This window comes from Nuphar pumila, chromosome 8 (genome assembly GCF_984573655.1).
Source record: "Nuphar pumila chromosome 8, dmNupPumi1.hap1.1, whole genome shotgun sequence".
Lineage (NCBI taxonomy): Eukaryota > Viridiplantae > Streptophyta > Magnoliopsida > Nymphaeales > Nymphaeaceae > Nuphar > Nuphar pumila.
In genome coordinates this window covers 92,153,778-92,297,956 of record NC_143256.1, presented here as the reverse complement: position 1 = coordinate 92,297,956, position 144,179 = coordinate 92,153,778, and the positions used below count along the sequence as shown (strand labels likewise).

General features: G+C 35.8%; 1 protein-coding gene across 4 annotated transcripts; it reads right to left on the bottom strand.

Moving 5' to 3' along the window:
* Nucleotides 1–33,660: 33,660 nt before the first annotated feature.
* Nucleotides 33,661–125,393, bottom strand: LOC149830013 (N-terminal acetyltransferase A complex auxiliary subunit NAA15-like). Of its 4 annotated transcripts, none has more exons than XM_090015681.1 (26): nucleotides 125,183–125,393; nucleotides 124,001–124,079; nucleotides 122,081–122,163; nucleotides 121,813–121,962; nucleotides 106,332–106,447; nucleotides 103,287–103,392; nucleotides 100,800–100,871; nucleotides 100,593–100,708; nucleotides 99,427–99,559; nucleotides 88,693–88,770; nucleotides 88,447–88,500; nucleotides 88,250–88,320; nucleotides 87,286–87,340; nucleotides 87,083–87,178; nucleotides 70,725–70,853; nucleotides 70,537–70,619; nucleotides 70,214–70,444; nucleotides 66,096–66,228; nucleotides 65,702–65,815; nucleotides 65,437–65,568; nucleotides 62,405–62,461; nucleotides 61,571–61,668; nucleotides 61,431–61,492; nucleotides 61,171–61,282; nucleotides 60,962–61,065; nucleotides 33,661–34,382 (listed from the first exon to the last, which is right to left on the bottom strand). In XM_090015681.1, exons 1-26 carry the CDS (start codon nucleotides 125,231–125,233, stop codon nucleotides 34,183–34,185), a joined length of 2,715 nt encoding a protein of 904 aa, XP_089871807.1. In that variant the 5' UTR covers nucleotides 125,234–125,393; the 3' UTR covers nucleotides 33,661–34,182. The 4 variants fall into 4 exon arrangements, with proteins under 4 accessions (XP_089871807.1, XP_089871806.1, XP_089871808.1 ...); XM_090015680.1 differs by having other exon boundaries at nucleotides 33,753–34,382; nucleotides 60,962–61,062; nucleotides 61,171–61,297; XM_090015682.1 differs by having other exon boundaries at nucleotides 33,753–34,382; nucleotides 60,962–61,062.
* Between the last annotated feature and the right edge of the window lie 18,786 nt (nucleotides 125,394–144,179).

The window sequence follows — 144,179 nt, the reverse complement described above, 5'->3', positions numbered from 1 at the left end:
CCATAGTGATCTCCACTCCCAACATCCATAGCCACATGTTGCATATATACGTCATACAATACACGTTCCTCTGCACTTTTACTGTAATTCCCTGCATACCTACAGCGGTGCCAATGCACTGCAAGTCGCCTCTTGCACCCACTTCACAACACCTTGTTCCAACTCACCATCAGCACACCAATCTGTTGTGGTAACTTTGTTCCAGCACCTTCACATGTACAACAAGCCTACCCCTCCCTGTACACCGGCAGCTAGTCTCAACAGTGAGTATTCAAAGTCAATTCATAATAATGAATGTTATACATTATATTGTATATGTCTTATTGCATTCATCCGTTGTAGGCATCTTCACTGTATTTTCCTGCAAACCACCTGCATCCATCTATCTTTTTGTAGCCCCTTCATTAACCCTATATAACAGATAGTATTTAGTATGTATATCTCAATCTTAAGGTATTAATCAATATATGGATGCAAGCATCATTACCGTCTCCCATTTGCACAACCATCACTTCATTTTACCTCACAATCTCCTTCTACATCCAGCAGACTCCTCTCAACTAGTCATCTCCATTCCTTTCCTTCTGCTGTCATCATCATGTCAACAACATGCAACATGCCACTGTGTACACACTATGCTGCATCCATTACTTCACTTATGCATTCATTACATGCCTTCCCCGGCTTGCTTCATCATGTTCATAAGCATATTTGCATTCTCATTTCAGAAAACACGTTTTACATACATTTTAGTGAGAATATCTCCATCTATTCATAGATATAACACAGGCATTATACCTAGGTGCATGCATTTTTCCATTTCAACATAAGTATGGTACTTTGCATATGTATTCCTCATTAGGAAAACTATAGTCATATGCATGTTTTTAGTAATTTTTCGCTTTGTGCTAACTCTATTTTGCAGGAAAGATGTAATATATCAAATTCCTTTTTAGATTAGGATTCTGTCAATTTAATTTCAATTTCAAAGATGTAATAGCTAGATATTAATGAGAAACTTTATATTTCAGTACTAGAATAGAATGTATGAGCATATAAATGTCATAAATCATCTCTTTTCATATCATTCTTCTTTTATTTCTGAAAATTCACAAATGGAAACACGAATGGCACGTGCACCATTCTAGTGAGAGGTAATTGAATTTTAAGCAAATGATTCACATTGGTGGCCATAGTCAAAGTGTGGGCAATGCTTAAGATTTTTATCTTTTATGGAATAACATTGGATCTACACTGGATCTCTTTCAAAAATCATCATATTTTCTGAATTTTTCTTCCTTTATCAGAGTTTAACTTGAAATTAACTTAAAATATATATCAATGGCCATAGTCGGGATATATTGAAAGTTAATTTCATTTCAAACCCTATAAAGGCACCAAAATATATTTTATTCTTTATCTGAATTTAAATACAGATTATTTTATAATACATTTTATCACCATAGTCAGGAATGTATTATATCTTCAATATTATTTTAATTCTCTTAAAGAATGAAATATGTTTTTCAAATTCAATTTTCAAAAATTTTTTAATTCATTTCATCATTTAGGATAGAATTACATCATTTTTTAAGTTATTTCAAATTATCTTCAGAAATCTAAGTGATTTTGAGATAAATCTTCAAATATTCTTTTCAAATCAATCCACAATTCTTATTTATAAATTCAAACTCATCTTCCTATTCTCAATTCTATCTTATTTCAAAATTCAAACTTCAACATTCCAATTTCAAGGTTCTATTCAACTTTGAAATTTCAACGTCCATCTCTAAATTCAAAATTCAAATTCTAACTCAAATCAAATTTCAAAGTTCAATTCAACTTTGAAATTCCAAATTCATTTCCCAACTCAAAATTCAATTCTAAATTCAATACCATTTTCAATTTTCATCTGAATTTCTTAAATCCATTCCTATTTTTGAATTCTATTTGGATTTCTTAAAATCCAAAATCCATCTTCAAAACCCATCTAGATTTCTGAAATCCAACTCTATTTTCAAGTTCCGTTTGGATTTTTCAAATCCAATTTCGTCTTAAATTCCATATTTCAAATCCAATTCCGTCTTGAATTCCAGATTTCAAAACCAATTCCATCTTGGACTCCAAAATCCAATTCCATCTTGAATTCCAGATTTCAAATACCGATTTCATCTTGGATTCCAGATTTTCAAATCCAATTCCATTTTTCAATTTGGTTTCCAATTCCAAACTCAATCCCATTTTCAAATCTCATCTGGATTTCAAGATTCTAATTTCAATATCTATTTCCAAAATCATTTTCAAATCTATTTTTTCAAGTCTAGATTCAATTTTCAATTTCAATTCCTGTTTCAAGTTCTGAATTCAAAAACTCAAGATCAAAGATCCCTTTTCAAAAATCTATTCTTGAGAATCAAATTCAAAGTTCATTTTGACTTTGAAAATTTATTTTTACTTCAAAAATCCTATCTCAGTTCCAAATCTCTTTTTCTCTTCATTTCTTCAATTCAAGATTTATTTTCAAATCTCTGATTATTCCAAGACTTAGAACTTCAAGTCTCTTTCCAGATCTATTTCAAGTTCTAAGTTAGACTCAAAATCTTCAACTTTCAAGAACCATTTCTTCACAATATTCTCAAATTTATTTCAAAATCACTTGGATAATCCCAAAAGTTCTAAAATTATTTCTCTCAAAAGCATACATCTTTTCATTTGCATTGCACATGCCTGATTCTTTGTGCATTTTAGACTTAGAATAAATTCTTAGGCAATATTTTGGCAAAGCAAAAGGCATAAGTTCGATCATTGGTTTGATTACCCCTGGTAAAGGCGCCAGGAATGGTCGAACCTCGTACCGACGAGCGAATCCCATCTCTCCATTTTTCTCGCAAACTTTTCAAAAACGGAGGTGAGTAATTTCAAAATATTTTCAAAATTAAGGTCAAGTGAGACCTTTGCAAAAGAATTCCTCTTTCTTTTTCTCATTCTCTCTTCTTTTCTATCTTTTATTCCCCTTCAAAAAGGGAAAAAAGGCTATAAAGGAAAAGAAGAACGAGAGGAAAAATTTTGCAATGATCACAAAGGTTAATGCTCATGACCCAAGATGATGATCTACTAGTCATCCATGGTGTTTTTCACGATTTTGATTCATTGGATTCGTTGAAAATTTGATTATTATGCTAAATGCCCGAAAAAGATCGAGATTCGACCTTTTTATAGGTTGAATCCCTTTTTTAATGACTAAATCAAATTTCTAATTGTGCTTCCATGATTTTTTTTTGTTTATTTCATCATACTCATGTTTATTTTAGTTTTTCAAGCCTCAAATCACGATTCATTACATTATTTACATGCTTTTTTATGTTTTTAGCATGAATAATCTATGTTATTTTATTCTAGGGTTTTAAATTCGATATTTGCGATTTTGGCCATCTGTTAATGTATTTATTTTGATAGTTTATATTTGTTAATAAAATCTGAATTTTTTATGGTGAAATCATGCATGTGTCTACGGTTTTCAATAAAAAAATCAGGATTTTTAGAGTCTGTAATCCTGTGTTCAAAATTCAAAGTCGGAACCTATTTTCTGAGTCGGGAAAACGCTATAGAAATTCAAGAGTACCTTTCTGAGGTCATATCTCCCTCATCTAAGATCCGATTGATGATCCTTAAAAAGGGTTTTTTCTGTCTAAATCTCTAGTTTATGTTGTGAAATTTTTACTAATTTTTATGGTGGATTTCTATTTTATCTTGGTTAAGAATTGGTTCTGTATTTATGCAACTGTCAATCATTATTTAGAATTAAAGCCAACTTGTCAAAATGATTTCTCCCTAACCAAAGATCTGATTGATGATCCATAAAAAGGGTTATTTTCATCAAAATCTCTAGCATGTCTCTGTAAAATTTTATAAATTTTTAAGACTGGTTGCTATATTTTCTTGCACCCAAAACCAGATCTATTTGTTTTACATCGTTACGTATAGGCCAAAATCAGGTACGTATTGTCGGAATCATCTCTCTAACCGGAGATGATTTTTCTGATCTGTAAAAAAGAGTATTTTTTTATCTATCTAGTTTTTCTCTGTAAAAATTCATAAACTTTCATTAATGTTTGATATTTGATTTGGGCCTGACACTACGATAGGTACGTGACCATAGGCAAATCACATATTTTCATATTTTTATTTAATTTTTATATCAAAATAATCTCCAAAATTATATTTTTCGATTGAATTTTAAGTTTAGGGTTATTATAAGTGTCCATGTCAATTTTTACAAAAATTGGAAATCATTTGATGCATTATTTAGTTATTTCATAAAAACAGGATGCCCACAGAGTCCTGATTCAACTAAAATATGGGCAAAAAATAATTTTTTTATAATATTTTAATTTTTTCATGAAAAGATTCATATTTTTAGGGTTTGATCATGTTCATAATCATGCTAGGGTGCTCTCCACCAAATTTTGTGTTGTTTTGAATTTGTTTGATCCCGGGATTAAGCTTTTTACAAAAATATTTTCTGAGAAACCTTGTTTTTAACACGATTTTGCAATAAAGGTCAATTTCCAAGGGTATTTTGGTTATTTTTCCTAAAATTCTAAATTTTAAAGTTATTTATTTTTATTATTTATTCAATTCTGCATCATTCTTTATTATGTTTATCTCAAAGAAGCATGGAAAAAGGCTTATATCTGGATAAATATCTCAATTTTCAATATTATTGGATAAATCCTGAAAAGCCAACATTTGTCCACTAACAAGTTTGCTAATTTTGCAGGGACACTCAAGATTAAAAAATTTCTTTTCCTTTCTTTTATTTTATTTCAATTATTGATGTAAATTAAATTGTAAATTTGAAATAAGAATTTACTTTCTCTGCTTAGCTTAGGACGCATTTGCATATAGTTTAATTATGATATAACTGTTATTGTTTGATCATTCATGCACATATTCAAATCTACAATGGTCAACATGAATGGCATGTTCACTTGCTTCTAAGAAGTTAATAAACTCGATTGAGTTCGTATTTGTGGTCATAGTCAGAATACAAATAATATCCAAATTTATCATCTTCTTTTAAGCCACAAACGGCCTACACTCTTAGACTATTTTTAAAAATCATTGCATATTCTCAAAAGTTTTTCCATGTATTTGTCCTTTTATAATCAAATGAACTATATTCAATACATATTCGTGGTCATAGTCAGGGATATGTGGCGAATCTATTTCATCTAAATTCTATAAGGCACAAAAATCCTTTTTATCAATGATTTTTCATAAATTCTTCAGAAAATATTTTCTCAAATTGCATTCATGCATCATCTAGGTTTAGATTGCATCATAAAAGGATTTTATAGGGCCACACGCCCATCCCTGTTGAGTTATTTTATAAATCCATTTTAGAAAAACTGATTTTCTCAAAGTTGCCCGGGTTTTCCTCAAAATCGATTTTCAAGGTTTTTCCATTTTTTAGATAATTTTCTAAGTTCAATTCATGATTTTTCAAGCTTCAATATTTCCCAATTTCAGAGTTTAAATTTAGATAAATCAATCTTCTCAAAAAATTTCAAGTTTTCTTTTAAAATCAGTTTTCTCAAAACAGCAAGATTTCTTCATAAATTGATTTTTCATTCTTCAAAAATATTTCCCAAATGTGGCTCACGATTTTCCAGGTATCCTCTTTTCCAAGTTTTTTAAATATTCAAAGCATATATCATGTTTTTAATCTACATTTTTTTTTAAGTCATAGCACATGCCTTATTCTTTGTGCATTTAGGAATAGAACATCGATTTAGACAGTCAAGCAAAGCAAAGCACATGATTGATCCTTTGTTTGATTATCCCTGGTTATGGTGCCAAGAACGATTGAACCTAGTACCGATAGGCGAGTCCCATTCCTCAAAATTTTCTCGTATTTTAAAACAGAGGCGGGTTATTTTCAAAATCTTTTTCAAAGGTTAGTTTGACTTGTAAAAGTAAAATTTTGCAATGATAATAGATGGATGTACAGATCATGATAGAATGCCTTCTATAAAAAACAAATCGTGATGTCTTATAGTACTGGTTGCAAGTCAATTGGTATCAAGCAAATCGAGATAGCACGTAGTCCTTATACGTACAAATTGTTTCATCCTTTTATCAATGTTTGTGCAAATCATTTTAGTCGTTTATCAATCATTGTGTAAATCACGATAGGAAGACATTTGTTTGATTATTTTTTTACAGTACACAACGCTAAACGCTTGTTCAATTTTTATTTATGATGGTTGATCATTACAACAATTTGTTCAATGACATTTGTGTGCTACACTTATTAAAATAGATTTATACACTTATAGAATGTCACGTTAAAGAAAAGAATTATAGAATTACAACAAAGAATTATAGAATCCCAATAAATAATTATCAGGACATTGATTTGTATTTATGAAGTTATCGTGACAATGATATTGTTATAGTATAAAACTTAAATCAATGTGGTTGTAAGTCGATTTGTATTTATCAAGTTACCTTGATTTGTACTTTACCAATAAACATCGTGTCGATTTGTTTTTTCTTTCTCTTTTTTGCCTTTTATCAATCATTGTGTAAATCGCGATAGGATAACTCATTCCTAACTTGTGCTTTAAAGTCATCAAGTAACATGCCAACTTGTGCTTGCAGATCCAGGTAGCATGTATTGATCCAAGCTAGTTGTGAGATATAGATGTTACAACAAATATTGTAGTTCATTTGTGTGATTTACAACCACAAACGTTTCATAGATACATTGTGACCAATGGTTTGGCTTGGATACAATACATGACCATCATCATCAAAGTTAAAACATCATCGTCAAAGTTAAAACATCATCATCAAAGAAAACATAGCTGGTTTGGCTTAGATACTCCATCATTTTATAATTATAATACATCATGACCAATGGTTTGACTTAGATACAATACATGACCATCATCATCGAAGTTTACACAGAAGATGCCATCATCATCATCATCGAAGAAAACATAAATGTTTTCATCATCGAAGAAAACATAAATGTTTTCATCCTCGAAGTATATATCAGCATTTCACCGGACATGCAATTTAGAATTGATCCAATGGTCAAGCACGACCAAGGCAACAAAGAGGTACCAAATGTGGCATATTTGTCATGAAGTATATCGAAATAGACAAAACAGATTTATCCTCAGTTATCAGCATCACCCCCCCCCCCTCCGCGTCTATCATGCATAGGTAGACGGAACAAAGAAGAAGAAAAAAGAAAAAGATGAAGAAAAAAAAAGGACATAAGAAGAAGAAGAAGAAAGAACAACATAAGAAGAAGAAGAAAGAAAAAGAAGAGGTACACGTGCATAAAACCCTAATATATGTAAAACCTTAATATAGATCTTTGTAAAACCCTACTCGACCTGTTGTCCAGGTCTAAAACCCTAATCTATTTAACCTCTCTTGCTCTTTTCTACGGCAGCGCAACCTATTCTTCTTCTTTTTTCTCCTCCGCAATAACAGTCTAACTTATTGGCGTGTTTTGTAAAATTGAAATTTTATTTCAACCTAGAGAGATTTACATAATTTATATACACAGTCTTACAAAATTTATATATACAGTCTACAAAATCTGTTAGAAGTCTCTATACATCATATTACTCCTGGGGCATCGTGTCATTCATTGCCTTCTAGGTATTCTTGTCGGTTGAGTTTTTTTCTCTTTCGCAATTAGAAACTCCATCAATTTTTTGCATAGTTCTCTGCGGAATCCAGGTATATCATTCTGCAACAAAAAGGTAATGTGACACCAATACATAAATTGAGTCCCCAATAATAGAGGATAATAAAACATGTTTAAGTGTAGAACATACAGCATCAGAATTAGGTTCTTGTCCATTATATATTGCTTCAATATACTTCATTACAAATATGCTACAATTGACGCCATTATTTTGTAAAGGAGCATCGTGTGCTGAGCAAAACCTCCACTCACCAATGTCGACACCCAAAACATCTTTGATGAATCCCTCCTGTGGTTAATGCAGAAGCAAGTAAATTATGAGCCACCATACAAGATATGATACACTTATAGATAGAAACTTATCAAATGCATAATGTTACGTTCTACACCAATGTGAAAGTCCAATGAGTTGTAGCACCATAGTTGTTTTTTTCGTAAATCCATCATGTATAAGACCCAATGCTGAGCAGTTTGCTAGAGTGTAGGAATCAATATCTGCAAATAGATACAATATCTTATAAATCGATAGTACAAATCGTGTTAGGACTGTTATGCCTAAACCTTGGACAAAAGGTTTCTTCACTTACTTTTTCACTTGACCAGAAGTCTCCACAGTGCTCATCGTTACCCCAGCATGGTAGTCCATCTTGAAATCCAATGGAGTATGGCATTCGGCGGATGAAACTCCGTTGAATGAAACAGTGATAATAGTAAGGTTAAAACATGAAGCAACAAGAGTAAATAAAAATAATAAACATATAAAAGAACTGATATACCATGAAATAAGGGGTGACGACGCGTCTAGTATTGGTTGTTGCGTTGCTTTGAATATACATGACGAAATCAGATATAGTTTGTTTGCAACAAATATGCACGTGTTAACATACATACCCATGGCATACGTAAATATATAATTGATAGTGGTTTCATACGTACAAAATTACTAATAATGTTTCCTTCTGCAAATTCATCTTGCAGCCGTTTGATGTTATCTTGGAGAACTTTGTTGAGTTTTCGAGCACCGATTTTTATGGATGTTTCATTGACATTAGCAGAATATTCAATAAACGATATTGAAATTTCTTTCTACAGTACATAATACAAATCGAATTTATGCCATAAAAGAGATAAATTTTGAAGAAACTCATCACGAGGTTTAGACAATATATGCCTGATTCGCCATCGTTGGTAGTGTAGTTATCATTATCTCCTTCTTCGCCATCACTGGTCGTGTAGCTGTCGTCATCTCCTTCCTCGCCATCGTTGGCCATGTAGTTGTCGTTGTCTCCTTTCTCAACATCGATACCCTCTTTGCAAAATACAACTCAGGTTTTATGCTCGATTCATGAACACATCGTTTATAAAGGAAATGTTGGTTTGTTTGTTCCTTAATCATGAAGCAAAGGAAAGTGACATCCTCATGAACTTGTGCGACGTGTCATTCATATATAAAGGAAATGTCATTTCACATACTGCTTTAAAAAACTGTGTGCAAATAAATTGCATTCCACACTAATTAAATTAAAAAATGTTGTTTCATCTACCTTTTACAGAACTAGTCAATATGATAGGATGTATCAAGCAAATAGCTATAGCATGTATCATTACAATGAAATCGATTTGCAACTAGGTCTCGATTTGTAGTTTACTAAGTCTAAACATCATGTCGATTTGTCCCATATTTTTCTTGACATATCATTCACATTGACAAAGCACGTAACAGTAAATCACGATAAGACAAATATTGTTATAATATGAAACTTAGGTCTTTTGGTTATAAGTTGATTTGTATCTATCAAGTTAACTAGATTTATAGTTTTCTAATAAATATCATGTCGATTTGTTTTTTCTTTCTCTTTTGTGTTTTTAGCAGTCATTATGTAAATCGCGATAGGACAAATCATTAACATAGACAAAGCTCATCAACGTAAATTGCTATATGACAAATCGTTAGAGTAAAATCAATTTGCAACGATTACTTAAATCGGTATCAAGTTGTAAATCGATTTGTATTTATGAAGTTACCTCGATTTTTACTTTATCTAGTCTAAATATTGTCTCGAACTGTTTATTGTTTTACTTTTCCTTCTTTTATGAATCAGTCATTGTGTAAATCGCGATAGGATATATCGTTCACAAAGACAAAGCTTGTCAACATAAATCCCGATTGTGTGATGGGTTTAGGTGGGGGTGATTGGATTGGGTTGGTTGTGAGACCCATTTATCTCTCATGAAATCCAAACTCATTCTATATCCTAAACCATAAAACCCTAAATCCTAAACCCTAAACCCTAAATTCTAAATCCCTAAACCATAAACCAGTAAAACCCAAAATCCTTAAACCTAACCCTAAACCCTAAATTCTAAATCTCTAAACCATAAACCCAGAAAACCCAAAATTCTTAAAACTAAAACCTAAACCCCAAACCACAAAACATAAACCCTAAAACCATAAACCCTAAACATTAATCCTTATAACATAAAACCCTAAAACCTAAAACCTAAACCATAAACTCGTAAAACCCAAAATCCTTAAACCTAAAACCTAAACCCCAAAACCTAAACCCTAAAACCATAAATCCTAAACCCTAATCCCTGCAACATAAAACCCTAAAACCTAAATCCTAAACCCTAAACCCTAAACCCTAAACCCATAAACCATAAACCCTAAATTCTAAATCCCTAAACCATAAACCAGTAAAACCCAAAATTCTTAAACCTAAAACCTAAACCCCAAAGCCTAAAACCATAAACCCTAATCCCTAACACATAAAACCCTAAAACCTAAATCCTAAACCCTAAACCCTAAACACTAAATGCTAAACCATAAACCATAAACCATAAACCATAAACCATAAACCATAAACCATAAACTATAAACCATAAACCATAAACCATAAATCCTAAACCCTAAATCATAAACCCTAAACCCTAAATTCTAAATCCCTAAACCATAAACCCGTAAAACCCTAAACCATAAACCCATAAACCCATAAAACCCAAAATCCTCAAACCTAAAACCTAAACCCCAAACCCCAAAACCTAAACCCTAATCCCTACAACATAAAACCCTAAACTCTAAACCCTAATCCCTAATCCCTAAACCTTAAACTGCAAGCTTAAAACCTTGAATCCTAAAGCCTAAACCCCTAAAACCCTGAACCCTAAATCCTAAACCCTAAAACCTAAACCTTTAAATCCCTAAACCCTAAACCGCAAACTCAAAACCATGAACCCTAAAGCCTAAACTATAAACCCTAAACCCTATACCCTAAACCTGAAACCCTAAACCCTAAACACTAAATTTTAAAACACTAAACACTTAAAACCCAAAACCCTAAACCCTAAACCCTAAACCCTAAACCCTAAACCCTAAACCCTAAAAGCTTAAAACCCTAAACCTAAACCCATCACGATAGTACATATCGTTCACATAGACAAAGCTTGTCAACGCAAATCGCGATTGGACAAATCCCTAAACCCTAAACCCCAATCGCTCATAAAAGCAATTAAGAAATATCATTGACATAGACATAGACATAGCCCGTAAAAACAAATCGCGATAGCATATAGCCTTCATACGTACAAATTGTTTCAACTTTTTATCAATCATTATGTAAATCGTGATAGGTAGTTCATAAAAGCGAACATATCATTCACATAGACAAAGCTCGAATAGGCAAATCGCAATAGAATATTCAAACAGATTTGGTGGGATGAGATTCATTTGATTGAATTGATGGGTTTAGGTGGGGGGTGATTGGATTGGGTTAGTTGTGAAACTCATTTAGCTCTCATCAAATCCAAATACAATCTAAACTACTATGTATATATATAGAGATACACATTTATATATATAGTAGAATCCATTTGGAATTTAGATAGATGCAAAACTTAAACCCTAAACTTTGAACCCTGAACCCTAAACTATTGCAATTTACTTATATCGGTTTGCAATTGTTACTAAAATATTGTGAACAAAACAGTAAAATTGATTTGCAATTGTTACTTAAAGCAGTCTCAAGTTGTAAATAGATTTGTATTTATGAAATTACCTTGATTTGTATTTACTAAGTCTAAACATCGTGTTGGTTTGTGTACACGTGCATAAAACCCTAGTATATGTAAAACCCTAATATAGATCTGTGTAAAACCCTATTCTATGTAAAACCCTACCCGACCTGACCCATGGTCCATGTATAAAATCCTAAACTATTTAACAACTCTTCCTCTTTTCTGCGGCAGCGCAACTTCTTCTTCTTCTTCTTTTTCTTATTATTATTATTATTATTATTATTATTATGTTTTCTCATCCGCCTTCATCTTCCTTCTTTTTTTTCCTTGTATACATCTATTTGATCTATTCTTGTTGTCGTACCCTCCATCGTTCGCAAATCATCCTTCGCAGTTGGAAAAATATCTACGTAATCTTTGATATACTTCATGACAAATATGCTACAGTCATGTGAGCTTCATCTTCTCCATTGGTTCACATAGAAAAGGGAACTAACAGCTGAAATTATCACTATGTGCTGCAAAAAAAACTTGCAAAGAGATAAGGACCTCCATTGGTAGATAGATTTGCCTTCTATCATTCCCAGTGACTAGTGAAGGTCACTCAGTAAACTGAATGTGCTTTTCATACTTCTCTCTAAGTATACTACCATCTTTCACAGTTAGAAAAATATCTGCTTAATATTCGATATACTTCATGACAAATATGCTAGTCGTGCGGGCTGTATCTTTTCTACCTGTTGCAATCCATACCTTCAATATACTTCAGTTCTACCTTGAAGCTTTTTGCACTAGCAATCGAAGCACATCACTATTTGAACGTAGGGTTGATGATGATGATGATGTTTGTTTTCTTTTATGATGATGGTCATGTATTGTATTTAAGTCAAACAATTGTTCATGATGCATTGTAACTAAATACTCATATATTTTGTAAATGAATATGGTTGTACATCAGGTCAATTTATAGTTATGAAGTTACCGCTACAACGATATATCTTTGTTTGCCTTTGTGAACAATGTTGATTTGTATTTATGAAGTTACATCGATTTGTATTTATGAAGTTACCTTGATTTATAGTTTACTAAGTCTAAACATCGTGTCGATTTATTGTTTTTCCTTTCCGCCTTTTATGAATCAGTCATTATGTAAATCGTGATAAGACATGTTATTCACATATACAAAGGTCGTAAAATTAATTCGTGATAGGACAATCGGTATCAATGAAATTACAATAGCACGTATCGTTACAGTGAAATTGATTTGCAACTAAGTCACGATTTGTAGTTTACTAAGTCTAAACATCGTGTAGATTTGTTTATTATTTTTCTTTTCCACCTTTTATGAATCAGTCATTGTGTAAATCGTAATAAGACATATTGTTCAAATAGACATAGCTCATAAAAGCAAATTGTGATAAACATCGTGTAACCTAGATTTGTGGTTCACCAATAAACATCATGTCGAATTTTTTTTCTTTCTACTTTTCACCTTTTTCAGTCAGTGTAAATTGTGATAACACAAATCGTTGTATATATATTGTATATGAATCGTTATACCAGATATTATTCTAGAGTGATTTACACAATGATGTTTGTATCTTTGAAGTTAACTTGATTTGTTCTTTACTAAGTCTAAACATGTCGATTTGTGTAATTTTCTTTTCTGCCATTTATGAAACAGTCATTGTGTAAATCGTGATGGAACGTATTGTTCACTTAGACAAAACTCGTAAAGGCAAATCGCAATAGGATATTCAAATTGATTTGGTTTGATTATTTGATGGGTTTGGTGAGATGGTTGTACAGATCGTGATGGAACACCTTTTTAAAAAACAAATTGTGATCTCTTATAGAATTGGTTGCAAGGCAATTGGAATCAAGCAAATCACGATAGCATGTAGTCTTTATACATACAAATCATTTCAGCCTTTTATCAATGTTTGTATAAATCGCTATATGAAGACATATCATAAAAGCAATTCATAATTTATGCCTTACACAATGCTAAATGCTTCAATTTTTTTATGAAGGCCGAATATTACAACAATTTGTTCAGTGGCACTTGTGTGTTACGCTTATTAAAAAAATAATTATATATTTATAGAATGTCACTTTACAACAAAGAATTATAGAATTACAATAAAGAATTATAGAATTACAACAAATAAATATCAGGACAAAAAAATCATATAATGTTTATTCAGTGGCACTTAACGACTCAAATGGACTATGACATACAAATGATCTCTTTCTTTTTCTTGGTGGGCTCTCTTTCCTCAGGTGGCCTCTTGGTTCTCTCGATCTTATTATAAACATTGGTCATCATCTCTACCAGTATATCATATTGTCTCCCCAAATTCCTTACCTGCTTCTGTAACTCCATATTCTCCCTCTCCAACATCTCCAACCTTGTGGCGGAGACTACCTTCTTTTTTGTGAGTTGTATTCACTCCACATTGTGTACTGCAACTGAGGGAATCATTGTTGTTGCCGGAGAAACATGATAGACGTATTTTCTATGTTGAGAGATGACATAATGAAGGACAAGAGGGATGCATGGGTTCCCAACATTTCTACATTGCTTATTCTCAATCTCCAGATTTTGACGCATGGGTTCCTAATATTTTTTGAAATCGTTGAGGTTATATTGTCGTTCTTTATAATCATACACTATGGCATAAACACCTCCTTTGTTCTAACTATCCAATTGTTTCCTGAAGCGTTCGTACCAATTCACGTTTCTGGCCCCACCACTTTTTATTTTCCTTCTCACTTCCACATGCTGTTTTGGGGTAGACTATCCCAAGCCAACTTATAGATGAACTCGACTACCATGCTTCAACTCAGCTTCATAATTGTTAAACAACCAAATATCGCAGCCAGACAGTCTTGCAGCCTCAGCAACAACCTCTTGGTCCTCGTCCTCCCCATCTCCATACGATCTCCACATAACCTGTATATTAGAAATTATGGTTTAGGTATAGACATAATTATTCATGCTAATAAATGCTAAATATTAAAATGAATTAGAATAATGAGTGATAAATATATTACCATTGTTACTAATGAGAGCTTTATATTAAAATGATTTACACTAATGAATGTTACATATTGTAACGATTTACAATAACGAATGCTAAATGCTAAAACGATAACGCTTTGTACTAACAAAGAAAAAATCCTGCAATGATCATTACTTAAGAAAGCTAACGATTACAACGATTTACGATAACGATTTGTACTAAGGAATACAAAATCTTACAACGATCATTACTTAAGAATGCTAACGATTACAACAATTTATACTAATGATAGTTAAATGCTCAAGCGATAACGGTTTGTACTAAGGAATACAAAATCCTGCAACGATGATTACTTAAGAATGTTAAACATTAGAACGATTTGTACTAAGGAATAAAAAAATTTACAATAATCATTACTTAAGAATATTAATGATTACAATAATTTACATTAATGAAAGTTAAATGCTAAAGCGATAATGATTTGTACTAAGGAATACAAAATCCTACAATGGTCATTACTTAAGAATGTTAAACATTAGAACAATTCTAACGAAGACAAAATCTTACAACGATGATTACTTAAGAATGCTAAACATTTCAATGATTTATACTAATGAATGATAAATGCTAAAACGATTGTAAAGGATTTTAAACCATTTACCTCATTTAATTGTAAACCGTCTAAAATAAACTTAGCATTATCGTGCTTTATATTTATTCTATCCCATCGGTCGATCTTTGGAAAACCACAAATCACAAGGCCACACTAAGGACGCAAGGCGACAATATGCTCCCACAACCAGGCCTACAAAATCAATATATTAGTAAGAATATAACCTTCAACAATCATAATCTACAACTATAAAATATGTAATAAACAATTACCTGAACAAATGGTCAAAACCCTGCGATGTTTTTTGTACAATTACTCGCACGGTAAAGTTGATTGTTCAAGTGTGCGAGCATAGCAGCACCCCATGCATAGTTGTCGACTTCATCTAAGTCTTCTAAGAATCGCAGTCATAGGTAACTTATCCTCAAACCAGACAAATCAGAAAATAAAGTAAGACCAAAAAAATAAAGAAGGAAATTGTGCAACTCTTGGTCAGCTCTTTCAGATGCACATGTAGCGGACCAGTTTTCCCATTTATTACGAAAAGAATAAATTTTCATCGATGTGGAATTGCTTCCATCAGAAATACATTGCCTCTAGTCTTCCATCGACATTCCTAGAAGAGTTGTGCACTTGTCCCTTGCGGCATAGTTTGAATCTCGTAATAGGACAGCACTTCCACGGCACTTAAGGGTCATAATCTATGCCACATCTTCTAAGGTCATGGTGATCTCAAAATAATCAAACTGGAATGTGTTCGTCTTATTATTCCGCTTATTTACCAGGTGGGTCATAGTGTTCCAGCACATTTCAAAAAAAATGTTGGTCAAGAAGGTCGTCAAAGTACATATTTCTCAATCGATCCTTCTAATATTCACTCAGTTGTCTATACCACGATAGAACTACAGGCCACTGACACCACACTCTGAGCTTTTCACTTGGTGTTCTACTTCTCTTGTGACTTTTCTGTAACACAAAATAGCATATTATTCGTATCAAATCAAAATTAGTTTCATTTGTACTTCTACACGTCGTTGTACACAGTAATCGGTATAAATAATATTTGTTGCACACTCACTATACGTAGTAACTGCTATCACAATAATCTGTATACATAATCATACTTATAACAGTAAATCGTTCACAGTAATAGCTATGCATAGTAATCGCTATCACAGTAAATCATTCACAGTAATCGCTATCACATTAATCGCTATACATAGTAATAACTATCACAGTAAATCATGACAGACATGATCGATTTACGTACCTTAGTCACACTTTTCTCCTCTTTATCCCCTCCCTCCATCCTTTGCCTTTCTTCTTCTTTCCTTCGCTCCTTCGGCTCCTTTCTCTGGTTTTCAATTTCTTTCTTCCTTTCCATTTACTTCTCTTCCTCCTCTTGCTTTTTCCTTTCTCTTTCCTTCTTTTCCTCCTCCTGCTTTTTCCTTTCTCTTTCCTTCTCTTCCTTCTCTTGATTCTTCCTTTCTCTTTCCTTCTCTTCCCTGTCCTCCTTCTCCTTCCTTTGTCTTTCCTTCTCTTCCTTGTCCTCATTCTCCTTCATTTCCCTTTCCTTCTCTTCTTTGTCCTCCTTCTCCTTCATTTGCATTTCCTTCTCTTCTTTATCCTAATGCTTCTTTCTTCGCCTTTCCTCTTTCATCTTCACCATTTGCCTTTCCTTCTCTTCCTCCTCCTTTTTCAATTGCCTTTCCTTCTCTTCATCCTCCTTATTCTTTTTTTGACTTTCTCTCTTCTCCTCCTCCTCCTTCATTTGCCTTTGCTTTTCATTCTCCTCTTTCTTCCTTTGTCTTTCCCTCTCCTCCTCCTTCTTCCTTTGCCTTTGCCCTTCCCTCTCCTCCTTCTCCTCCTCCTCCTTCTTCCTTTGTCTTTCCCTCTCCTCCTCCTCCTTCCTTTGTCTTTCCCTCTCCCTCTCCTCCTCCTTCTTCATTTGCCTTTGCTTTTCATTCTCCTCCTCTTTCTTCCTTTGCCTTTCCCTCTCCTCCTTCTCCTTTATTTTCCTTTTCTTTCTTTGCTTTTCCTTCTCTTCGTCATCCTTCTTCTTCTTATTCATCTTTAGTTTTTCCCCATGCTTCATTTTCTCTTCAACCTCAATATCTGATGGATAATGCTCCGCATAATACAATTCCAATGCTTTGTCCCCTTTTTTATCATTCTCAATCTTCATTATATTTTGGTACCTTTCATAAAGCTCATATAGATCAGACTGACAGATCATTTCAGTAATAGCCATGAAATCGAACGACGAGGGATTTCTTATCTGACGAGCTTTAGACATTGCTAACCTGCACACACATAAACTTAACTGCATCATTATATGTTACAACCCCCCCTCCTCCTCCAAGTATATAATATTACAAATTATCACATTTGTTAAACAATCACCAACATTATAAATCATCGCAATATTTGGCTTCATAAGTAAACATTGTTGTAAGATTTAGCAAACTTAAGTACAAATTGAGGTAACTTCATAAATACACATCACTACTACTTTAAATGTATAAATCGTTGTTGTTTCAAACTTACAAATCGTTGTAGAAATCACAACCTTCATAAGTACATATCGGTGTAACGTTTGGGCTTCATACGTAAACATTATTATACAATTTATCAAACTTAAGTATAAATCGTGGTAATTTCATTAAATCGTTATTGTTTCAAATGTATAAACCGTTGTTGCTTCATAAGAACAAATCGTGCTAACTATTTTTCAACGCTCAGAAGGTGGATAGGTACAAATCGATTTGTTTTAGTATAAAAATAGGTGTTATTTAGCATGAATAGTACAACCAGTTGTAAGATTTAGCATTCAGATTTATAAATTGATTTGTTTACATAACAAAACATTACACGAAACTCACCAAAATGATACGAGTTTTGGTAATCCGACAGTGGAGGAGAAACACCCATAAGGTAGACGCAGTCGCAGCCGATGGTGGCAACGATGCTGCTACTGCACAGACGATGACAAAGGATGCTCCAGAGATAGCAAACGACGACAAAGGTTGCTCTGGCGGTAGCAGATGATGGCAAAAGGTGCTCCAATGAAGGCAGACGATGGCAAAGAAGTCTGGTGGCATCAAACGATGGCAAAGGTGTGTCGTCAAAGGGAGCTCTTGTTACAGCAGATGATGCAAAAGTTTACTACTTAGGGCAAAAATGGAACATTTGGACTTTAAAGAGTTAACATCATCCTCGACTTTCTAGATGGAGGGCATTTTTATTCTTTTCTCGAACCGTCGTTTCACTTTTCTAGATAGAGGGCATTTTTGTCCTTTTTCAAACCATCATTTCATGGCGAGAATGGCAGAAAATTGTAGGTAAGTCTTTGCAACCGCACCGAACTCTGATGCTAAATGATGCAGACATGTATGGGGATACGAGCCCCACATGCTTATATATATAGCACTCATTCGGACCCCCGAACATGCACTTTTGAACCAACCCCAACTGTCGAGATACATTAAGATGGATGGCTAGAACCATAATGTGATGCACAACATCATATGTCATAGGATACAGTTCTTGACCCCAAGGAGTAGTGGCATTGTCATCACCTGGCCTCTTCTAGTAGACTTTAGGTCAACACCAGCAAGTGTGTGCTGATTTATGAGGCCCTTAGCTATGCAGTTCGTGCTCATGTCGTGATGTTTCTAGCGCTTCTAATCCCAACCCGTATTGGGTTCAATAAGATTTGGGTTTGGTATGGAAGAAAAGGATCTGATTAATATGCTGACCGGGTATAGTTGATGAAATTTCATACCAAACCCAGGTGTGACCCAAGCTTCGATTAAGATATGTAATTTTTTTATGTAAAAAATATTATTTTACTAGGTATGGGCCAGGTATGGCTTATCTAATTCTAATAGAAACCAGACATGGTTTTTCCTATGGCAAGTCTAATTCTCTCATTCAGATCTGGGTCCTGACCAGGCCACCCATTTCTGTCATTAATTAATCTAATTAATCCTAACCAAGCACTTAGGAGGACAAAGTCAAGGTTATGAGTCTTGTTGACTAACTAAGCTGACTTGATGTTTAGGATTCAATTGAACTTTCAAAATCATCATGAAGCCTTATCCCAACTACATGAGGCCAGTCTTCTGAGTCATGTTTCTTCATTCTTTGATCTTAAGAGTTTTCTTATAAGGACACATATTCATAAGATGAGACTAAAGTTTTGATGGTTGTTTACAACTGACATTGCTCTCCTTTATTTACTTGCGACTGGCATTAGTAGGATAAAACCCAACTAACAACGAAATTTGAGAGTTTTGAACTTTGATATGTCTTTAATCACGATGGAGCACTGAGCAAACACATGGAAGTAAACCAGAGTGACTTGATGCATAACCTACTAGCCAAATAACATTGCAGGTTCTTGGGGTCTCCAATGTCAACCAGATAGACTAATCCATGTTTTGATCCCAAGATGGTTTTGCTGCAAGAGCTTGGTCTTGAGTTAGCTAGATCCCAAGTAAGGGGTCTTTGATATCAAACAAATAAAAGACTATGGCATGCATGGATGCACATTCTTAAAAATGCAAACTTCATGTACCATTGCGTATTTGTTTCTTTCATTTTTGCTTAAGCACTCATTCATCTATAGGCGATGATCATAACAATTAGATGCATCCAAACATTCACATTTCATGCATACTTCATTTATTTCAATATCAGTTTTGCAATACAAATCACTGGTGCCACAAGCACCATAATCATATCGTATCTCTAATTGGACACCCAATACCTGCATACGATTAATATTAGCTTTCATATGCAACACCGTTCATTTCACATAAAAGCATGTTTGAATGCTTGGCAAAATATCATATACATTGGTAACCGATCTTTAGCCAATTCAGGATCCGTAAGATCCCTAAACTGTCAGACAGTTATAACCGTCACATAACCATGTATATTTTGTGGATAGAGATAAATTTTTGAAATATTATAAGAATTTATGTGAGCTCTTCGATGTCACAAACTGCTCATAAAAAAACCTCCGTGTGAGGAAAATATGCCTGATTTAGTATTCGCCTGTATATTTTTGTTCTGACTGTCAACATTCAGCGCTATATCAGATAACATAACCCAAAATTTTAATGATTGTATAAAATTTTATTAGCTTTCCATAGTAGCAAACCGTTGGTAAAAACTCTTCCAAACAAGAAAGATACGAATGATTTCTTTTATGCACACATGTGGGTAAAGTGAATTCGGGTAAACTATTAACACCCAAACTGAATTTTAATATATATATTTTTTTCACAAGCATCAAATCGTCCATGGCTGAAACAAAATATATGTATTAACAGCATAGAGACACACACTTACGTATCAGCTACTCAAACACCGCTATTTAACTGAATAAGCAACCTGTTAACTTGAAAGCGATCTCACAAATGTTTCGGTGTTTTCCATGCAATATGTGAATTTTACATTAATACCACCTTTTTTTTCTTTTTGAAACTGATTCAAGCTGACCATGCTCTCAAATGTTCTAAAAGCTATTCATGCTGTGTAGAAATCGATAGCTTGAGTGACTGGGCCACAATGTCTGTTTCAACTCTAGAGTATGTGATAAGTGAACAATTTCTTAACAATAGCTATACGGTAGTTTGTCAATGGATGATCTTGTTTAACACTTGTAACTACATGTGAATAGGCCCTCACACAATTAAAAACTTAGATTCTAAAATATCCCAAGTTCTGGTCCGTTCATCTTTTAGGAAAGTGTTTTTAAAGTAGTAAGAGCTTATAGGTAACTATATCTCTTTTTTTTAAGAGAAACAGCCGATAGGGCCTCTAGAAAAGCTAGAACAGATACTCAGAACACAAGTATTGGTAAGCAAGCCTTGCTAGTGGGGCATTGAAACTGATCACCAGTTCAGTTGTACAAACAAACAAGGAGAAACAAAATACGTGAAGGTTATGGCCTGAGGTAATATACTAACTCAAAAACTCCCTTACACATTTAACAGCCCTAATAGTGAGTGTAGATTCATGGTGCGGAGACGCAAATAAGGCCAACCACGTGCTTGTACTCGTGCATATAATCTGGTAACGTCCAAATTTTGTTTTTATAAGCAAAACATATATATTGAACCTCTAAACGGAATAGTCCCAGTCCGAGACAGGGACTGGTCTGATATGTTTCAAAAGAGTTAGTATAGGGTCCAATCCATAATGGATCAGACCCAGGAACTACGCACCATATTCCCTTTTTTTTTTGTAAATAACATTTCATGTTGTCTTTGAGATTAAGCATGAAAGAATTAATACAACAAGGAAAATTCCAACGTCAAGAATACAAGGGTAGGTATATGGCAGCTCTCAAAGCTTTATGAATTTGATCTACCTAAACACATGCCAAATAATAACCATTTAGTAGTTCCATGATCACAACAAACCAAACCTAGAAGGGCAATTCAGCAACTCTTAAGAAAAACTTAATTAATTCATTAAACCATTTTTTTTTGTTAAAATCTGTTAAGACCAAGCAAAGACTAATTGAGATCCCCTCCAATGCGACCAGCACCAATCCATACACGGATCAGTGTTGTCCGAATCAGGTCGGTCCACTCAAACCCGGCAAGGGTCCTCTTGCACTCATACCCATTTTTTTTCAAGCATTATCGAGTAGTCATGGCACGACCAAGGATTGATTCGAAAGCAATTTCACTTCTGTATGCATGGCTGATCCAGATATGGATCAGTCTGTGGTTTCGGGTAAATCAGTTCAGCGTCTGATGGGTCCCATCATAAGGAGGGTACGATATATGGGTTCAGAACCGAACACACCCGAAGCATGCTCATGCATACTGACCCTAGCCTACAAGTATCTGTTTAGAACCTTCTACCTTAGAAAAATCCAGATGGATGTCGGGATTCGACTTGTGCGGGTACGAGGATCGGGCAGGCTGGATGGTTCAGTTGCGGGTTCTTCTACCGCAACACCTCCACCACCACATGCTAAGACGATCAATCTCGTTGTCATGGCTCTAATACCATAACAGAGCGCGTACATGCATATGCAGCTCATATACGAAAACCAACAATTTAATATGGTTTATTAGCTGATCAGACCTACATTCACGGGGTGAAGGTTTTCTCTCTTTCACCGTTTTTAGAGAAGATGTTCTATTATGTAGAGCCTGTTACACAATGGGTATATAAACCCTTATCCATTATTGGAAACTTAGTTGCAATACAAGAATTGTTTACATAAGGTAATTCCTTGATGACCAAGGTATGTTCTCTCTTAAGTATCTTTCTATTTTCATGTTTTATAAATGCATAATCCTTACATCCTTACTTCTTGACGTGATTAGCTTCCTTCTTGATGTGATCAGGTCCATCATACTGTGGATCATATCCATCATGACTTAGATTGGATCTAGATCCTCTAACACATTTGATGTTGTCGAACTTTAAAAGCATATATACCACTTCCACATCCATGTGATAGGAGCGACCTCTTCATTCTATAATTTAATTTCACTTAATTCTCTCATGGATTTCTCTTTTGGATTTCAAATCCCATTAGGACCCAAACTCCTTTAAGAAATCCAAATCCACATACAAGAGTTTAAATCAAATTAAATTCTTATTGCAATTTCACTCGAATTAAATCAAAAATTTAATTATAGTCTAAATCCAATTAATCATTGAATTTAAATTCAATTTTAGCCCTTAATTAAATTTTAATTCTTTTTATTATGAAAATTCAGTCTCAAGTTATAATGAATTAAATTTCTAAATTTAACTTAATTTAGAGTATAAAATCATATTTTTAATTATTTATTAATTATCAAAAAATCTAAATTTAAATCCCATATCCAAATTCACCTTAAATTGTATTTAAATGCTAATGTCAATTATGCTTAAATTGACTTCGAATCTCAATTAAATTTCAAACCCTAATTCAATGGTAATTTAATTTAACATGTAAATTAGATTTCAAGTTGGCATTACATAGAATCCTGATTTCACTTAAATTAAATATTTAAAAATTTATTTTTTATTAGTTAATAATTTTCAAAAATTCCAAATTCAATTCAAATTCCAGGTTCAATTTCAAAAAAGATTCAAATTATTGTATAATTCAAATTCTGAATTAACATTCAATTTAATTATAGTTTGGGTAAAAATTCGAGTCAAATCTAAATCCAATTAGAATATCCAAGATCTATTTATTAAATCTGAATTTAAATCTAAATTCGATCTGAATTCAAATTCCCAAATCAAAATCCAAATTCGATAAAACTACAAATTCAAATGCATACTCAATTTGAATTCTAACTAAATTGAAACTCAAATTAAATTACAATTAAGTCCAACTTAAATCTAGATTACATTTGATTAAAAATCAAAAACCAAATTTAAAATTTTATTTTGAATTCAAATTACAATTCAAATCTCATCTTAAGTTTGAATAATATTTTAACATTAAATTTGCCTTTATTTATCATAAAAATATCAAAAAATCATGGATTTTACAGGCCTTCTCACCAACCAAGGTGTATATTAAACAAGAAAGAATATTTGAAACAGTTTCTTAAACTTCCATAGGAGTTTCTTTTGTTAAATACATACATGATATGCGACTTTATGTATATTTGAACCTTGTTGTATATTTGTCAATATGTATAAATGTTTATTTAATCTTCCTTTAATTCTAGCCTAATTGCTTCTATTTATCAACTCGTTAATTAAAGGATGTCTCATCGAACACAAAAGAATCGACCAAATAAACAGATTGATCAATGAGAGTTTGTCATGAAAACTCTCAATAATCTAGTTGCTGCTATAAGAGACCAAGCATAGAATAGGCAACTACCAGTTATACCTTTGGAAGCCTACCATAACCAAAATGAAGTTTTATATGAGAAATATCTTAGACAGGATCCACCTACATTCACGGAGAAGACAGATCTGAAGGTTATTGAAGTTTAGATACGGCAAATGGAGAAGATTTTTCATGTTTTGGTCATTCTCGAAGATCGCAAGGTAGACTTCAGAGCCTATTGTTTGAGAGAATATGCAGAACGTTGGTGGGCATCTACCTTAGAAATCAAATTTAATAATGAACCAATTACTTGGGAATAATTTGTAGAAATCTTCTACGTTGCCTACTTTTCTAAACATGAGAGGAGTCGTAAAATGAGAGAATTTCTTAAACCATAGCAAGGAGGACTCACGTTGCCTGAGTACATTACCAAATTTAAAAGTTTGAAAAAATATTGCCCACATGTATATGATACAGAAGACGAACGGGCAATAAAATTTGTCAGGACTAAAGCCAGTACTTCCAACCAAGGTATTTACTAGTAGACCAAAAATGCTAGATAAAGTCGTTGAAGTGGCTATATTACTACAAGAAGAATGTGAAGAGACCCAAAAATATCAGTCTTGTAGAGTGGTGCCTCAATCAAAAGGCTAGAGGAGCTGGCCTAAGAGAAATATTGAAGAAAGAAAGTTTGTTCTCCCTACAAAAAGGTCGAGACAACAGTTTGTAGCTCAGCCACCACAACAACAACTAGCTGGGATGTGTCAAAAATGCTACTGATTCCATGTAGGACAACTTTGTCCTTGGATAACTGGTGGTTGCTTATATTATCGCAAGAGTGGTCATTTTATTAAAGACTGCCACAAAAAGGAGGTTGATGATTGTATCAGGGTTATTAATAGAGTCTGGCCCCAACAACAACCCCATTATCAGCAACAGCAACAACCACAAAAACAAAGAGTAAGAGGTTAGGTTTATGCCACTACTACTAAACAACTTACTAAAGGCGACCTGTTTCAAGGTACTCTATTTATTATTGGACATGTACTTATTTTATTTAATTACATTTCAACGCATTCTTTTATTTTTGAAAAGTTTTCTACTTTACTACATATACCCATTAAACCATTGAACTATACATTGGAAGTGGTTAACCCGGTAGGGTGTAATTCTTTTTGTATGTCATACTTGCCAAATTTGAAAGTAAATATTGAATGACATAATTTACCCGCTAATCCAATGCTACTCGATATGATGGATTATAACATCATACTAGTCATGAATTGGTTACATCAATATTGTACAAAGGTATTATGCCAAGAAGGAAAAGTAATATTTCATCAACCTAAAATTCCTAAGGTTGAATTTAGGTTATTCAATCTCATTCTAAAGAACCAGGTCATATCTTCATTAAAAGCTCAGAGATATTTGAAGAAAGGATGTACGACATTTTTAGCAAATATCACTCTGGCCAAGCCGACAATCATTTCTATTAAAAGTTTGGACATAGTCCACGAATTTTTAGAAGATTTACCAGGACTTACTCTGCACCAAGAGATCGAATTTGGTATTGAATTACTACTTGGAACTGCACTGATCTCTAAATCTCCCTATGGAATGGCACCAACAGAATTTACATAATTGAAAAAGCAATTACTAGAATTAATAGACCTGGGATTTATTAGACCAAGTATGTCCCCCTAGAGAGCACCGGTATTGTTTGTAAAGGAAAAAGATGGGTTTGTACATGGATTACAGATTGCTCAATCAGGTCACAATAAAAAATAAATATCCATTGTCGCATATTTAAGATCTATTTGATTAATTACAGAAGGCTAAAGTATTTTCAAAGATTGATCTTAGTTTTGGATATCATCAGTTCAGAATCAAAGAATAAGATATTTCTAAAACGGCTTTCTGGACAAGGTATAGACATTATGAATTTATAGTCATGCCTTATGGACTTACAAATGCACTAACAACATTTATGGATCTTATGAATTGAGTGTTCAAACCATTTGTAGATATATTTGTGATCATTTTCATGGATAATATTTTGATATATTCTGAGAACATAGCGCAACATCGTGAACATTTGAGAATTATTCTAAAAACTCTACGAAAGAATTAGTTATATGCCAAATTCTCTAAGTTATATTCTTGGGTCACATAATCTCAGAAGATTATTTTTTTGTAGACCCACCTAAGGTGGAAGCTGTATTAGAATAGAAACCCAAAAATATTACACACATTCGTAGTTTCTTTGGACTTGTGGGATATTATCAGAAGTTTATTTAAGATTTCTCTCATATAGCATCACTAATGACCAGACTCTTGAGAAAAGGGGTTAAATTTGAAAGGGATACTAAATGCGAAGAAAACTTCCAAACTTCAAAAGAGAAACTTACCACAGTCCCAGTGCTAACCTTACCTTCAGGTCAAGGTGGATTTATGGTATACACGGTTGTTTCTGAAACAAGTTTAAGTTGTGTATTGATGAAAAATAGAAAGGTTATTGCTTATGCATCGAGACAATTAAAGACCCATGAGAAGAATTATCCAACTCACGACTAAGAGCTTGCAGCAATTGTATTTACATTAAAAATCTGGAGACATTATTTATATGGAAAACAATTTGAAGTGTTTAGCGATCACAAGAGCCTCAAATACTTATTCTCATAAAAAGAATTAAACATGAGACAATGACGCGGATTGAAATTTATTAAAGACTACGAGTACACACTTACTTATCATCATGAAAAAATGAATATTAAAATCGATGCTCTTAGCCACAAAACTAGAAGTACCTTGGCTAGCCTCGTAGGAAACGAGTGAAAACTCATTGAAGATTTCATCAACTGAAAACCAATTATAATTAAAGGGAGGATTCAATTATCTAATTTGACAGTTTGACCTAAAATCCTCACCTGAATAACTGCAGAGCAAAATAAAGACTCAATATGAAAAGTTTCTAGCAAGAGCTCAACAAGAAGACGATAATTTCTTTCAACTTAAAGAAGATAAAAGCATTTTGATGATAGATAGAGTGTGGGTGCCAAACAACTCTGAATTGAGAATCAAAATACTCAGGGAGGCTCATAAGAGTAAGGACATTATTCAATAGCATGAAAGGAGACGTGGTGACTTATGTCTCAAAGTGTTTGATTTGCCAACAAGTAAAGGTTAAACATCAGAAACCTGGCATAATGATGCAATAAATTGAAATCCCATAATGAAAATGTGAATAAATTATTATGAATTTCATAGTAGGTTTACCCAAGACTCAAAAACAACATGATGCTATTTGGGTCATTATTGACCAATTAACCAAATCTTCATAGATTTATATATCTGAAAAATTGTTATATTACATCCTCAAACTGATGGACAATTAGAGCATACTATACAAACTCTATAAGATATGTTATGCACCTGTATGTTAGAATGGAAAGGAAATTGGGATGTTCATATAATATTAGTTGAATTTGCCTATAATAACAATTATCATACCAGTATTGGGATGACACTATATGAAGCCTTATATAGAAGACCATGTTGATCGCCAGTTTACTGGAACGAAGTTGGTGAACAAAAATTAGACTCACTAATCATATTGTAGCATTATACTCAGCAAGTATATATGATTCGAGAAAGGTTGCATGTTGCCTAGAGCCAAAAAAACATTATGCTGACAAAAAATGCAAAGAGCTCACTTTTGTTGTTGATGATATGGTTTTTGTCAAAGTATCACCAACTAAAAGTGTATTCAGATTCAGAAAGAAAGGAAAACTGAGCCCCAGATTTGCCGAACATTTTAAAGTCTTAGAACGAATTGGCGAAACAGCATACAGAATAGAATTGTCTTCTCAATATGCATAAATACATAATGCATTTCATGTTTCAATGCTATGAAAATATGTCTATGATCTATCAAGATATAGTTATCCGAGAAGATATGATTATTTAAGAAAAGCCCATAAAAATTGTTGATAGAAGAGATCAGGTGTTAAGAACGAAGACTATTTCTCTCGTCAAAGTAAAGTTGCATCATCATGGAATTGACGAATGTACATGGAAACATGAAAGTAGCATGAGAGAAAAGTAGCCTGGATTTTTTGAATGACTATTGTCTAGTCAATTTCGAAGATGAAATTCTTTTTTAAAGAAGGTAGAATGTAATATCTAAAAATTTTAATGTTAATCAGATTCGGATATTATCTAAACAGAGAATTTTTAAAGTTCACATTTCAGGAAAATATTAGTAAATAATTAAATTATTCAGGGCAAAATGGTAATTTACCACTCTAATGGAATATTCAGATAAATTCTCTAACAATAATGGGGTAAAAAGGCAATTTTATGTTAGAGGTATTTTCAAAAAATTAATAAAAATTTTATGGGTAAAATGATAATTTGCCACCCCCATGACATGTTGAGGTAAATTCCTAGACCACAAAAGGGTAAAAAAGTAGTTTTCATAACCCAAGTGGCAATTTGGTTATGTGGAATTAGAGCAAGGCTAATTTAGTAAAAATAAATAGGATTAAAATATTTAATAAATAAAATAAAAAATAATATTAAAATAATCTAAAATCAGCAAAATTGATGGTTTTGGCCAATGGTTTTGAAAGTGGGCCCAACAAAACCATCAAATCCGATGGTTTTCGGCCCACTATTTTGGGAGGGAAGGGATAAGATTTCCCTCTTCCTTTCTCTTTAGTTGACACATAGGGTGTGGGCCCCACAAGCTTATGGTTTGAAAAATCTATATGCATGCTTATGTATGTTGATTTTCAATTTGCACATGTCGATTTTGGCTTATGTCAATCTCATAGTATGATTGTGTTAATTTTAATATGCATATGATTTTTAAAATATGGGAATGTCAATGCTTATAATCTTTCGACTTATAATCTTTCAAAAATGAAATGATTATATGCATGCCTAATGATTTGTAACATCTTAACAAGCCTATTCTTATAATCTTTCAAAACTTAAATGACTATATGCATACCTATGATTTATAAAATCTGAGAATGACTATATGCATGCCTATGATTTATAAAATCTAAAAATGCCTATACTTCTGATCTGGAAATGAGTATGCTTATGATATTTCAAAATTAGAATCATTATATGCATGTCTAATGATTTGTAAAATCTAGAAATGTCTATGCTTATCATTATTAAAAATTAAAATGATTATATGTTTGTCTATAATTTGTAAAATCTGGAAATGCCTATGGTTATGATCTTTCAAATATGTAGATTTATAAAATCTAAAAGTGCACTATAGAAATGCCTATGCGTATGATCTTTCAAATCTAAACTATTATACACACCTATGATTTTTGAAAAAAAATCTGAAATTATGTTTTTTTTTTAGAAAAATATTGAAAATTCAGATATATTATAAAATCAGATATTTGTCTTTTCATTTTTATTGTTTTTCAAATTTTCAATGGAAGTGACAAAAAAATAGCATAAAATAATCGAGCTTGGCACAACCGCGCCTATTCATCTCCTTTTTTTGAAACATTATAAGGGTTGTATCTAACCAATCATTTGTTGGTTTTTAGCAATTCAAATGTAGTTGAATATATATTTATCTATTTTTTTGTGTTTCTTAAAAATCCTTAAATTTTCAAAAATCAATAGTAAAGTCTATCATATAGAAAATTCAAGGTCAGCTTAAAATGGTATTTTAACACTTAACAATTGCAATTTTGTTCATCAAGGGGATTTTGGCAAATTGTGAAGTTTTTTAAGGAACACATCTAGTAAAAAGCATGGTCAAACTACTTTAGCAAAGAATGTTTGGAAACTGATAGTTGAGAGGGAAGTTGCACATTTGGAAAAGAAAGCAAGACCATCTCCTGCTTGAATTTGCATCAACTCTGAGATTTGATAACTTAAGCCTTGTGGAGGCAACAACTGCCAAATCCATCCATTCCCTGTTTTGTATTTACACCAAATCTTGAATAGATAACTACTTAGAGGTGGCAGCAGACGAATCTAGGATTTTGCAGGTGCCGCTTTTCCAAATGTATCAACTCCTTGATTGCCACTTTTCCAAACAAAGCCTAAGATCACCTTGATCCCTTTTGTCTAAACAATCAAAACAAGAACACCACTGAGGAATATGTCGTGTTAATGTGTATGGCCATAGTTGTCTCGGGTCGATCTTTCGAAATGGGGTATGTGAAGTGCGAAGCTCTACTGAGTGAAAAATGCATTGTGTAGAAACTCGCGGTATACGTTCGCTTGATCATTGACGTGCGATGGTAGCACGGCATGTGATAGGCATCAGTATCGTTGTTAGTGCATCATTGTGTGGCAACACAGACGTAGAGCGTTGTTCAGTTAAGCAGTGTCAGTGGATCAGAGGATGTTGCCTTTAGAGATTTGGCTAAGGACATCTTAGCTTGCAAGATTGTCTCACGCGTAGCGGTTGGATGCATGGGTGTGTGCATGGGTTGGGGATAATTCTCTTAGGGATCACATTAGGTGATTTCAACCGAGTATGGTGGCTCGAGGCTAGGCTAGTGAATGTCTAGGCGTCGGCGAATGAGTCTGGGTGATGCTCTTCGTTATGGTGTTTAATCATCAACTGGTCTTCGGATTGGGAGTTGCAAGGTTTTGTTCCTTCAGTGGCAAGGTTTTGCTATGTTGTGCGCATGAAACTGCAATACGCTTCATGACACGCAAGGCTAAGGCAAAGTTCGTGTCTCTTTCAGAAGTGATAGCTGGTATGGGACGTCTATGCACTAAGCGGCATGGACTACATGGAATGCGCATTTAAAAATGTGTTTGATCAGCTTCCACTAGGCAGTTGCACACGGGGTGGTGCGCAGGGCAATGAAAATGATTCAGCACATGAAAAGATGTTGGTATGTGGCCTTTGGCCGTTAGGCTGGGCAACTTGACACATCGTAGGTTTGTGAAGCATTCTATGCCCATGACAGAGTGATAGAAAGGCTTGTGGTGGTAAGGACTGTCGGACCGCACTAGCTTATTGAAAAAAGTAAGCCCGTGACAAATTGGCATCAAAACAAAAAGATGCATGGAGACCATGTTCTTCATTGTGTGTGACACTGTAGACGACAATGATGGTTTATCTTGGTTACGCAAATATTCACGAAGTGTGGTTGACCCTAGCACAGAAGCAAGATGATGGCAGGATGGTATGAGACATATTGTCAATGATAAGCAAAAGTGTAAGGTTATTGTTCAATTGGCTAAAGAAACGTAGATAAGCCAAAGATTCCTACCAGTTGTGTGTTAGGCTCACAGGTAGAGCGTGATATTTGCCTTGTGCATGCAGAGAATGCACGTTGGATTCGGTTGGATGAATTTGCACCTTTGAGCATGAGAGGCTCAATTAAACTTTTAGATACTCTCCCAAGATTGTAGGTTAGCGGAGTACCCACGTGGAGCAGAATGCTCGTTGTTTTGATCACTTTAGTTGACAGATCCTCAATGGATTGTGTATGCAGAAAAAGTTGTTTGTGGCTCGTTAGTTCCTGCGGGAACATTTTGCTGACTCTAAGAAAGAGTTACAGCATGCTAGCTTCGAAAGGGGAGTTTCAGCATTGGGCCAAAGGTGCCCATGTGAGGACGAGTGCCCAGGATGACGCTTTGAACGACCACTTTGGGGTGATATGCAAGAAGGCATCCTCTAATTGAGAACTAGTTTGGACCATTGAAAAACCGCAAGTTGGTGTTTAAGAGAAGGCACACATTGGTGGTCATCTTTCTCTTTTAGTACCACGAAGTGCTTGAACTTGTCCTTGTTTGGGTTGGAAGGCGCCCTAACCATGAGCATGAAGACATGAAGACGACAAATTTATCGTGCAAGCGAGGATGACTCGTTTGTATTTGAGACTGCACTGGGGTCTCACGAGCAGAGAATGCTCGATGTTGATAATGTAGAAAATTGTTGTCTAAGTGATCGGAGATGCGTTAAGGAATGAGACTTAGCGTGTTAAAGGTTGTGACGATGATAGATGTAATCCAGAACAAGTTGATTAGGCTGAAGAAAAAGAGTAAACCAAAGATAAGTACAAAAGAAAACTGACATATCAGTGAAGACTGTGTTCTTACCTGCACCAGCATTGTCGAGAACAACAATGATTTTGGGTGGAGGAGAATATCCTGGGCCGATCTTTCAGAATAGGGCATGTGCAGTGTGGAGCTTTACTGAGTGAAAAAAAACATCGTGTAGAAACGTGTGGTATGTGTTAACTTGATCGGTGACGTGTGGTAGTAGTACATATGATAGGCATCGGTATCGTAGTTAGTACATAGTTGTGTGACGGCACAGACGTACAGCGTTGTTCGGTTAAGTAGTGTCAACGAATCACACGATGTTGCTTTTGAAGATTTGGTTAAAGACCTCTCGGCTTGCAAGATTGTCTCACGCATAGCGGTTGAACGCACGAAGATATGTGTGAATTAAGGTTAATTCTCCCAAAGATCACATTAGATGATTCTCACAGAGTATGGTGACTCAAGGCTAGGCGAGTGAATACCTAAACATCGACGAATGAGTCTAGGTGGTGGTCTTCACTAGTGTTCAATCATCAATTGGTCTTTGAACTGGGGGTCACAAAGTCTTGTTCCTTCAATGACAAGGTTTTGCTATGTTGTGCACATAAAATTGCTATACGCTTCATGGCACACAATGCTAAGGCAAAGTTTCTCTCTTTCAAAAATAATAGCCGGTATGTGATGGTAGGACGGCTATGAACTAAGCGATATGGACTACATGAAATAAAATGCGTTTGATCAGCTTCCGCTAGGCAGCTGTGCACGGAGTGGTGCACCAGGCCAATGAAAATGATTCAGCATATAGAAAGGTATTGGTACGCAGCCTTTGACCGTTAGGCTGACCAACTTTGGCAGCTTAACGTGTTGCGGGTTTGCGAAGCATTGGATGCCCGTGACAGAGCGATAAAAAGGCTTGCAACAGTAAGAAAGGATCGGTGTGCCGCACTGACTTATTGAAAAAAGTAAGCTAGTGACAATAGCAGCCACAAATTAAAAGATCTGAGAGCTTCAGATCCAGATATAATCACTAATGAAACAATCAGCCTAAGACATCCATTCACCTAGGACTCTAAAATTGGTGTGACCGAAATCAAAACATTTACATGCAAAAGTTAGGGCTATAAAATTGATGTGACCCAAATAAGGCCCTTTTACATGCAAACCAAGTAGCAATCCCTGAATTTCAGTCCAGCAGTATGCTACTCCAAGGCTAGCCCCGCTGTTTTGACCTTCTATTTTGGACTTAAAAATAGTCAACATCAGCCCCATATTCCCAACAACAAAACCCATCCGAGCACAAAGACCAGAGAGACCTTAATATCTGAAACAAATTCCTTGGTTGCTGATACTGGACAACCGGTCCTGTACTCTTCAGTAAATGTCCATCGTCAAGGAAAAAGGAAAAGAAAAGATAGAAGCTCACAAACGCCAGCCAGCCATCAAATTGCTGTTTTGGCAGCTATCAGTAAAAGAATTGTTACAGTGAAGACTTCTGTTTTTGGCATATTTGAGCTGAATCAAATTCCTGATTATTCTTCGACCATGGAAAGGTCCATGTTTTTTCATAGAACACTAGAATAAATCAACCAGAAAAATACAAACAAAATTTTGATAAAAATATAAGAAACTAATTATACACATTCAAAATGTCATCAACCCTTCCTCAAGGCATATAACTCAATGGAACAAATTCCACAAGAAGACTAGAGTCAAAGCAAAAAGAACGCAGAGGTATCCTGACCTTATATAATCTTGGAAATCAATGTGCCCAGCTCTTCTCGGCGGAGCATGAAGAAACTGTTTTTTCAAAATCCCTTCGGAGTATTCAATTTACCGAGTCCAGCTGACTCCCCAAATCTGTGCAGTTCCTTTCCCGTGTTTGAAATTCTGAATGTGCCTTCAGCACTGAAAGATGGTTTGTGGGGGCTTTTGGTTATTAGATGTTCAAGGCCTTTAGAGAGTTTATGTTCCCATTTATGGAGTGGGAGTCTCGGATGTTAGCACCACAATGCTCAACACCACCGTTCTCCGGTGCAGTGTTCAAGTTACGATCAACTGACTTTAGTACAGCAGAACTACGGAGGCCTTTGAAGTATGTCGAGTAGGGAAAGTATTCTGCACACCTGGTTCTCCACCCTATATATGCACAAGCATGAATTAGTGTTTCTAAAGCAACCACAGGGAAAACAGAATGCGAGCTAGCTAGACAAATCTAACATCAAATGCACATGAAGAGAATCATGTATTCTTTACAGAACGAATTATATGCATCAATCATAAAATAAGAACATATTACGAGAAACTGGAGTTAAACAGCCTAGCTGACAGGTACTGATTTATCTCTAATCAAGGTGTTAAAACAAAGTCCTTGAAAGGTAATTGATGATTCCACACTAAGCATATGTATCATTTGTTTCTGAAGCAACCTTACGCATTTGATCTTAGGCTTTTGAGTTTTGAATAGCACTCTGGAACCAAATAATGGAACCCCAACAATGAGCTAGTCTTTGCATTATATGAACAAAATTTACCAACAATTCAGTATCAGACACATGCTGTCCAAATCAGCTAACATCTTAGACACTACTGTATAGAGCAACAAAGGCGCAATCTGCCAGAATGACACCACATCCACTGTTATTGCAACACCAAACAGCACCCAATACAAAATCACATGACGTAAATTTCAGGGAAAATTCCTTGCCCCTAATTCCAAATATGGGCCTCAGTTTTCCTGTAGAGCAAACAAGGGCCTGCATTTATTATTGTCCTTTAACTCAAGTTAAATCACAAGTCAAATTACAACAGCGACGTTCATCATTAAGAATTCAAACTGTGTACTTTTTCTTTTTCTTTTTCGATCATGAATGCGTATTTTTCAATTTTCAAGGGACAATGCAAGAAACCAAAAAAAAAGGAATCACATTTTCCAAGATGACAGATGTTGACCTCAGGTCCCTATTTGACTGTTTTCAGAAAAAGTTCAGCCTATATCTGGAATTTCAGAAAAGTGTGGCCTTGGTTGTGAAAGGCGGAGCCTAGGTGACATAGGTTCCGCCCCAACGCCTGGGCTTTTGGGTTTGGACGGTGGGGCCCTTTTTTACTGCCTAGGCATCACCTAGCTCGCCTAGGCTGAGACCGCCTAAAATTTAAGCCTATTTTTGTCCAACATCTTTTTTAACTTGGTTGACCAAGTGGTCAACCAAGCCAAAGGAAGGTATAAAAAGGGGAAGGGTGGTGCTCTCTCTTCCCCCCCCCCCCCCTTTCTTCTTCCCGTTTTTCTTTTTTTTCTTCCTTTTTCTATAGTTTATGTTTTTCAGTATATATGTATATATATATATATATATATAAACTGATAATCTTGTGTTTCAGTTAATATGTATACCTATATATATTGTGTTTGTGTTTCATATTTATATACATATGTGAGTGTATGGGAGTGTAATTCATATATAATCTCTTTGACTGTTTCTGAGTTGTATATAAAACCTCCCCAATAGAAACCCTCCCAAACCTCCCCAATGGAAATTTTTAGGTGTTTTTTTTTCCAAAATGCTGACCATACAGATGTGTTCAGCATGATTGATTTACTATAAATCAAAACTTGGATCATGGATTTTGGATAGAAAAAATAGTATTTGGAGCCTCAAAAATTTATGAAAATTGTACATCGTTGATTCTGAAACTTATAAAAACCTATCCATGCATCGGAATCAAATGCTCCAAGAACTGATTCCTATAAAAACAAGCATATAGATCGCATCTGTACGGTCGAAAAATTGAAAAAAACATCGAAAATCCAATAAAACGTCCATTGGGAAGGTTTGGGAGGGTCTTCCATTGGGGAGGTTTTCATTTATATATAATCTGTTTTCTTATGTTTTCACAATTCACACTTCACTTTCACACACATACACCCACACTCACGCACACAGATGATGCACACATATATTTGTTTTGTGTAAATATATATAGTTACATACATTAACATATTATAAGCATATATTATAATATTATGTATTTCAGTTATATATTATATATTCTGTATTTCAATTATTATAATACGTATATTATATATATTTTGTGTTTCATTTTCATATATATTGATATATATTATCTTATGTTTTTGTTGCTTACATTTTTTTTTTGTTTAGGACAACAATGGAAGGGGCTTCTTTTGCAAGTGCTAGTGGATCTACTCCATGTTTGGAATTTTCAGATTTGGAAGATGATGTCAACATGGAATTGGGCATATTATAAGGACAAAAATTATTTGAATTTTGTGACTTGCGCTAAATGTAAACCAACTTATAATGGAGGCATATACATAATTAAGCCACATCTACTTGGGATTGAAAACAATGTGAAAGCATGTGATAGAACACTAGAAATCAAGAAAGTACTTTCCGAGTACATGAAATCGAAGGGAGACAGTTAATATATATGAGGGAGATCTGAATACATGTTCTCAACCTCATATTCAGGTGAAGGACCTGCATTTTCGCTTGAAACACTACAAGTAAAAGACCTCTGGATTTATACTTTCAATGTGATCCAGAGAAAGGAAGGCAATGAAAACACTGGATTGAAACAAACCATGCTAGAGAACCGCTTCAAAAAAGAAGGGATGTAGTGTGTAAATACATTGGTAGGTGGTTTTATGAAGCGGGAATACCTTTTCATTCATCAAAATTGTCATTCTCCCACAATATGATTGAAGTCATAGGCCAATTTGGACCTAGGATAAAGCATTCATCATACTACGAGTTGCAAGAACCAATTTTAGCAAAAGAAATTGTAACGAGTTCTTGAACCAATACAAAGTGCATTGGGACAAATATGGATGTAACATAATGTCACATGGATAGACTGATACTAAAGGTTAGACACATTAATTTCTTTGTTAATTACCCCTAGGTACAATGTTTTGGAAATCAATTGATGCATCTGATTAAGTTAAAGATTCAAATTTGCTTTTTGGAATATTGAATGAGATTGTTGAAGTTGGTAAAGAAAATATTATCATAAGTTGTTATTGATAATGTACCTAATTACATGATAATGTACCTAATTAGAACAGAGCTGATAAAATGTTGATGGAAAAAAGAATGCATTTTTTTGGACTCCTTGTGTTGCACATTATGTAGATTTGATATTGGAAGATATAGGAGAGTTGCAATATTTAAATAACGTCTTTAAAAAAGCAAAGAAATTGCTCATATTTATATATAAGCATACTCAAGTGTTGAGTACGATGAAAACCTACATGCAGACCTACGTAGGCCAGCAATAACAAGGTTTGCTATTAGGTTTCTGACCTTTGAAAGCATATACAAGTCCAAAAAAGGATTGAGGTCCATGTTTGTTGGAGATGATTGGTCCAAAAGCAGTTTCTCAAGGACATCAGCTGGTAAAAGATGTGAAAGTATAGTTTTGAGCACAAAATTTTGGGAGGTGAGTCATGTTCTTAAAACAAATGGCTCCTTTAACGGATGTGCTTCGAATGGTTGATAGTGATGAAAATCCTGCTATGGGATACATATACAAAAAAATGGACCATACAAATGAGCAAATAAAGGTATAATTTAAGTTTTTTGTATTCTATTGGTGTAAATTTTGTTTTTAAGTTTAAGTTTTAACTTAGCTTTTACAATAGTTACTTTCAATTCTTTTACTTAATAGGTAAATTTGTGTAATGATAAAAGGAAGATATGGCCCAATTGGAGACATAATCGATAAAAGATAATGTCAGCAATTGCATAAACCTTTGCATGCAGCAGGCTTATATCTGAATCCAGCTATATATTATGAGTATGCAAATATCGAATCAAATGAGGAGATAAAAAATGGCTAGTATGATTGCAACAACCTTTTTATTCGAAGTTAAGAGGATCAAAGTGAACTAGTAGATCAGCTGATAACATATAGAACTGCAAGTGAGCCGTTCGCCATGGAGTTAACAAAGAAGAAGAGTGATCATGCATAATTTTATGCATTTTATATGCAGTTTATATGCATGATTACTGATGAAAACAAGAATAATCACGTGTTTCATCGATTTTGGAAGGAAATCTTTTATTTTTTAAAAAGAAAAAAAATGAAGAAAGTGAACCCATTTGAGTGCTTTTGTAAAAAAAAAAAAATTTAACAGTCTTTGTGAAAATAGTTTTTGGAAAACAGAGACTTTTTTAATTTATGAAAAGATTAGAGAGTTTTTAGAAAAAAAATGTCTTAAAACAACATTAACCCTAACTGTAATCTATAAATAACATAGATTAAGAGAGGAGGGGTGTCTTCCCCCTTGGAATTCACGCCACCATGCTCTCTCTCTCTTTCTCTCTCCTTCTCTCTCTCCTCTCTCTTCCCCAACCGGTTTTCCCTTCTTCTGCTTCCTCTTCTTTTTCCTTTCTTTCTCTTCGTTCGTTGGCTTCTTCTTCTCCTCGTCATCGAAGGGTGGTGGTACGTGTGCGATCTCATAGGAGGACCGCTGATAAAAGAATTTCACAAAATTAAAGGAGGTTCTTGATAGATTTGGCAGTCTGAGATCCTGGGATTCTTTTCTCAGAATGGTCTTTCTGCCTGTACACTTTTTTTTAGACAGAATTGGATCTTTTTGGGAATTACATCATCCTTCATTTTGGAGATGTCCTGACTTTTCTCTCTTTCTTTTTTTGGAAGGGTACGTCACAAACTCCTTCATCTCAGAGATGTTCCGATCCTTCTTTTCTCTCAGGGATTATCTTGACGATTATTGGCTCTTTGGTGGGGAATCTCTTGATGATAGCGAAAATTAAATATCTTTTAGGGTTTGTCGGGAGGCTCATCGCATCTGTCTTCATTTCGACAGTGCTTTGGACTTTCCTTGGAAGGATCCGTCACAAACTCCGTCATCTTAGAGATGTTTCAAATCTTCTTTGGCCCCGGGGGTCTACTCGCTTAATTTGCCTTCATCTCGACGACAATTGAGAGATCCCTTTTGCAGATATTTAATTGCAGCTTGGGTGATTGAGGAGATATGGAGATTGAGTGGATTTTTCTGTATCACCCAGGATATTTCGACTGCTTTATTTTCTCAAGAACGATCTTTAAAAATGTGGCATTGACTGCGATCAATATTAACCACTCATGGCTTTGCAACAACATTGAATTTTCTTTGCCGGCCATATCGCGGATTTATTCTTCGTCCTTTTGGTTGGACAATAGAAAGATTTTGAATTTCGAATCCATTTTCGCAAAAGCTTTATCCTTTCGGAAGTAATACTAAAGACTTATGAGTTAGGTCTATCTTCTTAGTCATATATGTTTTTGTCTCTTTAATGAAGTTTATTGATCTTTTGTATGTGATGTGCTTACTGCACTTGGCTCTCATTGGTGGATTTATGATCTTTTGAAGGATTCTCAAACTTCATAATTCCATCACCTCGATGAAGAGTGCTTATATTGGGCATGACTTGTTATTTGCTTATTCAAGATTGTGAAAATTATCATGAGACATCTTGTATTGCATACAATTGCATCCATTGACATATTTTTGTTAATATGATTGAACTAATTTTTATACTAATGGTTTTACCTAACCTTTTTTTTATTATTTGATTTGAAACTTGTCTTTTCAAATAGGATATTTGATATGAACTCACACCTATTTGGAAATTGAATTATGTATGTATTGCCTTTTTATGGCATTTTGATTTGTCCATCATAAAATTTTATATGATGATCTAACTCTGTTTTGATGTTTTTCTAGGTTTCTTCTCCCCCGTCTCTTTATTTTTGCATTTAGTTTAAGTTTTTCTAATTTCATCAAATGCATAATCTTGTGTTTTATCATTGCATATAGCATACTCCATTTTATGCATTTTTCGTTGCATGTAGGGTAGCATGAGATTTATTTTAGCATAATATAGTTAGCTTTTAATTGTTGTAGCCCATTTTACTCTTCAGATCTGGGAACCAGACAATCTGTATCACACCCTTGGGTCATTCTATTCTGTTAATCTGACCTTCAGATCACCAATTTTGTCAGACCTCGGGTCATTTAAGCAATTCTTTGAGTTATCAAAATCTATCAAGATCAATCGTCAATCGTTGCTCTTGCGAGGGACCGTTTTTCCAGGGAGAGCTCGAGGGAGCTCGTTCTTTACGCATGTCTTTATTGTTGGTTCATTGAACCCCTTTTTCTAGGGAGAGTTTAGAGGGACTCGTGCTTCACGAACAATTTGCAAAATAATATTTATTGTCACACAAGGAACCCTTTTTCCAGGGAGAGTTTCGACGGAAGCTCGTTCTCCTTATAACCCTAAATGTCTTTTGTTAGGCCACCCCCTTCATCGATGACCCTTTTTCCAGGGAGAGTGTGATGGACTCGTTCCTCTATGATATCCTTCCAACCTTTGTTAGCGGCCCCCTTTCCATAAGATAAGCCTAGAGATAGGGAGTTTTGACGAAAACTTTATTTCTCTTCGAAAGTTCGTTTTGCAAACACCTCCTCTTTAGGGAAGAGAGGAGTATCTTTTATTACCTGTTCAAGTAAGGGTCAAGCCCGAGTCTCATCTTTGGGGAAAGGAGAGGAGAATCTAGCCACGGATGTGTCATTTAGATCTCAAGTGATTTCTTTCACCAAGGATTCCAAGATTATTTTGCCAGTTTGTCATGAAAAATAGTTGTTGATCTCAAAATCTTTATCGCATAAAACAAGAGATTTTTCTCATAATGTAACATTTTTTAAAAAACATGATGTAGAATATCAATACGCAAGAGAGAAATCACAAAAGATAAACACATTTTTTATACGATAACAAGTAATAATTATGCCTTTTAATAATTAAGGCATATACCAAAAAGAAATTCTTAATCCAACACATGTCATTTGAAAATAATCTTTATTTAATAGAGCAATATTGCTCAAATATATATGAAATAACATATTCAAAAAGGCCTAATTAGAAATAGATAACGATAAAAGATTATGCTTGATCACATCATAATATATTAAAATTTTTCAAAGATAGTCCATACATATATTAAGAAATATAAATTTTAGTATTTTTCAAAATCTGTCATTGTTGATCCTATACAAGATCTGTCATTGTTGGCAGATCTGGTCAGGCTTATATTATCAGATTCAACACAAATCAATCATGGGATTTACTTATTTATTGCACATACTGTAACGCAGCAATAGCGAGAGTGCTTAAACGATGCATGGAGACAAATCTGGTGCTCAGCTGGGGAAAGAGTCATTTCATGGTTAAACTTTATTCATCGACCTCAGTGCAGCAAGTGCATTCATTCTTAAGGCACACTGGTTTCGATATGCAGTTTATCAAGGATTTTAGCAAAATCGCTAGACTGTTATGTAACCTGCTCTCTAAAGATGAGCCGTTTTGTTTTGACTATGCATGTCTGAAGGCATTATTATCTCTGAAGGAGACCCTGACCACAGCTCCTATTCTCCGATCTCCCGATTAGTAAGTGCCCTTCGAAATCATGTGTGATGTGTCTGATTACGAGGTTGGAGTCATTCTTGGCCAGAAAACCGAACGGAAATCTCATGTTATTTACTACGCTAGCAGAACCCTTTCTAAGACCCAAACGAACTATACTACTACGACGAAAGAACTGCTAGTTGTAGTGTTTGCATTAGAAAAATTATGTTCTTATTTGTTGGGCTCCAAGGTTATCGTTTACTCGGACCGTGCCACCATGCGGTATTTGATGAGTAAAAAGGATACCAAACCGCGTCTCATCCGCTGGATCCTTCTGCTACAAGAATTTGATCTCGAGATTTGAGACAAGAGTGGATATGAGAATCTTGTAGCAGATCATCTATCCAGACTGACGGTGGAGACATCCACTGATCAGGAACATGTTGATGATTCATTCCCGGATGAGCAGCTTCTCAATGTGAAGTGTCTGGCCTGGTTCGCGGATATCATCAATTATTTGGTGACTAGAAGGTTTCATATGCATTGGAACAAGAATGAGAGACTGTTTTATGGTACGGGTGAAACACTATTTCTAGGAGGATCCAAAGGTGTTCAAGCTATGTCCGGACCAAATGATTCGAAGGTGCATTCCCGAAGAGGAGTTTGATTCCATTTTAGCTTTCTGTCATTCCTTGTCCTGTGGAGGGCATTTTCCAATCGATAGACCGCTGCAAAGGTCCTCCAATCTGGATTTTGACGGTCGACACTGCATCAAAAATTCACATGAGTTTTGTAGGAGATGCTTATGTTGTCAGTAAACAAGGAATATTTTCAAGCGTAATATGATGCCCCTGCTTCCCATTCTTGTAATTGAGATTTTTGATGTTTGAGGCATCGATTTTATAGATCCCTTCCCGCCTTCGTTCGTCAATGTTTACATTTTGGTGGCGGTTGACTATGTGTCCAAGTGGGTTGAGGTCGTGGCCACCCGAACCAATGATCACAAAGAGATGCTTAGATTCATCCAGCACAATATCTTTAGCAGGTTCGGCGTTCCGAGAGCCATTATTAACGATGGAGGCAAGCACTTCAAAAATGTGCACATCGAATTGTTACGCCATACCATCCACAAACTAGTGACCAGGTAGAGATCTCCAACAAGAGGATCAAATGGATTCTTGAAAAGACAGTGAGGCCAGACTGAAAAGACTGGTCGCAGCGCTTGAACGATGCATTGTGGGCATACAAGACTGTTGTCAAGACTCCAATTGGCATGTCCTCTTATCGATTAGTTTTTGGGAAACCATGTCATCTCCCTATTGAATTGGAAATAGGGCTTATTAGGCGATCAAAAAAATTAATTTTGACATGGACCATGCTGGCGCATAACGAAAGCTTCAGTTGAGTGAACTCGAGGAGTTGCGAAACGATGCGTATGAGAGCGCCAAGATCTAAAAGGCTCAAACCAAGCATTTTCATGATAAGCATATTTTGAGGAAACAGTTCGAGCCAGGTCAAAAGGTTTGGCTTTTCAATTCGCGACTCTAATTATTTTCAGGAAAACTGAAGTCGATATGGGATGGCCCGTTCATAATCCAGGAGGTATTTCCGCATGGCGTTGTTGATATTTTGGATCCTCAGATGGGCAGGAACTTCAAGGTCAATGGACAACGGCTGAAGCCCTGCATTTCAGATGTAGTCACCAGTCAGGACATCAAGGTCATTAACCTCGTGGATGTGTGAGGCAGTGCGCAGTATATATATATATATATTGTACCATTAGCTTTTAGTTTTAGTTATTTCATAGTTTTTCAGTCTTTTGCATATTTCTTTCTTTCCAATTCATGTGCATAGAAGACCGATCATGTAAGTATTTTATTAAGTTATCATGAGTTGCAGGTAGTGGTATCGGTTGGAATCTCTTCAAGAGTCAGTGCATCAGTAGGTGAAGTTCGAGAGTGCATATCAGGTGACATTCACCCCTTCCCTTGTGTGTCTCTTATTTCTTAGTGTGCATTTATTTAGTTGCATATAAGCATGGAGGAGTGTCACTGAGGACAGTGTCCTTCGAGCATGGGGGAGGGTGTAGTTTGCACACCCAATTTTTTTTCTATGTATCTACGTTAATGAAAACTCATAAAAATTAGGCTTTTAAGAAATGAGTTTAATCTTATATTAATGCTTTGCATAATCTAACGTTTTAGAGAATTTTTAAACAAAAAAAAAATGGTAGATGCATGTTAGAGTTTATTTTGAATGGCAGGTATGAATATGTGCAGCCTTATTTTTTAAAAACTAAGCAAATGAACAACATAAAAAATAAGAGCTTTAAAAGAGAAAAAGAGCATACATTAGTTGTTTGATGTATTCGTTATTCCCTAATAGCTGGGCTCAGACACTAGTTGAAGTGTTTGGTTCTCATGTCAAAAAGGACAACGAAGAAAATCATTTTTTTGTCTAAGTCAATATTTGTTACCTATTTGGTTCGAGCCAGTAGAGTCTGAGGGGTGTTTCACCTAATGCCCTAAAGCCATCTAGTTTGGGAGTCACCGGCCTGAAAGCTCGTTACATGGACTTTATAGAGAGCCTAAGAGATGTTGGCATTGTACATGACAAGAAGAAAGCTATACGTAAAACTATAAAAACAGAAGGTTTAGTGACTCGAGCAATTAAGTCTGAGAGATACTTTGTATCTGCTGCCCTAAGGTCGTCTGGCCTGGGAGTCACTGACCCAAAGCTCGTGATACAAGTCATGAAAACCTAAAAATTTGATATAGTGCTCAACTAAAAAAAAAGTATAAAAAATTGAAAATTGAAAAAGAAAACCAAAAGCATAATGACAAAATTCACTGCTTAGAATTAATTATGAAAACCTGTGCAGAAAACATATAAGTGAGGATAAATAAGCAATGGCGTGAGTGCAATTGACTTTCTAAGAATAAAGCATAAATGATTGCAGATTTTTAGAAAATTAGAGGAAAAAGATTTTCTTCTGTGGTGGCATGTAAAGACTCTAAACACGTTGTGAAAGTGTAATGGTATGAAATATTTGTTTAAACGAACTTTTTAACTGCCTAATGCTTCTTGAATTTGAACATTCATGTATACATGACAGAGATGTTTGTGGATAGTATCACTGCAAACCCTCACGAGATTACTCGTCCACTGGAGTAACCCAGGGGTTTAAAAGGCTTGTTACATATGCTAAATGCAACCGTGATTCCTACGAAAGTGAGTTAGGTTTGTGATTTGCATGTTTTGTTTTGTTTTTGTTAAGGATCAATTTTCTCGAAGACTAACAAACAATAAGCATGGAAGAAGTTGATCATGCATAATTTTATGCATTTTATATACATGATAATTCTTGAAAACAAGAATAATCACCCGTGTTTCATAGATTTTGGCAGGACATCTTTTATTTTTCAAAAATAAAAAAATTAATGAAGAAAGTGGAACCCATTTGAGTGTTTTTGTAAAAATTATTTTTTTAACAGTCTTTGTGAAAATAGTTTTTGGAAAACAGAATCTTTTTGAATTTATGAAAAGATTTGAGAGTTTTTAGAAAAAAAAATGTCTTAAAACAACACTAACCCTAATTGTAATCTATAAATAACATAGATTAAGAGAGGGGGGCATCTTCCCCATTGGGATTCATGCCCCTGCTCTTTCTCTCTCCCTTCTCTCTCTCCTCTCTCTTCCCCAGCCGGTTTTTCTTTTTTCTTCCTCTTCTTCTTCCTCTTCTTTTTCTTCTTCCTTTCTATTCTTTCGTCGGCTTCTTCTTCTCCTCGTCATCGGAGGGTGGTGGTACGTGTGCGATATCATAGGACTGCTCTTTTCTCAACCCCTCCATCGGAAACGGCTGTGAGGTACGTTTCTTCTTTGCCGTCTCTTTATTTTTTAGCGCTGAAAAGGAATAGCAAGACTAGGTTGTTGATCAGATCTGACACAGTACAACCCAGTGATCTGATTGCATACTTTTTCTCTTTGATCTGCCCATTATTGGCGCACCTATTCTGTCCAGATCGAATCTGGACAGAATCGGCTATTAAACAATAGGCTAATCTGCGGTTGGATCAGTCCAACGCAGATTCACCTATTCGGCATGCAATCACGATCACGCAGATCAGGTCGATTTTACAGAGCAGATTTGCAACACATCTGACACAGCATAATTTTTTTAGACCTGACAAGCTCTCATCAGATCTGACTTCTTTGGGAGGTCTGATCGGATACTGATGATCAGATCTGATCTGGTTTAAACAGGCTAAGTTAAGCCCAGCCTAGTCTGCTTGCAACCCCGTTGGTCTCGTAGATAAGTCTGCGTCTTTATTTTTTTTAGATGTAATTCATGTTGGTTGTAATACCCAGACCAGTGTGCTGATCTATTCAGCCAGCGGCAGCAGAGTGGATTTGACCAAAAAAATTTTATCAACCTGCTGGCTGAGTCTGTCACGCAGACCAGACTCGGCCTGGTCACTGCTCAATCGGGCCAGACTTAATCGGGTAGCTGAATTCAGTCATCAGACCCAGTGCGCTAATTGTCGAGCTAAATCTGAAATTATCTTTTCGAACCCTGATTGTCCCAGGTCATGAGCGGCAGAAAAATATTTTTTAACCAGATCAGATCTGGGTTGTGTGTGTTAGCTAGTTAGTATTCCTTTTCTATTTATGTTGTTTTAATTTTTGGTTAATTTGTTATTAGTACTTCATTGCATGTTAGTTTAGATTCTTTTGTTTCTTTTACATAGTCAATTAGTTATTGTCAACAGCTTTTACCGTCTTTAATTATGTTTCATATTTGCATAGACAAACATTCATTATTCTAGAAACCGTGTGTGTGTTCTTGTGTTTTTGTTTTGTGTTGTGTGTTTTGCAGGTGGGTTCACTCTTATGATAAAAGTGACATCAATAGGGTTGTGCCTGTGCGACAAAAGAAGCGAGTCTGTGAAAGCGAACAAGAGCCCTTCAAATTTTTCCTTTATTTTTTTTTTTTGGACCAGAGGGTCATTTATTTTAAGTTGGGTTATAACAAGGCCTTTTTATTTGTTAGCAATCAGCAGATTTAATTTTTTTATTTATTTAAGGCAATAAAGTTTGTTCTTATATGGGGTACAAAAGTTTTTTTTTCACGTTCTCTATATTCGACCCGAACTCCACCACTAGTGTGAACCGAAATTTGAAATTTGATGTACGGTTTACACAAGTAAATTTTACTTAAAAACATCTTTTAAAAATACTTTCACAAAAAGTTGCATCAAAGAGAAGTGTATTTGTCAAGTAAGTTGATAAAATTTCATATAACTTTAGCTTTACATTATTTTTATAACTTATATCTTTAATTAATCGAATTTGTTATTTTTTATTTATAGTGAATTGGTGGATTTCCTTTGGCATTGGTTGTCCTCAACTTCAGACCTTTGTTGCTCAGATCTTAGGCCTCATATGTAGTGCATCCTGTTGTGAACGTACCTAGAGTACTTTTGAAGAGGTAAACTATTAGTTACTACTAAACAATATTTGTTAATTTGTATATATTTTAACTTTATACATTTTTTAAATTCATACAAAGAAAAAAAAATGGCTTTTGCACAAGTTGAATGATTTGGTTTTTGTGCAATATAATCAGAGATTGAAGTGAAGATATAAGAGAATAACGGAGATCTCATCGACCCCATCATCTTGAGAGAAAAGTGTATTTGTAAAGTAAGTTGATTAAATTTCATATAACTTTAGCTTTGCATTATTTTTATAACTTATATACTTTAATTACATCGAATTTGTTAATTTGTATATATTTTAACTTTATACATTTTTTAGATTCATACAAAGAAAAAAAATGGCTTTTGCACAAGTTGAATGATTTGGTTTTTGTGCAATATAATCAGAGATTGAAGCAAAGATATAAGAGAATAATGGAGATCTCATCGACCCCATCATCTTAAGATAAGTCTATGAAAAAGATGAGTGGTCAGTGAAGAACAGGTTGCCTTTGAATATAACACTTCACTTACATGGTCTCATGGGGGGAAAACTCGTGTTACACAAGACATAAAGAAGAAAAGATCAAACAAAGGAAAGGTGGTGAGGATGGAAGAAGAAGAGAAAGAAACTAGTTCTACAGAAACTAAAGAAGATGACCAATATATTGATGAAAATGATTCATCAAAGGATTAGATTCATTAGAGTAGAGAGTTGAGAGTCTTGGACTATCTTGCTTGTTGATTTATGTCTTTTCTATATTGCATACTTATTGGGGTTCTTTGACCCTTACCTTTTAAAGGTATCATTTTGGATTTGACTATTTTAGACTTATTAAGTTGCTATTGTAAACTTATTAGGGTTTTTTACCCTTATCCTTTAGACATATATCAGTTTGGATTTAGCTATTTTAGACTTGAATGCATTTATAGTGTTGAATGTGCTATATATGTGTTGTGGTGGGTAAATATGTTAAGTTATTAGTATATGTGTAGATTTGTTGTTGAATATTTGTAAGCCTATATTTTTATTTGGTGGTTAATTTGTTATGTTTTATTTTAGATTTTTTGATGTCGCTTTCATGTTTATGTCATAGAGATGATCCTATATGACATACTGCAGAAGCATTGATAATGTACCAGCGTCATTGAGATGTGTGTTTTGTGGTGCTATTATTAAAAGTGGAGACTTAAGCAACATATTGCAAGTCTTCATCAATTTGTATTTTCATGTCATTCTCCAATTATTCTTGTCACTTTTTGTATTGATGTTATTGTTGAACTAGAAGGAATTGAAAGAAGATTGTAAAAATGCAAAGATGGAATTCTGACCATTGTTTCAAATTCTTAATATGATGATAATTGTAATAACCGTAAAATTTGAGTGATTTTTTCATATTGGGTACGGGATCCGTTACCCGGATCCAAAAGGAAATATATATATATATATGGGTATTAAGGGTATATATGTAATAATAAGGTTTAATAAAAGAATAATTTAAAAAGTGTTATAATTAAAAAGATTTGGGTAATTGGGGTTTGGACCCACGTTGGACCCAAATAGATCCAACTTGTGGATCCACCATCCACTTAAACCCGGATCCACGTTCCTTGTGGATCCAGCATCCGAGAATCAACCCGGATCCACATTAGAGTGGATCTGTAACTTAATATTGACCTGGATTAACGTTAGAGTGGATCTGGTACAGCGGCACCGCGGGTCGCGGGACCCGGACCCAACCCCATCTTAAAAGATTTAAAGATGCAGAATCGTGCTGGGGGCACGATTCTTGCCCAATACAGGAAGAATGGGGGAGGGTTACAGAGAGGCTGCAACCCATTTTTCTGCCATTTTCGGAGAGGGAGGGAACTTTCGCTCGATAATAGGGGAGAAGAAGACCCCGCCCTTCGGCAGATCCCCTATCACCTCTCGGCTCCTCCCTCCCACCTCGCTGGAGCCCTTCTCCTCGTCGACGACGAGCTTACGCTTGCTTGCAGAAACACCGACAAACCTCCCTGCTCCCGATCTTAGTCGTCAAGGCAGCACCCACGGAGTTCGGCCGAGCATTTCTCGCACAGCCAGCGTCAGCCATCTCCTTCTTCAATCGCCGAAAAACAAGTAGGATCATGTGCTTTCTTTGTACGTATTGACTATTGACTGAGTTTTGTATGGGATTGGGTTGGTCAAGGGCAAGGAGCTTGGATCTCGCATGCCTGAAGCACTTGTGTGATTCTGGGCTGCCGAAAAACCCAAGCCTGTAAGTTGGGGTTTTGGCAGCTGCGACAACAAGTTGGAAGGGGGTTAGGTGTGTGCTGGCGTAAACCCAAATCAACTAATCCTGGGAGTCGGGGTTTACGGTCGTGGTAACAGGGATTTGGACTGTCAAGAAAGAGAAATCTTGACTGTCAAGAATGGGAAATCTTAACAGTCAAGAAAAGGGGGGGGGGGGGGGTGTATATCAACCCTAGTCCGAAAACCCCAAATCTACGATTTGGGGGTTTCGAAATTTTGTTTTATAGAGGGGGTTTGCATACGGTCATCAAGTGGTTTCGAGTGTTACTTCGATCTTGATGTCATGTATTTTGGTTTGAAATGGCCAAACAACGAATGATGAAATCTGTGGATGGTGTTTTATATGTCCTTTTCTAGTTGTTGGTACATGTATGAATCGACATGGATGATGTCATTGTTTTGGTTTAACTTTTTCATCAAAGGGTATAATGTGATTGGATGACACTTTCTCAATTATTGTTTCCTTGTCTATTTGTATGGATTACTTCAGATAATGTGATCATATGGGTTTTCTTGATCTGATTTGTTGTCTTAATCAGATTGGTTTTGTGATCGTATGGGTTTTCTTGATCCGCTTTGTTCCCTGGATCATATTTATCTTCTTGAGCAGATGGGTTTTTCCTGATTCCTGCATTGGATTCTATATCATCTATAAAGCCGTGTGTCTTGAGTCTGTTTTGGGCACCTGATTTCATGTGAAAAAGTATATAAGTAAACCATGTCTTAGCATTGTGTGCTTTATTGATTAATTAACCGAATATTTCTATTGGTATTTGGTAAACATAGTAAGTTTGGTGTTACTGTTGAATCTCCTAAACTGTGTCTGAAATGCTATGTCTCTCATGCTTTTATTTAGTAACTAGCATGTCTGCCTGACTGCAAGATTGTGGTATAGATGAGTCACTTCACTTTTAGATTTGTCTTACAGGATTCAGATTAGTTCTCATCCACTATAGGCCTTGTCATATGCTAACTAGATAACCTGATTAGCATATCTTATTCTGACAAATGTACCATGTTATATTTTGATTAGACATTGTTAACAATATTCACCACATTGATTTCACTGCAATAATATGATTTGTTTTCACGGTACTGTTAGTATTGTACTATTATGACAGGTTTTCACAATAATGATCTATGTAAAATAACATGGATCGATTTCATTTTAGCAAGTGAGGAAGGGTTTCACTTGTTTACAGCAGCTTTACTATGGGTTTTGCATAAGATTGTATCAGTTGGTTTGACTCTGTGTTGTATGATAATGACAACGAAGTACTTGGGTTATATTTTTCCTGAAAGTGGCTAGCTGGAAATGTTGTAATGGGGTTTGATGTAATACCATGTATGGTACTCGGGGTTGGGTTCATACGTATGCATGTGCCACTATCTTGTACTATAGAAATGTTCCAGATACGTAGATACCCATGATCTATATACATATTATAATGGTCCTCGATTTCATATGAAGCTGCATGCATTCCATATTTCCAAATGTCAGGTTAGTTGCCTGTTATGATGCATATGCCTTACTGTTTCAAATGTATAATAAGTTGTACATTCGGAAGATTAGTTGCAAAGTTTTAATGCTCAAATGCCTATTTAGTTGCATATTCGCTTATGCCTGCTAACCTGCAAATGCTCTAATGTTCAATGATAGTTTCCAATTCTTATGATAAATTCTCTATCTCTTTTCGTAGAAAAGGAGTGTGACATATAAAAAAGATGTGGTGTATTGACACTATTTGTTGCATATATTTAGATTATGGGAATCGCTTTTCTTTGGTTCATTATGAATTATAAATATATAATTTGAATTGCTTATATACAACCTGTTACCTGTGTTGAGGAATGGGGTTGTTATATTGGTTTCACACATATGATGGTGTATTTAGTGATATATGGATATGTGCTTTACCTAAGAGGGCAATATGAATGGGTTACCCAACGTGGGTACTTGAGTTATAGGCTTGCGTGCTATGATAATAAGAGTGATGAAAACTTAATTGTAATTATTGTGTGCTTGACTGGTTTAAAAACACCGGAGCACTCTGAGTAGGATTAAGAAATCAACGTGGGAAAAGTATATGGATGGTTTGTATACCTTGATAAAGTGACTAAGGTTGGGACCTACTGCTATGGTAGTAGGAGGAAGTTGGGGAAATGCCCTGAACTTCAGAACAATAATTAAACAATGAAACCAGTTTTTGAGGCTTACCTTGGAGAGGGTACGTGGTACAAAAACTTCGAGGACTTCTGTTGTGTTTCGAGCGTGAAGCGGCTCGTTGGTCCCCGTCCTCGGAGTTAGGGACCAGGACTACCTATGTGTCCTAGGTGGTAGTTTCATGTCTTCTGCAGAAGTTAGGGATGCATCCTGTCTTGAGTTGAGCCCTTGGGAGATTCTCTCGGCTATTAGTCGCTCCCTTGGGGATTCAGTCTCAGTTAGAATGTTCGGGTTAATAAAATACTCTTGAATAATATACCCCCGAACGTTCTCTTCTGAGATGGTCACTTGTGCCCGTGCGTACCCGCGGAGTAAGATAATTTAAACACAATTTAGTGAAATTAGGTATCACAGTGAGTGAAAATACTTGAGGTATGGTGTTTATGTTCTTTAACATGCTGTATATTCTGAGCTTGTGACGATATAAAATTAGGAAATGTGTAGATATAAAGGAGTTGAAGAATTATCTGAGAGTTGTACAAGTTATTGTTATAACGATTGCAATACATATTCACTTGCTTATTAATGTTGCACGCGATGCTTTACCTGCTCAGTTATGGTTATTGAATAACTATTTACATGCTCATGTATATGAATGTTGGTTTTTGTGACATAAACTGCTTACTTGTTTAGACATATGTCGAGAATCACCTTTGACACCCACATCACATGCTTGATTCATGATATACCTGCATTTAAAGTTACAGTTTTCCTACTTAGACGGGGTAGTCTAATTCCTATAATTTTTACCATTTTCAGGTAAACGAGTAGACTTATGAGCGGTTGCGGAATGAAGCATTGGATCGCGATTGTTGATTTATTGTTCCAGTGATTCCTTGGGTTGATGGTAAGTTAAATGTTCATATCATAAGGAAATAAAATGCATGTGTTGAGTTTTCTCTCAAAAGTAATGTTCTGAAATGCTTAACCCTATGTTGGTTATTCTTTCCGCTGTTATATAAAAAAAATCACATCAATTTGGGTTAAAAATTTCGGGGCGTTACAATAATGACCCACCACGACAAACTCAATTAACTTCAATTGCCAAAAAAAAATGTGTCAATATGAAGAGATGGTGACGCGATAGTTGGATGCAACAATGAGGATTTTATGTCCTAATTATTGGCCTATATAGTATAATTTTATGATCTTTATAGTTTAGAGATGAAGATTAGCATATGAGACGTTTCTTAAATGTGATGTTTTTAGTTATCATGACTTATGACATTTTAGTATGACTTAGATGTGAATTTAATATTGTTAAGGCTTTAATTGTGTTTAAATTATGTAATTGCCTTTTTTTTTACATTGTCAGTTCTCAATTGCATGGTTTGTTTATTCAATTGTTCAGTTATTCTTCTTATTTGTCTATTGTTGTTAATTTTTTGTATACATGATTTTATTTTTTGTATATTGTTTATTCACATTGTTAGTTGTATGGTTTGTTTAATCAATTGTTCATTTATTCTTAATTTTTTTTAGCTGGTTATTTAACAACGTTCGATGACATATTGTGTTTGTCTATTGCTTATTGTTGATTGATTTTATGTAGTATACATATTTATTATTAATTTTAGCAGTTTGTTTATATATTTTTTGTATTTTTTTTATTGGAGTACTGACTATGTAGTCAAAAGCGCTAGGCGGTGCCTAGTCGGTAGACCCCTAAAAAAGACTAATTGAGGATTAGGCAGGACTAGTCGGACTAATTGGTACCCCAATTAAAATATAAAAAAGTACACAAAATATACATAAAAATATGTTTAATTCTTTTGCTAATAAGATGTTTTCATTACACAAGTACAAAATTACACATGCTTTCACAAGATATATACATAACCAGAATGTATACATATATATATATATATATATATATATATATATATATATATATATATATATCAATTATTCATAACATATTCAGTATAATCAACAAAATATGCTTTTAACCTTTCACTGAAGCACAAAACACATACATATATAAATAACATATTATATAATTCAGAATACTAAAGATGCTTTCAGGATTTTATAGAAAAATTCATTAGAAACAAACACACATATATATAAAAAACATAATCAATTAAAATTAACTATGCATGCTTTCAATGTTTCACAAAAAAATCCCAAAAGCAAAGTAGCACACACACACACACACACACACACACACACACACACACACATATAATAACTAAGCATGTTCTCATGATTTCACAAAACAAATCACAAAAACACACGCGTATATACAAAAAAATAACAATATATATAAGAATAATACATGGCTAAACTGCCCTCATGTCCAGGCAGAGGCAGCTTAGTCGCAAACTAGGCAGCTTAGTCGGTGCCTAGTAGGCAAAATTAGTGTCTTTAAAGGTACCCACCTAGGAATTGCAAAGCCTAGTTTTACTTCCGTGTGACCAACTAGGCGGACTAGTCAATGCCTAGTCAGGGCTTTTGACTACATAGAGTATAGATTAGTCTGTCTAGTTCCACCTAGTCTTTTTAGGGGCTCACCGCCTAGGCTCCGCCTACCACCTTTGACAACTAAGAGTGTCGTCATATTTGCAATTATGGGCAAAAGGTTGGCCCCTAACTAGAATTTTCCCTAAATTTTACCTAGTTAATTGTATCAAACTTAATATCATTACCTTTCCAAGCTTTGATGAACCACAAGAGCACAAGGACAATGGCTACATCCAATCACGATATTTTATTCTCATTTCAAGTCACAAACAAGAGTGGTTGCTTTCATGATTACACGAATTCATTAATTTCACTAGTTTATTCCATTCTATCAGGTAAGGAAGACTTGATAAACTCACTTTTCTCCATCAATATTGCAATCAAGACACTAAAAACAACACCAGTAACCATGAATGTCAGAGATGAAAAAAGTGCAATTCCAGAAACACCACCAGTAACCATGAATTCCAGAGATGAAAAAAGTGCAAATTCAGTCAATTTTTGAAACATACAGTTAGCATCATGTGATGAATACTAAGCAGCTATGTCACAGGTACTCTTCAACTAGGTGCCACACCCGCGTCGCACCCGCACCCGATGCGGTCAACCTGACCCTGGGTGCAGTCAACGCACTCAGGGTCATTTATGTCCAACTTTATATATATATTTTTTTTATATTTTTGCCGCACCCCTGCACACCTGCACCCAAGTTTTTTGAAAGTGCTGCACCCCTGCACCCCCACCCATGTGACATAGCTAAGCAATGATTGCATCTCAGGAAAACATGGCCAAGAGCTATAGCCTATCAAGAACAAGAATTTATAAGAATAATATATCATCTGACAAAGAGGTATGAATCTAACATCAGATACATGACCCATTCAATACAATTTAATTTCATAAAATAAGAATGTGTAATAGATGAGAGGATGAGCAAAACAAACATTGTCCAAGAGATTCCAGAAGCTCTATATTAGCTAGGGTTGGTGGGGTGGAAGCAAGGAAAAGAAAACCCTTATTTTGACGACCATAGACTAACTATCTATGTTGTCGAAAGCGCTAGGCAGGGCTAGTTGGTGGACCTTCAAAAAGGCCTAGGCGGGCGAAAAAATTAAGAACAAACAATTCTGTAGATTCTGCCATTATATATATTTTTGCACAGATCACATGTCACTGAATTCAAATTTGCCTCATCCTTGCAAAATGCCTAATTCCATGTCGGATCCCAAGAGTTTCTAGTTTTCCTTTTTTTTTGAAGATTCTGTGCTAGGGTTGGAACAAGAGCCACTTGCACTTGCATTTAGAGGAGTCAATCCACAATCAGCTGAAGAACTTGGGTTTGCATCTTCCATTGTTCTAATTAAACATTTCAAAACAAACAATTATTAATCAATAAAGTAGATAAACAAAACATACACAGTATATATATATAACAGTATGTATAAACTGTTCAGTATATAAACAATACATATATAAAATAGGTAACTCGCCTAGTCGAGCTGGGTGGCGCCCAGCGCCTAGGCGCGCCTTTGACAACATAGCTAACTATATGTTTTAACATTATCCATGAAGCATGATTAACCTGATTTTAATATATATATATATATATATGTTAAAATACTGTGTATAGATCAGGGGTATTTTAGACATTTCTTTGTATGTTTTTTTAGTTTAGGGACTGAAATACCTTTTTTGTTGTTTTTTTTGTTTACTTAATTTATGTTTTTTAAATGTAAACTCTTTTGACCGTTGGAATGTCAGTCCAACGACTGTTGGACTGCCTCCCTTAATGCCTTGTGAGACTATAAATAGAGCCTCACCCCATATGTAATCTCATGCTTTTTCAAAAGCATTTTGTGAGTAAATACAATCGCTTTTTCTTGTGGGCTTTGTGCCTTTTATTCTATTGTGAATTCATATTTTTTGTCTCTTTTGTGAGATTGTTGTTGGTCCATTAGAGACCATTTTATATTTGTGCACTTGTGTAGCCTCTCATTAGCATTGCAATTGTGCACTCTTGTTTCATTACATGGTATCAGAGCTTGGCTCTGGAAGAAGTAAAAGCTAGCTTGGGATTATTTTACTTGTGATAGTACTCTTCAACTCATGGTCATCTTTCAACTCCTCTACTCAAAAATTCTTGTAACCATTATGGGAGAAAGAGATTCTGCCTCCGTTATCTCCTACAAGCTCAATGAAAACAATTATTTGATGTGGGCAACGACAATGGAGAAACACATCAAAGGAAAAAAAACTATGGGGCTTTGTTAGTGGTACCACTAATGAACCGCAACTAAAATTGACTAGAAGAGAAGGAGATCAAGTCAAAGTTTTGTCCGAAGAAGAAAATGAAAAAGTTTTGCAAGAATATCAAAACAAATTGAAAGATTGGGAAGCGAGCAATACTCAAATTTTCTCATGGTTTATGAATAACATGGAGTTCAAAATCGCCACCAGCATCATCAAGTTTAAGAAGGCATGTGATGCATAGATCTTTTTAAAGAGTACCTTCATCCAAAAAGATATGACTAGGCTATATTATCTTTAAGATAAGGTATGTAATGCAAAACAAGGAGATAAAAGTGTAAGAGATATTTACGGTATTTTATCTCTTATTTGGGATGAACTAGCCATGTTAGAACCAAAATGGGAAGGTCCGACTATTGAAATAAGATCTCAAATAGAAAGAGAATCTTTTTTCTTTCCTTTATGGCTTCCGACTGGAATTTGAGCAAGTTAGGTCCTCTTTGCTTCATAAGACATCAACTCCTTCTATAAGTGAGGCTCTTGCTCAAATTTGCCAAGAGGAAACATGACTTGGAACGCACAAGTCTAATGATGAGGTCCTTGCCACGGCAAGACCCGAAAATTTTGTAAAAACATATAAACCACCTCACTTTGAGAAAAAATTCAATGGAGAAGGATATAATAGAAGAGGATACAAAGGCAAAATCATTTGTCATCATTGTAAAGAACCAAGACATATAAGACCGAATTGTCCCAAATTTAAAAAAGTGGTTGTCGTAAGTGAAAAACCTCAAGAATCCAAGAAAGGGACAACTTCAATGATTTGACAATTGCCCAAATAGCGAAGAACGTTTCACAGATTCTTAAAACCACGCTTTCTACATCCAGCGTCGTCATTTCCTCATCTTTTCCTTCGGGTAAATCTTCTTAGATTTTGAATTCGGGAGCTTCTTTTCACATGACTTATAACGAGTCTCTATTATCTGATTGCACTAATTCATATTTTTCATGTGTATCAACCGTCGATGGTACTTCTTTAAAAGTCAAAAGTATAGAAAACCTCAATAATATTTCAAAAACTTTTTTGTTCCAAATGTGCGGGTTATTCCAAAATTAGACTTAAATCTTTTTTCAGCTTCTCAAATTTTCGATTATGGGTGTAAAGTCTTCTTTTCATCCAAGGCTTGTTGGGTGCAAGATCTCCAGTCAGGGAAGCTGATTGGGCAAGGCCAAAAAAGAGGAGATCTTTACTATATGGATTTCTTATGTTTACCCAAAAACTCTTTTTGTAATCATGTCAAAGACATTAATTTAGATCTTTGGCATAAAAGATTAAGATACCCAAGTATATCCAAATTATCTCATTTTTCATTTTTGAAAAAATTTGTAAAGATAAAGATTTTATATGTGAAGATTGTATACTTGGAAAAATACAAATGACCCCTTTTTTATCTAGAACATTCTTGTCTAATGAAATTTTTGAATTAATGCATTCGGATGTATGGGGTATAGCTCCCGTTATGTCAAAAGGTGGATATTAATATTATGTTACATTCATAGATGATTTTAGTAGACATACTTGGATTTACTTCCTCAAACACAAATCCGAAGTCTTTTCGTGTTTTAAAAATGTTTATAATCTTGTTAAAAATCAATTTGAAACAAATATTAAAGTCTCCCGCTCCAACTCAGGGAGAGAGTTTCTTTCAAATGAATTTTAATCATATTTAAAAACTCATGGTATTGTACACCAACGATCTTGTCCTAGGACCCCTCAACAAAATGGTATTTCTGAAAGAAAGCATCATCACATTATTGAAACTACTAGGAGACTTATTTCAAAAGAAGTTCCAAAAAAATTATGGGCCAAAGTCGCCCTCAACGCAGTATATCTAATAAATAGAATGCCTTATCAAATATTGGAAAAACAAATCTCCTATTGAAAAACTTTTTAAAACTTCTCCTGACTTGAAAAGGTTAAGTGTATTTGGATGTAAATGTTTTGTGCTTCTTAAAAAATATAACAAACTCTCTCCTAAAGTTAATAAAATTTGTTTTTCTTGGATATGCCGAAAATCAAAAAGGCTATCGATGTTATGATCAAACAAATGATAAACTTTATATTTCTAAAAATGTTACTTTTCTTAAAAATAAAAATGGATTTAATTTTGAAAAACCTAAGAATCTAAGTAATGAAATTGTTACCTGAATCAAATAATGAAATTGTTGATGATAATAACATTGGAAATTCGAGACTATTAATGACTCTAGTGAAGAAAGACAATCATCTCATAATCTCTTACAATACTCTAGACGAGATAATGGGGAGCATTGATGTGCTTTAAAAAGATATAATCAATCAACAAATATTGAAGAAACTAGAGATCTGAATGAATACATAGGCCTTCAACTAGATTTGTCTGTCATGAATCCTTTTCCCCAAACTATAAGACTTGTCTTCTAGCCATTCATTCAGATCATGAACCATCTAACTACAATGAAGCTAAAAACATAAAAGAGTGGGTTGAAGCTATGAAAATATAATTAGATGTATTACACAAAACTCATACCGAAGCAATTCAACTTCTCCCCAAGGGAAAGAAGACTATAGGGTGTAGATGGGTCTTTAAAATCAAAACAAAAAGTGACGGGTCCCTAGAAAGATATAAAGCAGGATTAGTTGCAAAAGGATACTCTCAGAAATATGAAATAGATTATGAGGAAACATTTGCCTCAGTAGCCCGTATGACCATAGTTAAGGCTCTAGTTGCATTAACATTCATTAGAAAATGGCCTATATATCAATTAGACGTTAAAAGAATGCATTCCTAAATAAAAAAGTGTACATGGATACTCCCCCTGGTTTGACTATTGAAAATGGTATGCTTCTTCATCTTCAAAAGGCTTTATATGGGCTTAGACAAGCTCCTAAAGTATGGTATGATCGGTTTAGTGGTACTGCTTTGAACCTTGTTTTTAAATCTTGTTATACCGACAGTGCTTTTTTTGTAAGATCTACAGGTACCTCACTTATTATTCTCCTTTTGTATGTCGATGACATGATCATCACTGGAATTATCAGAAGGAAATTAAAGAAATCAAAATTATGCTTAAAAAATCTTTTGATATGACTGACCTAGGTTTTTTGAGATATTTCTTAAGAATTGAAGTAGCCAATTTGCCAAGAGGGTATATTTTGTCTCAAATCAAGTTTGCACCTGGATATTATTGCGTGTTCGGGAATCAGTGATACAAAGTATTCTGATACTCCTGAAGTGATAAATGCAAAAATGAGAGTTGAAGACGGAGTGTTATAAGATGATTCAACTCCTTATAGGCAACTTATCGGATCATTAATGTATTTATCTATTACCATGCCAAACATTTTGCATGCAATACACAATGTAAGTCAATTTCAACATGCGCCCATATCGGTTCACATGAGTGCAGTATTAAGAATAGTTTGATACATCAATAAAACTATATCTAAAAGGTTATTATTATCCTCTTCATCATCTTTAAATTTTATTGCTTATATTGATTCTCTGACTGGAGAGGAGATTCCAATAATCGTCACTCAACTACTGGTTTTGTGTGTTTGTAGATGATTCCCTCATCTCTTAGCGATGTAAAAAACAACAGAAAGTGTCTTTATCCTCCACGAAAACTGAGTACAGAGCGATGGATACAACAACAACCGAGTTCGTGTAGATGAGAGCACTACTTTCAAATATGGGTGTTGATATTTCAGAACCTTCAAAACTATGTTGTGATAACAAAAGTGTCACATATATATCCAGCAATCACACATTTCATGAGCGAAGAAAACATATTGAGATGGATTGTCACTATGTTCGCGAAGAATATTTGAAGGGGACGATTACTTTACCCTATGTTCAGTCTGAGTTCCACATTGCGGACTTTTTCACCAAAGCTCTTCTTCTACCAAGATTTTTGTTTCTTAGCAAACTTTTGGTGATTTCACCGTAAGTTTGAGGGGAGTGTTAAAACATGATTTATATATTAGGGGTATTTTAGACATTTCTTTGTATGTTTTTTAGTGCAGTCCATTAGGGACTGAAATATCTTTTTTGTTGTTTTTTTTGTTTATTTATTTTATGCTTTTTAAATGTAAACTCTTTTGACTGTTGGAGTGTCAGTCCAACGACTAGTTGGACTGCACTCCCAGTCCAACGACTGTTGGACTGCCTCCCTTAATGCCTTGTGAGGCTCTATAAATAGAGCCTCACCCCATATGTAATCTCATGCTTTTTCAAAAGCATTTTGTGAGTAAATACAATCTCTTTTTCTTGTGGGCTTTGTACCTTTTATTCTATTGTGAATTCATATTTTTTGTCTCTTTTGTGAGATTGTTGTTGGTCCATTAGAAACCATTTTATATTTGTGCAATTGTGTAGCCTCTCATTGGCATTGTAATTGTGCACTCTCATTTCATTACAATATATATATGCACATCATAAAGATATTCTTCCAAAATCAGGCAAGCAGCCAAGAAAATAAAATGAATAACTCATTAAAATAGAAAATAAAAGGAAAAACAAGAAGAATTCTCAGGTACTTACTAGAAGCAGCATCAGGATCAGCAAAAACTGTTCCGAGCAATTTGTGCACAGTAATGCAATCCTCGAGTTTCCACCCCATGATGGGTCCATTAGGACCAGCTCTGCTAATCACCATGGACATGACCAACAATGAATAAAAATTTTAAATAAACAAATGCAAAACAAAAAGGAAAAGGACAAATAGTGAATGCTTGGTTAAGGAAGCTTACATTGGTCCAGATAAATTAGTTGAATCTTCTATAAGCTTAATTGCTTCAAGCTTCTTCTCAGGGGCTAGAACATACAACATCTCAGCTGCCACAGCTCTATGCATCAAGGAATCTTCAAAAGACAGAACTATCAGGGCACATTTGTTTTGGTCACATGTGGAGATGAACAAACAAAGCTAAGAAAATAGAAGCTATGATCACATCATGTCACCAAAAAGCTTAGGTAAAAAAGAAAAGAAAAGCATTGAACAGAGACTGACCCTTATGAGCATCAAGAAAACATTTGTTTGCTTCAATAAGAGAAGACATTTCTCGCAATCCTCTTCACAGAAGACATGCAACAACAAAGTCAAAAACTAAAAAGAAATAAAACTTAAGCTGAATAAAGATCGATGTGTACCTCAATGTAGGCCGCTCTGCTTCTAAGACACTCCATACAAGTTTCTCAGAGTCCGTCACAGGTGATGAAAGCCCATCAACTTTATGAAAAAATAGTATCTGAATACATCAACTGAAGTTTAGCTGCAGATTCACATGCCAACAGTATTCCCATTCACAAAAACCAAAATCACCTTTACCATTTCCAGCCAAATTCTCATAAGTATAACATAAATTCATGCCCACTCTTACAAGGGATATAAGATATGAAATGATGCATAATACGGTAGTTCACAGAATGCTCTCTGACAATGATTTTACATAATATGTTAGTTTGTAGAAAGCTCTGTCAATGAATAGTTAAAATCAGGAAGCAAACAGTTCAAGTCAAACATAACATTTACAATGCCCACTATTAGCTAGTTTACCTTCACTTTCTAGAACAACTGAAAACTAAAAGATTTTGTTCACTAAGAGCAAAGAAATTGAACTAGAACAGGAGAAAATGTGGACGCATGATTTCTGCATATCAAAATTCTTTTAGGAAAAATTGAAAGAAGCCCCTTCGTTTTGGGTGATCTGTAAAAGTACACCTAACTGCTCTAAATATTTTCAGCTAATCAAGTACAGAGCTCTCTATCACACACACACACACACACACACACACACACACACACACACACACACAAGGCCAATCAGACAAACAGTTGATAAATACAGCTATTTTATGCAGAAAGGCATTTGAATCAAGAGAAAAAGCAGCTAATCAGACAAACAGTTGATAAATACAGCTATTTTATGCAGAAAGGCATTTGAATCAAGAGAAAAAGTAGCGAGTTCTCCTACAGAAGAATACCATGCAGCGGTGAGTATCAGAGCTATCAGGGTCCAGTTTAAGCAGTTGCTTCACTGCCTGAACAGAAACAGAAGCAATCTTAGGTCAACATAATCTTTTGGATAGATCCATGCAATCAAGAAAAAAAATACCGTAGAGCACAAGATCATCTACAATCCCCATAGAAGTGGAGCATGTATATAAAATTCCAGAATGTTATCCATATATGCTGGTACCATAAATCAACTGAAAAAACAAATTTACAGTCACCCCTCATTTTACTCACTCCATGCAAGTTACAACTGAAAGCTAATGAATCTCTCAAGTTAGTCACCAGTGACTCTAGAGTCCTGGGCAGAATCTTCGACATGACCCTCAAGGAAAATTATGAAGTTAGCAAATTGTATTCCTTCAACCACTACCACTTCACATGCAAACTAGCTACATTTTCCAAGCTCTGCCATGGCCCTCAAGAAGACATTACAATCAATGACAAAATGCAACCTTTCCACTTTAGCTCATGATGAGATATACAGAATCAATCACAATCAACCTACAAAAAGGTGGAAGATTTGATACAATCATGTTTTCCAGAACACAAAGGAATGTCAATTTTTCATCTCATGATGAGATCTACAGGTTGAAGGTGACAAATATCCATGCAACCGCATGTGTCTTTTTTTTATTGTTATAATCTGTCTTACTCATTCATTGCTTGATGAGAACATCTACGCATAGATAATCCAAGGCAGCCATGATAATATGGTTGTGTCCTTGAATGCATGGCGCTGTTTGAACAATAACAAGCACAATTTGAGTCCATGTCCAGACATTTTCTGAACTACCATAATAATGTCTTATTGTACTGGTAAGAAATCTTCAAAACATTTCTTCATAATGAGATGAACTGACAACAATGAGAGATGGTTACAGTAGAATTTATAAGTTGCCACTATAATGGCATTTTAACAAAGAAAAAATGTTCCAGAAAAAGAATCATGTGTTAATCTAAAGTATGTTTCAGAAAAAGCAACTAGCACATTAAATTAAAGAGTTCACTGACTTGCTTTCATTAGACACGCTGTCAATCAGGCAATCACGTGAATGGAAAACCCATCTCTGTTTTTACTTTTAGAACAGAAGCAAACACTGCTAGCATTTCGCATAATGCAACGATAAAAGTTTATCATAACTGCACATAAATGACAAGAGACAGTCTCTTCATGGCATTATTTCACAAACACATGAGAACATAGCTATATAATAGTGCAATGATCCACACAAGAGAAAAAAAATTAAGTTATTTGATTACAATAGCTTGAAGCTAGTAACAATTTTTAATATCTTACTATATTATTGCAAATTACCAATTTAAGTAATAAGTTTTTTTACTGCTTTTGCTTTTATTTTTTTTTATGTTTTCAACCTTTATCAACAGAACACCAGTAGTATTTCTCAATACTCCAATAAAAAGCTTCATCTGGAAATCACCGATTCTAATGTGGTAATAAACCAAGCAGAATTTAAGTGAGTGCCATTTTCATCAATAAGACAATAACAAATTGGGAATGCAAGAAAAAACTTACAATTGCATAGAAGCACAAAGAAACAGAAGTGAATAAATGAAATATGAATTCTCTGAGGAAACTATCACCAAACTACTAACAAAATCCACTCAAAGAGAACATGAGAGGATGTACATGTCATAGCACAAAAGGAGGCAATACTTTTCACTGCTGTTTTAAACATTTAATATATGGTGATATTTTAAAAATATCGTGATATTATTGTTTTAATAAAATATCATTTTTTATCATGATATTTAAATTTTCAGTAAAATATGAAAAGACATGGTCACCAAAGTAAATGGGAAAATAAAGGCTGTGTAGCAAAATCCAACTCTTGCCATTTCAAAATGTACAGCACGTTAGCTGCTCACGTGAATTTCAGCCTCTGTCTTCAAACTTCATTCAATGCCCTGCAATGCCTTTAACTTTTTCTTGAATGTTTTTATTTTTGTTGGTTTTCACTACAACCTCTCATTCAATGCCCTGAAGTGTCTTTGACTTTTCTTGAATGTATTTTTTGGTGGTTTTCATTACAACCCTACCATTTTTTTTATTTGCTTCACAATTGTTTTTTTTTATTTGATCTTCCATTTGAACTTCAATTCATTTATTTTGCTAGATTTTCCGATGGGAGAAAAATTTGAAAAACTCAAAAAAATTATAGCAAACTAATGGTCGTTTCGAACTTTCATAAATACGGTCATGTCATATAAAAAATTTGAACATGGGATTATTCAAGTGAATTACTTGAAAGCTAGCATCTTTTCTTCAATGTTAAGACAAATGCACGTGTATTGAATATGATCACTGAAAGATGACACAAACAAATGACCCGCACATAATAAAGACAAGCCTGCATAAGGAAGAAATTTACAGCTACCATCTTGTATTGTATGAAGAAACAAGAACTAACACATTAGAAAGGGAATATCATCTTTCCAAACTATGTAACATCGACACGTCAATGCACCTGCCATACCCGTGATGACACGGATACAGGTACGGGACACGGTGTGGGTACGTGTTGGGTCCGGTCCAACCTTGACACGACCCAAATAACACAGTTTTTTTTGCTTTGACCTCGGTCAAAGGGCTGGGCCATTTTGGTCCCCATCTTGACCTCGATAAACCCTACACCCCCTCATTCTTACTTGTTATTGAATTTTGAGCAAACTAATCTTGTTTGCTGTTAGTTTATTGCTAAAAGTTAAATTAATTTATTGTTATTGGAATTAGATTCTTTGAAATTTGTATTTATGTGAAATATCTTATATATATATATATATATATATATAGTTTTGTCCCCATACCCACATTTTTTGAAATTTCTGTGTCGTACCCTCCGTACCCGCACTGGTACCCATGTGACAGTTTCCAAAAGACCATTGTACATTCATAATATTATTTACCAAAAATGATCAACTTCTGAAGCCACTCTGAAGCATGCCAGAACTCATTTTCTGCCATTCAAAACTCAAAAGATACCTGGAATGCAAGCAAAATCTTCTGTTTCCTTATGTTCAGTTCGAATGAAAGTACATGTGTCACCACGGATGTTGATGAGTTTTTTTGAAGCAACTTCAAATACTTGGTAGCTTCTGCTAGCGGGTCTTCAATCTGCACAAAATGCAAAACCATAAAGAAAGCATCAGTACTTTTCCCTTTTGATCAGAAACTTAATGCAACTGAAAATATATTTGTTATGCAATTATTCTCTGTGGAAAAGAAAGGACAGTTTTCCTTATTTCACCTGCAAGAGCTTCTCCCCATGAGGATCAAGATCTAATGGTTTCACATGTTGTCGCTTACTACTTTTTGACAACCCAGTTGCACTAGACTCCTCCTCATTCTTCTCCTCTGCTTCCTACAGAACAGCACAAGACTGGAAATCAAAAACTTAACAATGTTGTCCCTCCCTCCCTCACACACATCCACACCAACTACACATCCCAGAAATTCAAAGTATTGTAGCTTTCGCACCCATGTTGTAGTCATACCCAAACCCACAGCTATACCTATGTGACATAACAGTGAATCTGGTGCACCCATGTCCTAATCCCATACCTGCACCAGAACCCACACCTACACCTATGTGACATAGCAGTGAATCTGGTAACCAAGCAATGAAAGTAGCTCTAAAAAACCTTCTTAGCACGAGCTTCAGCCTTCCTCTGTTTCTGCTTCAATTTCTTTTTCTGGGAAGGGGGTAGTCTAGACATCTTGTCGTCATCTTCATTCGCTGATTTTGAAGGAGAATCGTACAACTTTATATAGCATCTGAAAATCAAGAATCAAACCAGTCATAAACAATTGAAGTCTTGAAGATGCAATTACAATTTGAAAAACAATATTCATTCCACTGCTGTCATATACATTTCGTTGAGTAGTTTCTATCCACACATTTCTTTATTGTAGAGTAAGAAGCATACTCATCTTCTATTTCCACCTCACAGTGGACTCTAATATAGGCATCCTATGTGGTTGCCTCTTAAAGATTGCTTTACATTAACATATTGCAATTCACCCTGAAAATAAGTCATGAATCAATATTGTTATCTTCATCTCTTCCATGCTTTCTTGTTTTACCTAGCATCAGAGATCCAGATTAGAAGACTGTCATGACAGTTTTTGTCAGATAACAAGGTGCTCTTCGGATATCATCCTTCAACCATGAAGTCAAACTAAGATTGAACAGACAGCACTATCCAAACAGGTAAAGGTGAAGATTCAAGAATTTAAGCAAGTTCCATAATTTCTATGAAAAGGTATAGTTATTTCTATCTTTGCAGAGATTTTGATGGTTGTCCTAGAAAGCTCTGACCTCTATTGAGCATATATAGAGTTGGTTAAAAGAAATTTTACAGACCTTCTGCCAAAGATTTAATCATAGGCACAAATCTCGTTCTTGGGAAAACATCGATGACGAAAAAATCTAGTTTTTATCAAGAAAATTTCAGGAAAATATTGATGTATAAAAAACATAAATAATATATATATGCACTGGAGAAGTGCTTTCTTGGGTAAATATTGGATTAAAAATGCAATGTTTTCAAAACAGGTGATATTTTAAAAATATTATATTTTTTAGAATAATATCAGACTTTGAAAATATAAACTGAATCACTGATGATATTTGTGACTATGGATTTAACTAAATATAGAAATAAGAAATATTTCGTCTTTGAACTCGAGAAAAATTTCCAGTTCACGTTCATATATGGATAATCAGTGTTTCATGATAATGATCCTGTTAACCACAATACTCATTAATGCAGCTCCTTGCTTGAGTTAATTCTTCCTATTGCTTATTTTGGTTGAAAGGAAAAACCAGAGAGCTCTTTGTTCACTCAGTTATTGGACATCTGTAGAATACCATTCATTACATGGATCCACCACAACGTATGTCACAGGGATTCGGCTAGCAGGGTGCCGCACCCGTGTTGACACGACGCGACGCGGGTGCGGGTGCGGCACCGGGTGCGGTCAACCCGACCCTGAGTGCGGTCAACACACCCAGGGTCATTTTGGTCCAATTTTTCAGACTTAAAAAAAAATGCCAAGAAAAATTTTTTTGCCCTATATGTCACCGGGATTCTCCAACTAGGTGCCGCACCCACACCTGCACCCGATGCGGTCAACCTGACCCTGGGTGCAGTCAACGCACCCAGGGTCATTTATGTCCAACTTTTGGACTTTATATATATATATATATATATATATATATATATAATTTTTTATATTTTTGCCGCACCCCCGCACCCATGTGACATAGACCACAACACATCGGTGGATGTAGAGAGGTCCTTAATTATATTTGTTATGAGTACAAGACGGAGGGAATTAAGAAAGGGACACATTGGGGAAAAAAAGGGATGTGTCCACGGTTTAAAAGAAGGAAGTATAATTGAGAAGTGAAATGAAAAGCAGAAACAAGAAGCAACAATTTTCTTATATTCTTGTGAAATGGGAAGTAAGAAGCAACCAGCAGGCATTCCAAAACTGAACTAGGAAGTTTTCTAAAATTCATAGGTGAAAACAATCAATATTTGTTATATTATATGATGTTATTGTTATATCTGAAATTTATTACTTAATTCTTTGGTTTTTAAAAATGTGAAGCATATGTTGATATAATAGTTATAGAATATAAAATGACTTGATATTTTCTAGACTATATCAATATAAAAATTACCCTATTATACTTATATCAAATATAAAGATACACTCTAGTATAAACATCTTAAATTATAACTTGCAAGCAGAAAGTAATGAATGAACTTTAGTGTAGTGTAAGATATATAATGTTCACATGATTATGCACATTTAAAATTTTTAATCTAAAAAAAAAACATGAATATCATCTTAAGCACAACTTATTGAGCAGAAATTCTAAATCATTATGATGAAAAACACTAAATAACAAATCTAAGTTGAAAATTGATGATGTATACAAGCAAAATCAAAATAAACAATCAAGATCATAAAAAGAAACAGAGTTCAAGACACAGTGATGATCGTGCTCTACACAGGTTTGACTGTGTCCATGAAGTCTCATGGTGTGTACTGTCATGCCATGTCAACATGAAATACACATCTGAAGTGAAGCACCCAACGTGACATAGTGACCTACCTATGAGGGCATCCCCTTATATGGTCAGTCTCAGGAATCATGTCAACCAATACCAGCTGGTAGATATAACCTTCGCACGGGACCATTTCACTTGGTGAAACAACAAGAGGGAGCCTTGCCTCAAAAAATTACGTTGTTTTTTAGCATCAAGTGTCATGGATAATCATTTCCAGGATGTGAGAGATGCGGCCTTCTCATGCAGCCTATTTGATCATTGGAAGATTCTTATCAACAAGGAGAAAGAATTTCAGATGATCAGGGCAGATTCAAGCGACGGCATATTATTGTACTAGACTTTCTGAAATCCTTAATGAGAATGATCGAACCATGATCAGGAATGTAGTTAGGCTGCATTCAACTTTCAAACTTATGAGAAAACTTGACTTTATAAGCAAAAATACTAACACTTGGTAGCTCGTTATGAGAGAAGATAAATTCATGCAGATCAAGGAATGGGAATCAGAGCTCAGGATCTCCAAAAAAGCTTATCTGATATGGGTTTCTAAAGAGATGGTAATAGCGAACCAGATGCAGGACTTGAGAGTGAAGATCAACTAATGGAGGATTAGGGAAGAGATACTGGAAGCAGAGATCAAGGGTCACCTGAATGAATGGTGACCAAATTATGAAATCCTTCCACCTTCAGCCACTGACAGAGCAAAGGGAAATCCCATTCCATATAGTTTTATTGAGGGCTGTACAGTTGAAGCCAATTGATATCAACCAGGTGGCAGCTAATTATTTTAAGACCTTTTTTGGGAACTAGCAGCCTATGTCACATGGATACGGCTATTTTTATGAAGTTTTTAATATGACAAGTACATAAAGGGACACAATAAGAGGGCTAAAATGGAGTATCCGTGTGACATATCTAGTAGCTGGGGTGGTAGTTTATGCATTTGGTAAAAATATGGTCAGCTGGGATGGGAGTTGGTGCACTTGGGAAAGGAAGTGAGACCTTCTCCCTTTCATATTTGCACCAAATCCAAGATTTAGCAGCTGCCACTTTTCAAAATGCATAAACTTCCTCCAACTGTCGGTTTCCAAACAGAGCCTAAGAAGAAATTCAATTCACCTCTTAGTCAAGCCTGCCTGATCCAATTTTCAAAATATATCATCTATGAACAAGTCCAAAGTCCAAACTCATCGCTTCCTTCACTGAAGATGAGATTAGGCCATTAGTTCAAAGCTATGTCACATGGATACTCCATTTTGACTGTCGTTCCACATCCTTTTATACACAAGTTATACTGGAAACTTCATAAAAATGGCCATATCCCTGTATCCGCAACTGTATCCATGTAACATAGGTTCAAACTTCAAAGCATGCCACAAAACAAGCATGAAGACCTTATGGTTTCCCGGCAGATCTAAGTTAAATCCATTGGCAGGATTGCAAAAACAATCTGCAGGAGGTATTTAGAGAATTTTACTCAAATAAGAAACCCCTAAAGGAGATGTGTCATTTATTTTGCATTATTATACCAAAGAAAAGAGGCTCAGACTATCCACAAATTCAGCCCAATATCTTTGTTAAATAGCAATGACAAGTTTTGGCAAAACAGAAAGCAGCCACCAAAGGAATCACAAGTAAACCAGCTCCAGCAATTATGCTTCAGTCATGGACCATACCTAATAGCCCCCACTGCTGCTCTGTGGAAGTAGGAATGAGAATGCAAACGATCTTGAAACCTCAACATTTCCACATAAGATCGTAATGTCATTTTCCTCAAGCAATAAGAGTGAAAGTCAAACTGATCCTCAGTCATATCTGAATAATGCTTCTCAACAGCCAAAAATTTCTTTAGAGCATGACCCAGGTCACCTTGTCGAAAGTAGCTTTCTCCTGAAGCAAGTTCATACCTTACCAAGAAAGAAAATATAAAAGCTATAAGATATCTACACATCCATATATTGCATCGCCAATGACATGATTACAGGTCACAAGGGCTAACCACATGCATTGCATGTCATACAAGTTATTGTGCTGATCCCCATCCTTGGTGAACAATACTGCAGTCTTCTCTGCTAACCCCACCTTTACAACAGATTTTCAAGTGGGACAAAATTACTTGTCAAAACATAAACATACACCAAAAACAATTTCAGTGGTGAAAAAGATGCACCATTTGTTAATGTAAACCTGGTCAGCCTGAAGCATGCGCTTCACACATTCACTATTTATGAAGCGATCCGCAAGATCCATTGAACGAGCTTCATCTGCCAATGCAGCTGCCGCAGCTAAATCACCTGCATGTTTTAGGATTCTGCCCTGTGTCCAATAGAGTCCATGTCAGGTACACTGCACAGAAATGTCAAAGTAAAACCAGTCTCAACAGGCACCATGTGCAACACATCTCAAGAGACTCAAACTGCAATATTGTCAACAGATTGCCAATATACGAGTCATGCTTCAGAAGAAAACTTTATAATACATACATACATACCTACATGCATATATGTGTGTAAGTACATAATCTATGTACCTTCCATATACTCTATGTTTACAGCTTCAATTTTCATTTTCTACTCATTCACGAATGGAAGGGTTCCTGTTGCTAGTGCTAGCAGATCTAATCAACAAAAAAATATAGGAGTCATAGCACAAAGTTACAGTTTTATTGTGTGCTATGTCATGTTATATTCTATTCATAATTATCATGCTGATTAATGTCATATTGAATACATATTTCCTATTAATTTTAGCAATTCATTATAAATTCTGTAGTTTTTTTGTTTTTTAGTATCAACTAAGCTGACTAGTCCCGCCTAGTCCCAGACTAAACCTTTTAGAGGTCTACTGACTAGGTGCCACTCTAGCACCTTTGACTACATAGAGCACCATTCAGATGTTTTTTTTATTTGTCGATCATGGTACATGGTAACTGAGTAGCCTGTCTATTATATGCTCCCATTTTTCTCAAACTGTATCTTAAAAAGTTTGAATTAAAATTACATGGAATAGAATTGATGGCCATTTGAAAACAGAACAAGTTTTTCAAATTCATAATTGAAAATAGAAATGGACTGTTAAGATTAATGTAACATATATATATATATATGTGTGTTGGGAGTCAAGTCAAAGCTAGTTTGACTTGCTCCCAACGGCTAGAATTCTAGCCGTTGGGAAATCTCTCTCATTCCTTAATGAGAGAAGACTTCCCCTCTTATTTTCACTCTTTCTCTTCTCTCCTCTACTTTTCTCTCTTTCTCCACTATAAATAAGGGTGTGTGTGAATGTGTAAGGGTTGAGAGTGATGGGTAGTATTAGGCTTGTATGATGAGTGTATTTGTAGTGAGGTTCAAATATAATTTTTCTTTTGTATTTTTAGTGTCCATTATAACTAGAGTTATCAACTCACCAATGTAATTTTCCTTTTGTATTCTTAATGTCCATTATGAATAGAGTTATTCATTCACATTTTCATGTATCTTTTTAGCTCTCATGTTTTTTATCCAAATGTATTATGTTCTTGGAGTCCATTATGGTGTACTTTGGGATCCGCGCCATTTCGTGACATGGTATCAAAGCAAGGCGTCATGGTCTTGAAAAGGATTTGTATTTATGAATGATATGGATTCAAGGATTTTGCATTCCGGTATGTATCTTTGTCTCTTTATCTTTATATGTATGGTAGGCAGTTTTTTTAAATGGGTTATGTTAAAATTAAATGTTTTTCTTTTGAAATTAGAATATGTAGAGATTGTTATCTTTTGATATATGAAATATATGTTTTTAATTGTAAATATGTGGTAAAAAATTATATTTTGCAAAGATATGTGATTTCTTAAAATCCTATATGTGTTCATGTTTTGCAAAATATGAAATTTCATGTTTGAATGACCCTTATCGTATGTGCATACATGGACTATCTTGGGATTGTTAATATATTGTGATGTCTCTTTAGGTTATTTTTTAATTATGAGATCAAGATATTATGCTCTCATAGAGGTCTTGTTTCATGTATGTTTGAGTGATATGGCTTTATCATTATATAACTTATTAAGATTATTTTCAAATTAATGACTTGTGGGATTCTTGGTATATGCCTCAAGTAATTTTTATGAGTATTGAATGACATAAGTATGGCTTGTCATCATGTACTCGATTGCATATTTTAAAATATTAAATGTTTTCTCTATTGTGGATTATATCCTTATCTTAGTGCATTCTTGTGTTTATGCTTCATCTTGAGCATTGTTAAAACTTATTTTTTCTTTTATACTTATCATTTAGTCCTTAGTGGACTTATTTACTTTTGTCCATTGGTGATTTATTGAATTGGGTACTTGTGCACTCTTGCAACTCCTAGTGGTTTCTCTCTTACGCTTTGATATTTTGTATCATGCTTCATAAAAAAATCATATTTGTTGCATTATGATAAAATTTCGTGTATGACAAATGTGGGTTCATGATTAGAGATGATTATGTATGTTATTTGTATATATAGATCTTTATGAATTTCTACATGCTTGCTTTCAATTGTCTCATAGTAGACCTATGATTTAGATCTAACTTCTTATCCTATGTGTTCTTTAATGAGACTTATTGATCTTTTGTATATGATGTGCTTAATGCACTTTTTCTCTTGGGTGGACTTATGTTCTTTTGAAGGATTCTCAAACCTCATAATCACATCACTTTTATGTAAAGTGCATGTATTGGGCATGACTCGTTATTTGCTTGCTCAAGTTTGCGAAAAATTGTTATAAGACATCATGTATTGCATATAATTGCATCAATTGACGTATTGTTGTGCATATGATTGCACAAATTTTTTATAAGTTTTTTACCTAACTTTATTGGACTTGATTTGAAACTTGCTTTTTCAAATCTAGTATTTGATATGAACTCACCTATTTGGAAATTGAATCATGTGAGTATGTATTGCCTTTTTTATGGCATTTGGATTGTCCATCACAGAATTGTATATGATGCATCATTCATCTTGGCCTTGTTATTTGTTTAGAGATGTTTGTTGGGGTGAGTTGTGTGTACCTTATTTTATGATAGTTTAGATTATCAATGTAATGTTGCATAATTTCACAAGTAGTCATTTTATGATTTGGTCAAAAATTTGGCTAAGTCTGGGAGAAAAATTGTTTGAAACTCGATTTTAGACTGATGTTTTTGAGTCCGGTTTGGCCCAGATCTCATCAATAAGGTCGAGACGAACCAATAGAAGCGTGAGAAAGAGTTTTATTTTCGACCTTTAAATTCAAGCAAAATTCAGGTTATTTTCAGGCGAAATTCGGATTTGATATTCGGATAATATGTCGTTGGATGTATCTCGAAATTCTGAGCACAACGATATCTTACTTTTCTAAATTCGAGTTCCGGTTGGCCCGAAAATCTCTTTTTTCAAAAATTGAGCAGTTTGTCAAACTGGATCCGAAGTTGGATCGAATTGGATCCAATGCATATGATCCGATTTAATATGGATTTGGATCTTATTCAAGAACCATCTTAATCAGGATTTGATCCAGATCATGATCCAATTTCGTTTTGGATATGGATTTGGATCCGGACCCAAATTCATGTCCAATAAAAATTTAGCTTTAAATTCAGTTTAAAGCTTTAAATTAAAGCTAGCTAGAGTTAAGAAGACTCCTAAAGTAATTAAACTAACTTTAGAAAATCAAAAATATTTAAATTATTATTAAATAATTAATAATAAATTAATTATTTAATTAAATTTTATAAATTTCGAAATTTTATTTTAGAGCTGATTATGACTTCTTTAAAGAGTCCTTATTCTTACCTAAGAGGGATTAAGAAAGACTTTTAAAAATACCAAATTTAGAAAAGTCAACTTTTGAGGAATTTCAAAAAAATTGGAAACTTGAAGAGAGTCCAAGGTGAAGGCTTTCTCTCCAGCCCGGAGAGAGGGGGGGTATCACCCGCTATGCCTATAAATAGGCCTTAGAGCCTAGAAAAAAAGAAAAAAAAACTGTCAAGTAGGGAGAGAGGAGAGAGAAAGAACGAAAAGAGAAATGAAGAGAGGAAGGAGGAGCCCTCTTCTCTAGCCATCCGATGTGTTTTACCGATGGTTTTCCTTGTTCTTTCAATTTTTGTAAGGGTACGGGTCTCCTCTTTTGGATTCAAGTGAGAAATCGAATGCCGGTTTGATTTCTATGCAATATCTTGGATGGAAATCCATGAAAAAACGTTTATGTGTTTGTTTTCTCAAAAACTCACGGAGGATGATTCATGGATCTTCCTTCATGGTGTATTTTTTATTTCTTTCAGCCTTTCCAATGAAATAAAATTTATGTACATGTATAACAGAATTTTTATTGGTGGTAGGAGTGGTTCTTTTAAAACCCTCTTTGATGAATATCGATTTCTATGGATGGATCATGATATGGACTGAGTATATGCATGAAAATATATGATGAAATCATATTGTATGCATGTACTTTTCAGTAAACGTGTGTGTAATGGTGTGTTTATTGAAAACATTGAAAATACATGCCTTCTTGAATAGGTAATCACAAGTAGGCTAAATGTCCATGTTACATTTTTGAACATGCACATGGTTTGATTCGTTTGTAACCTTATGTGAACAAGATCATTGTTTAAACATGCATATTTGAGCCATGATTCTGTAAATGCATGCATGTACAAGTCTGATAATGTGTAATACCTATGTCACAGGGACTCTTAAACTAGGTGCCGCACCCGTGTCGCACCCGCACCCGATGCGGTCAACCTGACCCTGGGTGCAGTCAATGCACCCAGGGTCATTTATGTCCAACTTTTGGACTTTATATATATATATATATATATATATATATATATATATATATATATATATATATTTTTTATATTTTTGCCGCACCCCCGCACCCAAGTTTTTTTAAAGTGCTGCACCCCCGCACCCGCACCCACACCCATGTGACAGTGTAATACATGTTTTTCATTCATTAAGATATGCATGGTTCATGCACAGTTTTAAAGAAAAAGAAATCGGGTCGTTAGTGGACCCACTGTCCTTTTTTTCTTTCTTTTGTTGGGACCTCATGATCTGGCTGAACAGACCAGCCAAGCATGGCTCGGCTGGCCAGGTCTGGCCAGACCTGTCAATGTACTGATAGATCTGCCAGGCCTGGCTGGGCTGAGTCCAGCTGGCCTGACAGAGCCTGCCGAGCCGCAAGGCTCAGCCGAATTGCTGGGTTGAGCCTACTCAGGTAAAAAAAAAAATGTGTATTTTGTTTATGTTTGGGGGGCTGTCCGGCACTGACAGCACACACACAGGCCCGGGCTGGGCCTGTGCATAAGCTGTCAGGCCCAGCCGATGGGCTCAGCTGGGATGGCTCGGCTAGCCCGGGATGGCTCGGCTAGCCCGGGCTGGCAGGGACTTGCCAGGCCCAGTTCAGCCTTTGGGCAGGACTCTGACAGGCCTAGCAGTCCACTGCCAGGCCCGACCTGGGGTCTGTCAAGCATAGACCCAGACAACCAAGGACGGCTGGGCCTGTTTGGAACCCCAACCGACTGGGTCGGTTAGGTGTGACCCCCTTTAGAGAAACAAAAAACAAAAAAAAAACAAATATGTATATATATGCATATATGTATGTATATATATATATATATATATGTGAATCTAACACAGTGTGTGTATTTTCAATTCGGGGAGCTGAATCAAACATGTATACAGATTTTTTCTTGATGTTATCATGAAAGCATGCACTTTGATGTTGGTCCATATTATGAGCTTAATCTCTCTCGTGCCTTGGTGGGATGTGACACCTAGGTACAAAGTTTGTACAGGATGCATGAGTATACATGAAATTTATGTGGCTTTTACATGCGTGCAGTTGCATGAATGTTCCCAATGGCGGATGCATTGACATGAATATGTACACTCAAAGAAAACATGCATTGACATGAATATATGTACACAATGAAAGTATGCAATTGACATGATTATGCGTAATGAATAGAATCATGCAGTTGACTTAAATATGTGCATTAAATGAAAGCGTGCACTTGTCTCTAGCATATGAATTGAATAAAAACATGCTTAACAATATCCTTGTTTCATGCGTATAGTTAAAATTGCATATATGAATGCGCATTTGGAAAGCATGTGATTTATTTCGTGTATGGGATATTGTTATGGTTTTTGCATATGGTGCATCGGTGATCATAATGAATCAGCGTAGGCCTGGTGAGCCTTGAGCTTTGGTTTGCTCCTCTTTTACTTATTTCAAATGCATCGCAAAAATCGTATTAATGTTGTTGCACAGTTCTATGTTTTTCTATGGACGGTGGTCCCGTGATGGTTCTCGCAGGAGAATATGCGAGCTTGTGTCTTTGTTTGTATACTGAATTGCAAATTAAAGAATTGATTATTAATAAACAAATAAAGATAAAATAACAGTGTAATATATTTTCGAGATCTCCCATCGTTAGAATGAAAATCTTAGAGTTTCGGTTTCGGGGGACCACAAAAATACAAAAACTCTATGTGCATTATTGATTACCCCTGAACTTGATATCGAGGTTCTTTCTCCAGACCATGGTTTGAGGAAGAGTCTGTCACTTTACCTGGGAGTGGTGTATAGACATAGGTGTTGTTTTGGTATACCAATAAGTGAAAATATTGGATGTGGAGGTTCTTAGTGTCTCAACATTAGAAGTGGAGGTTTAATGTTACAAAGGTGATTTGGTCGAGGGTTAAGTTTGGAACCCAGTAATAAAATACAACTTGTGGGATAAGTTATCTTGAGAACCCTACTTGACCTCGGGAATTTCTACTTATTTGGTGTATCCGCGGGCAACGATAATAAAAAGAGAAACTTAAATTGTGTACATTTAATAGAAGTGTGCATATACTAAGAGCATTTGATCAAAGATAATAAAGTACGCATGTATCTACACAGACATCATGCATTTTCCTGTTATGCATTAGATCATGTATATTTACTTGCTTCTCTACTTGCCTTATACGATTAAAGGCATGAGATTATATTTTATTACATGATAAATGTTCTAAATGCTTATCTAAACCATGTTCTTATTGCAATAGTATTCCTCGAAATTATTTCATGAATTCTTATCTGTATTCTTTATGCTCATTTATTTTACTAGAGGGATTCGTACACAGAATTTTTCAGATTTTTGATACCCCTACTTTTGTGTTTTTCGCAGCCTTAGAAGATCAATGAGAGCTACGAGTGTTACACATTTGCTAGACAGCTTCACAGATGGACATTGTAGCTCTATTTTTCTTTCTTTTTTTTTGCATTAAATTGTTTGAGCACTCTGATTTTTCTTATACAATTATCTCGAGACTATTATTACTTATTTAATAAAGTTTGGCTTGCTATGGTGTGAATGATAAATGTAACATCCCGGGTGGTTTATTTGGTTATCCAATTGTGAGTGCAACTATAAAGGCCTCGAGTCTCTCGGAATATTTGCGCAATGGTTTAAAAAAAAATCGCACCTTTTAAGGAGTATGAGTTGGGGTCGTTACAGTCAACTTGTTGTAATATCGCGTATTTTCGCACTTAGTCATTTTATAATTTTGTTGAAAATTTGGCTAAGTATATAAGAAAAATCGTTTGAACCTCGATATTAGACCAATACTTTTGAGTCTGGGCTTGGCCCAGGTTTCATCAACTAGGTCTAAACGAGCCATTTAAAATGTAGGAAAGAGTTTTAACTTTAACCTTTAAATTCAAGCAAAATTCGAGCAAAATTCAAATTATTTTCGAGCAAAATTCAAAATTTATATTCATGTGATATATCGTTGGATGTGTCTCAAAATGCCGAGCGTAATGATATGTTACTTTTCCAAATTTGAGTTCTGGTCGGCCCAAAAATCGCATTTTTTTAAAAAAATGAGTAGTTTGTCGGTTTGAATCCGGATTTGGATCGGACTAGATCCAATGGATTTGATCCAAATTAATATGGATCTGAACTCTATCCAAGACCCATATTAATCCGGATTAGGCCCTATCCAAAATTCATTTGGATTTTTGGAGATGGGTTTGGTTCTTATATCCTGATTAAAATCCATGCCCAACGAATTTCTAACTTTAAATTCATTAGAAACCTTTAAATTGGAGTTATTTAGTGTTAATAAGTCTCCCAAGTTAATATGGCAACTTTTGAAAGCTTCTGAATAATTATTAATTATTTAATAATTAATAATTAATAATTAATTAATTTTATTTAATTCCAAATTTTATTTGCAAGGTTGATTATGAAAAGAGGCCTTATACATGCCTAAGTAGGCTAAAGAAAGTTTTATAAAGACTTTTAAAAAATTGGGAACATTGAAAAAAAGTCAACATAAGGGAGTTTTGAAATTTTTGGAAACTCGAGGGTGAGAGTCTTAAATTTTGGAAACCCTCCATCTCCAACCCAACTAGAAGGAGCTGGAGAGGGGGGGGACCCCCTTTTGGTCTATTTAAACAAAAAAAAAAAGAAATGAAAAGAGAGAAAAGATAAAAGAGAAAGAAAGGAGGAAGGAGAGGGAGATCCATTGCTCTCCAGCCGTCCGACGTTTTCACCATCAACATTTTTCTTTTTGATTCACTGTCAAGGTACGGGTTTTCTCTCTTGAATCAAGTGAGAAGATGAATACCGATTGGATTTTCATGCAATATTTTGGTGGAAATCCATGATTAAAGAGCAAATATATATGTTTACTATAAAATGCATGGACGAGGACTCATGGATCCTCTTCCATGTATGTGGTTTTTTTTCACCTTTTCAAAAAAGTAAATTTCTGTATATGCTAAAACAGAACTTTTATTTGTGATAAAAACATTATTTAGAGCTTGCTCTCGATGAAAATCGATTTTCATGGATGGTCCATGTTATGGACTATTAGATGCATGTAAGCTTATGGTGGAATAATTCCTATGCATGTGTCCATCATTGAAAATGGTGAATCTGAATATTTTTGATGTGGTTAGTAAGTTCATGCCTGCATATTTGATTTTTGAATGTGCATATTACATGTGTTAGAAGGTTTATTTCATATGAATGCATGCTTAGAATTCTAATCCGTTTATGCATGCATGCTCATATTAAAAATTTCTAGTGTGAGCTCATCGACAACCCATATGTATTGATTTTTTTCTTTTGTCGTTAGTGGCTCACCGACAACCCAGGCGAGAGGTGCTTGGCTGGCCTGTGATGGCATGGCAGACCTGTACAGGTGTTGCCTGTGTTGGGTAACTGCTAGGTTAGGTTTAAAAAAAACAACAAAATTTTTCTTGTGGCTTGGGCTGGCTGGCAGCGAGCCGAGTGACTGCCAAGCTCTGGCAGGTGGTGCACAGGCCCAGCCTGGGGCTGGGGGTACACTGCCAGGCCCAGCTGACCCAGTCGGTTGGGCTGGAACCGAGCCCCAGCCGACTGAGTCGGCTGGGTGCTAGACCATCTTTAATAAAAAAAAAGGGGGGCGGGGGTGTTAAAGATATTTTTTTAAGCAGATTCAGTGGGTGGTCTGGCCAGACCGAGCCAAACCTATGCAACAACCAAACAGGTGTTGGCAGGCCTGTTTATCAGGCCTGTCGGGACTTGTAGGCCTAGCCGAGCAGTTGGGTGCCCTTCAAAAAATAAAAATAAAAAACTAAATAAAAACTAAATAAAAAAGTTTTAAAAATCCTTGATGGTAGTGACAGGCGGGTTGCTTGTTACACCCAGCTTTTTGGGTTCAGTTGGGTTTGGCTGAATTCTAGCCGATGGGGTGGGCTCTAATGTCGCATATTTTTCATACTTAAGACATTTTATGATTTTGTCAAAAATTTTAGCTAAGTCTAGGAGAAAAATCGTTTGAGTTTCGATTTTAGATTGATGCTTTGGAGTCTGGGCTCAGCCCAGGTCTCATCGACAAGGTCGAAGCAAGCCGATCGAAGCGTAAGAAAGAGTTTTATTTTTTACCTTTAAATTCAAGCGAAATTTGGGTTATCTTAGGGCAAAATTTAGAATTTGATATTTGTGGAATATGTCGTTGGATGCGTCTCAGAATTCTGAACGCAACGATATTTTACTTTTCTAAATTCGAGTTTCGGTTGGCCCGAAAATCGCATTTTTTCAAAAATTGAGCAGTTTGTCAAACCGGATCCGAAGTTGGATTGGATTAGATCCAATGCATATGATCCAAATTATTATAGATTTGGATCTTATTTAAGACCCATTTTAATCTAGATTTAATCTAGATCTTGATCTAATTTTGTTTCGGGTATGAGTTTAGATTTTGGATTCGGATCCAGACCCAAATCCATGTTCAATAAAAATGTAGCTTTAAATTCAATTTTAAAGCTTTAAATTATAGCTAACTGGAGTTAGGAAGACTCCTAAAGTAATTAAACCAATTTTGGAAATTCGAAATTATTTAATTAATTATTAAATAATTAATAATTATTTAATTAAATTTTATTAATTTCAAAATTTTAAATTAGGCTGATTAGGACTTCTTAAAAGTGTCCTCGTACTTACCTAAGAAGACTCAAGAGGAATTAAGGACTTTTAAAGGAATTGAAAAGATTTAAAAATAAGTCAACATAGAGTAGTTTTAAAAAATTTGAAAACAAGAGAGGAGAGAGTTGGAGACGGGACAGTTACTACACATACATTGGGGAAATCGTAGGATTTAAAAAATTTTTTGGAAACTCTCCTTCTCCCGCCCTTTAGAGAGGGCTGGAGAAGGAGGGGCTGTCACCCCCTCTCACTCTATTTAAGAAAAAAAAAAGAGGGGAAACGAAAGAGAGAAAAAAGAAATAGAAAGAAAGGAAGGAAGAGAGGAAGGAGGAGCCCTATTCTCCATCCGTCTAATATTTTTCACCAGACTTTTTTATTCTTTTTTTTTTCGATCCATATGCCTACTCTATAATATATGAAAGAGGATTCATGGATCCTCTTTCATGGATTCGTTTTCGATGTCATTTACCCTTTTCAAAATAAATTTCTATGTATGTATCATTTATCCTAAACAGAATTTTATTTTATGTCAAAGATGCCTTTTAAGCTCTTGTTTCGTAGTCGATTCAAATCCTACGATTTCCCCAATGTACAAGTTGTTGGATGCATGCAGTCATGTGAAAGAAATTATAATTATGCATGCATGTCATATTAAGGAATCTAAATATGCATACTTAAATAAAAATGTGTATGAGCATGCGGTAACATACTTGTTTTGGATCATGTATGGGAATGTATACCTCACACGTTGCATGTTAACGTGCATATGGGAACACATTTGATGTACGAAATCGGTCAGGCCTAAATCTGAGATTTATTAGTGCACGCATACATTAAAGTAAATCTGCAGACCCAAGCATACTATTGTTTAAAATTACATATGCAAGTATATTGTATGGACAGATTCATATGATTGTTTTCTTGGAATAAAATTCGGCATATGTATACATTGCTTCAAGTAAAGAGAAGTAAATTCTGCATATGTGGAGTGTGAGGTTGCATATAGATGCTGTCTCCAGTTATAAAAAGGGGATTTCCATGTTTTCAATAAAAAATTAGGAAAAATTTTGTTGGATTGCCGGGTGGGCTGATTGTGAGGCCAGCCGAATCTGTCCTGACAGGCCCTACTAGTCTTGGCTTGGGTCTGGTAGGGCTGGACCAGACCCGGCCTCGTGCTGGGTAGGCACCTGGCAGCCTAGCCAAGTGGCTCGGCTGGGCATGCCGGGCCCTTGCCTGCCCAGTCTAGCCTACGGCCTGGCAGTTTCCTGCCAGGCCAGACCCAGCTGGTTGGGTTCAGTTGGGCCTGAACCGAACCCTAGCCGACAGGGTCGGCTGGGTGCAGTGGGTTCTTTAAAAAAAAAAGGGGGGGGGAATCATATAATTTTTTTATTGCTTGGCATGTCCGGGATTCAATGGATATATGTAATTTCTTTTGATGCTCATCTGACATGCTTCAATGAATCTGAAAATGGCATATTAATTTCCAAATTTTTATTTCAGATTTGAGTGAGGCTTTATGCAAAATAAAGAATGAAATTTCGTATGCATTACATCATGCTTAATTAAAATGTTACGGGACAGTTACTACACATACATGTGCATATGTGAAATTTATAAGTTGTTGCATGTAAATGCCTGCATGAGTATTCATATGTTTTAATTGAAATAATTTGTGACAGATAGCAGGTACTTGACATGAATATGTGAATCGAGTGAGAACATGCAAGGAATATCAAGTTGTGAACTCATGCACATGCATATGCATATTACTGATGCACATGCTTAAATGACATGTATGAATGGGAATTTGGAAAGGATGTGATTCATTTCATATATAGCATATTGTTATGGTTTTTGCATATGGTGCATCGATGATCGAAATGAATCATCGTGGACCTGGTGGGCCTCGATCTTTAGTTTGCTCCTTATTTATTTTACATGCATCGCAAAAATCACATTAATATTGTTGCATTGTTCTATGCTTTTCTGCGAACGGTGGTCCTGTAATGGTCCTCGCTAGGAAGTATGCGAGATTATGCCTTTGTTTTTGCATGTTGAATTGCAAACCAAATAATTGGCCTTTAATAACAAGATAAAGAAAAAAATGAACAGTGTAATATATGTTCTGAGATCTCTCGTCGTTAGAATTGAAATCTTAGAGTTTCAGTTTTGGGGGACCACGAGGATACAAAAACTTCGTGTTCTTTATTGATTACCCCTGAGATTCTTTCTCCTGACCACGGTTTTATGGAGAGTTTGCCACTTTACCTGAGAGTGGTGTATAGACACAGGTGTTGTTTTGGTATACCAAGAAAGTAGCACGGTTGGATGTGAAGGTCCTTAGTGTCCCGACATTAGATGTGGAGGTCTAATATTTCGAATGTGAGGGTTAAGTTTGAAACTCAGTAATAAAATACAACTTGTGTGCTAAGTTACATTGAGAACCTTACTTGACCTCGAAAATTTTTACGCGTTTGGTATATCTGCGAGCAACGGTAATAAGAAAAGAAACTTTAATTGTATGCATTCTAGAAGGGGTATGAATATACTAAGAGCATTTGATCAAAGATAATAAAGTACTCATGCAAGTGCACTGACATCATGCATTTTCTTGTTATGCATTAGATCATGCATACTAGCTTCTCTACTTGCCCTATATGATTGAACGCATGACTTTATACCCTGTAGCATGTTGAATGTTCTAAATGTTTATTTGAATCATGTTCTTATTGTAATAGTATTTCTCTAAATTATTGCATGAATTCCTATCTGTATTCTTTATGCTTACTTGTTTCATTAGAGGGATTCATACACAGAATTTCTCGGATTTCTGACACCCTACGTTTTTGGTTTTTTGCAATCACGGAAAATCAGTGAAGTGACTCACTTCTGGGAGAACTACGAGTGTTACACGTTTGCTAGACAGCTTCACAGATGGACAGTGTGGCTCTTCTTTTAGTTTTTATTTACATTTAATTGTCTATGCACTCTGATTTTTCTTATGCAATTATCTCGAGACATTTCTTACTTAATAAAAATTTTGTTTGATATGGTGTGAATGATAAATGTAAGATCCCTAGTGGTTTGGTTGGTTATCCAATTATAAGTGAAACTGTAAAGGCCCCGGGCCTCTAAGAATATTTTCATAATGATTTTTAAAAAAAAAATTGTGTTTTTAAGGGGTATAAGTTGGGGTCGTTACAGGTTTGGTATCAGAGTCACCACAAATCTTACACCTTTATCATTTTTTAGCATTAAGTTTTTAATTTTGGTAGGTGAGTCATGTCCTTAAGTGTCAGCAAGTCGTGTCTCGTGCTCCAGAGCAGTCTCCTTCACTGGTAAGGCTATTTAATACTTTTATTTAAGCATGTAAATTTTGTGTGCTTGATTGCATTCATAGTTTAATTCTCTTCTGGTGTGAATTAATATCTTTGGTGTGATTGTATGAATATAATTGTTCTGGATCAATCCTAAGGGAGTAGGATCGATCAGGTATAACTGTATAATTTTCATGTTTTAGATGTATCGCCGTAACCGTGCTTCAACTTTCATTGGTGCTCCCGCAGATTGGCAGGAGCAAAGAGATTTTATGATGAATGCCCTCAACACTCTGACAGAGACAATGACGGTGAAGGTGACGCAACGGCACAGGCGGCGACCCGAGGTCGTTCTGAACACGGGTGGCATTTCCTTCGAGAGATTCCTGAAGTTGGACCCACCAACTTTTTGAGGGAAGGCGGAGGCAGCTGAGAGCTGAGTTGAGGAGATTGAACGGGCATTCGACATTCTACATGTCCCCAAGGACAAGAAGACCCCTTTTGGCACGTACCGTCTGAAAGGCGATACGAAGAAGAGGTGGGACATCCTGCGGAGGGTGAAGTATACTGATTTGGACATGATTCCCTAAGAGGTATTCAGGGAGGAGTTTCTGGACACCTATTTTCCTTCTTACGCTCGGGAGCAGATGCAACAACAATTCCTTGAGCTTACTTAGGGAAGCATGAGTCTGGTGGACTACGCCACCAAATTCAAGAGCTTAAAGCGATACTGTCCGAACTTGTTCGTTGGTGAGAAAGCAAGGGCAGCTAAGTTTGTGCGTGGGCTGAAAGACGGGTTGCGGACCTGAGTGTTGATGAGTCGACCTACTACCTTGGTCGACGCGATAGAGCCAGTTACAGTCTTGACGGAGGACTGGGAGAGGTTCAGGAATGCATTTCAGAAGGGAGGTGGCAAAGGTGGTGGTTCTTCGGGCGGAGCGAGAAATATCCCACCTGCAGGCGGAGAGACTCAAGGTGACAAGAGGCAGCGGACCCGTGAAGGGCGACAGCAGGGTCGACCCCAGTAGCAGAGACGGCAAGGAAAGGCCCAGTCAGCATGTCGCAAGTGCGACAAGAACCATCCTCTGGGCTTTTGTTCGATGTTCAAGGGAGTCTGCTATCAGTGTCAGCAACCTGGGCACATTACTCCATATTGTCCGAACAAGCCAACGGCTCGAGGAGGTCAGCAGAAGCAGCCACCGCAGCAAGGTCAGGGCAGGACCAATGGGCGAGTTTACGCAGCTACAACAGCTACTCAGGTTGATCAGACTGACCTAATAGAAGGTATCTTCTTAGTCGTCGATCACTTTGCTCGTGTGATGTTTGATTCGAGCGTGACCCATAGTTTTATTTCTGCTTCGTTTGCAACATTGCTCAAATTGGTTTCTTGTAGCTTTGAAAAGGCTTTTGATGTGATGTCACCTATGTCACAGGGATTCGACTAGCAGGGTGTCGCACCTGCGTTGACGCGACTCGACGCGGGTGCGGGTGCGGCACCAGGTGCGGTCAACCCGACCCTGGGTGCGTTGACCGCACCCAAGGTCATTTTTGTCTATTTTTTTTGGATTTTTTTTAAAAAAAAATTGCCCTATGAAATGGTCTGTGGAATTTTAAAAAAATTCTTTGGGGGGCGCTGCCCCCCTATAATCCCCCGCCAGGGGCGCCCCCCCTGGACCCCGCCCGCTGAACGCGCAGCGGGACCCGCGCCGAGCGGAGCCCCCGTACCCCCCTTCCTGCAACGGCAAAAACAATGAATCAAGCTCCACAACTCATCACTTTCATCTTTGGGGACAACCATATAAGATAAAAAAATGGTAAAAAGTAAGTTCGGCATAAATGTCATGGACCTTAACAGCTACCATACATTCATACATATACACTATATATATATATATATATTTACATTTTTGCCCCTGCAGCACCCCCGAATCCCGGTTTTTTTGGAAGTGTCGAATCCCCGCACCTGCACCCGCACCCGCACCCATGTCACATAGGATGTCACCTATAGGTGCATCCTCTTCCTGCGAAAAGTATTTTTCGGCAGTTAGCATTGTTATCGAGGGGCATGAGTTGTCTGTCGACTTGGTCATACTAGATATGACGTCTTATGATGTCATTTTGGGTATGGATTGGTTGTCCAGACATAATGCCACCCTCCAGTGTCGAGGCAAGAAAGTTATCTTGGAGCGTCTTGATTTGTCTGCATTGTTATTTCATTCGACGAGGCCTGTGAGCGAGGTGAAGATCGTCTCAGCCTTGAAGATCTCCAGATACCACAAGCAGGGTTGCATGGTGTTCTTGGTCAGTGTATCCACGCAAGACAGTCAGACGACACCGTTGGAGCAGTTAGACGTTGTTCGCAAGTTCCCGGATGTCTTTCTCGAGGACTTGTCGGGATTGCCATCGCATCAAGAGATTAAATTCGCAATCGGGTTAGTGTCTGGTACGGCACTAGTTTCTCGAGCACCGTATCGCATGGCACCTGCAGAATTAGTGGAGCTCAAGAAGCAGTTGCAGGAGCACAGGTAATAGGTTGGTTTGTATCGGGTCAGATCTGAAACTGGTTTGACCTGTACCCATTTGGTACCAGTACCATTACCCATGTCAACAAGGGCATGGCACCCTCCCAGAAGTTACCCATGCTACATAGAAGAAAATAATATTTGAAGAAATGAATCTAGCAAGAACATCATATGCAGAAGACATAATCAATGCCTTCAAAATATATTTGCACCTACATACCTTGACAGAGTACAGGTCAATTACAGTAGGAGTATGTTCGATAGCCTCGTCAATTTTGGCTAAAGCAATATCATATTGTCCCTGCCTGTCATAATGCTGCAACATATAGAAAGACTTAGAATCATAAATAGCTTAGAATTGAATGGATTACAGCACATTAAAAATCAAAAGAACTGTAACCGTTATTAAATTAGCAGCCAAACCTGGGCCAGCAAAAACAAAGTCCACATAAATGTTGAGGGGGGCTCTTTCTGAGCACTGCAGGTCAAAAGATCATGCTTGTCAGAAAACAAAGACAAACAAACTCCGGGATGAAAAAGACTTGATATACATCCAATCACTAGCAGAAAATCCAACTTTTAAAAGGGAGACAAGAAAGCATGGATGGAAGGAAAAGAGATAAAAAAAATCTGGTGTTACAGAGAATGCTACCTGAGCACTAAAAACAAAACAAATAAAAAAACTCCATATAACACACAAAGGGGTAAAACTCCTCCAAGTATTAACTATTAACATTCACAATATGAAAAATAATCTGCCAATGATCCCGTTTCGTGTCCTTTTTCCTGAAAACATTCCCTAGTGTCATCTAAAACTGGTTCCTTAATCATCAAGCCGACGACGGAGAGAGGAAGGGCAGGAACTTAAAAAAAAATGTGGATTTTCAACCCTGTTTCACCATTATCAGAAAAGTTATATCCTTTGGCAACATGCCAGGATGTTTTTTTATCTTTTTCTTTTTTCCAGGTTGTGGCGGGGGGAGGGGCGTAGTATGGAAGTCATTAGGGAGGAGTTCGGTGTCACCTGCAGGTTTTCCAGTCAAGGGTAGCCTAAAAGTAGCCTTGCAAGCGCTGTCGTCACCGGAAAGCACCAACTCCACAGCTTTCTAGCAACAAAAAAGGATGGGAAGTGTTTCATATGTGTGTGAGAGAGAGAGAGACACTTGTCATATGTGTGTCTATATATATGCAGCGTATGTACGCATATATCATAGTCACTGTATACACAACAACATGCTCATAACTAATAACTTTTCACATGCTTCAGCAGCAAAAGAAGTTCCATAAAGAATGGCTTACAGCTCATGCAAGTTCTGAGTTGTACATGCAACCAAATTGGCAACCGTTCAACCCACAGTGAAATGAAACAAAATACATCTTGAATTACCTTCCAGGAAATCGCCCAGTTGTGCCAACAGAAGCTTCCAGTTCAAGAAACAATTTCCCCAGAATGTCTGCCTGTTTAGCAGTAATAACAAAAACTGTTGCTTCCCAGAAAGAAAGAATTGGGTTTTCACCAAAAAATTTTATCATTTGGACAATTTCTCAAAAAATACCAAGCACAAGAGGAATGGCAAACAGTACCTTGCTTGAGGAACTGTACAAAGAACGAAGATCGGAGAATAAGGAAGGAACACCCTATTTGCACATATTGGCAAGCAAGGATTAGAACAGCTACATATTTGTGAAGAGTTGGCAGCACAAAAATTCAAGAAGACAAATCCACGCTAACAGCATCCATACTAAGGGAAAAAAGTGATGGTTGTATGCATCCCTAAGCACTAGGAAAAATAGAAAACTAACATTTAAGAGGAAAAAAAAAGAGTTCACCTTAGTTAACAATGGCCTAATATAGTTGTCAGCAGCCTCCTGGAACTTCTCACCATTCAGAAAATCTAGAGGTATACGCTGAATGCACAAAATGTTCAGATAAGGTTAACAAATGCTTGCACATATGTATGACATGTGATCTAGTTCTTGAATAAAAAATTAGTACTAAGCAGCAGACATTCAGGATATAAGAAAAGCTTACAAAATACATCTCAAATAAATATGTATTAAAGAAAAAAGAAACAAAAGAAAAAAGCAGCATAACTACAAAAAGCCACAAGGATACCACAGCTTCACAAATTTTAATGGGTGCCCCAAGCAAAAGAGGCAGGCTCAGTTTTGATCAGGCTTTAACTGCAACACCTTTATCCTACTCTGACACTGGGTTCATGAAAAATCTTTCAAACTAGCAAACATCCAGGCTGGATGTTGTCATTCCCACCAGTTTCTGGACAAGCTGGCTTCGAAAAATTGTTGGAAAATACAAGAGCATGCCATCCGCATGGTGTGTGTGTGTGTGTGTCTCATTGAAGCTAAAAGTTGGTTCAGTATTCATCACCTTTGTAACCTTACTGAAGCTAAACATTAGTTTAATACCCATGATTGTTGTCACTATTACCATCATCAAGCCTTAGTGAGTCACATAAAATACTAACTTCTACACCTATTGCTATTTCCCCTACCATTTTTTGAATTTCAAGTTGATGCTTTACATTATGTGTGCTCATGACATTAAACATTTATTTTGAAAACAATAAACAGGCAACAAACACATGGTCACCTAGGTTGCAGGTCATGGGCATGCACAAAAATACACATAAGTGCGCAGACACACACACACTAGCACTATATCTGTAATATCTTATAATTTTTTCATAACTTTTAAGCTCAAAAATATAATTTTAAATTAAATATTTATATTTAATATGACAAAATTTGTGAAAAATATTTAAATATGGGCTGACGTCAACCTGGGTCTGGGCATGGTCCAGAGCCCACTGACAAGATCTATGAATGTTACGAAAAATCTGTGAATTTAATTGTTGTTAACCTTTAAATTCAGGTTAAAATCAGGTTAAATTCAGGCAAAATTCGGGAGTGAAATAGATCTAAGACCATAGTTAGATCTGTTTCGGTACGTAGATCTTGTAAGAGATCTGTTTTATCAAATTCTGATATTGGTTGGTTCAAAAATGCATTTTTCTAAGTTGACCGACCTCTATTTTTGGGTCTTTTCGGTTTGGATCGGACTCGACCCGCTTCGTTGGACTGATGTTAATATGGATCTAGACCATGGTTAACGGAAGCGTCATACCATATGGGAAAGCGCGCTTTCCCAAAGCGCATTTTGAAAGCGTGAAACATGGTGCTTCCGAAACATGCAGGGAAGCGCCAAAAAACTTGGGAAGCATGCTTCCCATTTATGGGAATCTCTCTTTTATTTTTTTCTGTTTTTTTCCTACTTTTTTCTTTTTTTTCGCTTCCCCCTCGTTTCCTATGTCGCTTCTGGTTCGCTTTCTAGGTCGCTTCCGAGACGATTTCTGGTTCGCTTCAAAGTTGTCTCGCGCTTCCCGCTTCCTAAAATTTTGGAAGTGTCTAGCTTCCCGATTTTTCTTCTCGCGTCGCTTCCCGCTCCTGCTTCCCCGATTAGCAACTCTGATCTGAATCCAATTCAAGATCCATATTGACTAGTAACCGATTTGGGTTGAGATCCAATTAAAATTGGATATGGTTTGGATCATAGGTCCAACCCAGACCCATAATTCATTCATAGTCTTTTTAAAACAAATATGAATTTAAAACTTTAAAAACATGAATTTAAAGAGAAGGGATGAACTCTATCCCACTTGACTTTCTAGAAGGGGGTGTCCCCCCTAGTGTGGAATATTCCACAAGATGAGAGTCAAAAATGTATATATAATATAAAAATATAATATATAGAAATAATGGTAGAGGCAGGGTGGAACTCTACCCCTCATTATCTAGAAGGGGTGTCACCCTCTCTAGAGACTCTCTAACTATAAAAAGTTGGAAAGATCCTCTCTCTCTAGAAACCGTCTCCTAGAGAGAGAGAGAGAGAGAAAAGAGAAAAGAGAGAAAGAATCTTCAACGTTTCTTCCTTCCCCTAAGCTTTTCGTAAGAACAAAAATCAAGGTACGGGCTCCCCTCCAAACCAGTTTAAAAGAAAAATCTGGTTTCCTTAACATATACACGTTTTTGGCATATTGTGAATTTAAAAAAAATGATTTCCTTTCATGCAAAACCAGTTTTTGTTTTAATTCGCTCATACACGTTTTTTATAATACTTCTTGTTTATCTTTTTTATATGATGATATAGGTTGGGTTTCATAGGTACTATTTTGTTTGAGACATAAACAGATATATTATATTGTTTTATTAATTGACGATCATGTGCATGAGTCTGTTCAGAAAGAGATATATGTTGTATGTTGATCATGTGCATGAGTCTGTTTATAAAGAGATATATTTTGTTGTCAACCGATCATGTGCATGAGTCTGTTCATAAACAGATATATTTTGCTGTCTGCCGATCATGTACATGAGACTATTTATAAAGAGATATATTTTGTTGTCTGTCGATCATGTGTATGAGTCTAATCATAAGTAGATATAGTTTGTTGTCTGTCCATTATGTGCATGAGTCTGTTCATAAAGAGATGTATTTTGCTGTCTGTCGATCATGTGTATGAGTGTGATCATAAGTAGATATATTTTGCTGTTTGTCGATCATGTGTATGAGTGTGATCATAAGTAGACATAGTTTGTTGTCTGTCGATCATGTGCATGAGTTTGAAATAGATATATTTTGCCGATTTATTATCTACCGATCATGTGCATGAGTCCTAATCATAAACAGACATGTTTAGATGTTTTATTTCATGTTGATCATGTGCATGAGCCGATATGTCTTACTGTTTTCACTGGGCCCATGTATGAATCTGCATGTTGTTGATACTGCCATGCCGCTGCCCGTATGTGTATATATATATATATATATACACACATGGAGCGACGAGGATGCCTGTCTTAACGTTACAGCTCTATATATGTGTACATATATGTGCCAGCACAGTGATGTCACTGTGCTGTTCTTACCCAAGCAGCGACATCGTGCATGCTGTCAGCATTTCACTGCCCATATATGTGCAGCGACAGCAAGCATTCTGCTAGCTCAGTGCTGCTCATATATGTGCAGCAACAAAGCATAGTGGGACAGCAAATCGTTGCTCATATAATGTGCAGCGAACTGGATAGTGTATCGCTGCAGCGACAGCACGTATCGCTCATAAATGTGCAGCGACAGCGTGTTGATGATAGCATGTCATTGCTCAAATATGTGCAGCGACAGCAGGCACTTGGACTGCGATTCGCTGCTCATGTATGTGTAACGACGGCATATGATACGGGCGTTGCTCATATACGTATGCAGCAACATCAGGTATGTTTTATTACAGTATGTGTGTGTATGTGTGTCTGTGAATGCATATTGTTGCGCACGTGTGTGTGTGTATATATATATATATATATATATATATATATTATATTGCCGCATATATACGTATGTATGCATATCGCTGCAGCTGTCTTTGCACCATGATTGAGCATTGGGGCTGCAGTTAATGCGTTAAAAAATATGATTATTTTTGTTGAAATCGTGGAATCAGGTCGGTATTATATATTCATCTAAATCTAAGAATAGAGACCGAAAAGGGTCGATTCTAAAAAGTTGAGTTTTTGGCTAATGTGATGAATTTGAAAAGATTACATTCATTCATTTGCCATAAATATGCATTGATGATTGTACATTGTGAACATAAATTTGTGTATTTGTGTGTGTTTTATGTTCACTTAAATTTTGCAATGGCATGAATTATTTTTTTGAGATCAATTAGTGGTTGTGTGTGAACCACTATGGGGCCTATGTAGGCCAAGTGCAGGGGCTCCTCATGTGTTATTAAAACTATTTAAGCATTGCAAAATGATTTCTGAAAATTATTGGTGTTCCAAAATTAATTACACTGTTGAATTATTAGGGCAAGGGCCTGAATTTGTTATTGCATGCGAATTTACATGATTGTTCTTATCTAAAAAACTTTTAATTGATTAAAATGGTAAAAGAGACCAAACAATATAATAATGTTCTTCCTTGATATTCCTTTTATAGCATGAGAATCTTGGATGACGGACGTAGGGTACCGTGAGGATACTAAAACTTTGTATGCAATTGTTGTCCCTAAGAACCCGATGTGAGGTTCATGTTCCTTACCACGGTTCTAGGAAGCTTTCGACCACTTTGTCTGGAGGTGGTGTTGTTGACTCAGCTATAGTTATTTGTATACCAAAAAAGTCGCATCAATGATTATGGATTTTCATTGATGGACGGCATTAAGTGAGGATTCCAAATGTTTAGATGGATGGTGAGGATTCGTGATACTGGTCGGGAAATAGATGTGGAACTCAGTAATTAAAATACAAATTGTGTGTTAAGCTATAACTGGAAACTACCTTGAACCTCAGGAACTTTGCCCATTTTGAATATCTACGGGTTTGTAAAAAAAATGAAAATTAAATTTGTGTGCATTTAATAGGGACATAATGCAAAAACAACTCTGATAAATAACTTAAGAAGTTATTCATGAATGTGCATTGATTCATGCATCTTTTACTGTTCAGCATTAGTTTCATGCATTCTTAAATATTTGACTTAGCATGATATTGTTGAATGCTTCAATGGTAAGTTAGTTCTGATAAATTATACATTGTAATTTTGTCTTAAATTTGTGCTTGATTTAATTTATGTTATTTCTTTAGTGTTGGAGTTTTAGAAGAATTTGTACGAGGACTTCGGTTCTTAACCATTTTCTAAAAATGTTTTTCAGGCACAGAAGCTAAGTGATGAGTGGGATTGGTTGGCTGGAGGACTCGAGGCTTCGAGGCTTTATGACTTTGTGGCTTGGGATATGACGTGTGCATGATTGGATGGAGTCGGTTTTGAATTTTGAACTTTTTGACTTATTGATTAAATAAATGAAGTTCAATTTATTGTTTTAATTATCTCTATATTTGGAATGGTTGATGGAATGGGTATATTAAATCTGTGATGCGCCCTTGGTCCTTGAGAGGTTTTCTGCAATTGTTTTAAAAAAAAAATTTAAACACATTTTTTGAGGGTCAGTTTGGGGTCGTTACAATAACTATCAGCTACTACTAAAATCTCCATTACATGGGCAGGGATACCTAAGTTCAGAAAACCAAGTTGTTCCCTCGGTGGTTTCAATTAAAAGAGGTTACTTCTCTCTCTCTCTCATATATATATATATATATATATATGAGGACGGGGATTATCCTGCCCCCTTTTTTTATTAGGTCATCATTATGACCCTCAAAAAATCATAGTTTTAGGTGTTTCATGCTTGATTTGAACCCTTATATGTGTTTATCATTGTTTACTCAAGAGAACATTTATTTGATTAAGCATCTTTATGCTCATATGTGCATTTTAAAGAGGTAAAAAAAACAAGGGCGGATATTGTACTAAAATTTCATAATAAAATACACATTTTTATATCAGATCAATTTGAAACAAAATTTGTTTCTTAATAAATAAGTAATGATAAACACATCTAGTGGATCAGATCGAGCATAAAACACCTAAAACTATGGTTTTGGAGGGTCTTAATGGCAACCTAACGAAAAAGTGGTAGGAATCTCTCTCTCTCTCTCTCTCTCTCTCTCTCTCTCTCTCTCTCTCTCTCTCTCTCTCTCTCTCTCTTGTGAGAGCTACTTAAAAGCATCGACTACCCAAAGGAAGAAGGTTTGTCTCTCAAGCCTGACTTATTTAGATCTCTTCTCTCACCAGTGTTGTCAAAAACGCGCCTTGAGGCGCCCGCGGCCCTCTATGCCTCAAGTCGCAAAAAAAAATTTACAACAAGACTTCTAAGACATAATCAAAAAGATTTTTGCAGGTTAATCTCATATATTTTCCAGTTATTTCAGTTATGTAATAAGTTTCTTAGTATATTACTATATTTTAACTTTTGTTGGTTAATCTCATATATTTTTCAGTTATTTGAGTCATGTAATTAGTTTCTAACTTTCTTAATATATTTTAACTTTTGTTGGTTAATTTCATATATTTGTCAGTTATGTAATCAGTTTTTAGTTACTTTTATATGTTAATCTCATATTTTTTAGAATAATCTCATATATTTTAGCTTTTGTAGGTTAATCTCATATATTTTCAGTTATTTCAGTTATGTAATCAGTTTCTTACTATATTTTAACTTTTGTTGGTTAATCTCATATATTTCCCAGTTATGTAATCAGTTTTTAGTTACTTTTATATGTCAATCTCATATTTTTAAAATAATCTCATATATTTTAAGTTTTGTAGGTTAATCTCATATAGTTTCCAGTTATTTCAGTTATGTAATCAGTTTCTTAGTATATTTTAACTTTTGTTGGTTAATCTCATATTTTTCACTTATGTAATCAGTTTTTTAGTTACTTTTATATGTTAATCTCATATTTTTTAGAATAATCTCATATATTTTAACTTTTTTTGGTTAATCTCATATATTTTCCAGTTATGTAAATGGTTTCTTAGTATATTTTTTCTTTTATTGGTTAATCTCATATATTTTCCAGTTATGTAATCATTTTTTTAGTTACTTTTATATGTTAATCTCATGTTTTTTAGAACAATCTCATATATTTTAACTTTTGTAGGTTAATCTCATATATTTTCCAGTTATTTCAGTTATGTAATAAGTTTCTTAGTGTATTTTAACTTCTTTTGGTTAATCTCATATATTTTCCAATTATATAATCAGTTTTTAGTTACTTTTACATGTTAATCTCATATTTTTTAGTACTTATTTGAGATTTTTTATTCCTTATTGGTTGTTATTTCATCAATAAAGCATTTCTTTATTTATTTGTAATGAAATTTGAGGCTTACGCTTTACGCCTCGAGGCTTACGCCTCGCCTCAGTTTTTGGTGGAGCGCCTCGCTACGCCTCAACGCTTTTCACAACACTGTCTCTCACTAAAAAACTTGATGGTGTGCAGAATCCATAGGACCCACAGAGAAAAAGTCCTTTGTTTCATAGGGTTGGTTTGGGAGTTATGTCAATGAGGGATGATTTTCTTCTTGTTGTGTGTTTAAAGTTTCACTTAATCGCATGATTGATGTGGGGTGGGTATGTTTAAATCCATGCAGCTCAGTCCCACTTAAAGGGTGGAGATAGGAGAACCACTGTCAGAACCAAAAGCTAAACGCTGCAGTTACTGCTGTTGTTGCTATTGCAGCTCCTGCAGTTGCTGCAGCCCCAAGAAAGGTCGTCCCCTATTGACTAACCATGCTACTGCTGCTGCCCCAGAGCAGACATGGTCCAGTATGCCTTTGTTCGTTGCAATGGTTATATTGCTCACTCCTTGTCTCACATGTTTCTGTGGGTCTTACTGTAATAGGTTCATCGGATTGTCAGAATAAGATACTCCTTTCTGCTCTTCCTCTATGTGTTTTAAGAAACTTGGTTCTTTTGGGTTTATAATTGATGGTAGTGTCTCAATCCCAGCTTTCTTGACTGCTTCTACATCAGTTAAATTTGGTTAAGTTGATTATGTATTTTCAAAACAAAGGCCCGATATAAAAAAAAATATCTCATTTTTTTGTTTCAATCGAGAGGGGGTACGCGCCTTCTTATATTTATACATCTAGGATCCGATATTGTGTATCATTGATAATAATAATAATTAGGAACCAAACCATTATGTCAAGGAAAAGTTTGATTCAAAGGGAGAAGAGGCAGAAATTAGAAGAGAAATGAAACCAAATTTCTCTTTGGATTGATCAGAAGATCCTTGCAATTGTCTAGAACCCGTTTATTGAATGAATATATATACATAGGTATCGGCTATATCTCGGTGAGGTATAATATCGAGATATTATAAGTTTTCTAATAAATCTCGGGAAAATCTCAGGATTTCAAAAATAGATTTTTTCTTCCCTCTTTCTTCCCTTGTTGCAGGGCAGCCAACGACAGCCCCGTCGCAGGACATCTCCCTCGCATGACAACTCCCTCCTCTTTCTTCCTTACCTTCCTCTTTCTCTTCTTTAGTTCTTTCCCTGTTAGCCTGGAGATGCAGCAGCAGCCTCTGTCTCTTCTTTCTTTCTTCTTTCTCTCTTTTTTAAAAAGTTGTGTTTCGTAACTTTTTAAAAGGTGAACTAGTAGCCCTAACAAAAGTCAAAAAGGTATACATACTATATACCCAAACTAAGCTATTAAAAAATTAGTAAAGACATATGTATCCCCTTTTTTAAATCCAAAAATACCTTTACACTAACTGTTTAAAAAAACAGCCATTGTTGTGCTGTTACAGCGATAATATCGCGATATATATAAATAATGTTTTTCCAATTTACATCGTTAATATCACGATATTTTCAAAATATCGGCGAAATATCGGCGACGTCTTTGACTATGATATATATATATATATACAAAGAGAGAGAGAGTAGAGGGCAGCTGCCTATTCCACTTCATGCCTACTGCAAGCGAACGGGGAGTTCCTGGGTTGTTTTTGCAAATCTGACATTGCAGATACGTACAACACAGTCGATTTGCTAAGAAACGACACTTGGATCGTGATTTTTAGATTTTAAAAAAATGTGATTTTTTAAGCCATGGATATTTTTTATATTTATAAAAAATTTCACATTTGATTTTCAAACCTCATAAAACCTACCCGAGCGTCGAAATTAGACGATGCAAGAGTTGATACCTATAAAATCAAAGCACGTAGACGAATCAGTATGGTCAGATTCAAGAAAAACATGGAAAAGAACCCTTCAAAAGCCCCGTAGGCAGCTAACCTCTATATCTATGTCACACGGATACTCCACTTTAACTCCCATTCTGTATCCCCCTGTATATTAGTTACAATGAGAACTTCATAAAAATGACTGTATCCCCATACCTTCAGCCATATCCATGTGACATAGCTGTATATATAGAGATAGAGACAGAGAGAAGAAGATATATGGTGATTTTGTACCATATGATTGTACACTCTTCTTTGTATGGATCTAGCCATAAAATGTTGAATCTAACTGTACAGATGTTTTTAACATGGTTTATTTACTATCTTTGGAGGTTTTATCATGTCTAATACAACACAAGATTTGTTTTCTGATATGGTTAAAGAATAATGACTCACAAGTTGCAATTCATGAAGACAAGGCTGGTATGAAATTGGTATAGATCATCATGCTAAGCATGATCCATAGGATAGGTTTTGCTTTTGGAGATTAGGTTTATGTAAATTAAGTGTGCACCATCACAAGTTATGGTGGTTCAGTGCCAAAATAGAAGCAACCCATATAATGTTAAAAAGTAATTTAATCAACATCATTATCACCATTATCAATCTATGATTCATTCCGTTCATATTAGTCTGCATTAAGTCAAAGATCATTGAACTTTTGAGTCATAAGCGTATATATAAATATATATAGGGTTAATATTTAGTGGTATTTAAGGCATGGAACTGTTAGGTACAAATCAACTTCTTTTCATATTTTTCATATCTTTTTGGTAGATCGGACCTCATGGATGTGATCGACAAGGTTTGTTTACTATAAAATGAGTTTTGAATCATGTGATTGTGACATATAAACAGGTTTTATAAGGGCTTCAAAAATCAAAGGCCCACAATACACTAAAATTTTACGACTAAAAAAATCATCTTTTTAGATCGAAACAATGCAATCCAAGTTTGATCCTGAGTAAACAAACCATGCTGAACACATCTATGTGGTCAGATTAAGTCTATAAAGCTTGAACCTATGTATAGGGATTATATTTGGCACACTCTACTTAACTGTACTCTAGTAAAAAATCATGGTTATGAGCTTTAACTAATCCATCCTAGTCCATAGATGCATTCAGCATAGTTTATTAAATACGAATTGCAAATTTGATTGAGCGATTTTGACATAAAGATATGTTCTTCTCAAACGTAAAATTTTTGTACATTGTGGACTGTTGATCTTTGAGCTCCTAAAAAACCTTATCAGACAACCCAATCAGACAATACAAACATGTTTTTAACTAAAAAAAATGTAAAACCATATCCACAGGACTTGATCCACAAAAAAAAGAAAATTATAAAATGGATCCCAGAATGTATGATACTAAGGAGAGTATAGCCAATATTTGCATGCAAGCACACGTGCACACAAATATACGAACATAGAGACAAATGCATTTGCAGGCTTGACATGCCAGTGCTGGATATACAATACTAGTGCAACAGATAAACATGGCCTAGCATGCAGGTTGGACATTGCAAAATTAGACCTAAAGTGAAGAACCAGAGTCCATGCTGCAAGCTATCTGCACTCAGCTTAGCAACTCAAAGTTAATACATCTGTTTGTTTAAGTGTATGGTTTTGCATAATTTATATGGCTGATTCACCTGTATTCCTCTTTTTTGGACCTGCCTCTACAATCCAACAATTCCATGCCATTTCCAGCCCCTTAATATGAGAGGTCAATCAATGAGTCTTCATGAATAGCCATGTTCATAGAGACATGAACACAGAAAGCAACACAATTTTTTTACAGATCAACTACAATCAAGAGATCAGGCATTGATAAAATGAGGATAAAGCAACATTATACACCGCCACGAAAAAGCAATAATCACCTTGACTGCTGATGACCAATTATACTGCTCCCTGAGAGATTTGTACAAGTTGTCCAACTGATCAACTTCATCAGGTGAATACTCACCACTTTGTGAATATACGCCTAAACATTTTTGTAGACCTTCACAATATCTGAATGAAGGAATAAACACAAAATGGAAAATTAGTTAATCTTCCATACTGTCAAGTGTAAATATATTGAAAGAATGTCAGATACTGCCATCCCTGATGAGAAGAAGCATCCATAAAATTGAGGGAAATATTTAATCAACCGCATGGACTGACTTGCATCTCTAGAGGATGGAAAGATTAGTGTCCCACTTATTAATAGAATATGTGGCAACAAATAAATGCAAGAACAGATTTATTGCTTGGACTTGTGTTCTTTGCTAAGGGCCTGTGATAAGCCCTTTTATTCAGCAACATGGAGATACAATGAAAAATCACACTGTAATCCAGAATGTGATTCCCAGCGCCCTAAAGATCTTTTTTTTAATTGTTTAAAAGTATCATATAGTAGTTGGCTATGTTGTAAGGCTTAGCGGAAATTTCTTAGGTTTGTAACATGTCATAAAATGACCTAAATGCTGCACAAATTCTTTAATATTTCAATGTTTCCACAGTCAGCTTATTAAGTTATTGATTTTCAAATATGGTGTACTTTTATCAAATGTATATTTGCACGTTATTCAGTAAATAAGTGATGTAGAGATTCTCTAATAAGCTAGCAATGGTTATTACCCTTCATTTCTTAAAAGTTATCTTTCACCGACATCAATTTCTCAGTATTTTCACACATCTTATATTGTTTTCCAAATGATTATACATATTGCTTCCTAAAGGACTCCACATACTCCTTCCTATTAGCTTTTTGCTTCTCAAATCATCTGAAAGTTTCAAATCACCGCTTCCCGGTTCATGTTATTGTTAGGCAAGCAGTTATGTTAACTAACAACATGCACATGCAATCAAGGATCAAAGAACACCATATGGATATAATTCCTTAGAATGTCAATATATATATATATACTCGATATGATATTTATAATGATATTAACCTTACATTCACTATAACCTGTATGAAGACATCTAAATCATAACATAAGTCTGACAAACATTTTAAGTACATCTAGGTCATTATGCCAACATAATATAATAGAATAACCTGTAATTGTCAGGATTCATGGCAAGCAAAGCCCTATATATCTTCTCCGCATCTTCTAAGCGACCAAGCTTTACCAATAAGGAAACAAGTAGATCCTTGTATGCCAATTTATCTACCTGGAAAACATAATTCAGTCAAAACATAATGCCTTACGACAAAAAATAGAAAATGTAAATAATTCAAAGAAATAAACATGGACATACTTACAATCTTGGCCTCCTCCTTATAAAGTTCATCCAATGCTCTATCGTGAAACCCACATTCTTCCAAAAGGGAAATCTTGAAGAAAACATAAAATGTTGGCAAATGACACAAAAAACTCACTGTGAATAAGGAGTTTCAAAACATGAAAACCAACATATTAAAACAAGAATGTGCAAACACTAACAAAATCGACAGAAAAGAAATGAATAATACTATACTGATGTCTCAATATGCACGAATGCTAGTAAAGACAAACACAAAGCACAATCAATATGTTACTGCTTATATAGGGGACTCCTCCAGAAGTTACAAAAAAATAAATAAATAAAATAAAAACATCGTAGAATGTTATTTTCCATTCTTTCAATCAAGGATAAACAACCCCATATTGAACACTGATGATTGTAGTAAAAAAAAGTAAATAAAGAAACTAGTGAAAGCATTGATTTCACTTAAAAATAAACAAAAGGCTCAGTTAAACGTAAATAGATTAACTGGAGTGCTCTTAAACACAGATTTAATAAAAATTCCCTCCAACTTAAATGATCCCAGCAAAAAGATGGGAGAACAATCGTTGGTTAAATGATCCACACAAGAAAGAGCATGATAGTTAGAGTCATGCTAGGCCTACAATCATAATATGGTAGCCATCTCACTCATGAAGTCAATTCTGAACCTAACAAGGCAATGTTAAGCAAATAATGCAAAATATCATATACTATTGTACTTTATGCATACAAACAAGTAAAAAATGCATATGTCATTATGACCTATACAAACTTTCAGGCTTCAGAACTTTGAGACAATGTTTACCAAGATTGGGCAGAGAAACTTTAGGGTCCCAAGCGTACATAAATATGAGAAAATTAATGGGGATAGCTAAACAAGTCCCAGGTCGAGTTGTATCAAGTCTCTAAAGTCACAAATCAAGTTATCTGTTGACATAAGGCAGCAGTTGCCAAAGTAGGTAGCAGATTTTTGGCAGCAAGAGGGAATCAAAAGCAAGGTTGCCAAACTAGGAAGTGGAAGCAGGAAACGATACAGGAAGCGAAAGAGAGAAGCAAGGCATTTTAAAATTTATAGGAAGCGGAAAGCGAGGTATCAATTTGAAAGCGAAATATGAATAAAAAATGAAACAATATGGTAACTGAATAGGAATCGAACAAGAAACAAATAAAAACTAAAATAAAATTGATCATTCTTATATTTCATGATTTTTCACTAAAAGAGTTAAATTTTTGTCAAAATCTAAGAATGATGGTTACCAATTTAGATAAAGTACATGGGAAGTGAGAGGAAATACATGAAAAGAGAGAAAAGCATATAGGAAGCATAGACCATGCATGTGGGAAGCATATAAGAAGCGTGGGAGAATCAAGATTCACATGATGTTTCGGAAGCGAGGAGTATCGCGCTTCCGAAGCGAGTTTCCGAGAAGCAAGCTTCCCACCTACCTAAGAAGCTTCCGGTAACTCTGATCAAAAGTATGATGCATCGGGGGATTGAATGACATAAGTCCATGGTTAGGTCACACTATCATAATCCAGGGGCCTCGGGTTCGAATCCATGGGCATAAAACCCCCAGCTTGTCCATTGGGTGGTATGGGTATAATAATAATAATAATAATAATAATAATAATAATGATGATGATGATGATGATGACCAAACGTGATTGGTATAGCATTCAGGAAGAGGGGCATTTGAGGAAGCAGGTTTTACATTTCATGTTATAGGAAACCACCAATGCCTTCGCCAAGTCAACTCGGTGGCTCGGTTGACTCAGCTCGACTCGGCCCTCTACCAGGTCAAAAAATTGAATAACCAGGTTCTTCACAAGAGTCAGCCCAGTTTTCATATGATTCGGTTGGGTCAACTTATGACTCAGCCAAGTTATATGTATATGTATATTATTTATGTATTTATTTATATACTGTATGAGTTTACAATGTATATATTTTGCATAATCTATATGTATTTATACTTATGTAGTTGTATGTCATATGTATTTATATACGTAATTACCTAAATATCTAATTGATTAATACATTTAAAAGTTAATATGACCTGGCTGATTCACGAGTGAGGCACTGCCGAGTCGAGCCCCCAGTCACTGGGTTTTAAAACATTGGAAACCACATTTTCTGAATGCTACAAGTAGCACATTACATTTCAATATGAACTGGAACATGTTTTTGACAAGACTTAGCACAAGTTTGTCAAATTAGGTACAATCCATCAACACGCATAGCATCAATCTCAGACAAAGCTCCAGTTTATGGGGAAAAAAACAAAAAACAAAACATTATGAAGATTCCTTGCAACCTTCTGGTACCAGTTGCTACCATGCACACATACCTACAATGAACGATTATGCACATAAGAATATCAAGAAAAAAACGTATGCACATAAGGTAAATCTACATAAGCAAAACTAAGAACAGAAAACAGGAAAGGAAAACAAACACATAACATCAAGTATCAAATTGCACCTTGTATAGAAGCATTTCTCCATGCTCATAGCGCTCATTGTCAGGAGGATAGTCATCTTCAAGTGTCCCTTCGTATGCTTCTAGAATTTCAACTGCTTTTGAAGGACTAGAGAGAGAGAGAGAATAAGGAGAAGAAGAAGAACGACAATAAAGAAATTAAGTATATGCACCAAAAGTCTATGATATTTTCTTGCATATGAACAAGAAACCAGAAAAGTCTACAATATTCACTGATGAGAAGTATCACATCCACACTTAAGAATATAATTATGGCTTCAGGAGAATGATCCATAGTAATGTGGCAATGCAGCATCTCTGTTAGTCCGATATTTCAAATGTTTGTCTGTTCCTATTCAAATCAAATCTCTTAAAAGCACAAAGAGAGAGAGAACCTCTCACAGAAATTATGTCCAGCTACTTGTTTTAGGCCCAAAACATTAATAAAGAGATACCTAGATGTGAATTGAATAATTTTTATCAACCCCAATGTTGTAAAAAGCACATTGTAAATGCACACAAAAGGGTCTAAGATACAAATTTATCTTATTGTATCATATCATATTGCAAGATGCACCAAAATAGTTTAAACAATAAAGATAAGACATTTTTCAGGACAAAAACTAACAGGTATAAAAGTCAAGAGTTAAAAAATATATATCATTTTTACCAGTTAAAAAAATTATCATTTTCACCACAAAGAAGGTTATAATTAATAAACAATTGAACATCTACATAAGCCAAAAAAGAAAATAAAAAACTTTGAAGTATAATTTGAACATTCATAACATGTAAGTTTTTTTATCATTAATATATATAAAAGCAGAGGGGTACTGGGTGCCAAAATTTTGATTCTTCATGATCTTTTGTTTAAACGACATTCATGCAATAATTATAAATTTGTCCACACATATGTATTTTTTTTTCAAAAAGAAGTGTTACTTACATGGTACTTGTGTATTCTTTTCAAAGAAACAAGTGTTACTTACATGGTACTTGTGTACTCTCTCTCTCTCTCTCTCTCTCTCTCTCTCTCTCTCTCTCTCTCTCTCTATATATATATATATATATATATATATATATATGATTGGACCTGCACTTTCACGAGTTGAGTATTGCATGTCAACTACAGTCATTTTCTTAAAAGTATTCTTAAAAAGTTTTAAATTATCAATTTTTATGATTGGGATTGTTTTTAGGTTTGTTCTTGATATAAGTATTTGATGTCAACCTTTTGTACCGTTTTAATTACTTAAGTGCTTAGTTTTTCTTGTCCTTTTCCTCAAAAGAGAAGGGCTTTTTCCATAATCATCCTGATCTTATGGGGCTATAGACAGAACATCCTAACTTTTTGCATTTTCTAAGAAAGTTCCTAACTTTTTCATTAACAATACCAAAAAGCACCTTTCAAAAAGAACATAACTGTCTTAACATTGAAAAAGATGGAGGCAGGGATGGTTTCTCTATAGACCCATAAGACAGGGATGAGTGGAAAAATCCCAAAAAAAGAACAGAAAATTGGTCTGAAAAGACACTATCTAACTAATTTACCAAACATCCTAAGATTAGGTCTACTTCTAATTTCCCCAAGTTTATTTGCATGTTCAAGAACTTCCACCAGCTTCATTTGTATGCTCAAGAACATCCTCCAACTTCATATGTCTCAAAACTCTTGATCAGGAAGTTGTGGCATATTTATATCTTCTGATGGTGATGGTTCATCTTCCTCAAATTTTGGTATCCTTTCATTGTCTTCTATAAGTTTTGTTATTGGTTACAATCACATCTTCCCTATTGTAATTTCTCCTAAACTGGCTATTATCTCAAGTGTACGTTACTTGATTCAAGAGAGGACATTCACATACAAGACGTCGTTTGAACCTACATATTCCATGAATAATTTTGGTGTGCTTGCACATTTGGAGGTTGCATTTTGCCCATGGTTTTCACCTTATCGGCACCCAATGAATATTTCACAGAAAACAGACAAGGTTCCATCAATAGCTGGTTGTTCGATTCATTGGAACATCTTGATGAATGTAGTTGATCCCTTTAGGAGGCCCGAGGCCTTCACGACCACTGATAGAATCCATCTAGAAGATTGGCTATTCACAACCTAGATGTACCTACACCGTTTCTTTACAGCAAATTGGGCATCCCCAACGGTTGCACTAGGGAAATTTCTCAAAGAATACACACAAATCAGCATTCCAAAGGTTAGGTTAAGCTGAATTATCGAAAATCCATAATATTTGAAGAGTAGAGGAATCCTACAATGGGAAGGAAAACTCTCATTTGATGTTCTGACAAAAAGATTTCTCCAAAAAGAAGTTCCAGCCAAAACTGGACAAGAAAAAAAACATCTAAGAAACTATCAACAATAGTTGAGTTTCAACTCACACAGCAGCATGGCTGGTATTCTATAATCCAGTAAAGTACATCCCATACCATACAATACTTACTAATATGATAAATTACTACTACACAATTTGGTTTCCAAAATTTTAACATTCACTGTAATGTATCAAAGAATGATAATGGCATATCATTGCATTGTATCATATGATACAGTACAATATTTAGAACATTGATCGGTTTTATAACCATCCCAAAAAGTTAAATGGTTTCCTTCACAAGCAGAAATCATTTCAAATGAATACTAAACTATGGGTAATGGCTACATTGACAAATGCTACAAGGAATGAATCTCATTCTTATATTTCTTATGCCTTTAAAAATCACCAAACATCTAGAAAAACTACCCATCAAGCCCTTTACTGACCCTAAATCTATTCCTATTGAACTCAACTTGTGTAAACTGTAAAGAGAATTGACAAAGAAAGCTCATCTCCATAACATGTAAATAACTAAAACAAACTTTGTAATACACCCTTTTATTGACATGTGTGACTGTGGCGGCATCTATAGTGCTTCTCATAGGAGGCATTAGCTTACTTAGAATTTAAATGATGAGCAACTGCAAAACCTATCCAATTCATGTGACTGTGGCGGCATCTATAGTGCTTCTCATAGGAGGCATTAGCTTACTTAGAATTTAAATGATGTGCAACTGCAAAACCTATCCAATTCATGCGATGATTGGGTTTCAACGTTAGAAGCTGCTGCCTTGTTTCAACAAACCCTGACAAGTCCCGCATTTGTGCCTGCCACAATGGAAAGGAAAGCACTATTAATTTAAAAGAATGCAGATGTGACTGCATTGTAAGTTATGAAATAGTTGTTACATACAATGAAAACTGCCAGAAAAAATGATTTGATAAATGGATCCATTAAGCAGTCAAAACTATGATTCTACTAATACAGCAGAAAGGAATAATAATGCAGGTAGGTGTGTTAACTTCAATACCAAAATGAGATCATGCTTATTCCTAACAAATCTTCTAGATAAATTAATGAAAAAAGGTGCCACAAAAACTTTGCAGAAAAATAACAATTCTGTTGTAGGTACCATGAAAATAGGGAAAGAAAAAAGCAATGGAATATACAACAACAACAACAACTACGCCTTCATCCCAAAACAATTGGGGTCGGCGATATGAACCAACAAAGAAAATCATTCTGGGTCTTCCACATGAATCCTTCTCCTCCATTCATTTCTATCAAATGCCATGTCCTCGGTGAGGTTCAAAGCATTCATATCCTTTCCTATCACCTCCATCCATGTCTTCCTAGGCCTACCCCGACCTCTTTTAACTAATATATTTTCCCATTCCTCCATCCTTCTAACTGGAGCATCATTAGGCCTTCGTCGAATATGTCCAAACCACCGTAAACGATTCTCTCTCATCTTATTTTCAATGGGTGCAACGCCTACCTTCTTACGTATCTCATCGTTCTGAATCTTATCTTTTATTGTATTTCCACACATCCATCTCAGCATACGCATCTCAGCTACACTCATTTTTTTATTATGATGTCTCTTGGCAGCCCAACATTCCGTACCATATAGTAAAGCGGGCCTAATAGTCGTCCTATAAAACTTTTCCTTCAACCGCAATGGCATTCTACGATCGCACAACACTCCAGTTGCACTCTTCCATTTCATCCACCCAACCTTTATCCTATGATTTACATCTCCATCAATTTCTCCATACTTTTGAATGATAGATCCCAAATATTTGAAAGAATCATTCACCGGTATTTCTTGCTCACCAAGCTTCACTACACTCCCATCACTACTTCATTGCTTACTAAATCGACATTCCATGTATTCTGTCTTACTCTTACTCAACTTAAAACCTCTTGCTTCTAATGTTTGTCTCCATAATTCTAACTTAGCATTAATCACAGCTCTAGACTCATCAATCAAAACAATATCATCAGCAAACAACATACACCACGACACATTTTCTTGAATTGATCTCGTAAGCTCATTCATCACTATAGCAAATAGGAAAGGGCTTAAAGCAGATCCTTGATATAACCCAACCGTTATAGGAAAATTGGTTGTCACCCCTCCACAAGTGCGGACATTGGTTACTACTCCTTCATACATATCTTTAATTATACTAATGTACTTGAGAGAAACACTTTTCTTCATCATTGTCCACCAGAGAACGTCCCTAGGTACTCTATCGTAAGCCTTCTCCAAATCAATAAAAACCATATGTAAATCTTTGTTCCTCTCTCTAATTCTCTCAATAAGTTGTCTAAGAAGATGTATAGCTTCCGTAGTTGATCTTCCAGGCATAAAACCAAATTGATTCTCCGATATCATGACAACCTTCCTCAACCCAAACTCAATCACCCTCTCCCAAAGTTTCATTGTATGACTCATGAGTTTTATACCACGATAGTTTGTGCAATCTTGTATATCACCCTTATTCTTATATAGAGGCACCAAAGGAATATACCATTCTATAAAATTAACTAGGAGCAGCCAATGCAACCATGGAAGAACGACCTTAGAAAAATGTGAAGCAAATAAGAAAAAGTACTTGCACCCTAGAAATCTGAACTAATTCACTGAAATCTGGTGTTTGATGTAACAATATAATATTCCAAAGGCAGAGATGTTTTGACATTGACAGTTTCTACAAAAGGCTTTTAAGGAATGAAATATTTGTGCTATGGAGGAACTTACACATCAAATAGGCACCGTTTCCACCGTCAAGTTGTCCACATCAAAATAAATACAAATGTACTGTTCATCCTTATTCTGTATAGCAAATCTACTTATTGAAAGTATTAAGAGCACTCAGCTTAGGCCGTTATGCAAAACACAGTGCAAGAGCAACAACTCCCAAGCCCGTAAAAAAGAAAAAATAGAGAAAATAAAATAAATAATAACCGCACTGAAGTGACAGGGGTGCAGCAGAATACTTCATAAGAAGCACCAGCTTTTAGCATGGGCATGTCGTATGCAAAATTCAAATGGCCTATCTGAATGAATGATTTACAATTTCATTGATTAACAATTTGAAGAGTAAGTAAATCTGAGATGGACAACCGATATTTCATTTAGCTCTGCGAGAGATCCTTGTGATCTTTCTCAATGAAATACAAAGGAGTGTCAAAATTTGTCCAAGCTTTCCTTTCAGGTTGGGATGCTCATCAACCTATAAAAAATACTTGGGATACCCACACCTGTTCATTTTTCCAGCAGGATTACTTTGGGTGTGGCCCTTTCACATGAATAATATACTTTGCTTGCCAAGCTTTTGACAGTTCTACTATTCCTAGCGGCCAAGTTGATAGCCATTCAATCAAATCAGGAATTGGTGGAGGCTCAGCTGGAAAATTTATGCTACATGTGCCAAGCAGACAGGGAATTGACTATTCATCTCAATGTTGAAAGTATTGTATTGTACTGAATCGTATGATATGTATTGTATCTATGGCCTAACTCGATACGATACACACTCGTATAGCAATATGAGCGTATCTGTATCGGTTGTATCGTACGATACAACCATGTATTGTATCATATCGTATGATACAAGGTGCATTGTACGATACGTGTTTGGAGCACTTTAAAAGGGCCGAAACTTGACTTTTTTATTTTGGGTTTTAAAAACCTCTGGAGGGTCAATTCTCTCATTTGTGTAGAGGCCTTTAGAGGAAAACCCACACCCTAAGATGCTTGAGAGCGATTTGGATGCCAGTCTGTGCGCAAGGGAGAGGACTTTTGCGGATTTCTCAGGTAAGAGTGCATTTCCATCCTTTTTTCATTCAAAGGAGTGGGCTAAAGTAACAAATCAGTATTGTGTGGTTATAAAAGTAGTAGTAGTGTCTCAGGCAGAAAAAGAAGAGGAGGGAGTTCTTCGAGAGAAGGTACAGATAGAGGCTCTATTATAAGTTTTTTCTCTCGTAGGACTGTCCCTAGGATGCAAACCAACATTTGTACTGCTATAACTCCTCAACATTTAGTCGAGCAGACAAATGTCGCGGTTGGAAAATGGTTTTATGATAAATGCATTCCTTTCAATACAGTAAATTCATTTCATTTTCAGGTCATGGCAGATGTCATAACCAGTATCGGGCCTGGATATAAAATAGCTTCATATCATAATTTGAAATAAAAAATTTATATACTAATGTGAATGGAGTGAAGGCATATTGTAATGAGATGAGGCAGTCATGGAGAGAAACTGGGTATAGTTGTTAAAATTATATATATATATATATATATATACACTTTTGTAATTAGTCATAACCCATAAAGGTATTTTGACCTTTTTAAAATATATAATTAGAATAGTTCACTAGGGACTATATTGTAATTTTCCTTTTGTTTATTTTCTTTTTTTTCTTTCTTTTTTGCAAGACCTTTTGGGGATCAAATAGAGCTATTGGGATTCTCCCCAACGGTCATAAATATAACCGTTGGGGAGCTCCCAACAGCTCTATGGGAACTCTCTCTCTCTCTCTCTCTCTCTCTCTCTCTCTCTATATATATATATATATATATATAATTCTTGTTATACCCACTAGGGGTAAAACAATCTTTTCCCCTCTTCACGCATATTCCTTTTGAATATGCTCTTTTCTTTTTTTCTATTTCTTTTTATTCTTTATTTTTTCTTTTTCTCTTTTAGCAATTGAGAGGCCCACATCATATAGACGTTGGGCCCCTCCAACGGTCAATAATATGACCGTTGGAGGGGCTCCAACGCCTATATGTGGGAGCCCCCCAAGGGTCCTTAAGAGTGTATAAATAGGGGGTTTCTCCATTGTAAAGGTTAAGCTTTTGTAAAGCTCTCTCACTTATTCAATAAATGTTCTATTTATTTTTTATGCCTTTGTGCATTTGTATTCTCTTGTGAGTGTTCATCTTGTGTCTTTGTACACACTTTTCATATTGAGAATCTAGTGCCTTATGCACATAGTCTTTTTGAAGACATTTTCACATAGTATCAAAGTCGGGTTTATAGAAGAATAGCTCGCGTATTGCGTCATCACGGTGGTTGCCTCAAAAATCGTGCCCATACTTCATTCTTGTAGTTTGGCATAGAAAGATCATGCAATCTACTTTTAGTGAGACACACAACATCAAGTAACCTTAAAGAAGACCTGTTGTGGTAAGTGTTCTATTTTTTAAGATTCTCTTCTCTCATAAAAGCACCTTAATGGCGGAAAAAGACTCTCACTTTTCCCTTGGTTTCAAACTCAATGAGTCAAACTATCATATTTGGGTCGGCAATATGAAGGCTCACATCAAGGGTAAGGGACTTTGGTGTTACATCCAAGGTACGATTCCGAAACCCGAGCGAAAAATCACTATAGTTGAAAAAGGAAAAATAAAAGTTCTTGATGGAGAGGAGAGAGCAAAAGCATTTGAAGAATATAACAAAAAGCACGAAGAATGGGAGATGAAAAAATTACAAAATTCTCTCGTGAATTTTTTCTTCGGTTGAGACTAGAATCAATGCAAATATTTTGAAATTTAAAAAGGCGTCTCAAGTTTGGGAATATCTTGAGAGGATGTATACCTCGAAAGATTTATCCCACAAATATTATCTCCAAAAAAAGGCTTTGACCCTTCAACAAGGCGAATTGACTATTAGAGAATATTTCGCCGAATTGTCATCTATTTGAAATGAGCTTGTTATGCTTGAACCAAAATGGAGTGGAGAAGCCATTGAGTTTCGACACAAACAATTGAAAGAAAATCGTTTTTTTAATTTTTTGAATGGGCTTAGACCCGAATTCGAGCAAATAAGATCTTCCCTTCTATCTTCTTTCACTTCTCCACCTCTTAAAGATATTCTTACTAAGTTAAGTGGAGAAGAAACTCGATTGGGAATGAGTAAAACCAATCCAAGTGTTGTTGTTATGCCTCCAAACAAAGATGAGAATGAAAGAGCTTATGTCGTTTCTAGACCGGTGAATAATTTGAAAACCTATAAACCCCCTCACTTCAATAAATTTCAAAATCAAAATCAATGAGCAAGAGAAGATGTTGGTCAAAATGGTGGCCAAAATGGAAGATACCAAGGAAGAAATTATGGTAAAATCATTTGTCATTTTTGTAAAGAACCAAAACACATTAAACCGGTTTGTCCAAAATGAAAGAAGAAGGTGACCATGTCTACAACATTTCAACTACATAAGGAGGAGGGCCCATGTACTTCCAACAATGGAGCATTATCTCTAAGTCAAATTATGGAAGCTCTTCAACCTCTTGTCAAGGTTTCCATTTCCGAAGCCGTCATGTCAACCTTCTCTCCTCCCGGTAAGACTTCTTGACTTTTAGATTTGGTTGCCTCCTTGTATATGACTCCCAATATTTTTGCTCTTTTCGAATACACAAAAAATATATCTCGTTCCTTTGTTCCAACCGCGGATGGCGTTTCTCTTGAAATAAAAAGTATTGAAAATTTTGAAAATCAAGGTTTTTTTGTTCTCAAAATTAGATTTATACTAAAATTAAATTTAAATTTGCTTTCGGTCTCTCAACTCTCGGACCATAGGTGTGATGTCATGAAAACATTTTCATAGATCCTACTCCATATCTCCAATTGATCGGATCTCTCACCTATCTCTCTATCACCCGACCTGATATCGCCTATGTCGTTCATGCAGCAAGTCAGTTTTAGCATGCTCCTACCTCAGTATACAAGGTTGCAGTTATGAGAATATTTTGATATATTAAAAATCTCGAAAGGATTTTTCTTATCCCCTTCTTCATCCTTAGAATTAACTGCTTATATTGATGTAGATCGGGGTGATAACCCAAATGATAGAATCTCAACTACTGGTTTTTATGTTTTCTTAAGAGATTCCTTAATTTCTTGGAGGTGCAACAAACAACAAAAAGTCTTGTTATCTTCAACTGATGCAGAATATCGAGCAATTGCTACAATTACAATGGAGCTGGTATGGCTAAGGACTCTGACAAACCTGGCTTTGTATACCCAAACTGATTCAAACCTGGGTTTACGTTGACCCAAGTCTGAATCTGATTAAGTCAAAGCAAACCCAACAGACCCAGGTCCAATTCAAACCTAGTTCTGCTTTGTGCGGGGTGCGGGAGTGTGTGTGTGTGTGTGTGTATATATATATATATAAAATCTCGGACAGAGCTGGCTATGTATAACAAAACTTATTCAAACCTGGGTTTACTTTTACCCATGTTTGAATTCGACTAAGTCAAAGCAAACCCAATAGACCCAAGTCCAATTCAAACCTAGGTCTGCTTTGACGCAAGACTAAGTTTGACTTGGGTCAAAATAGGTCCAGGTCCAATTCAGATCTGGGTTGCTTTGACGGTTTGACCCAAGTCTGAATCAAACTTGGGTCTAAACAGATCCGGGTCAATCAAACCTGACACCTGAGTTTGACCCAATTAACATATGATACTTGCTTGCATCAGGTGTTGTAAATCTATAAAAAATAAGAAAAAGGGAAAAAGAGGAGAGAGAGAGAGAGAGAGACTCGATGTGTAGGCAACAGAGGAGGAGATGGAGGAGGGGGCGGAAAAAAGGGAGCAGAAGAGGAGGAGGAGGCGAAACAAGAGGAGCAAAAGGGAGCAGGAGAGGAGGAGGAAGCAGAATAAAAGGAGAGTGAGATGAAGGAGGATGACGACAACCCTCTCTCTCTCTCTCTCTCTCTCTCTCTCTCTCTCTCTCTCTCTCTCTCTCTCTCTGACGTGTTTGCCGCACTGAGTGCAGCTGCACCAGCGTTGCGTCGATGCGGGTGTGAGAGCCCTTTTGCTGAGTCCCTATGACATAGGTGATGAGTATCTAAAAGAAATTATTGAGTTGTCGTACATCACCACGGAGTACTAGCTTGCAAAACTTTTTATCAAAGTTCTTCCTGCACCTCGATTTTTTTTCTCCTCAACAAACTTTCGACGATCTCACCATAAGTTTAAGGGACGGTGTTAAAATGTGTGTGTATATATATATTGTATATATATATGTATACTTTTGTAATTAGTCGCAACCTATAAAGGTATTTTGGTCTTTTTAAAATATGTAATTAGAATAGTCCACTAAGGACTATATTATAATTTTCCTTTTGTTTATTTTCTTTTTTTCTTTATTCTTTTTTGCAAGACCTTTTGGGGATCCCATGGAGCTATTGGGATTCTCCCCAACGGTCATAAATATAACCCCAACAGCTCTGTGGAAGCTCCCCCTTGGTAGCTCTTTGTGCATAAATAGAGAGCATTAGACCCTCTTCCCTCTAATGCTTTTGAGCACTCTCTTAATAAACATATTATTTATTTCTATGTTTTTGTGTTGTGATCTTGTGCTTAAGCCCTTAGTTGGCTCTTTGTATCTTGCCCATTAGTGGTTTTGCATTTGTGTGAGTGTGCACTCTTCATAGCCTTTTGTGGCATTTCTCTTGTACACTTGAGGTTTCATTATAATAGCATCATTACATATGGATGCACAATCAAAAAGTCAAGGACCTTGATAAATTTTCTTGTTTATTGCCTCAAAAGAAGAATGTTTATTAAGTCAATTGATCCATCATATATGCCCAAGATAGCAGATGTATTGCTCAAAGTATTTAATCAGGTTGCGGAAGAGGTTCCTCAAAATACTGTCCAATTTATTATTTGACAGAAAATTATGGACCATTCTTTTGAACCCCGTGTGTTGTCCATTGCATAGACCTCATGCTTAAGGACACAGTTGAATACTGCCAAGAAATAGCTAAATTTATTTACGATCATACATGGATTTTGAGCATAATGAAAAAATACACTAGTGGTGTTGAGTTAATCCGTAGTGCAGTTAGTAGATTTGCTACAAATTTTTTGACAATGCAAATTCTAGTAAAGAATAGAACTGCACTAAAAAATGTTTTCATCAGATGAATGGAATGCATATCCCCATGCACAAAAAAGAAAGTGAAAAGAAATTGTAGATATTATATTTAGAAGTGAATTCTAGGATTTATGTGTGAAGTTGTTGAGAATCACTGTACCTTTGGTGAAGGTGCTTTGATTGGTTGACACTGAAGACAGAGACAAGATATGGGTTATCTCTATAAGGCCATGAATAACGCAAAAGAGGTCATTGGAGATAATTTGAAAAAAAAGAAAAAAATTTACATGCCTATATGGAACATTATTGATCATAGATGGATTGGGCAACTTCAGCATATTATTTAAATCATGCATTTAGATACTCCCTTACACTTAAAATGAACACGAAAGTCAACAAAGAACTTTTGAATTGCATCAAAAGGTATTTATTTGATTATGGCATTCAACGTCAAATTCATAAAGAAATAAAAAATTATGATAATACATTGTATGATATGGAGAGACTTGAAATAGTGTGAAATTGTGCCACGATGCATCCAGGTAATTTATTTTGTCTATTTCAATTTTAATTTTATAATTTTATTTAGTTATAATGTTTTGTATGATTATATCTATTATTGTCTTATTGATTTCTTATTTTCTTGTTTCTTTTAAACATGTGATGGACCAGGTTTGGAAGTGATGTTTCAAATTTAAGAGTTTTTGTCATTCGCATTATTAGCCAAACATATAGTGTAAGTGGATGTGAGATAAACTGAAGCATCTTTAAGCAAAGTCATACAAAAAAAATGGAGCATAAAAGGCTCAATGACCTCATTTACGTTCGCTATAACTTACGATTGAGGCAAATGTATATAAAATTATAAAGTTTATTTGTCTTTTCATGTATTTATTTAAAAAAAAAGTATATCATACAAAACCCAAGTAATTTTAATTTTTTTCATGTCATCTTTTTAAGCAAATGAAAAGTTATCATCAAGGAAGCACAAAGAGCAATTTGATCTCATCAGTTTGGAACATTTGATGTATTGGATGCATGGGTTGAAGAAGAATCATGCATTTTGAATAAAAAAAACATTCAATGGATCAACGTGAAAAGAGCATAGGAGGTAGATGACGAAGAACCCACGTATATTTAATATTTTGTATTGTTCTTGTGAGATATACATGCAATAATATATATATTAGTTGATGTTTGATGATGTCTTATGCAACTCACATAGACATTAAAGCTTCATATGTGATTTTATGGTTGTATTTTGTGTAATTCATTATATCCATGTGTTGTGATTTTTTTTAGAATTTTTGTTAATTTTTCTTGATTTTTTGGATTTTTTGAAAAAAAATATTAAAAATTTATGTTTTTTTACGATATGTATCTAACTTTGGGCTCGACCGATACGGCATTGTTCTTGTGAGATATGCATGCAATATTATATATATTAGTTGATGTTTGATGATGTCTTATGCAACTCACATAGACATTAAAGCTTCATATGTGATTTTATGGTTGTATTTTGTGTAATTCATTATATCCATGTGTTGTGATTTTTTTTAGAATTTTTGTTAATTTTTCTTGATTTTTTGGATTTTTTGAAAAAAAATATTAAAAATTTATGATTTTTTACGATATGTATCTAACTTTGGGCTCGACCGATACGGCTAATGATATGCTACTTACAACCTTGATTCATCTTCTTTGGTTTTGTCCATACTTCTAGACGGTTTTTTACCTTGCTTGGCCGGACATCACCCTCCCCTTCTTTGTGCATTTGGTTGCTTCTTCTGGGACCAATTCAGACGAGGAAATCGACAAATGGACGTCTGTATGTGGTTTATTCCAGAAATGAAGGTTCACATTATGCAAAAGGAACAACAGATTTTTCTTTCCAGGGAAAGAAAACTTTCATTAAGAAGGGAAGGTAAGGTAGTACAGGTGACAAGTGGTCACCACGAAACAGCCTCCAGTGAAACGATCCAAACCCACTTTAACTGTATCAATCAAACAGATTATTTTGGCCTGTACTTCCAAAAAATGGTCGTGTTCTGAACTTTCCTGGATTGGCTCTATTAATGTTGACTTATCTTTGTATTGGGTGACATCTTGTGGCCATTTCTTTCATCTCCTTTAATAAAAATATAACTTCCAAAAAAAAAATCAACTTGTATCATAACCAACAATTAGAAAGTAAGAGACATTACAATGACTCGTTGAACTGCACACTATTTAAAAGATCAAATTGATGGAAGTTCAAAAACTAATTAACACTTAAAGATATGTTTGGGCACCATATGCAACATGTCCAAGTCTAAGTCACCGGGATTCGGCAAACCAGGTGCCAACCCGCGTCGACGCGACGCGGGTGCACGTGCAGGTGCGGCACCCGGTGCGGTCAACCCGGCCCTGGGTCCAATCAACGCATCCAGGGTCATTTTGGTATTTTGGTCTAATTTTTTGACTTAAAAAAAATTGCCCGATGAAATGGGCTGCGAAGAGAGGATTAGGGCAATTTTTTTTGCCCTAATCCTCTCCTCTCACGCGCTCCTCTGCTCTCTCGCTCGCCTCCTCTCCTCCCGACATCTCTCGGGGGAGCCCGACGCCACCTCCTCCTCTCTTTCGTCGCAGACCTCCGACGATCGTCGGCGTCAACCCCACCCGCAACCCCAACGACGGCCACGCTCCTCTCAGGTAACCTCTCCCTCGTCCCCTTCCTTCTTCTTTTGAGCTTCTATTTATGACAGGCCGGCAGGGGACGACACCCCCCGCCGCCTGTATTTGACCTATCGGTGGGGCTTTTTGCCCCTGCCCCTTGATTTTTCGGCAGTCCGACAAGGGAGACCCCCCTGCCGCCTGTCTGTAACCTATTGGCAGGGGCCTTTGCCCCTCCCTCATGTTATCCGACAGGGGGGTCGCCCTCTAATTTCAGGTGAGGGGTCGAGCCCCCCTCCCTGCTCCCTCTGATTTTAGGGGAGGGGCTGAGTCCCTCCCTACTTCCCTGTTTTCGCAGAGGGGAGGGAGGGTGAGCTCCTCCCTGGTCCCTGTTTTTCCGACAGTCAGGGGTGGGCGAGGCCCCAATCCTTCCCCCCCCCCTCTCCTCGTTTTCCCTAAACGGGCTGGGAGTTGGGCTCGGACTAACAGACCGAGCCTACCCCTCAACCCTCCTTTGTGAGCTGGGAGCTGGGCTCAACCTGACTGACTGAGCGCACCCCTCAGCCTTCTTTTGCAAACCAAGGTGGGGCTTGGTCTGACAACCGAGCCCACCCTCCTTGCTCCCTCTGATTTCAAGGGAGGGGCTGAGTCCCTCCCTGCTTCCCTGTTTTCCCAGAGGGGAGGGAGGGTGAGCTCCTCTCTGCGCCCTGTTTTTCCGACAGTCAAGGGTGGGGCGAGGCCCCAACCCTTCCCACCCTCCTCGTTTTCCTTGGACGAGCCAGGAGCTGGGCTCAGACTAACAGGCTGAGCCTACCCCTCAACCCTCCTTTGTAAGCTGGGAGCTAGGCTCAACCTGACTGACCGAGCGCACCCCTCGGCCTTCTTTTGCAAGCCAGGGTCGGGCTCAGTTTGACAACCGAGCTCACCCTTGGCCTTTTGTTTGTCATTCTAGTTGGGTTTGGGTCCGCTTCGACTACGTATCTTTCGGTATTTATTTATAAGTATTACTACTATATTTTTTAAACTTATTGTATATGTTATTGACTTTGCACTCAATATTATAAATCTTGAATCTTGATTATGTGCATAATTGATTTTAATATAATTCTTTTGTGTTTTTAGGACAAAAAATGACGGATAAAGGAAAATCTTGAGTTCTGTTGATAGTTGTAGTAGGAGTAATAATGTAGGGCCACTATAGGTACATGTAAATAAGCTTGCAAAAACAGGAGAAGGAGGTGGTGGAAACAAGAGATTTTGATATAAGCTCTGTGAAAGAGATTTTGTTGGGTCTTACACAAGAATGAAGGCTCATTTGTTGAAGATACCAAGACATGGCATTTCAAGATGCAGAAAAGTTGATGAGGTAATGTGAAGACAATACAAGAAAATACAAGAACAATGAGTGATGCTTGTGCAATTAGTGTGCCATTTGGAAGCCACCAAAAAGATGCTGGAAAAAAAATCAATGCAAGAGGTAGAGGAACGATTCAAGCAACATTCAATACATATGGAAGGAAGGATATGGATAGAAAAGTAGGGAGGTATTTTTATTCTAGTTCACTCTCATTTAATGTGGCTAGAAATCCTTATTGGAAGGATTTAGTAACATCTTTGGCAAATTGTAATTTGAGTGACTATGTGCCTCAAAGCTTAGAAAAACTACGAACCACACTTCTTGCATAAGAGAAGGCAAATGTGGAGAGGTTGCTGGAGATTAAAAAATATTCATGGGAGCAAAATGAAATTTTTATTGTTTCTGATGGATGGATGGACGGATATTCAAAGGAGTCCACTGATCAATTTCATTGTTTGTTCGCTTAGTGACCCAGTATTCTTGAAAGTATTTGATGCATATGGGGAATATAAAAATACAAAGTATTTGAAGAGGTTGTTTATAGAAGTCATAAAAGAAGTGGGTGATCAGAAAGTAGTACAAATCATTACAAACAACGCTCTAGTTTGTAAAAGTACAACGTTGAGTTTGGAGAGTGAGTACCCTCATATTTTTTGGACTCCCTGTGTAGCACACAGCTTAAATCTGGCTCTAAAGAGCATTTGCAACCCCAAAGAAGAAGAAAATTCACAAGCATATGTTTTATGTTCATGGATTGAATATTTAAAAAGAAATATCAAAAGCATTAGAAATTTTGTTGTTAACCACCATCGTGATAATGCTATATTTAATAAGCATTCTGACCTGAAATTGTTGAAGGTCGCCGAAACACGTTTTGCGTCCATCATTGTGATGGTGAAGAGTATTAAAAAAGTGAAGAATGCTTTGGTTAGCATGGTGACTGGTGAGAATTGGACATTCTATCTTGCTGATGATGATATCAAGGCTCAAGAAATTAAGAAATTCACTGTTGATGATGAGCTTTGGGACGGAGTGGTATACTTTCTTCAATTTACGCAACCTACTTGAAAAATTTTGAGAGAAGTTGATAAGGATGAGCTCATGCTTCACAGAGCTTATGAAATGTGGGATAATATGATTGAAAAAATAGAAGTTATAGTTTTCAAGCATGAAGAAAAAAATCCTATATTGGATGATTCAGAATTTTTTAACCATATTCATTCAATTTTAGTCAAAAGATGGGATAAGAGCAACACTTCTTTGTATTGCATGGCACATTCTCTTAATCCAAAATATTATGCAAAAAAGTGGCAGGCAGGTAGTATTGGTCGTGTCCCTCCAAATTTAGACCTAGAGCTATCAAGACATAGAAATATGTGTATGACAAGACTTTTTTCAAAAGCATATCTTCTAAATCAAGTCACACAAGAGTTTAAAAAAATTTCATCTTTAAGATTATATGGACCGGCATTACTCGCGAGAGAGGAGGATAATATAGATCCTATCACATGGTGGTCAACATTTGGATCAGAAACACCTCTTCTCCAACGTCTTGGATTAAGATTGTTATCGCAGCCTGCTAGTTCATCTTGTTGTGAAAGAAATTGGAGCACATATTCTCAAATCCACAACATGAAGAGAAACAAACTCACCAACAAGCGTGCAGAGGATTTAGTATATGTTCATTCAAATCTTCAACTACTTTTGCGAACCAATGAAGAATACAGATACTAATTTGCTCTCTTAATTATTTGATTATTTATTAGTTTTTCATTTAAATATACTTGTATTGTATTTAACATTTTCAAATTGGGCTTGTAGCGCAGACCATGGTTGCCAGTTGAGGAAGCGGGAGCGGGAAGCGATACGGGAAGCGGGAGCAGGAAGCGAGGCACTTTCAAAATTTTAGGAAGCGGGGAAGCGTGGGACCACTTAGGACCGATTCGGGAAGTGTCTCGGAAGCGACCTAGAAAGCGTCTCGGAAGCGACCTAGGAAGCGTCTCGGAAGCGAGGGGGAAGCGAAAAAAATAAAAATAAAAAATACAAAAAAAATGAAAAAAACAGGGGAAGTGTGGGGGAAGCGTGGGGGAAGCGTGATGGGAAGCGCGCTTCCCATTAAAGGGAAGTGCGTCCCCCATTAAAGGGAAACGCGCTTCCCAAAAAAGGGGGACGCTTCCCCCCCACGCTTTGGAAGCGCGGCGTTTCGCGCTTCCGAAGTGCGCTTCGGGGAAGCGCACTTCCCCTTTTAGCTAGGCGCTTCCGGTAACCCTGACGCAGACAATGAACATCCAAATTTTGGGATGTAAACCCAGAAGAGTGTGACTTCGAGAAAGAGCATGATTTCAACATAACAAACATGGATCAGAGCCCAGTTTTCCTTCTAATGATGCATTTGATGATGAAGAAAAAAATTATTAAGATCCATTACTTCATCGTCATATACATTTTAGGATATACTTTTTGGTATGTAATTTAATTCTTTTATGCTTTACTTATTTGATTGATATTTAGGTTGATTTAATTGCGGTGTTAGTTTTTGTGATGTAGAATAAAATTATAGAATTGTTAATTTGATATATTGCATGCATGATGAATGATATTATGACAATGTTAACCGTTAAATTATGACAATGTTAAAACTTCAAAATTATATAATATATATATATATATATATATAATTTTTTACATTTTTGCCCTGTCGCACCCTCGTACCCAAGGTTTTTTAAAGTGCCACACCCCCGCACCCCCACCCATGTAACTTTGGTCGGGAGTATAGAAACATCACAGTGCACAAAAACTTAGCGGTAGGGATGTGAACATAACGGGTTTGGGTTTGGTACCCAACCGAACTAAACCCGTTTACTCAGGTTTGGTAGGAAACTTTTGAAGTGATTAATAATCGGATACGAGTTTGGTTTTGAGTTTTGCATTCAAACCCAAACCCGAATCTGACAAAACCCGATTAAAACCTGACCCATGTCGGGTTTTAAGCTCGTTGGTTTTGGGTTTGGTTTTATCTAATTCCATTTGAACCTGAATCTGAAACCGACCCCGATTAGGCCATACCCAATTAAGTCAGACTTGGTAATGCCCAAACCTGACCCGTTTACATCGCTAGGCATCGGCCTTTCTTTTTTCAAAACAATGAAAAGATAGGCAAGACAACATAAGTTAAAAAGTCAAAATTCTATCCAAATGCAAGGGAAACAAGAAATTACACCAACAAAAATGGGACACATGCTTCATATAAAATTAAACTTGTTAATTTTCATACTCTAACCTGTAAAAGTGATAAGTCTCGTAAAATCTCAATATTGTCTGGGTCAATCTTTAAAGCATTACGGTAGCACTTGATTGCTTCCCTATATTCCCTGTCTGAACGATAAAGAAGACCATATACATGCCAGCAAACATGACTTTTCAAGTCATTCTGCACATGATAAACAAATCAAAAGTTCAAAACCAGGAAAAAAAGGTCCAAGGAGAGAAAGCACAACATGAAAAGAAATCCATAACATACACAACTCATATAGGAAGGAATCACATACCTTAAGTCCACGTCTTACAAGCTCATATGCTTCAGTCTTACGGTCCATGCAATTCAAAGTTAATCCCTTCATTGATAGGGTCTCTACAGAAGCAAAACATATAACAAAAATAAGAATCCATACCCCATGCAGAAAATAAACTATTAACGGCTACAGAAAGAAAACAGCCCCATAAGAATATCTCATCTCATGTTATCATACGAGCAGCACTCTACAGAATCACACATTGCTCAGAAACTGATGAAGTGGGACTGAAGGCGCATTCAAGAGTTCAAAATCACATCAACAGACATCAAATTACTGCCCAAGGGCAGGCCAAAATTTCTACTCTACTTTTTCTTAACATCCAATGTTGCCAAAGATTGGACAAAAAATATCAATGTCCAGAAGATGCAGAGGAAGTACAATGTCCACCAGAGAATCACATAACCAAGCAGAAAACGCAGCACATCTTATTCTGCATTACTGCTTCAAATGAGTGCCCTTATAGTTCATAGTTCATACATAAATCCCTTGGTTCCACTTTCAAGTGGAATAACCAAACTTAATATTTGGATGAATCAAGAAATAACTTACATGTATATTTGTTGGTATGTCACATGGATACGGGTATAGTATGCAATACAAGAAGATTTTTTGAACGATGCATAGACACTAATCACTATATATAATTTCCTTAGCCCTGTAAATAACACCCACAGACATAACCATAAACTTGGGACAATGGCTGCTTTTTCCAGAAGACGCAGACACATGCTATAGTTTAAATGGTAAATCATACTGCTGCCAGGGGCTACAGCTTAACTGTTCAATGGAAACAAATGAAACAAAATACAATTTTGACCTTTCAACTTAACCCTCCTCGAATCCCTAGTCTAAGATGTGCTTTTTGAGAATGTTGTTGGACCAGGAGCACCATTAAACAAATAATAATAATTAACAAAATAAAGAACAATACCAGTAATTAGATAATGAAACTTTTAAACTAAAAGGCAAGTAAAAATATGCAACAGAATAAAAACAGATACAACCACACCATGTGTCCATTACTAACCTGTTGAATATAAACTGTTATTATCACTCTTTAGTGTGCACGCAGACAAATAGCAGGATGCACTAAGTTAAAACAATAACATCTACATTCATCAGCATTTTCACACATCCATCTATGAGCCATTCAATCAATATCTTGATTAGACTACAATAATAATGCTTCCATTGAACCATATTCAATCACGGTTCAAATCCCATAGGTCACGCATATGTAACAATAGTTCCATGTAAGCATGAGAAGTTACACATAGGGATGCACACCGAACCGAGCTGGCTCGGGCTCGGCTCGGGCTCATCCGCTTCGTAAATGAGCCGAGCTTGAAATGGTGTATGAAGCTCGGACGAGCTATCGAGCCGAGCTTGAACGACCTGTCTTGCCCGATAAGGCTCGACAGGCTCAGTAAGGCTCGGTTCATTGCAAACCGCATATATATAATATCTTTGCAAAAAACATCAGAACTGCATTGTTACTGTAATGGGTAGGGTGGTAGTCTCTATTAAGAATGTGTTGGGTTCAAATCCCACATTTTGCGCCTTTTTTCGCTGAGAATATTTAGTATGTATAAAAAATTTCAGTAATAATAATCAAAATACAAGTTTTGGCTTAATGGTAGGTCCCTTGGTTAACGTTAAGGAGGTCAGGGGATCAAATCCCTCCGCAAAAAAAAATTAATAAATCTTGTTTAAGCTTGGCTCCCAGCTCAGAACCAAGCCGAGTACGGACAACGCCTTACAAGCTCGAGCCAAGCTTGGACAAAGTGATTTTGAACTGAGCCGAGTTCCAACAGCCCAGGCTCGAACTCGGCTCATGTGCATCCCTAGTTACACAGTGATCTAATGAGAATCCAATTGTTGCAGCATAAGTACCTCCATGATCTGGAATTTTTTTTAATATAGTATCTGCAGCCTTCAGCCCCTTCTTGTATTGCTTGGTTTCATATGATTTCTGCAAAATGAGGATTAGTAAGAAATAGCATTCGGAGATGCCATAACATAATGTAGATAAAGTAAAAAGAAAGGTAACAAAGAACAAACCCAACACTCAATAAGTTTTTCAATCGAACAAGACAAATGTATACTTAGAAAAAAAGGTCAATGCAATTTGCTAGCTATAACGGATGCTCTAAACAGATCTGCAGGAACTTGATGATGTTCGAAAACACAAAAAGAAAAGAAAATGAATAATATCAACCATTTATTGTGCGTCTGTGGCACCCTCTACTGGGATGATGAATTTCGGGGAAGTATACAATATCCTCCCCCATCCCATTTTTCGTAACAAGCAGATAGATCCACACACACTCCTACATTTCGTGATTTTACATTGCAATATCCCAGCATATCTCAGTTTTCCTGGATAAGTGGCAGCATTCAACTATCACCAACATTTGAACCTTTTGCAGAACCTCAAAACCGATATAAGGAGACACTCAAGATGAGAAAAGGCCCATTGAACTATATAAACCAAGGTTTTGAAACCGCACGTCTAGATAAGCCATAAACTCATGTTCGGTTAAAAATTCAGAAGAAAAGGACACTTAATGATTTCATTCATGCATCTGAATCGATCAGGGAAAAAAACAAATTCGTTCTTCGGTCCAAGAAACAGAATTTAGTGCCGAAACCCCAAACTTCACATTGCATTGGATAAGCTCGAACCAATTCTAAGATATTCAAAGCTAGAAAGCTCAGCAAGTCAATAAGCAATTCTAAGTAATAGCCAAAGTTGATCAATCGAAGCGAATTGAAACCAATTGAATTCTCAAAGTCTACTGCGTCAGCAATCAAAACCCCCTTTTGAACAGAAAATCCACCTTCCAAAACAGATGGAATCCGACAAATTTAAGTCATTCCCGCATTCAGTAAGTAAGAAACAAAGAAAACGAAAAAGCAAAATGAAAATTTTGATTCATGGAAGATTATTACCAATCAGAACTCAAAACCCTAACCCTAACCGAAGAAACCAAGCTGCACGAGACCAACGGGCTTGGCTAAAAACAATCGGATGGGATATAGATATATATATAGAGAGAGAGAGAGAGAGATTACCACAGTGAGCTTGAAGAGATTTGATTCCTTGGGAGGAAGAGACGACCCCATGATTGCTCTTCCTCTTCCTCTTCCTCTTCCTCTTCCTCTTCCTCTTCTTCTTCTTAGCAGAGAGATGCGTGTCAGAGAAACAAGAGAGGTAATGAGGAGAGAGGGAGGTGGAAATTCTAGGGTTTTAGAGAGAGAGAGATTTTATCTGCAACCCTAACCCAGTAGAATTCCTTTCGTATCTTATAGTATACCTCAAATTGACATCATAAGAAACGAAACGTACTCGGTAAAAAAGGTAATACTTCTCTCTTTGACACGTTTATTCGTGTGAAATGTTATCCCCGTTATATCCTTCTCCCTTTTCATGTTCACTTGAGATATCAAATCTTTTGCAAAATAGCAGAAGGCGAATAGTATTACTTGATTTTTGAATTACCTCAATTTCATCACGTGGCTGCTTTTATCTATGTGCATGAGAGAGAACGTTGGCAGACAAAGCTCTAGGCTCCGTCGACACACGAGTTTCAGTATGAACGGGTCGGGTATGGCCCAATCCCAACCCGTATGAACCTTGGGTTTGGTATCGAAGAAAGGGGTTCAATTAACTATCTGGTTCGGACATCCAAGGTCCAATTAGAATAGAGAGCCAAAACATGGTCGGTGAAATTTCATGCCAGGCTTCGGTCCAATCGTTTTCCAAGTAAGATCCACGTTTTCGTAATGTAAAATGTATAAAATTTTAGTATTTTGCCAGGTGTAGCCAAGTCTGGTTTATATTACTCTTATAGGACCCAGGTATGGTTTTGCATTTGGTAGGTTCAGTCAGACCCAATACCAATACCTGAGTTCGATTTGGGTTTAAACTTGCCTATATCCAGTAAAGATCCATGATCATGCATACATTTTAGCATTTAATTCATATTAAATTATACATGATCCAGTAGGAAAACACATTAAATTCTCAAGTTTATTGCTAGTTTCAAGAAACCGTGCGAAAAAAGAAAATATCAAAAAATTGTGACTTTTAAGTCATATTTCACGCTTTAGTGTTTTTAGAAGTTCGTAAATTTCTTTCGCTTATATTTCTTTTTAGTAGTTTAGATTTTAATCAGATTAAGTTCAAAAAAATAAAGAAGCACATTCATATTTCTCTTAATTAGGCTAGTTATACTAAAAATAGTAGGAATATGCATTTTAGAGAAAAAAATTAGCTTGGAATTTCTTAAAAATTAATTGAGTGCTTTGTAAAAAAATAATAAACCTAAGCCTCCTCTTTTTAAACCCCACGTAGCCAAAGAGAGAGGAGTCCTCTTTTGCAAAAACGTATTCCCTTCTCTTCTCAAACCCTCTCTCCCACCGGCTCTCCTCCTCCCTTCTTCTTCTCCCTCTTTTTTCTCTCAACCCTTCTTTCGTCGGTGGATCTCTCCTCAACATGCATCGTCAATACAAATAAGTGGCCACTCTTTTCTCAACCTAGTCCTCCATTGCCAAGCCTCTTTCCCTCTTCTTCTCAACCCCTCTCCACCGGTTCTTCTTGCCCTCTCTTTCTCCCTCCTATTTCTCTCAACCTCTTTCGTCGGTGGCTCCTCTCAACGGAAGCGGCGACGGCAAAGGAGAGGTCATTCTCTCCTCAACCTAATCCAAAACGTGGTAAGTCTTTCCTTCTTCTTCCTCTTCTTCTTCTTCTTCCCTTCTCATTCTATCTCGATTCATGTATTTTGTGTTTGTTGTTTGTTTTTGTTGATTCATATCTTTTTTCAATTCAGTCATGCATCATAGATCTAGCATTGCATTTCCTTCATTCATTTGCATGTTTTTTTTTTCGGTTTCCTGCTTACCGCATTTCCCAATTTCAGTTTCTTGCATTTGCTTGTATTGTAGATCATCGTCTGTGTGTTTTGGTTTAATTGTATTTCAACATAAATCTTCATTGTGTTGATTCAATAGCATTTGCATCATCGCATAGCATCAAATTGCATATGCATTAATCCATCTTGATCTGCCGAAATTCACCATGAAATCCTTTGATTTCACGATGAGATCACCTGCCATGAAAGCACTTCAAAGGCATTCCATATGCCAAGTTTGCATTGAGTTGCCGGGTTCATTGCATCTGTCAGAGTTGTCAAATGATCCGAAACTCCTCTGAACCACCAGCATTTCCTGTTCACCGACAAAGCAGATTTGATATGTTGTTCTGAAATCATCTCCTCTACTCTGTCGGAAGTTCATCCCTCTGGCATTGTCCTCATTCCTAAGCCACCGCGAAATGCATCTTCACAACACCTTATACAGAATTCCTCTGCCTCTGCCGAAAGCTATGTCGTGAAAGCAAATTCGATCCACCGGATTTGCTGGACCTTCCATTTTTGCCGTGAAAGCCTCATTTTTGGCACCTGAGCTACATCTTCACAACTTTAATCTCTACATTAAAATCCCATTTCACATCCACTTCACGGTTGTGGTTTATTTTCATGCTTCACGGCACCTGATTTTGTTTTTTCACAGCTATATTACATTTTAGGTATTTTTATTTTCACGACATCACATTTTAGGCATTTCATTTTAATGACATGTCATTTCGCATTCTGTTTTATCATTTACGCATTCATATCATTGCATTTTAGGTTTCGTAATTTCATTTGCATCTTTATTTAGCATATTTTATGGTTGCATGTACTTTGCATATTTTCGCATTTACATTTTTAGCATAGTGCTAGTTGTTTTATCTTTCTACTTGGTGTGTTTGTGTTTTACAATAAAGCGTAGAGTGAAAATAAGCGAGCGAGATACGTGGTGGCGTGCATCCGACAAGCGACACGAGGTGCGAGCCTAGAAGACATTTTTTGCTTTTCTTTTAGAATTAGGAATTTGAATTTCATTTAATTCTTGGGTTGTAATAAAATCAGTTTAAATCCTCTGCGTAGGGTAATATTTATGTAATAGATAAGTAGTTTATTTTCTCGTACTTTTTTATTTTTGGCAATGAAGTATATATTAGTTTGTGTGTTTGAATACAAAGTATCCCCCGTTCTCTGAGATTGACCCAAACTCCACCACTCGTGCGAGCCAGTTTTATTTTTTTTTTGTCTGGCTTTCACGTGTTTTTATATTAAAATATCTTTCTAAAATCGTTTTCACAAAACCGATATCAAATTTTGGCGTTGTTGCCGAAGATCGACGAAATACGGGTATTTACTTTATTGTCTTTGTTTGTTCTCGTATTTTAGGTTGCTAGTTTAATTCAATTCATTAATTAGGATTGTTTAGTTTACATTCCTGTTGATTAATTAGGATTATTTAGTTTACATTCCTGTTGATTAATTAGGATTGCTTAGTTTGCTTTTCGTAATTAGGGTTAGAACCACGTGTTTGCATACCATAGAAACCAATTTACTTTTCATGCACAACCCACCTATTAAGACAACCTTAGAGGTGACTGCGCATGATTGGTACCGTGCTCTTTGCTTGCCTTTCGCAAATTCTTTACTGAGTACAAATGTGTGGTGTTTTGTTTATTTTTAGCTTTTCATTATTGTTTTTTGTTTTTCTCGCTTTGTAGTTTGCGTGGTTTGGCCGCTTAGAGCGTTAGTTAGGTAGAAACCCCAAATTTAGGATGTTTGATGCACCGGTCTACTCCGTTGATGCATGCAAGGGCGACGATCGCTTGACCCGGAGCTTGTTGAGCCTATTAAGGATCCCGAGTCTCTCGTTAGGAGAGCCCATCATCCCATCACCATGGTCGACGATCAACCTTTGATTTATCCTCTTAAGGAGTATTTCATGTTAAATCAGTACACTTTCGCCTCTTGCATCACAAGACCTGATGTAGGAGCGAACCAGCTTGAAATAAAGGCGTGTGTAATCCAAATGTTATCATCTTTCTATAGCCTTAGCAACGAAGACCCCTGCCATAATCTCGATGAGTTTATCAAGATTTGTTCCACAGTGCGGATCAATAATTTTGGGGATGACACATTGAGGTTGACATTGTTTTCGTTCTCTCTCAAGGATAAAGACAAGCACTGACTAAAGGCTCTTGATACAATTCAGATTGCCACTTAGTAAGGAATGCAGCGCAAGTTCCTCCAAAAGTACTTCTAAATTAGTAAGACAAATCAGTTTCGTAAGGCCATAACCAGTTTTTCTCAGATTGAGGGAGAACAATTTTACGAAACTTGAGAGAGGATGAAAGATCTTCTTCGCAAGTGCCCCCACCACCAGGTGCCCCATTGGCAACTGGTGCAATATTTTTATGATGACCTGACCGAGAAGGACAGACAAATGGTTGATTCATCGTGGGGGCACATTTATGCTCAAGAGTGAGGATGAGACGTGGACTTTATTTGAGACTTTGAGTGAAAATGTCATGCATCATTCTTTGTCTTCACAGCTCAATAGGACCACATCTATGCCTAGTGGTCCTAGAAAAGTTGGGATTTTCGAAGTAGGGTCCGAGTGCGAATTGCAAACCAAAGTTGACCTGTTGAGTAGGAAGTTAGATCGTTTCATATCCAATTCATCTTCGAGAAGTCCAGTAGGAAAAGTGTGTGAGCTATGCGCTAGCCCTGCACACTTTGTTTCTGATTGTCCGGCAACACCGCTATATCCTGAATTCGTTTAGGAGTAGGTGAAGGCTGCCCAAGGTTTCGCTAGACCCGTGCATGATCCTTTTGCACCTACATATAACCTGGAATGGCAAAGCCACCTTAATTTTGACCCACCCCATCAACCCTCCCAGACACAGCATAGACAAAGTAACTTTTCACAAGGTTACTAGCGTCCCATATTTCCACAGGTCCACCTCTAATTTAGTCCGCCTTCTCTGCAGGGGCCTACATAGACCGCATCATTTCAATAGAATATGTTAGAGGCCTTTTCTGATATTAAGGTCACTCTTTGTTCCCACACACAGTTGATAGCCAAGTTAGAGACTCAAATGGGACAGTTGGTCGAGGCCTTGAGCAGGCGCAGGGATGGGAGCCTACCTAATCAGCCTGTTGTCAACCCAAAGGGAAAGGATCCTATGTCATTTGGCCTGCATCACCCAGATTCTCATCATGAGTAGGTTAAATCTGTTATATCCCTTCGAAGTGGGAAAGCATACCACCCCATTCAGAAATCGATTGATGAGTCTATTGTCATACCTATTGACCAGTCGATCTCTTCCACCAGGCCCCATGACAATAGGTAGGGCTCGCAACTTGAGTTTTGAGAAACCGTGCGAAAAAGGAAAATATCAAAAAATCATGAATTTCAAGTCATATTTCGCGCTTTAGTGTTTTTAGAAGTTAGTAAAAATTTTTCACTCATATTTCTTTTTAGTAATTTAGATTTTAATTAGATTAAGTTCAAAAAAATAAAGAAGCACATTCATATTTCTCTTAATTAAGTTAGTTAGACTAAAAATAGTAGGAATGTGCATTTTAGAGAAAAGTTTCTTTTTAGCTTAAACTCTCCTTTGCAAAAGAGGACCCACTCTCTTTGGAATTTCTTAAAAAATAATTGAGTGCTTTGCAAAAAAATAATAAACCTAAGCCTCCTCTTTTTAAACCCCACGTAGCCAAAAAGAGTGGGTCCTCTTTTGCAAAAACGCATTCCCTTCTCTTCTCAAACCCTTTCTCCCACCAGCTCTCTTCCTCCCTTCTTCTTCTCCCTCTTCTTTCTCTCAACCCTTCTTTCGTCGGTGGATATCTCCTCAACGGGCGTCGTCAATGCAAAGGAGCGACCACTCTTTTCTCAACCCAGTCTTCCATTGCCAAGCCTCCTTCCCTCTTCTTCCCAATCCCTCTCCACTGGTTCTTCTTGCCCTCTCTTTCTCCCTCCTCTTTCTCTCAACCTCTTTTTCACCGGTGACTCCTCTCAACAGAAACAACGATGGCAAAGAAGAGGCCATTCTCTCCTCAACCTAGTTCAAAACGTAGTAAGTCTTTTCTTCTTCTTCCTCTTCCTCTTCCTCTTCCTCTTCTTCGTCTTCTTCTCTTTTCTTCTTCCCTTCTCATTCTATCTTGATTCATGTATTTTGTGTTTGTTGTTTGTTTTTGTTGATTTATATATTTTTTCAATTAGTTTAAGCATCATAGATCCAACATTGTATTTCCTTCATTCATTTTCATATTTTTTTTTCGGTTTTCTGCTTACCACATTTCCCAATTTTAGTTTCATGCATTTGCTTGTATTGTAGATCATAGTCCGTGTGTTTTGGTTTCATTGCATTTCATCATAAATCTTCATTGTGTTGATTTAACAGCATTTGCATCATCGCATAGCATCAAATTGCATATGCATTAATCCATCTTGATCTGTCGAAATTCACCGTGAAATCCTTTGTTTTCTCGGTGAGATCATCTACCGTGAAAGCACCTCAAAGGCATTCCGTCTACCGAATTTGCATTGAGCTGCCAAAATCATCTATCAGATTCATTGCATCTGTCAGAGTCGTCAAATCAGCTAGAACTCCTCTGAACCACCGACATTTCCTGTTCACCAGCAAAGCAGATTTGATCTGTTGTTCTAAAATCATCTCCTCTTTTCTGACGAAAGTCCATCCCTCTGGCATCGTCCTCATTTCTGAGCCACCATGAAATGCATCTTCACGACACCTTATCCAGAAATCCTCTCAATCTGTCGGAAGCTATGCCGTGAAAGTGAATCCAATCCACCAGATTTGCTAGACCTTCCCTTTTTATTGTGAAAGCCACTTCACGGCACCTGAGCCTCATTTCCGGCACCTGAGCTGCATCTTCACGACAACTTCAATCTCTGCATTAAAATCCCATTTCACATCCACTTCACGACTGTGGTTTGTTTTCATGCTTCACGACACCTGATTTTGATTTTTCACAGCTACATCACATTTTAGGTATTTTTATTTTCACGTCGTATTTTAGGCATTTCATTTTAACGATTTGTCATTTCATATTTCATTTTGTCATTTATGTGTTCATATCATTGCATTTTAGGTTTTGTAATTTCATTTGCATTTTTATTTAGCATATTTTACGGTTGCATGTACTTTGCATATTTTTCATTTTGCACATTTTCACATTTACATTTTTAGCATAGTGCTATTTGTTTTGTCTTTCTGCTTGGTGTGTTCGTGTTTTGCAGGAAAGCGTGGAGTGAAAGTAAGCGAGTGAGATACATGGTGACGCACATCCAACAAGCGACACGAGGCGCAAGCCTAGAAGACATTTTTTGCTTTTCTTTTAGAATTAGGAATTTGAATTTCATTTAATTCTTGGGTTGTAATAAAATCAGTTTACACCCTCTGTGTATCGTAATATTGATGTAATAGATAAGTAGTTTATTTTTTCGTACTTTTCTATTTTTGGCAATAAAGTATAGATTAATTTGTGTGTTTGAATACAAAGTATCCCTCGTTCCCTGAGATCGACCCAGACTCCACCACTCATGCAAGCCGATTTTATTTTTGGTGTCTGGCTTTCACGTATTTTTATATTAGAATATCTTTCTAAAATTGTTTCACAAAACCGACATCAATCCATCAGGCGCCACTAGGCTACAACTTGACCCTTGAGCTTTAGGGCAATTAATCTCACATGTTTATCCTCTAGATCTTCTTTGAATTCAAGGATATCACAAAATTCACTAATCTAGTCTAGGAATTCCTCAAGAGTTCATGTTCCTTTGAATTTGAGAATTTCAAATCGCAAACTAGAGTCTCAATGTGACCTTCGATGTTGGTGAGTGTCCCTACTTTCCTGACCTTGATGAAATGAATCAAACTCACTATCTGAGTCGTAGGAGTTCATGTCACGCGTTCCTCAAGAACTGCATGGACTACGCTCGGCTCGTCTATCATGTTCCCTTGTGAGTTCTTACATTCTTCGATTCAGGTCCTCTATTCTCTTATTAACTTCCTCGAGTTGTCATCGTAAATCACAGTTTTCATATCTAAGATCTCGACCTTCATTTTTGGGGTTAAGGTCATTTCGACCTATTCCTCCCATTTGCCCAGACATGGCGAAAACTCTTAAAAAAAATCACTTCATACCCTAAACCATGTTAGATTATGAAACCTTACAACCTGGCTCTGATATCCAAAATGATGGTGGGGTCGATAATGAAGTTGATCCATGATCTGAGATCCAAATGGATCTAAACGTGAGGAAGCAGATGTGTGTCGGGCGAGTCTAACTTGCGGGATTCAAACAGGACGAATTGTTTTGGTTGGGAGCTAAGCGAGTTTTCAGTTCCCAAAGTTGGAGACAATATCCAACAAACCCAAGATGGACAAAACACACTAGACAGTTGGACATATGCAAGGATTTTGCCCAAAACTGTACAGACAAGACATACACTCACTATAGTCCAGCCACTGAACTGACATTCAACTTTGGAGGGGATTTTGAACCCTCAAACGAGTGAGTTTGGGAAAAGTCAGAACAAAATAGTTATTCATTTTAGTTTTAACTTTTGAATGACTATTAATTATGAATTTTGGACAAAACGACAATACGTTATGTCCAAAATATGTGAAGATATTTTCTACCTGAGTCTAACCGAACTAATAGTTTGGAAATTTAACAGGTTGGTAACATGCATAGATTCAAAGGCTTAGAGTTTCGACTCTCAGAATGTCAAAAACACGAAAGTTGTAGTGGTGGATGTCTACTTTATAGCACATCAAAGAAATTTGGAAATCAGAGCAGTATTGACTGAGATACGAAACATATACTACACTATGTAAGGAAAATAAATAGCCGACATTCATGCAAATCCAATTCAGACAACCAAATTTTGCTAGGAATTTTAGCCTTGCTATGCTATGGATTTTGGTAAAGTGGTAAACAACAAAGTTGTAGAAGCAGTTCTTAGCGTTCCAACGAGGCAAAGAGTACCCAAATCGGACTTGTATCTAGTGATATACAATCCAAACACCAGAAAAGGGTCAATCAATCCCGAATGCAGAAAATGCACAATGAGTGCTCACGCAAGTTTTTAGTTCTAGTTTTATTTAAGGTGATTAAAAGTTCAACCTCCACAAAAACACACTTCTAAAGGTTGATTCTCCAATGTGAATAGCCTTTCCTCCAAACCCAACTCTGGTTAGAAGAAATACTAAACGCTCGTACAAGATATTCAACTACATAAGAGAAAATCCAGGGATAACTATGCAAATCAATTTTCTTGGAATGGCAAACACACTCCAAACAAGATGTCAATACCACCAATGTATAATATGCAAAAAATAAATTCAAGGAATAAAACCAATACTGAATCATAAGAGTAATTAACATTAAGGTTTAGGCAAATCGATGTAGGCACAATTGACCAGTTCAACCGACAACCACGTTCTCTAACTCTGAGGGTCTCTCAACAAGGATGACAACCCAAGCTACTGTAAAGGCACACACAGCTCCTCTTAGAGTCACGAACCACCACAAGGGTACTCTACGAACAACAAGGCTGGAGGTCTTTCACATCCAACAAGGTACATGATGGAGAAGCTAGTCTACACGACTTCTTCAAGGTTGAAAACTTCAAGTTTTGCTCCACAAAAGAGCACTCTTCTTCACATTTTTTTTTCTTCACAAAAAAACTTGTAGAGATTTTTTTTTTCTCAAACAACCCAACCCCTCCCTAGACCTCCATTGGAGCTCTTAAGCTCTAAGGAGGAGTGGTCATGATGGAGGAGGGGCCTCTTCAAGGTTGTTTCCCCCCCTTCTCCAATCTCCTTACAGCTAGCCATCATGGTGAGGGCTTTTCCAAAGCTGGGTCCCAACCTTGTGCATTCAGTAAGCACCACTCAAAAGGCCTTATAATGAGCCTTCAAGAGCTCATTTGACTTTTGAGTCAAATGGATATTTGAAAATAAGTCTAAAAATGTCCACTAGGGGGCGCCACTTATGTTTTGATCGGTTTGGATCTTAGGTAAGATCCAAACTCGTTATAAAGTGGATCCTTCTCACAAAGCTTGAAAAAATATTAAAAAAAGAAAAACTACCCTATAAACCCCGTACACCCTCTAGTGCCACAAAAAAATCCTACAAAGCACTAGAACTATCCAGATATGTAGAATCTGACACCTAAAAATAAAAAAATAAAATAAAAACAAATAACATTTCTAATATGATTCCACACTTGTCAAAATGGAATCGAAATAGAAAAATGCAAATATTGATGGACACGAGTTACTCTGAGGATCCAATTGGACCAGAGATGTCCTGAATGGGTTTGGATCATCTCTGGTAATGATGCCCTGATCAGGTCTAGAGAGTTGGATTAGGATCCAACTCGTCTTCAAAGCTCTGATTCACTGGATCTGCTGGATGCTCTGCATCAAAAAGCATTTTCGATAGGAAATTTTTACTTATATGGTGTTCAATTTTGGGATGCATTAGTATATCATATTTTGATCTAGAGCTTAGATCTACATGTGATCTATGCCTAGAATGTCTATGACTATTGGATCTACATGAAAAATATTTAAAAAAACCCAAAATGATGTTTTGGTGAATTGGTTTTGAGAATCACGTTTTTGAAGAAAACTAGTTTCAAAAAGGCAAAATCAATTTTTGTAGAATGGTTTTCTCATGTGATTCAAATTATTGTGAGCATGTTAATGGATTATATCATATTAGAAAAAATTATATTGATGTTATAATGTCTACAATAGATTAGAATATCATGTTTGATTCATTATGTGATTAGTGTTAAATATGAATTAAAGATTAGATTCATGTTGTTTTATGATTTGCCAATGAGATTTATGAATTTTAATTGTGGGTCAACCAAAAAAATGAATAAATATTATTGCGTATTTAGTGCATTCACATTATAATATAATCTATGGTGATGAATCATATTTTAATGCTACGTTTAGTCGATGGATCATGATTTTGTTAAGAGTTTTGATAACCCTGGATTGTTGTTTCTGTTTGTGACCCAACTAATTTTAAAAATAATTATGTTTCTCATAGAATACAGATCAATAAAAAACAAATAAAAATATTGTGATATTCTACATATTCAAAGCTTGATTCTAACAGGTTAGTTTCTTTGTTTTGGTCCATTTTGAGAGATAAACGCCTATTGTAATAGAGCAGGTTACACAATTGTTTTGACCAGTTATTTTGAAAGTCACAAAAACCTATAAAAATAGATCAGATAAAATCATGCAAAATCAATTAAACATCTATGTAGTAAAAAATATTTTGAAAAAAAAGTTACCAATATATCCACAAAAAATCCCCAAGTCGGATTTTTTTTTGCAGATTGCACAAACTGGTCTATCATTTTTTAAGAACAATATGCGGTTATATAATTTTTATATTTTTTGTATAACTGATTTTGTGATCTATTTCTTGAGTTATTTTCACCACATATTAAGACATACTAAGTAAAAAGATGAAAGTTGAATATATTTTTTATGATTCTGGTTAATTTTACAAATACAGACAAACATATGTTTAAATTTGCCTCACTTGTTTATTCATATGCGTAAGTCTTTTTCAGTTGACAATTCACGTTAAGCAATACATGAAGCACAAATTGTGATATTTGGTGCAGGAAAACTGATTATATAACAATCCTAATAAGGCATGAAATTGGCAATGTCTGAATATACTTATGCCATGTGTAATTGCATGAAATTTGCAATTGATTTGCATGCGATTAAATGTATGCACACATTGATATATGATATGCTTGTATGATAGCGTGATCTGAAAATGCATAAGAGTATATATGAAATGAATTGTGAATAATTGCCATGTTGAATTGTGAATGCATAAATATGAATGATCTACCTTTACTATGTAAATGCATTGTGATTGAATTACTTGTATAATTTTTACGATAGAGACTAGTAAAAAACATGCATAGAGTGCCATGAATATTATTGAATATGAACTCAAAATGTTGTTGCATATTTTCATTGGCATGTTTAACAAGAGAGTTAATTAAAAAATCAAAATGAAATTAATTCTCTTGTGGCTTATTGAGAGAGTAAGCATGGTACTTAGTGGCTCTATGAGGATATTGTTTTAATACAAAATGTTGTTTTGTCTCCCTATCTACAGAGTCTATGACCAGAGGAACTACCATGACTTGTCCGCGTTGTGGTAGGTAAGACTCTTGAGAAAAAAACTGATATATCAGGTTGTAAGTGGTTAGAAACTCTCTCTAAATTTATATTTTTCTCTTTGGAGAAGACACAATTGGGGCACAATGCAGGTTAATAAGATACAATTGCTTGAATATACAAACCTGGGCCATACCTCTATACTAAAAAAGTCTGTATTGTACCCATAGACAGATAATATTGGCAAGTGAAAACAAGAATGTGAAATGCATGTAGATAGAACATTGCATGCATCATATAAACAAGAAAATGATAATTGAAAATAAGAACTTACTCATTAATGAAGAACTCATATCACTAAAATGATAAGTTCATGCATCTTGTATATGTTCATACATTTCTGTACATGTTCATGCATATGCATAATTTGTTGCATTGTTGCAAATCTTAGCTTTAATGAATGCACATTAAGTTGACTTGCTATTTTGTTATTTAACATGATTTCTTGTTTATTGTTTGCTAAGATATGTGTTGTATGGTTGATATATGAGGCTATGTTTGAATGTATTATGATATCGTGTATGTATGAAAGTATGTTATTGCCTACTAAGACAAAGGTTGTCTGACCCCTTTACTTGAACAATTTTTACATTTTGAGGAGGCTGAGTGATCCTTCACCTATTAAGCTGTTCTTGGACTTTGCTTGCTACCAATTGAAGTGGTGTTTTTGTTTCTTGTGTTAGGAGGATTTTGGTCAAGGCTTAGACATTGTGTTTAGGGATGGTTTTGAATAAGGATGATTATGGATAATTTGAACTTTTATTTCATTCAATTCAATTTATATTGATGTACTCTAATTTCTATAATTTAGTTAGTATATGGTTTGTGTGAACACCTCAAATTTTTAAAATTTTTGTAATTATTCATTTTTTGCCCCCGACCCCCATTTTCTGAGGAAATCAAGTTAATTTCAATCTAAAATTCAGTTATTCTTCAGATTTTCTAGAATCCAAATCCATCTTATACATCTGACTCAATTTTGGACCCGGATCCCGCAACAAAATCCCAATCTGAGCCTCGTTATCCATTTTTCAAAATTAAATTTGCAAAAATACCAAAAATAATTTCCGAAAGGATCGAATAGTCCATCCGATATCCGTTTGGATCCATTGCTCTGTATTTCTTGATTTGAGGTCCAAAACTCGAATATTTTCTCAAAATCTGAATCCTAACCCATTTTCTGAAGAAATTTTCAAAATTAAAACCTGAATTCTTAGAAAACACTTCTTTTTGTAAATATCTTTAAAATTTTGCAAAATCATAAACCCTTTAATTTTAAAGTTTTTATATCAAAAACAAAAAAATGTAGAAAATATAAAAAAAAGGAAAAAAAGAAAAAAAGAAAATACAAAATGGCCTTTTAAAGCACCTTCTTGAAAATCAGGTTGGTAAAAACCACTTTTTAGAAAAACTTGTTAAAGAGACCAGCATTTTAAAAACTCTCAAAAATTTCTTGGACCCGATTTGAAAACTCTCTAACGGTTTCTCGTTATAAAAAGGGGAGCAACAGAGCCTTCTCAGATCATCCAGCCTCTGCCTCTTCATCCGATCACGCCTCATCCTCCTCTCCTCCCTCTGTGCCCCTCTTCCAAAGTTCCTGCAAGCAAGAGGAACCAGCGAGCTCCCTCTCTAGTTCCACTGAAGGAGCCTCGACTTCCTCTTTCAAGGTCTTCTCCAATCGCTTCAGTGTGTTTCTTTTCTTTTCTTGTTTTGGCCCCCGTTAACGCACCATAGATAGTGTTGAATTGCTTATAGCAAATTTCAACACATCCCTGTGCAACAGTAACGGAAGGAGCGATTCCTACATTTGACTTCGGTTTATCCATTTATTTCTGTCAAATTTCTTCTGTTTGTGTAAAACGCTAACCTCTGTTCACAATATTTAAATCCAATATCCCTGGTAATTTGTTATAGCGTTTTTGCATTTTCACTTTTTATGCTTTGTGTTTTAATACGCTATCATTTCCTTCCCTTCATCCACGTAGCTTTATCTGCCTATTTCAATTTAGTTTCACTTTTGTTTTTGCATTTGGGGAATGGTTTTCATAATGATGTTTGATCTGATCCGGTATCAGATCGGGTTCATTCTGCAGAGGATTTCTCATGATTTTTCTTTTGATTATGGTCATCTTGTTTGTTAATCTTGCGTATTCAATTTTCTCAATATATATTATGCTTTGCACCCCTTTCATCATCGCCCCCTTTAATCCCTATTATTTTGCCTCCCATTAAGTTCATTGCTTGTCATTAGTAGTACAAACTTCTTGTAATCTTACATCCCATTGTCAGGATTATGCTAGTTTGTATGCAATTGGTCGTTGTAGCGTCTGACTATATCTGTGATCACGTCTGGGAATGTCTGTATCTGAAGTCTGTTGAGAAACGACGTACAACCCTCAACTTCATCTCAAGACGTCGGTTATAGTGATGCAGTCATTGATTCAAACTCCATCATATCTATCTGGGGTTCTATTATAAGGCCACAACGTCATTCTGTGGTTGAATATTGTGAAAAATCTCATATTCATAATGAGCGTGAATAAGTGGTGCTAAATGACTCAAGAGATATTGCGATAAAAACTCTTATCAGTATGATTGATCATCTTAAGAATGTGGTCCATAAACTAATCAAATCATGGGAAAGTAAGCACTATTTGTTTTGGGTTTAAAAGCTACCTACCTTGATCAGAGACTTCAAAACTTTTCTTAGATGAGGTTTTATCAGTTGTTTTCTTCTTCTTTTTTATTATTCTGTATGATATTGATGTCTCTGCGTATGTCTGATAGCCATGACTATAGCTTTAAATCTATCATATTATTGTCTTGAATATAGTTGTTTCACACCTGCTACCACTGTATAAAATCCAGTAGTGGCTGTGAATATTTTGAAGACCTCCATCAGAATTTCTTCCCCTGATTAATACGGCAAGTCTGTCTTGATGCAATTGAAAGCCAGAGGGGCCAGGACTTGCCATTTCTGTTCGAAGAGAGTTTAATGAGAGAATTTTCAGAATCAGGTTTTGAATTCATCAAGCATCATAAAATTTTTCAGAAGCCTATGCAATTGGCAAAGGAGACATCCTATTACGATGGCCCAACTCTGGAAATGCAAAAGTTAACAGTTAGTATTAAGCAAGATATCAAAGCTTTGTGACAATGTTGGAATTTTTTTTTTAGTTCGCGATAGGACAATGGAGATACTTCAAGGAATATCATCTGTTGTGATTCACCAATAGGCACATACCTACTGCTGCACATCTCAGCACATCATCCCATCATTTTTACAGTAATACTGCATTCCCCACATGTGTGCTATCTTTTTGATCCAGTGGTTATGAAACAACATATCATCTCCACATTGCAATTCAATTTCTGCTGAATCTTCTGTAAAATCTCATTTCTCTGATTGTTATAAGTTCTCATTAGTTCATATCCGGGTCATTAGTCTCTTCTACACTGCGCCATTTCGTCGAAGCATTGAATTGTATCCCTCCATAACCATTCTAATTCATTTTGAGTCTTTGTTTACATATCAGCACCCTTCATTACCCTATGATAACATCATCCCATCTTAACCCTCTGTCACTATTTCACAGCATTAGAACACCACCTATCAACTCATTGCTACAGTACCATTTGCAGTAGTATATATATCCTATTAAGACATTATTGTATCATACTTCACCTTCAAAATCACACCCACTGTAAGCATCTCTCTTTGCCACTTCACCAATCATATCTCCTATTACTTCAGTACCCACAACATCACCTATACTCATTGTCTCCGACATTTTCCCTCTTCATTTACCTACAACGAAATCCTACTTTCCTTCTTCTCTTTGCTATATCCATTTCATAACACTTCCAGCATTTCTTTTATTCCAGTAGCTGCGTATTTGCCATCACCTCCTCCAACATCTACAACAGAATTACCACCCACCCTTCTTCATAATACTTTCCCTCATCCACTACACCAACAACCTGATAGATCCAGGACTATCACTTTGACAAGGTATATAGTTTTGGAGTCGATATATCTGTATTGTGACAAATATAATGGCCATGATTCAACATGCTTGGTTAGTGACTTGGTCTGTATGAGAAATCGATGAATCCTACTGGCATCAACCTTATGTTCATGTGCATAAGGTGTCCATGAATCCAATTCAGCCTTAGGTTGGATCAACCGGATCCTTGTGTATCGGTTTGCTCCTCTTTTACTTATTTCAAATGCATCACAAAAAATCACATTAATGTTGTTGCACAGTTCTATGTTTTTCTGCGGGCGGTGGTCACGTGATGGTTCTTGTAGGAGAATATACGAACTTGTGCCTTTGTTTGTATGCTGAATTGTAAATTAAAGAATTGATTATTAATAAACAAATAAAGATAAAATAACAGTGTAACATACGTTTCGAGATCTCCCATCATTAGAATGAAAATCTTAGAGTTTCGGTTTTGGGGAACCACAAAGATACAAAAACTCTATGTTCATTATTGATTACCCCTGAACCTGATATTGAGGTTCTTTCTTGAGACCATGGTTTGAGAAAGAGTCTGTCACTTTACCTGAGAGTAATGTATAGACATAGGTGTTGTTTTGCTATAACAAGAAAGTGAAAATATTGGATGTGGAGGTTTTTAGTGTCCCAACATTAGAAGTGGAGCTCTAATGTTCCAAAGGTGATTTAGTCGAGGGTTATGTTTGGAACCCAGTAATAAAATACAACTTGTGTGCTAAGTTATCCTGAGAACCCTACTTGACCTCGAGAATTTCTACCTATTTGGTGTATTCGCGGGCAACGATAATAAAAAGAGAAACCTAAATTTTGTGTATTTAATAGAAGCATGCATATACTAAGAGCACTTGATCAAAGATAATAAAGTACGCATGCATCTGCATAGACATCATGCATTTTTTTGTTATGCATTAGATCATGTATATTTACTTGCTTCTCTACTTGCCTTATACGATTAAAGGCATGATATTATACTTTGTTGCATGATAAATGTTCTAAATGCTTATCTGAACCATGTTCTTATTGCAATAGTATTCCTCTAAATTATTTCATGAATTCTTATCTGTATTCTTTATGCTCATTTATTTTACTAGAGGGATTCGTACACAGAATTTCTCAGATTTTTGATACCCCTACTTTTGTATTTTTCGCAGCCTCAGAGGATCAATGAGAGCTACGAGTGTTACATGTTTGCTAGACAGCTTCACAGATGGACATTGTAGCTCTGTTTTTCTTTCTTTTTTTTTAAATTAAATTGTTTGAGCACTCTGATTTTTCTTATACAATTATCTCGAGACTATTCTTACTTATTTAATAAAGTTTGGCTTGCTATGGTGTGAATGATAAATGTAAGATCCCTGGTGGTTTATTTGGTTATCCAATTGTGAGTGGAACTATAAAGGCCTCGAGTCTCTCGAAATATTTGTGCAATGGTTTAAAAAAAATTACACCTTTTAAGGAGTATGAGTTGGGTCATTATAGTCAACTTGTTGTAATATCGCGTATTTTCGCACTTAGTCATTTTATAATTTTGTTGAAAATTTGGCTAAGTATATAAGAAAACTCGTTTAAACCTCGATATTAGACCAATACTTTTGAGTCTGGGCATGACCCAGGTTTCATCAACTAGGTCTAAACGAGCCATTTAAAATGTAGGAAAGAGTTTTAATTTTAACCTTTAAATTCAAGCAAAATTTGAGCAAAATTCAGGTTATTTTTGAGCAAAATTCAAAATTTATATTCATGTGATATATCGTTGGATGTGTCTCGGAATGCCGAGCACAATGATATGTTACTTTTCCAAATTCGAGTTCTGGTTGGCCCGAAAATCGCATTTTTTCAAAAAATGAGCTGTTTGTCGGTTCGAATCCGGATTTGGACCGGACTAGATCCAATGGATTTGATCCAAATTAATATGAATCTGGACTCTATCCAAGACCCATATTAATCTGGATTAGGCCTTGTCCAAAATTCATTTGGTTTTTTAGAGATGGGTTTGGTTCTTATATCCGGATTCAAATCCACGCCCAACGAATTTCTAACTTTAAATTCATTAGAAACCATTAAATTGGAGTTATTTAGTGTTAATAAGTCTCCCAAGTTAATATGGCAACTTTTGAAAGCTTCTGAATAATTATTAATTATTTAATATTTAATAATTAATTAATTTTATTTAATTCCAAATTTTATTTTCAAGGTTGATTATGAAAAGAGGCCTTATACATGCCTAAGTAGGCTAAAGAAAGTTTTATAAAGACTTTTAAAAAAATGGGAACATTGAAAAAAAGTCAACATAAGGGAGTTTTGAAATTTTTGGAAACTCGAGGGTGAGAGTCTTAAAATTTGGAAACCCTCCATCTCCAACCCAACTAGAAGGAGCTGGAGAAGGGGGGGGGGGCACCCCCCTTTTGGTCTATTTAAACAAAAAAAAAGAAAGGAAAAGAGATAAAAGATAAAAGAGAAAGAGAGGAGGAAGGAGATCCATTGCTCTCTAGCCATCCGACGTTTTCACCATCAACTCCATTTTTATTTTCAATTCATGGTCAAGGTACATGTTTTCTCTCTTGAATCAAGTGAGAAATTGAATACCGATTAGATTTTCATGCAATATTTTGGTGGAAATCTATGATTAAAGAGCAAATATATATGTTTACTCTAAAATGCAAGGACAAGGACTCATGGATCCTCTTCCATGTATGTGGTTTTTTTTTCTTTTCACCTTTTCAAAAGAGTAAATTTCTGTATATGCTAAAACAAAACTTTTATTTGTGATAAAAACGTTATTTAGAGCTTGCTTTTAATGAAAATTGATTTTCATGGATGGTCTATGTTATGGACTATTAGATGCATGTAAGCTTATGGTGGAATAATTTCTATG

Bases quoted from the DNA above. Each gene is read 5' to 3' on its own strand.
- LOC149830013 (XM_090015679.1), bottom strand. From the start codon at position 125,233: ATGGGGTCGTCTCTTCCTCCCAAGGAATCAAATCTCTTCAAGCTCACT. The intron at 88,501-88,692 runs GTGAACTCTTTT...ATGTGCAAATAG, and splicing joins TTAGGCCATTGTTAACTAAG to GGTGTTCCTTCCTTATTCTC. The intron at 70,854-87,082 runs GTATGTAGGTGC...TATTGGACACAG, and splicing joins TTGACCTGTACTCTGTCAAG to GGCAGAATCCTAAAACATGC.